General features: G+C 40.7%; 2 protein-coding genes and 1 long non-coding RNA gene across 7 annotated transcripts; 2 read left to right on the top strand and 1 right to left on the bottom strand.

Moving 5' to 3' along the window:
* The first annotated feature begins 13,034 nt into the window (after window positions 1-13,034).
* WDR89 (WD repeat domain 89) lies at window positions 13,035-14,689 on the top strand. Its single transcript, XM_068192173.1, has one exon. The coding sequence runs from the start codon at window positions 13,060-13,062 to the stop codon at window positions 14,227-14,229; it is 1,170 nt and encodes a 389-aa protein (XP_068048274.1). The 5' UTR covers window positions 13,035-13,059; the 3' UTR covers window positions 14,230-14,689.
* A 3,724-nt stretch (window positions 14,690-18,413) lies between these two features.
* Window positions 18,414-40,991, bottom strand: LOC137475163 (uncharacterized). Its single transcript, XR_010999713.1, has 2 exons — window positions 40,892-40,991; window positions 18,414-20,497 (listed from the first exon to the last, which is right to left on the bottom strand). It is a non-coding gene; the product is annotated as an uncharacterized lncRNA (long non-coding RNA).
* Window positions 38,031-112,346, top strand: PPP2R5E (protein phosphatase 2 regulatory subunit B'epsilon). 5 transcript variants are annotated; one of them, XM_068192171.1, is made up of 14 exons: window positions 38,031-38,136; window positions 44,268-44,431; window positions 81,965-82,161; window positions 94,509-94,610; window positions 97,218-97,310; window positions 101,302-101,432; window positions 101,517-101,576; window positions 102,208-102,316; window positions 103,290-103,343; window positions 103,439-103,489; window positions 104,320-104,439; window positions 105,547-105,674; window positions 107,469-107,570; window positions 110,143-112,346. In XM_068192171.1, exons 1-14 carry the CDS (start codon window positions 38,054-38,056, stop codon window positions 110,240-110,242), a joined length of 1,494 nt encoding a protein of 497 aa, XP_068048272.1. In that variant the 5' UTR covers window positions 38,031-38,053; the 3' UTR covers window positions 110,243-112,346. The 5 variants fall into 5 exon arrangements, with proteins under 5 accessions (XP_068048272.1, XP_068048273.1, XP_068048271.1 ...); XM_068192172.1 differs by having other exon boundaries at window positions 38,046-38,136; window positions 44,271-44,431; XM_068192170.1 differs by lacking the exon at window positions 38,031-38,136 and adding an exon at window positions 41,144-41,684 and having other exon boundaries at window positions 107,469-107,555.
* Window positions 112,347-116,688: the final 4,342 nt, after the last annotated feature.

The raw sequence follows: 116,688 nt of genomic DNA, 5'->3' as shown, positions 1-116,688 counted from the left end.
TAATTAAAATTGTCAAACTGGAGTTGTATGCTGGCAGTACCTGTAATAGGAAACTTCAGCTATTGTTCACTTTTCAATAATTTGAGGATCTTTTAATAATAATAATTTGTGTATATTTGTTGCTATGGGAATGAGTGGGAGAGCTGGAATGAAGTGTTATTACTCCTTTGTGCAATCAGAAGGGACAAGCAGCTGTGAAAGCACAATTTCTTGTTTGGAAACATACAGCTCTTACTAGCAGTTCTAACTGACTTTAGTTTTTATGAGGTTCGTAAAGGAGTTTTTTTGAGGTAAGACAATTTGATTTTAGTTTATTCAACGTCTGCCAGGATATATAAGGAAATACATGACTCAGATTTGAAAGGGAGAAAAACAGATTTAAAGAAAAGTGAATTCCAGCGATTTAATGTCTTGGGCAATTATTACTTGGCATGTGCATTGAACACTCCTGCTTCAGGAATGCTTGTGGGAGATAGATATGAGCGTAAGAGGTTGAGAGAGGAAGGGGTTTGTCGTTGCTGGGTTTGGTTTGTTCATCCCTCTTCCCTAGGAAATGTGAGTGATGGGTGTTTCTGGACTCAGCACTTGCTGCATGCTAAAAGGGCAAATACAAATGCACACAAGTCAGTCACTCCCTGTATGCTTATGTGTGCCTTGCACGGACATATGAGCTGCATTGGTGTGAAGTCAGAGTGATCCAAATCTGTGGATTAAAGTCACCAAATGAGACTTTAATAAAGAACGTGTATATTTTTAACCTCTGAGCGTTCAGAAAGAAAAGTTGTGGCGTAGTTGAATTTCGTTGTTTTTTTTTTTTTTTTTCCGTTTTTTGTGCTAGGCAGTTCTAAGCGAAGGCTATGATTTTTGATTAACGCTCTGCTTTGAGGAAGGGAGGCTTTTAAAAGGAACAAAAACACAGTGGAGCTTTATTAACGCCCGCGTTAATTATTAATTATGACTGGATCGGGTAAATCGCGATCCCTCTCTGGGCCGGTCACTGGCGACACCCGGTGGCCGAGCGTGGAATGACAGGCTGTCCCGACTCGGGGCTTTTCCCGCAAATCCTTGGCGATGGGCGAGTGCAGGGCCACGCTGGGGCTGTGTGCAGGAGCAGAGGCATGGCTGTGTGCAGGGCCACGCTGGGGCTGTGTGCAGGGGCAGAGGCATGGCTGTGTGCAGGGGCACGCTTGTGGCATGGCTGTGTGCAGAGGCAGAGGCATGGCTGTGTGCAGGGCCACGCTGGGGCTGTGTGCAGGGGCAGAGGAGTGGCTGTGTGCAGGGGCAGAGGCATGGCTGTGTGCAGGGGCAGAGGCATGGCTGTGTGCAGGGCCACGCTGGGGCTGTGTGCAGGGCCACGCTGGGGCTGTGTGCAGGGGCAGAGGCATGGCTGTGTGCAGGGCCACGCTGTGGCTGTGTGCAGGGGCAGAGGCATGGCTGTGTGCAGGGGCAGAGGCATGGCTGTGTGCAGGAGCACGCTGGGGCTGTGTGCAGGGGCAGAGGCATGGCTGTGTGCAGGGCCACGCTGGGGCTGTGTGCAGGAGCACGCTGTGGCTGTGTGCAGGGGCAGAGGCATGGCTGTGTGCAGGGCCACGCTGGGGCTGTGTGCAGGGGCAGAGGCATGGCTGTGTGCAGGGCCACGCTGGGGCTGTGTGCAGGGCCACGCTGTGCCTGTGTGCAGGAGCACGCTGTGGTTGTGTGCAGGGGCAGAGGCATGGCTGTGTGCAGGGCCACGCTGTGGCTGTGTGCAGGGGCAGAGGAGTGGCTGTGTGCAGGGGCAGAGGCATGGCTGTGTGCAGGGGCAGAGGAGTGGCTGTGTGCAGGAGCACGCTGTGCCTGTGTGCAGGACCACGCTGTGGCTGTGTGCAGGGCCACGCTGCTGCTGGCCCAACACCTGTGGAGCGTGGACAGAGGCCACCGTGAGCCCGCAGCTGCGTGCTCTCTGTGCACACACATGCCCTCTTACTAAGGTCTTAATGCTGCTTTTGAAACTATGGACTGAGCAAATAATGTCTTGCTGTCGTCTGCCTGGCAGCGTGCTATCTTGCAGAAAGGACTAATGAGCCGGCTTATCTCAGAGTTGCTTGTTTCTCAGTCTGCCTTCCTGGGTTCTTTGCTGTGCAAGGACGGTGGTGGGGGCCAGGCTGGCAGGGTTATAAAAGCAGATGAAGTTTTTACCCCCGCTGTTATAAGTGGGAAGTGTCTTGCAAGATGAACTTTATGATTTCTGCTCCATATTTTATTTATGGTCGGTTTATACTTTTAAACTCTTGTGCCAGTATTGTTCTTGAGTAGCTCCCCTCCCTCTGCAGCATTTATTCCTTTGATGTATTTGTAGATAGTAATTGTATCCCCTTCAGTCTCTGTCCTTGCCAAACTACACAAGGCAAAGCATCCAGCTACTTCTTGTGAAATAAACAGTCCATTACCTGCATGATCTAACCCTTCCTTCTCTGCACTTGATTATGGCTTAGTTATCAAGCCATTGGCCTCAGCATAGGGCACTGCTGGGAGCCTGCTATGACCCTGTGAAATATGAGTTTACTTAAGCATTGAGAACAAACATAGCTTAAGAGCAGGCTCATTAAAATGCAAAAAGCTCTTGACTTTTCTTTTTATCCCTGCCTTTTTTTTTTTTTTTGTGGCAACAGGCTGCTGAAGATGTTGGAAAGGTATTTGTGGATCTCAGAAAAGTAAGTTGCCCACCGAGATCTTCAGGGTTTGTGGGTCCTAACAAAAACTTGGAGTTCTGGTGTTGCCAGCAGGGATTGTCTGTGCTGCTGCATACAGCAGATCTCTTGATCAGAAAATCTGGAGTATCAATACCTGCACACTTTCTCCTTTTGTCCTTCCCTTTCATGATTTTATTTCTTGTGACTGAGTCCTAAATCGCTTAAAGAGTGAAAACACAGTTGAATGTGAACTTCCAGTGGAGTATGGAAAACCACTGTGCATTTGAGTGTCATGAAAAGTAAAAGCTGATTTTTTTTTGTTTGTTTTGGGTTTTTTTAATTGTTTATGGCATTGATGAAGCTGCTGCTGGAGTTCCATGTATGGTTCAAGAGTAAGCACTGTCTAAAGGCTCCTGAAAACAAAGAGCTGAAGAGAGTGCTTTGCATGGCTTCAATGTCCACATCCTTGATGCCTTAGCATCTTTTGTGGAGACTCAAAAGTAAATTCTGATCAGGATAAAGGCAACATAGCTCTGAAACCCTTTATTTCGGCCTCTTCCATCTTCCTGTTGTCACTTAGATGACATCTTTTCCTTTTGTCTGCTACAAAGCATTGAAAATTGAGCTTAGGGCATGATAAAGATTCAGCAGAGCCTCCAGCTGTCAGACTGTGCACAAAGAGCATGTTTTGGAAACCAATAGTCTGTGAACTGTCACGGGCACACAGGGATCTCAAGTTTCTCTTGTTGCTTTGAAACTGGAGAGGGTCTGACAAATTACCTTGACGTGGGGATATTCTGGAGAAGCTAAATGTAAGAAAAATGGATATTGTGGGATGTGACTGGCAAAGACACCTTAGTCATCTGCAAGTTCTGGGGAAGCAGATGAGGAAAATGAGAAGTTGTTTTCCTTGTGTAGGCTTGGCAGATGTTTGTGCCTGTGCAATACATTTGGAACTGCAGAGAATTGCTTGGGCAGTGATGTTAGAGTGGGGCTAAGAACTACCAAGCACACAAATGTTGTTTGTTTTGTATTCCCCTATATCTGCAGGTTTAGGGGAATCTTCTTACCTATTCAGCAGTGACTGATTTAAGCTTGGGTTGTTAAGAGTCTTGAAAACATAATAGTTTTGTGTTTTGAAGAATGAGCTCTGATAATGAAGTGTACTTAAGGTAAATTACTGTTGCTAAAGAATTTCTGAAGTATTCCAGTAAATAAAACATCGACTTTATGTCATTGTAGGTATTTTGGCACCAGTGTGTGGTAGTAGAAGCTCTTTTTCCAATTACAGCAGTTTCTTTATATCCTTTTATTACGGTTGCTGCTAAATTCAGGCTGAAATTTCCCAGGCTTCCTGTGGTGTAGAAATAAATTCTTTGGAAGAATTTCAGCAAGTTTTATTAATCTTTGGGAAGACTTCTTACTTATTTCCAGGTTTCTTCTGTATGAGGATGCTGGTAGTAAGTGGCAGTGTCTAAATTGAAGGAAATAAATGGTGTTGTTTCAGAGTCACTAAATTATTCATGCAGCTGTGTAAGTAATTTTTTCCTTTCACCTTTCTCTGTAGGGTGGATCATTGGTTTTGCCCATTCATGTGGTGTTTTGTTCAGCTTAAAATGGCCCTGGAAATCATCGCTCTTGGAGTCCTTGCTTGTAATCCCAGACTTGAAAGAGCATCAGAGCACTTTCTGATTGTGGAATTTGCAGGTGCACCACAGTGTCACAGTGACTTTTGCTTTGTATCTTGTAGTGCATACATTCAGAACAAGGCTTTTTGTGTGAAAGTGTGCTGCTGACTGTACTCACTAATGATTGTGTGCCCAAGGATTGTGAATTGAGCAAATACTGTCCTTGTTTCAGTGATTGGGAAGGTGAGGAGTGAATGTTGGCCCTTGCTGGGAATTGCTCAGCAAGCTGGTCTGCCACAGTCTGGACTGGGAAGTGTTTGTAGGCCAGGCTCTTGGTCAAATCCACTTAGATAAATACTTTATTTCTGTCTGAGATGACCATCTCAGTGCATAGCTCTGGTGCCAAGTCAGACAGCAAAGCTGTTGGACCTCTTCACAAAGGAAGATGCTGTTAGTGAGCATGAACCTCCTCTGAGCTGCTCGTGGCTGCTGTGTTGAAGTGTGAATGGATCAAAACTTAATGCTACATGGAGGTGACCATTGTACCCTCTGTGTTTGATTTCCAGCAGCTGTGGCTGGCTGTTATTTGAGAGGCTGATTAGTTCTGTATCTTTCCTATGTTTGTGGTTACAAGAAGTCATCTCGGAGTGATGCGTTCGGTGGGAGGTGCTCACAGGAGAAAGGAAATGACTTTTCTGTGGTGGCTGTGGTCTGATGAGATAAGCACAAGTGCAGAAGGCTGAGACTTGGATTCTCTTCCAGGTTTGCAGCAGACTGGCAGGATAGCTGTGGTTCCATTACAGGCACAAGCCTCATCTTTGACGCCCATGTCAGAGCCTTGCTCAGCGCAGAAGCCAGGGCCCAGCACTAGGACAGTTTTACTGTTCTTCAGAATCCACCTGAGGATGCAGCATTTATTGTTCACCTGTTCAGAGGCTTCTGAGAGTGCAATTTAGGCATGGACGAGCTTTCAGAGTGTTTTTAAATACAATATTCTATGCCAGAAAAAAAGAAGAAAACATAATATATTGAATTTAGAATACAAATAGCCCAATTGCAGTATCTTTTTCTGTAATTTACCCTTTGCCTGGGACTTTTTTCAGACTTGCCTTTATGAAACAGGATTGCTTCTGCTGCAGCTTCTGCCAGCTTGATCTGAGAATAGCCATGAGAGCAAAATAGAGCATCTCTTATCCTCTTATTTCTCCTTTATTGGATGACCACCTCACCCACACCTGGATGCAGTCACATTCTCTACCTGGTGAGGTCACTACCAGGAAGGCTCCCCCTCACAGGGAAGTTCTTGGCTGGGTCCAGCTGCTCATGGCAGAGTGAGATTTCAGGGACAGCTTCCTTTGTGGCTCCTCTGTTAGTGGGTCTGTGTCACCAGCATGGAATTGGATGAAAAGATTGAAAAAGGGATATTCTCAAACGTGTTTGAATTATTGTTTTACACAGTTTCTTAGAGTATTTAGAAACTGTTTCCCATGTTTATGTCAGGGTATTCTAAATTGTTCTAGGGAAGGTAGGTTAGCAATCTGAGCATCATATCTTAATAAATTTGCCTTCATTTTGAAGGTAAAATTTGAAATTTGGTATTTTTATAGTTTTGTGTAGTGCTGTCTATCTTATTTGAGTCTTTTAATTGTACATTGCATTATTCTACACTTTTTCAATTGGTCATCTGATCTTATGCAGCTCTTTACCATCTCTTTGGTTCATGCATTTCTGGCTTTCAGTGACTCAAGCTTGAATGTTAATTCATTGCACTTTGGACCTGAAGGCATGCCTAAATGTTCTAGATCTCTGTAGATCTCCATCATATTTTCCAGTGTTGGATACAAAATCAGGATAGGTCTTTCTTGTTTGAATGCAGAATCTTACACCCCAAAAAAAAACCCCAATCTGAAAGTTTTCTTTTGATGAAAATAGTCACTGTATGGTTTTTGTGATCTATGCATTTAAAGCTATTCTTGATCCAATTCAGAAGTTGTTTTTGCATTCTCTCTCTATGGATGTCCAGTAGAATATTCAAAAGAGGTTTTGTTTCTGTATTTATGTGAACACTTGCTTATACCCCCAAAAGATGAATTCAGAACAGTTGTAGTTTCCATTTTTAAATATTTTTTTAAATTATTGAATCCCAGAGCACTGAGCACCAGGCCTTTTTCTCTTTATTCTTTCCTACCTCTGACTCTTACTTTTTCCCTCCAACCAGTACTGTTTAAGGCCATTTCCTTGGTTCTCTCTCCCACCTACAGCTCCTCTCTCCATTGCATACAGAATTGTACCCCAAAGCTCAGTCCTGGTGGGAGGGCAGGAATTGATTTCATGAAAGGCAAGTAGCTTGGTAGACCTAATTTTTTTGATCTTCCCATAGACTTTGTGTTTTATCTTTTTCCTCCTTTCTATTCTACTGATACAATTTTCTCTGTACTGCAAATGAAGAATTACATGGAGCTTCTTTCTGACTGTGCCTTACATTTGGAAGCGAGATGTAGCTGATTGGCGAGGATAAAATAATTCTCTTGGCAGTTACATCTTGTCTCTGCACTTTAGCATAGCCTCTCGTGCATTTTATCCCTTCCTGCCTGATGACTAAATGCTCTTTGCCTTCAGCAGGCTTTCTGGGAATGCTGGAAAAACCCCTTCTCCCTCTGTTGGGTGAAACAACAAACCCAGCTATGGGAGAGTGTGTGCTGGAGAAACTGAGCATTCCTGACGGCTGTTTCGTGCTTCCCCTCTGTGCTCAGATAATTTTGCTGGTCTGTCTTCTGCTGGGGAGTGGTGCCAGTGAGGAGAGGTCTCTGCAGGCTGCTGCACTGGGGAGGTGCAGCACTGTGTTCTCCCTGCAATGGGGTAGTGCAGCTCTGCTGCGTTCTCCCTGCACTGGAGAAGTGCAGCACTGCTGCGTTCTCCCTGCACTGGAGAAGTGCAGCACTGCTGCGTTCTCCCTGCACTGGGGCAGTGCAGCACTGCTGCGTTCTCCCTGCACTGGAGAAGTGCAGCACTGCTGCGTTCTCCCTGCACTGGGGCAGTGCAGCACTGCTGCGTCCTCCCTGCACTGGAGAAGTGCAGCACTGCTGCGTTCTCCCTGCACTGGGGCAGTGCAGCACTGCTGCGTTCTCCCTGCACTGGGGCAGTGCAGCACTGCTGCGTTCTCCCTGCACTGGGGCAGTGCAGCTCTGCTGCGTTCTCCCTGCACTGGGGCAGTGCAGCACTGCTGCGTTCTCCCTGCACTGGGGCAGTGCAGCTCTGCTGCGTTCTCCCTGCACTGGGGCAGTGCAGCTCTGCTGCGTTCTCCCTGCACTGGAGAAGTGCAGCTCTGCTGCGTCCTCCCTGCACTGGAGAAGTGCAGCACTGCTGCGTTCTCCCTGCACTGGGGCAGTGCAGCACTGCTGCATTCTCCCTGCACTGGAGAAGTGCAGCACTGCTGCGTTCTCCCTGCACTGGAGAAGTGCAGCACTGCTGCGTTCTCCCTGCACTGGGGCAGTGCAGCACTGCTGTGTTCTCCCTGCACTGGAGAACTGCAGCACTGCTGCGTTCTCCCTGCACTGGGGCAGTGCAGCACTGCTGCGTTCTCCCTGCACTGGGGCAGTGCAGCACTGCTGCGTTCTCCCTGCACTGGGGCAGTGCAGCACTGCTGCGTTCTCCCTGCACTGGGGCAGTGCAGCACTGCTGCGTTCTCCCTGCACTGGGGCAGTGCAGCACTGCTGCGTTCTCCCTGCACTGGGGCAGTGCAGCACTCCTGTGTTCTCCCTGCACTGGAGAAGTGCAGCACTGCTGCGTTCTCCCTGCACTGGAGAAGTGCAGCACTGCTGCGTTCTCCCTGCACTGGGGCAGTGCAGCACTGCTGCGTTCTCCCTGCACTGGAGAAGTGCAGCACTGCTGCATTCTCCCTGCACTGGGGCAGTGCAGCACTGCTGCGTCCTCCCTGCACTGGAGAAGTGCAGCACTGCTGCGTTCTCCCTGCACTGGGGCAGTGCAGCACTGCTGCGTTCTCCCTGCACTGGAGAAGTGCAGCACTGCTGCATTCTCCCTGCACTGGACAACGGCACCACTGCTGCGTTCTCCCTGCACTGGAGAAATGCAGCTCTGCTGTGTTCTCTCTGCCTTGGCAGCTCTGCTCCCAAATGCAAACCACATGTCCTGTGCATGCACGAGCTGCTTCCCACTGCCCAGAGCTCTGGGTTTGTTCTCAGCTTGCTCTGGAACTTTTAATAATTGTGAAAATAAAGGGAGGGTCTTGTATTGTTTATAGTAGGAAAGAACAGTGCAAGATTTCATCTGCTGCTGTTCAGATCCCTTGCTATTTTTGGTATTTGACCTCTGCAGAGAAGATTGCCAGAACTACAGGTCTTTTTCATTTTCATTACGTGTTTCTACCCTCCTACTCATAAGTTACTCTTGCATTAGTGATTAAATCTTTGAGAATGTGCCATTTTTCCACATTTTCCCCTGTATTTTTCAAAGGAAAATTTGTATTTCTATATATTTTGAAATAACATTCCCTTTTGGAAAGGAGAACTATGCAACTTGGCAGCATCTTCTGTACACCACTCAAAGGAAAAGGGAAATAACTTATGATTTGCTGGTTTATCTTTTGAAAAACGTTCTGGATTGAAGAGGACTGACGGACGAGCCTGTTGGCTTGAACTGAAGCTGCAGCGTTTAGAATGCTGCACAGACAGCACAGCAGTAGGTGCTGGGACAATGTTAATTTAGTTTGTGCAGATAGGTGCTTGTTTTTCATTTCTCCACCATTGGAAAGGGCTGTCTTTAGCACAGCTGTTTGCTTCTAGTCTTGCTGTGTGGTTGTTTCCACACTCCACCAGTGAAAAACACATAACAAAGGCATCTGAAAATTCTGTCCTGCCTCTTTGGCATCACTTCCACTTCATGCCTTCTATTCTAAACATTGAGTTTATTTCTTTTTTAAAGGAGCCTTGTAGGATGCCCTGGAGGTCAAAATATTTTAGGTTATTTCAGAGAATGGTATTTATTCTGAGTTCTCAAGATGTAATGAGTTTTGAGTGTCCTTCCAGAAGCTTATTGTTTCTGGTAGTTGTGGTATCCAGGAGATGTGCAGGGGTTGCATGTAACTGTGTACTTAAGTCATAGAACGGATCACCTGAGTGTAGTTCCAAGTCTAAAAATAATAACATAGAAGTTTCAGGTTTAATTTAGAAAAAGTGGCTTTTCCTGGCTCGGAGGGTGCAGGTGTGGATGCAGCTGAAAGATTCAACTGTTCCACTTAAGGAATGGGGATCCCTAAGGATGGGATTGCACCTCTGTTTCAAGCACAAGTGACTGGCCAGAGCCAGCCACCTTCAGCCAGGTGCTGGTGTGTCATCCCAGTGGTGGCGGTGTCCTGGCACCCTGACATCCCCTGCACTTTGTCAGTGTTGAGACTATAGATCCAGACTGTGGGTGACTTTGCTGGAGAAAGTGAAAAACCTGAATTTAATGAACTACTTCACATTCTGGGCAGAGGAGGACCCATGGGGAAAGAAGAGCTTTTGGCCAGTGCCCTCTGTGATTTCTTCTGAGTCTGGAGTAGTCCAAGCTGTTGGTACAACTCTTTGTGTCAGAGAGTTTGTCATACAAACACGAGCAGTTCTCCTCTCTGATCATCACAACTGGCTGTTGTGCTATGTCCAAAACATTTCAAAGACTCTGATTTTGCCAAAGGATTCTTTGGAAAGCAGATACCTCTGTTGTTGAACTTAAGGAACTAAAAGTGCTTCAGTGCAGAGGACCATGTGCTTTGTAGGTGGCTGCAGTCCAGTGCATAGTTATCTTCTATTGTGTTTGGAAAACCATTGTTTCCTATTTGTCTCATAAATTTAACACAGATCCTATTCCTGCCATTTAAACTTTCCCATCAAAATACAACAGTGACTTCCCCTTCTGAAAAGGAAGGGCTGGCAGCTACACCCTGAAGTTTGAGCATGGATTGTTTATATAACCTTCAATCACAATTTCATAATAGTCTGAAGACTTTCTTGCTAAAGCAGACATTTTACTGAGTTTTTAGCAAAAACCTGGCTGCCATCGAACACAAGTCTGAGTTGTTGCAGTGGAAATAGAATTGAACCTTCACCTTTTGGATGGAAGAAATTGCATTTCTGTCTGAAAACATGAACATCATTTTCTGCTATTTCAGAATAGCTGTAGTTAAGTCATTCTGGGCAAAAGCTTGTGAGTTGTGTTGAGCTAATTTTATTTCCCAGAAAATATTATAAAAACTAAATGAACCTTCTTTTGCAGACTCTGGCTTTTTACAACTTCTGGGTATTTGTAGAGTTCCCTCACCTTCCCCAGCAGTAAAAGCTCTGACATGAGTGTTGTAGGAACTGCTTATTGAAAGATACTCTCTATCATAGTCAGTAATATTTAATGAACTGCAGCTTGCCTTCCAAATGGATGACATTTGTCAGGAACATGTCTGTTTGAGTTTACTTGGCCTTTTGAGTAGACAAAATCTGAATATTTAGAGCTTAAAATTCAGGTCAGCTTGGGAAACTATATTTTTCTTACAAGAAATTTACAGAGAGAACTAGATTTTTTTAGTAACCATAGCACTGCAAGAGAGCTGGTTTATGAAAACTCCTTTTTCCACCCTCAAGCATGTGCATTTAAAACTCTATTTAAATAGAAATTTCCATTGTAATTCTTCAGTAAATTGAATTAAGCAGTTTTCCTAATAAATGATGTTAAAAATATTTTATTTCTTCAGTTCATATTATTAATTTGCACAGATGTTTAACAGTTTTGTGTTTAAGCAGCGTAGCAAACAGCGTTTGAGAGCAGTTGGCTTTATGTAATAGTTCTAGTAAAAGCTTGTTTCATTTGAGGACATACCCAGAAAAGTAAGGAAGGAACAAGTTCTGTGGGAAGGTTGTACACAGGGTAATGCCAGAAAACACGTTCAACTTCTTTGCTTCAGAGGGGGAAGGAGTTTCCACAGGATGTCTGCATTTTATGGCAGAAATGACTGGTAGATGTGCTCTGAAGGGTTGCTTTGATGTAGAAGATTAACCTGGGGACCTCATTGTCAGGATATTACTGAGGCAAATCGCTTAGTGAGATTATTTGTGACTTGGGAATTAAGTTTTTATGTGTGCCTGCTTAGGCTGTTTTTTAGGAATTTGCTGGTTTGTCACATGGTGTCGTGAATATTTGTGTACACCAAACTAGAGGAGGGAAAGCAAACCCCTGAAACCACAAACAACACCAAGGAGAAAAAAAAAAAAGCAGAATGCAGCTTTGTCATAGCAACTTCTCCTTTGTTTTTGGTCTCTCATGGGGGATTAAAATAATTGCAACTAAAGCAAGTAATACATGGAAACTTGCACATTCCACCCCTAAAAATCTAGCCTGGGGAATTTGCAGAAAAATTGATGTTAGAACAGCTGGGAAGGCATGAGAATATTTTCTCACATTCTGTGTCTGCCTGATTTTTATTCCATTTGTCTTTAGATTTTTTAAAGGGTCATTTTATGCATATGGTACCTGGGATTGGCTGCTGCTGCAGGCCTTAAAGAAATATCAGTACCAGTGAGAAATCACTGGAGTGTTGACCCCTTAAAACCTGCTGTGATTCCCTCAGTGTTTGTGTTTTGATACTTTTTAAACACAAAATAGTGGTCTCATTGAACCTGTGTTTTTGACAGAAGTGGATGACTGTAATAACATACCTACATCTTTGTTTTGAAAATGGTTGTAGTTTGTGAACCACTAAAACCATTGCAAATACCTCTTTAAAAAGGTAAATGCTGCTGTGCTTTTCTGACTCTGAATTCATAGAGTGTTTACTGCAATTACAGAATAGAATTTTCTGTTGTGTTATAGAAAGGAAAAGTCTATTTTTCCTTTTTTTAGGCCATATTTTAGAAGTGAATCTGTGAGAGAATCCAGGAGAATTTTGTTTAATTTTGGTTTTGCTGGGTAAAGTTTGCATTTGTGTGCATTGCTGAAATAGTTTGGGTTTCTAGGAGGGTTCAGTAGTGCCAGCAAGGAATTGCCTCTGAAGGGAAGATTTTTATCATCTGCACTAAAAGCCAGCGTTCTGTGGTTTTACAGGAGGCTCAGAAAACGCTGAGGTGCTTAATTGCAGTGAATTCCACAGGTCACACCGCCTGTTTAGGTGGTCCCTGATACGCTGGCAGGTGTTCCTGTGCGTCATTGGGCACCTAAATACTTGTAAAATTACCTCACCAGGCCATTCAGGCTGTAGTGCTGTGTAATTTTGGTCTTGTTCTCTGCCTCCCCTGTGCACGTCCCGCAGCACAGAAGTTCACTGAAGAAGTCTCCTGCAGTGGTACTGATGCAGCTGTTTGTGGGCTGTGCTTCCTAGAACAGAACTTACTCCTCCTCAGGTAGAGGGGGTGACTTCATTTTGTTTCCGCTTGTGGAGAACATCACGTTACTTTATAAAAATAATACAGCAAATTTAGCTAAGTGACTTTCCCAGGATTCCCAGATAGACTGTTTAATCTGTTAAGGGGATTATCTGGTGTAGTGCTTACAGACACGAGAGACTGAACTCCCTGAATCAAGGAGCCCTTTCCTGTTCTGTGTTCCAGTGAATGAAGTTGTGGTGGGGAGGACATCGGGATAATTGAATTTTAGCTCCGTGCACCACCTCTGCACAAGATGCTTCCTCGTACGTGTTTTTCAAGCTAACGCTGTTGAAGAATATTGTAATTAAAGCTCTCCTTGCCTTTTATTTACCGCAGGTTTCTGGCGAGGCTGGGGAGATGACAGCAGTGGAGAAGGTGGAGGAGCAGCTGGCGGGGCTGCGCATAGCCAGGCGCTGCGTGCCCAGCGAGGAGCCCGCCTACCTGCTGGACATCCACTCCTCCAGAGCTGCCCAGCCCAGGAGCAGCCGCTTCGTGGCCGTTTCCTGCTCCAACGAATCCCTCCGGGTGTACGACGGGGAAACGCTGCGCTTCCTGCGCGAGTACCGCGGCCGCGCCGGGACCCTCAGCGGGGTCAGGTTTGCCCACACGTGTGACAGCGTGGTGTTCTCAGCCTGCAGCCAGGGCACAGTCAAGTGCTGGGATGTTCGCTCAGGCACGCAGAAGCCCGTGCAGGTGTTCAGTGGCTATCCTTCCAACGTCTTCATCAGCTTCGATGTCAGCTGCAGCGACCTCATCGTTTGTGCCGGAACGGAAAAAGTTGAAAAGGACACGTTTCTGGTGTTCTGGGATGCGAGAGGCATTACAGACTGTGCCAGTGCCACTAAAGAGCCCTTGGGAGTCTATTCTGAAAGTCACAATGATGACATCACCAAAATCTGTTTTCATCCTATCGAACCCAATTTGGTAGTGTCTGGGTCAACCGATGGCTTGGTGAATGTGTTTGACATCAACAAGGATAATGAAGACGATGCTTTGATATCGACTTGCAATTCAGATTCATCAGTGAGTTCTCTTGGCTGGTCTGGGGCAGATTACAAACAGGTCTATTGCATGACACACGACGAGGGGTTCTGCTGGTGGGACATGGCTCAGCTGGACACCGAGGAACCAATAACCCTGCTGCACGTTCTGGACGTCAGAGAGTCAGTCTGCGCTGAAAACCACGGCCTGCATTACCTGGTGGGTGGCTTGTACCACGAAAAGGCAGGAAAACTCTTCCTGGTTGGGGGAACCTCCACAGGAGACATCCACCTGATCAGCTGCAGCACTGATGGCCTGAGCCTGGTGGGGACCCTGTGTGGGGGACACTCGGCCACCGTCCGCTCCTTCTGCTGGAGCCCCACGGATGAGTCTCTGCTGACGGGTGGAGAGGATGCTCAGCTGTTGCTATGGAAACCTGGGGCTGTGGAAAGGTCCCTCGCAAAGAAAGCATCTCTGAAGATCTCTTCTTCCCTGCAGAAGAGAGTGAGAGTTCACAGCACCTCCCTCAAAAGCAGGAAAAAGTGAATTGCCTGAAGTGAGAATCTCTGCTGTGTAGAACTTTCCTGGTGTTTAATCTCTTTAGGCAATACTTGGCCGTATTTTATTTGGAGGTTTCCTGTGGAAAGAACCATGGTGCTTGAATTCCCCCTGGGAATGTATTTCAGTCATCAGAAGAATGCCTTTTTTTTTTTTTTTTTTTTTTTAAGTTGCTAATATTAATCAGACAAGAGTAAATGTTTGCTCCTGAGTTCTTGAACAACAGATGCTAAATCATATTATATAAAACTGTTTTTGTGGTTATTTAATGTCTCAGACAATGTTTTAAATATGTAATACAGGCCTATGGCTTGCATAGTTTGTTACCTTCCCAATGATATTCCCCTGGCACATAACAGCTTTTGTATTCCATGCTGTATTCTTCTTTCTTCACAGAAAACTTAATGAAATTGCTCAATTTAGTAAAAGATTTTATGTCACATCTTAATGCCTGAAGGAATTACTTCTTGATGAAACAGAAAATAAGTAGTTTTGCACTGTCACATCACTGGTTTAGAACAAGCTCATAAAGAAGCAGCTGATAGAGCCATCTTTTTCATAGTAGATATGAATGTATTCAACCAAACAGCAGCTAATTTGTGTGAGTATGAGAACTGTTCAACTGGCATTATTTCCTGCATGAAAATACCCAAGAAATTTGCAAGCAGCTTCATTCTCTTCTACTAAGTGCACCTGGAAGACTGGGGAGATCTTTGGTGGGTTGGAGAAATTGATGGGTGTAATTAAACAAGTAATGCTTAAAATCCCAAATCCTGATTTGAAAGAAACTGGTATCACATGCTCAGTGAGGATGCTGAAACCCAAAAATGAACACTGCCTTCAGAGACTGTAGTTATGGAGGAACAGACTAATATGAGGAGACTTTAACAAAATCTTTTAGAGGTTGGCTGGGTCCTTTAAGAAACGTGCCTCTCTGCAGAGGTTTATGCTTGGACATCTCCCCAGGAGAGCTTTGTTTTATTATTCCACCAAATACCCATTGAGTGGTGCAAAGCCAGCCCTGTACTTGTAAAATGGGTGAGACTTCATGCTTATTCTGCTTTGCTGGCAGACTCCAACCTGTGCTCCTGGCTCTGCACACACTCTCACCTCCAGCCTTTCCAGGACCACTGCAGGCAAATGGTGTTGGTATTTAGACTGTAGCTACACATGTGCACTACAACTGAAACCAGCACCAGAGTATCTAAGAATTGCTCTGTTAGAGATTAGCTGGCAAAGGATTGAAGAGGGGTTGGGTTATTTTTTTTTTCCCTTGAAGGTGGATAAGTAATTCTTTCAGAACAACTCCTGAACATCAGGTTTAGAGGATTATCCTGGAGTTTAGAAACAGTTTCTGAGGTACAGAACATACTCTAGTGTGTGGTTACAGCTGTGCTGAAGATGCCTGAATCATCTCCGGAATTGAATCCTTTTCAACCACAAGTATCGAGTTTCCACAGGATGTTTCACAAACTGTTAATACCCTTTAGCCACAACTGTGAATCCATTGTTGGTTTGGGTTTGACTGTTGGTGATAAGTATGATGATTCACTTGATTTTGTTACTGCTGGTTATTTAAAAGTGCAGCTTCAATTTGAAAATCACAGCTCTCTGCACCTTTTTTTTGTCACTTGTGTTACACATGTTGTCCCCAACATCCTTATCTGTTGCTTTCCAGATTACATTGTGCTATTTTGAAATGAGGTGGGCAGTGTGTGTCAGGGCTATGATGCACAGGGATCAAGTGCCCTCTCAAGATTTATTATCCCAGGTCACTGTTTTTTTGCCTGTTGCGTAACTGAGTGGACCATGAGCTTCAGACTCTGAATTCACTGTAAAGCCCTCAAGGGCCTGACTTGGTTCAGTGCCAGACTGGGGCTGGGGGACTGAAGGATGGTTCTGAGACCTATTTCATTGCAGGTACCCAGTGTGTAACTTGCTTTTTAGATGTTTATCCACTCTCTTCCTGGTATCTTGACACATTAATTGGAGTAAAGTCGTTGGGTCTGTCTCATGCTTGATGTCTTGAAGACAGGTTGGTGTGCACGTAGAGAAATGCACAGAGAGGGAGCTTGTGGTTGCCTCCACTTGCTTTCAAGTGTCTGCTGAGTGAAATTCCAGTGTGCTGTGCCAGCTGCCTCTGAATTAAAGCAGCAGAGGTGGGAGTTCTGGGACTGAAGAGTTTGCAGTGCGCAACCTGTGCCTATTGTCTTGTTTCTGGATTAGGTGGATATTGATTTGTTCTGTATCAGTCACAGCTGAAGCCATTATTTTCTCTAGGAAGCTGATTTCTCCCTTTTACGTGCATAACAGAAATAGCAGCAGAAGGGAAAAAATGTGTGTCTGTATCTTAAAATCCTGCAAAGCCACAGCAGCTGCCACGAGACTGAGGCTTGTGTTGCCTCTGAAAATACTCAGTTTTGTTGTTTCTCTTTTTCTTTTGTTTTGACTTAATTTCAGGTTAATACCCACAAAATAAACATAGATGGAAGCCACATGTGAACAAGTAATTAACACTGCTTGCTTCTGTAGGCTGCAGACACTATTTCATAGACCACAGCACAGGCAGAATCCATGTGTGATCACATAAATAATAATAGACGCAAAATCAGGTTAATGTGTCCGACAGTATTTAATCTCTTAGGGTAATTTTGACATTTCCAAGTTGGCTTCAGCATTGGTAAGAAAGTCTGAATCATGGAATCATTGAATGGTTTGGGTTGGAAGGGACCTTTTAAAGGCCATTTAATCCAACTTCCCTGCGAGGAGAAGGGATATCTTCAATTCAGACAAGTTGCTTAGAGCCCCATCCAACCTGACCTTGAATATTTCCAGGGATGGGGCATCCACCACCTCTCTGGGCAACCTGTGCCAGTGTTTTACCACCCTCATTGTAAAAAAAGTCTTCCTTATGTATAATCTGAATCTACCCTCTCAGTTCAAAACCTTTACCCCTTGGCCCATCCCAGCAGGGTCTGCTAAAACATTTGTCCCCATCTTTCCCATAGGCCCCCTTCAGGTATTGAAGGACTGCAATAAGGTCTGTCCAGAGCCTTCTCCAGGCTGCACACCCCCAGCTCTCTGCCTGTGTTCACAGCAGAGGTGCTCTGAGCATCTCTGTGGCCTCCTTTGAACCATCTCTCCTGTGCTGGGGGTCCCAGAGCTGGATGCAGCACTGCACGTGGGCTCTCACAGAGGGGCAGAATGCCCTCCCTGGCCCTGCTGCCCACGCTGCTGGGGTGCAGCCCAGGATGGGATTTGCTTTCTGGGCTGCAGGCACACCCTGCCAGCTCCTGGCCAGCCTCTCCAGCAGCAGCACTGAGTCCTTCTTGGCAAGGCTGCTCTAGATCCCTTCATCCCCAGCCCGGATTGATACTGAGGGCTGCCCTGGCCCAGGTGCATCACCAACACTTGGTCTTGTTCAGCCTCGTGAGATTCCTGTGGTCTCACTCCTTGAGCTTGTGCAGGTCCCTCTGGATGGCATCTCATCCTTCAGGAGTGTCAGCAGCACCTCTGGGCTTGGTGTCATCTGCTGATTTGCTGAGGCTGCACTGGATCCCAGTGTCTGTGCCATTAATTAAACAGTGCTGGTCCCAGTACAGACCCCTGCCCTCTGTCTGGACACTGAGCAGTTGACCATTACCCTCTGGATGTGACCAACCAATTCCTCATCCACCCAACAGCCCATCATCAAATCCAACTCTCTCCAGTTCAGAAGGATGCAGGAGGGGACTGTGTCAAAGGCCTTGCAGGAGTCCGGCTCTGACCTTTATAAACCTTACGTAATTAAAGCTGTGTGCAAGTAGCTTTTGGAAATCATCACTGTGTGAATTGTTTAACCCCAGGGGAACCTCTCATTCCGGAAGCAGTGTCAGGTTTGTTCCAGTAAATGAAAATCCAGATAGACTACTTAAATGCAAAAAACAGTGTCCATTTTTATTCAGAGTTTATAGTAAACCTGCTGTGTGATATATCTGAGCAGCAGATTATCCTGCTGTAAACTCATGAAAATTAACTTGCTTGCATTTGGCATGTCCTGAAATGTACTCCTTCTTTCTTTCTCTTGTTTCTGTAATGTAAGTGCAGTACTTGCATGCTCACCCCTGTTTTTCTAGTAAAATATGTTCAGGATGACATCCCACAGCCTGTGGATAACTTCATCATTTACTTGAGTGTAGGATTTTACCCACACTTTGGAGTTGAGCTGGAAATTATTTGACAAATCTAAAGTTGTGAATTCATTTCTGGGTGGAATATATTTAGCCAGTTGCCAGCCATAAGCTATTCTGTGGTCAGATTGTATATGGCACATGTCCTATGTGTTCAAACTGCATAGCTACATTGAAATATCCCTTAGCAGAGAAGCTGATACAGTTAAACATTTTAAAGACACAAAATGCAAGCTATACACTGTTCCAAGTGACAGCTTTCTCTTGGCTCCTGCCATGCTGTGGCTCTGTAGGTCAGAATGTTGTGTGAAGCAGTGCATTTTGTCATGGGAAGTGCTGACTCAGCCCCTGCACACTCCTGGAGCTGCCTCTTGTGTTTTACAGGACACTGGACTGCTTGGGCTTGGAAGGGACCTCTGGAAATCATCTGGTCCAACTCCCTGCTCTTGCCGGTTCACCCAGCGCAGGTTGCACAGGATTGTGTTCAGGCAAGGTTTGAATATCTCCAAGAGACTCCACAGCCTCTCTGGGCAGCTGTTCAGTGCTCTGCCACCCTCACAACAAACAAGTTTTTCCTCATATTCAGATGGAACTTCTGTGCATCAGTTTCTGCCCATTGCCCCTTGTCCTGTGAATGAAAAGAGCCTGGTCCCATCCTCCTGGCACTCACCCTTAAATATTTGTGTTTTGGGGAGAGGCTCCCTTCTGTCAGGAGGGGTTGGGTATGGGTGCACTTAATTGCACTGTCAATCCATCAGCAAAACTTTTGTACTCCCGAAAGAACTGACACACTTGCCCATCTCCTAAAGATCATCTGCCGTGGTTATTTTGGAATTTTTTCTCTTCACCCCTTCAAAATGATCTTCTGTTGTTTGGCTTCTTGGTCTTTTTTAGTGGCAAGTTGTGTTGGCACCTGCTTTTCTGAAGAGATGAGTCCTGTTCCTTTCCTCTGGGAGCTCTCCTGCCCTGTGCATGATCTGCTGGACTCTGCACTTCCAACCACACCAAATGGAGAGTGGGAAGCAGAGAGAAGGAATAAAAAGGGGAGGTTGGCCCCAGCTGACCCTCTGACAGGGCATCTCTCCAGGGAAGCTCCTTGATAAGGAGCTGGACCCTCTACCTTTTGAAACACATGCAAGAGCTTATTCTTGATCTTGATGTAAGCAGGATAGGACCTCAAATAAATTATGCAAGACATAAACACCCTTTAAGCATAAAAGTCAGTTCCTGTTTGTCTGTGAGATGGGGTTTGTCTGTGAGATTGTCTGTGTGATTTGGCAGTGAAGTGTGTGAGAGGCAGAAGGTGTTCACTCGCCAGGGCTGGGTGTTCTTTACTTCCAGGAGCAGTGAGCAGAGCACTGGTTGAGCCACTCTTGCTCTCCCTGCTCTGCAGGAACCAATGGATTTGGGGATTCCAAGTACCATGGAAAAATAGGAGGGCAGGAGTTGGTGTGGAGATGACAGCTAAAGGCAGCAATTCAGTCTGTGAGCTTGCTGCAGCTGGGGTGATTATACAGCTCCCTGCTTCCTTAGCAGTTATTTGCTGATAACCTATCAACCAGTTCTGAGGATCTTTGGTAACTTCTTGGTTCCTGTTTCCTTCTTCTGCACCAGTTCTGACCTGGCACAGGTATATTGGCTAAGGGGAGAGGAGTTACCTGCAGTTGCTGCCACTGCAGGCATGGCCTCAGCTTCCTGACAGGCTGGATGTAGAAATCCTGCTGGGATTTCTACATGTGTGTTTCTTCCAGCCTTCCTCCTTGTGCCTTTGGATACTTTGAAATCTATATTTTGAAAGTTATCTACTTTTCTGGAAATAGAATGTCAGAAAATGCTATTCTGTATACTTTTCCTGCAATCTTGGCACCAGTATTTTTAAGGGAATAGATTACATTTTGAATAGCAATTTCAGTCTTGCTCTCTCGTTCTCTGACTAAAGATTTGAGGGAGCTGCAATCCCATAAAGGTGAGCAGCCGTACTTGAGCAGCCTTTGGCTGCAGGACCTCAGAAGTGGCAGTGAGAGATGCTGGGAGGAGTTCAGGAGAGCTCTCAGCGGTGATTTAAAATAATCATTTGGAGAAGTGTCCTGAAAGTGGGGGAAAAAAGAAGGTCCAATAACTCAAAATACACAGTAGGGCACTAAAGGACTTTTGCACCCCAGGTAATATATTTGATATTACTGATTTGGAGAGTATATTAGATAAAAGCTGAAGCAGTTTTAGAGACCGAGAGTCTGATTTTCTGGATGTTTTTAATACAGGAATCCTTGATTTTTAAAGGAATTGAATACCTGCAAGTACAATGCGTGCCAGCCCTCACTACTTCAGGTCCAGATTAAATAAATTGAACACACACATAGCAGGCCAAACAGCTGCAAGTGGCTCCCTTAACTTTTACTGGAACTCTGGAGAGCAATGCCCATAGACCAAGCACAGTGGTTCTGATTTTTGTCTTTGATTTCAGTAATGCAGATACATGAAAAATGAAGGCAGAAAGGTAGACAGATGTGTCTTGAAGAAACTGAGGCTGATACACTTTTCTGACTGGTACATGGAGATCTCAAAGGCTCCTTTAAAGGTTTTTCACTCAGACATTTAGAGAATACAGTGTGCAGTGTTTTTGAACAGGAATTTGGGCACCATTTGAAGAAGGAAGGCTCAGGGCTTCACTCTAGCAATGGTCTGGGTGAATTATCTCAATTTAGGACTGATACATGGGGGGTCAGCATGAACAGGGGGATGTTCCTTGGATCAATTAGGATGGTGGTTGTGCTTCACACCCCAAAAACCAAAGACTGGCTGAGGCCAGCACTGGACAACCTAGTGTTTATTAGAAAGGAATGAGCATTTTAGAAAACAACCTCGTTTTGATAAATGAAGACACATAATGCTGTATGGGTCAGGAGGATACCTTGAGATAGCAACCCATCAACGTGGCAGTAATAAAGATCTTGTGTAGCTTTCTAGATGGGTGTGGTATTAAAGCCACAGGTAGATTAAGTCGTTGTTGGAATTAATTCTTATATTTGGGTCGCATTTATGGAGTCCTGACTGTTGCAAACAGGAGAAAGTATGAAGGCAATTCAGGCATGCAGTAATAGGAGCACACAGGCATCCCACCACATGCCAAGGAATGAATAGTGGCGCTTTGTTAAAACATTTTGGCTAAAATAAGCCCAAATCCTTATTTATTCTTAATAGTGTTATTATTTTAACATTTCTGTTGTGCTTTATTGCCAGGATGCCTAGACAGTGAGTGAGCTGTAACTCAGTTGTTCCGAGCGAGCTCTGGGCCATGTGCAGGGGGTGAGAGCTGCTCTTCCCTCTCTTGTCCCCACCTGCCAGCCAGGACACTCCTGTCTCCCAGGCTTCACCTCGCTTTTGTTTCAGATGTTCTAAGTCAGCAGGTTTATTCTATTTCATAGAAAAAATTTGCTCCCATTTATTTCCTAAACTGTTAGAATGCCCCAGGACTGCATTTAAACGAGACATAGCTGGAGTATTTGTGGTTTCTTACAGGGGTGTGTATTAGACCCATTTGCTGATTTATTATTAGACACATTTAATAAATTTACTAGCACGGCAAGATTAGCACGTGGAGAATTACCTATTTATGCATTAATACAGCAGTTTTAACTGCCTTGTCAATACTCTTTAAAGACACAGACACACAAAAAAATTCCCGAGATTTGATTATAGTTGACAATTTCTGTAAGTTTTTAGAGAGTTTTGTTGGTGCAACAATTCCAAAAAGCTCCACAGTATCTTGTAAATGAAGAGCCAGTGTTTTCCAGATGGCTCTATAAATAAATTTGGTAGATGCAGAAATAAGTGAAGGTATTTCAAGAGCTCCAGGCATGTTTTTGCACATAGTGGTGCTATGGTGAGCTAATAGAGGAAATGAACTTCCTTTTGTTTGCAAAATACAAAACCCCTCCAGTTCTTAACGTGTTTTCCACCCCGCTGGGCGAGTTCAGCCACGGCGCAGCTTTTCCCTGTGGATCCTGGATTTCCACCTGGGCCACGCTCAGGAGCTCAGGGAAGAAAGGCCACAGGGAGCTCTGCACAGCTCCTGTGGGTGTAAACCAGGGCTTTCTGCTGGGTCAGAATCCAAGGTCCAGGAGAATAAACCCTGCACGTGTGGCTGGCAGGAGGAGCAAGAGCTCAGAGCTGTTGCTGCTGTGTTCGTGTCTTCCCTTTCTTTTCCCTATTTTTTTTTTTTAGAGATGCTTTAACTTCCTGTGCAAGCTGGTGTCATCTTACTGCAAAAACAGAGTGTTACTGAACTGACACTTGAGACAGCAGAACCCAGGTAGCCAAGAAGGCCAGTGGCACCTGGTCTTTGTCAGGGCAGGGATTGTCCCCCTGAGCTGGGCACTGGAGGGGCCACACCTCAAAGCCTGTGTCCAGTTCTGCCCCCTCACCGCAAGAAAGCCACTGAGGGGCTGGAGCGAGTCTGGAGAAGGGAACGGAGCTGGGGAAGGGGCTGGAGCACGAGTCTGGTGAGGAGCAGCTGAGGGAGCTGGGGGTGTTTAACCTGGAGAACCTGTCACTCTCTACCAGTCCGACAGGAGGGTGGAGCCAGGTGGGGATCGGACTCTGCTCCCAGGGAACAAGGGACAGGGTTAGAGGAAACGGCCTCAAACTGGACCAGGGGAGATTGAGATTGGATGTAAGAAAAAAAATTCTTCACAGAAAAGGTTGTCAAGCATTGGAACAGGCTGCCCAGGGCAGTGGGGGAGTCGCCATCCCTGGAGAAATTTAAAAGGTGGCGATGTGGCATGTGGGGACGTGGTTTAGTGGTGGCCTTGGCAGTGCAGAGGTGATGGTTGGACTCGGTGATCTTAGCGCTCTCTTCCAGCCACGATGATTCTGTGGTTCCGTGATCTCTACGAACCTCCTGTTGCCTGCCTTGCTCTTCTTGATCTCAAACAATCTCTGTTCTTTAGGCAAAGGTGAACCTGACAGTTACCAGGAAAATTCCACCTCCCTGGCTCACCACACAAGCACTGAGACAGCCCCAAAGAAACAGGAAACATGCTGGTTTAAAAGAAATATTTTTAATCCCAAACTGCAAGAATGTGTGCCCCAAGAGCACTCTCTTGCTCCCTGACATTTTTGGGCTGTGGGGCTTCATGCAGGATATTGAAAGAAGGGAGGGAAGTGCAGGGCATTGTGCCCACCTGCCCTGTTCCCTGTTGGAATGTGCAGAGGGATCAGGTGATTTTTAAAGTTATGTTACATAGTTATTCTCAAGGAATGAAATTAAAACCTCTAAACTTTAGAACCCAAATGGAATATAGGTTTCTAAAAACACAGACTTTTAAAAATATAAAAATATTTTAAATAAATATAAAAATATTGAAATATTTTTTAAAATATAAAAATATGCATTTTGTTCCATCAGGAGGGTTTAACTACTATATATTTCATGAGCAGAATGGTCTTGAAACCCATTGATAAATATTGTATCAGCTTTTAGAAAATGGTACAAAACAGCATTTCTTTTTAGCTTCCTTAGGAAAGTCTTTGAGTGCCACTAACTTTTTTTCTGACGTGTTCCCACCTGCTCGTGGTGTTCATTGTGACCAGCAGGGCCCAAGGTTTTCCTGCACGGATGAACAGCTCTGTACATGCTGCCTGTGGTGTTTTGTGGATAAACAGTGGATTGTCATGCCAGAGAGCTTGTCCTTTGAGTGTCTCAAACAGGGACTGGATGTTGTATTTTTCATTTTAGGGAGGGAAAGTGAGGCAAAAACCTCCCCAGCTGCACATAAGAAATGTGTGCCAGAGCTGGTCAGAATCAAGAACTCCTGCCTCTCTTCCATCCCTCTGCTCCACAAGGCTGCTGCTGCTTTGGCCTCTTGTGAAGTTTATAAAGCTATCACCAGGGGTAATTAATTTTGTTAATTTAAAGATTTGAGGCCTGGGGTCTGGAAACCCAGGGGACAGAGAGAGGCACACGGCTGATGTACTGAGGGAGTAAACCACTCAGGGAAGGGGAAAGAGATGAGAACAGCAGCAATGCAAGTCAAGGTCATCAAACCAGAAACCCCCAACCTTTCCCCAGCCCCTTCCAATTTCTGTCAAGCTTTTGCAGACTAGCTGACAGGGAGGGGAATGAACACATGATTTTAAGGAATTCTTGGAAGAGAATAAAGCAAAGGCTTGGTGGTTTCCTGCGAGCCCCTGGTGAGAGAGAGTGAGGAGGGGCAGCAGGGGAGAGAGCCCGAAAGCGTTCATTTGGAAGTCAGACAAAGGGGTGATAAAACTCCTCCTAGATGTGTATCAGGCAGGAGCAGGACAGGTGTAACTCGTGTGGCCTGTCCTGTGCTCCATCAGTGCTAAACTGCAAACTCAAGGGCTTCTGAAGGGATGGCAAGGGGCCTCTGAGGAGGCCCTTATTTCAGGAATTTCTCTTTTCCTGAAGGAGAAGGCTCAGAGAGATTGTACAGCTCCAAAATGTGCTGGAGATGCGGCGAGGCTCCTGTTGGTGTGAGGCTGCAGGGCACTGACAGATAATGATGAGCCTTCAAAAAACCCAGTGGGCAAATGTTTGGAGAGAGGAGGAAGAGTCAGGAGAGCTGGGACTGGGATGTGCAGGAGGAGCCCAGCCAGCGTTTGGGAAGCAGCTGAGCTGTCACCCACGGTGTTTTATGATGATGCCCTGCAACGTGATCTCTGTTTACATTTTAACAGATCCATTTAGCAAACGCAGTGCTGGGATTGCTGCCAGCTCTGTTTTCCTTGCTAATGAGAGTGAGGGGAAGGGAAGCACAGGCAGGGAACCTCTTGTGCCAGTCCAGCAGGAGCTGGGCCTGGGGATGGGGGCAGTGGGGCTGAGGTTTGTGCTTAGCCCAACTCCTCTCCCCTGAGCAAGGACTTTTACCAGGCTCTGCCCTCTGAAAAATCCAGGCTGTGATCCTCTGCAGCCTCAAGATAAAGATGAATGGAGGCTTTTTACCATGGGTGGCACTAAAGCAAGCTTTTGGTGTTTTATTTTTTTTTTTTTTTTGTATGTTTTTGTCCTTAAAGAGCTGGATGGGAGAACAAGAACAGGAGGCTGGGGGTGATACGGAGGAGATGGTGTGAGATCAGAGACCATGGGACACACAGGGGCTGTTGCCTTCTGTCCTCTGCTGCAGTGACTTGACTTCCCTGCTGTGTTCCTGTGTGGGTTTTAGAAATTTTGGGAGCTCTTAACACCACACACACTTGGGATGCAGCATGAAGTGTGTGCAGGAGCCCATCTGTGCTCGCTGCCATTGTGCATTATGTAGGAAGAGATGATAATCCAAGTCTGTTTCATTTCATTTTAGTTTGAAAAACCATGGATCTCTCCTGCAGCTCAGTTTGCTTACCAACACTTTAGCAGTGTTGTATTTACTGCCCTAAGGGCACTGACAATCCCTTTAAAATCATCATTCTTGGAAACCAGGGCAGGTCTGAAATGGCTGTGAGTGTTCACAGCCCCCACCACGGGAAGGCTGAAGATGTTTTTTGTGCTGTGCTGGGTCTGGCTGGGATGGAGTTAATTATGCCCACAGCAGCCCTCACAGGGCTGTGCTGTGTACTGGTGGCTGGCAAGGTGTTGATAAATAACACACTGCTGCTCTGGCTGCTGCTGCCCAGCACTCCACAGCATCGACCTGCCTCTCCAGCATCCTCCCCTCACCAGGAGGCTGTGGGTGGACAAAAATTTGGGAGAGGACACAGCCAGGACAGCTGACCCCAAGTGACCAAAGGGATGTTTAAACCATTTGGTGCCTGGTCATCAATAAAAACTGAGAGTGGAGAAAGAGGGAGGGCATTCCATCCTTACAGCTGCTGCATGCTGAAGCTCTTCCCAGGAAGTGGCTGGACCCTGCCTGCTGGTGGGAAGTATGGAATAAATACTTTGTTTTCCTTTGCTTCCATGCATGACCTTTGCTTTTGCTTTATTTAACTACCTTTATCGACACCCATGAGGTTTTTTCCGTCTTATTTCCCCATGTCCCCATCCTGCTGAAGGAGGGGACTCACAGAGTGGCTTGGTGGGCACCTGGCTTCACCCCACTACAAGGAATTGTCTTTCTCTAGGTGCTTTAGTCAAATACAGGATTTAATACAGCCTGTGTGCCACTGAGATCTATTTACATGTGAGAAACATCCCGACTTAAGCCTGCTTAAAATTTCTATTGCAACAGAGGCTTCTGTGAAGGCATCACAATTAGTAGTAAAGTTAATTAACAGCCAAGAATATGAGTATCTAATCCTGCCACACATCTGTGAGAACTGCTGAATTCAGGTTTGGTGGGATGACTATCAGAGTGGGATGCCTAAACTCATTTTCCTTGCAGAGTTCATAATGTACAGGGGGAAAAATCAACCCCCAAAAGTACAAGCCTGGCTCCAGGACCTCTTCTCCACTGACCCTGCAGTCCTTCCCTCTCCTGGGCTGGGAAACCACAGGAGAGAAGACGAAGGTTTTAAGAGGCTGCTTATCCTGCTTGAAACAGCCTGTGAGCACTGCAGACTCTGATCTTCAGTTTGCATATAGGAATAAATTCAGTAATGACAATATTTATTACAATAATCAACATATGACAGGATGAATGTCTGGGAGCCAAAACTGGACATAATTCCAATTAGAAATAAGGTGCATTATAATGGCAGAAGTCAAAATTAACCATTCAGCAACTTGCCTACACCATACAAGGCCACAGCACAGGAAACACTAAAATTAAGATTGGGTTTCCTTCACAAGAGATGACATCTCCTCATTTACTAAAGCATCACAAATATTTTCATACTCATATATACTTTCATATATTTCATAGATTGGAATGTATTTTCATATACTCATACAGTTTTTTTTTTCTTCCTCAGAATAATTTCCCTGACAAAATGCAGAATGGATCTTTCAACTCTTTAGCCAGGAATATTAACTTTCATTGAATTCTTCTCCCTGCTTCCCCTCCCAGGTAAGAAATTGTCACTCTTGTTAATTCAGTTTAGTATTTCTCTGAAAGGATCATGCCGTCCTCACTCTCATAAATTCTTAGCTTATTTCTATTTGTTTAGCTCAGGTGTCAATTTAGCTCAGATTTATCAATTTTCAGGAAAAGGTTGCAGTAACTTGGTGCATCCTGGAACATGGGAATAACCAGAAGCCACTAAAAGACAATACAGGGGACAGTTCTGTCATTCTGTCATTGGAATGATACTTAAATACCCTGAAGTTTCTTACCGGCGAAAGAACTGTTAAAAAATAACAAAGTTACAGGAGAAAATGATCCTGAGGAAGAAAGAAAAGCAATAAGCAATTCACAGGAATAGGTGAACTAGGAGATCGGAGAAACTTGCTTGATAAATTGTGTATTGTGAGGCATTGAGTGGTTTTATAGTCTCATACATGACTTATTTGACCATGGTATTTTTGCCCCAATATCCTCATAGGTTAAAAGCTGCAAAGAAATCATTCTGGTTAAGCTGAAAATGGAGAAATTGCTAGTATTTCTAGAGGAGAGGTATTCTTCACTTACTGGGAAGGTTTGAGACTTCTGCTTGCAACATGATTGGCCCTGTTTCATCTCTCTTGTTTATATTTTGAATTTTCAAGTCCCATACTGAATTATGCCAAGTGACAGAAGGGAAAATGTCTGTGTGGAGCAGAGTCATGCCCCCACAAGGAATTGGCTTCCTTGGCACATCAGTGTTTTCAGGCACTGGTGACCCTCTGAGTGAGAAATGGAAAGAGGAATGATGAGCCAGACTTCCAGACAGGCACGCACAATTAAGCACATTTGAATGTGCCTTATTTGTACTCGTAGGGAGTTATTTGTATTTCTCTCCTGAACAACTTGAGCCTACTGTTACCTCCTTTAAGAGCCACACAGGGTCACTGCCCTCTTCAAGGGCCTGATGAGCTGGAGCTTGCTGTCCTCCTCTGTGGCAGTGCTGGAGCCCCTGGCTGGGTGGAAGAGATTTTGGGTACTGTAAGGCACCCACAGCAGTTACAGGGGGGAAAACCCTGAGCTGGATGTGGGATATCCACAGGGTGTGGGATCTGTGTGTGGGTATGGAGCAGGAAGGTGAGAGGATCAGTGGTCACCAAAGGCTTCTGGCTGAGTGTGTTTCAGGCTGTGACTCTGGTCAGGATTTTCGTAAGAAGTTTCTCTCCCACTTAAAATTTGCAAGGCTGTGCACACGGCCCCTTGCTTCTGATTATAGCAAACATCAATAGAAATGGAATCAATAGAATGGTTTGGGTTAGAAAGGACCTGAAATCACCTCCTTCCAACCCCTTGCCATGGGCAGGGACACTTTCCACCAGACCAGGTTGCTCCAAGCCCCATCCAACCTGGCCTTAAACATGTCCATGGATGGGGCACAGCCACAGCTGCTCTGGGAAACCTGTGCCAGGGCCTCACCACCCTCACAGTAAAGATTTTTTCTACAAATATCCAATCTAAATCTACTCTCTTTCATTTTGAAGCCATTCCCCCTTGTCCTGTCACTCCAGGCTCTTGTAAAAAGTCCCTCTCCATCTTTCTTACAGGTTCCTTTCAGGTACTTACACTTGATTCCAGCTCTCTTGTTGAGGAATAAGTGATTTTGATGCTTCATTTGACCACGGGTATTGTCATTCATGGCAATTTTATTCAAGCCCACTTGCACCAGAAACATAAATTTTTGTAGAGATGGAGAAGTATTAAGAAAAATTTCTTCACTGAAGGGGTTGACAGCCATTGGAACAAGCTGCCCAGGGAAGTGGTGGAGTCACCATCCCTGGAAGTATTAAAAAAACATGCAGATGTGGCACTTGGGGACATGGTTTAGTGGTGGGCTTGGCGATGCTGGATTAGTGGTTGGAATCAATGATCTTAGAGGGCTTTTCCAACCAAAATGACTCTGACTTTGTCTCATTTTGCATTGTTTATACTGTTGTCCCTCTTCCCAGATGCAAAACCCTGTGGCTCACTGCAGCAGGCAAAATGGTTCACAGATGGTTTTGCTAAGTTTGAAAAACTCAGTGGAAAACCCAAGAGGCACTGATGTCGTGAAAAACTGTAAGCAAAAGGACTAGATACAGCTTTGTGGTTCATACTTTATTTACAAACACCTTTGAGTGGGTCAGTACAACCCGTTGAAAATCTTTCTTCTCGACTGAAGAACCAAAACAAGAGCAGAAATAATGCAATTTGCAAAATATACTAAATTATTGGCAGAGTTCCATGGCTGCAGGTTATCCACGTGATTTCAGTGCCCATCCTTCTGTGGCTGGGATACATAATAAAATAAAGCAAATGGAAACTCCTCTCTATGTAAAGGGAAATGTTGATCGGTTGCTTTTTTCTGTAGTATTGATTTTCCTGAGCACAGCCTTTAGTAAAAAAAAAAAAAAAAAAAAATCTCAAGAAAGTCTTTGGCTGCCTACCCCAGTCAATGACACTTAGTCATTAGTGGGGAAAAAGTCATAACCAGCTAGGGAGTGTCTCCAAGTACAGAAGCAGCTGTTGGAAGACAGGATCAACAATCTTATCTCTTACTCCTAGAGGTTTTGACCAACAGTCAAAGGTTTTGACCAACAGTGTGCCGGCCTTAACAACAGTTTGTTAAAAAAAAAAAACAACAATGAATTGTAAAGGAAAATTGGAAGTGTGAATAACTTTGATTTAGGAAATAATGAAGATTGTTTTGGACTGTGACTAGCCTGCTGAATCCTTAATGGAAATATGCACTTCAGAGCCACTGGGAGCTTTCTACTTTGGTGTGATGGAGGAAAATATCCTATGATATACATTAACTGTGTATTGGGTTTGCATGACCAGAGAGGTTCTGTATGATAAAGGATTGTTAATGCTAGCCTAGCTTGCACACAGACATTTTTATAATCAGTACATTTGGAGGAGAAACATCAGAAATTTTGTAATTCTTTAGAATTACTTCCTGGATTTGATGATCTTGGAGGTATTTTCCAGCCCTAATGATTCTATGATTCTAAAAAAATGGCATCATTTTTAGGGCCTCTGAATGCAAGAGAACAGATGTGTAGCCCATTGAAGATCAACCATGCAAAGAAATCAGTGCACAAGTTGTAGAAGAATGCAGGTGTTCTTTCAAAAGCCTTCTTTGATGCTAAATACTCCAACATGAGATGGAAAGTGGGCACAAATGGCTGAGACCGAGCCTGCTCAGTCGAGAAAAGTTTTAAGCAAGAAAAGATGAAGCCACCACCCAAACTGCCCTTTCCTCAGGGCACAGCATTCTCAACAGACCTAGCAGAGGCTATTTGCCTGGACTTGCAGCCCAAATAACTCCTCTGTTGCTTCCTTCTGGGAGAAAAAATTGCGTGGGAATGGGTCCCTGAACACGCCACACACATGCAGGGTCAAGTTTCAAGCTGAGAAAAGTTGCCCAGAGAAGTTGTGGATACCCCATCCCTGGTCAGGGCCAGGTTTGATGATCCTTGGAGCAACACGAAAGGTGCCCCTGTCCACACCAGGGCTGGAATGAGATGTTCTTTGAGGTCTCTTCCAGCCCAAACCATTCCACGATTCTGTGATTCCTGCTAATTCACCTGGACCCTGAAGTGCCTCTGATTCCAGAGCTGGGGTTAAGCACAGACATGTCAGGGTACTGCTGCTGCAGGGAACCAGGGTGAGGACATTTGTCTGTGTCCCCTGAGTGTTACCTGAGGTAGAGAAAATACACATCACCTCCTGCAGATCCTGCCAGCATCCTGAGCAGGAACTGGCTCTGAGCATCAAGGAAACCCAGTCATTCCAAAAAAACACCATTTGTCTCCACAAGATACTTAATCACAGAGCGAAAAAATAAACATACACAGATCCTAACAAATGCACAAAGGACTTTCAGGCTTGGTGTTTAAAGACTTGCACGTGGAAGCTGTTACCAGTCCATCTGCATTTGCTCAGCCCTGCTGTACATCCATCCCAAAAAGCAAGAGGGGCTGAGCTATGGAGAGTCACCATGTAGGACTGATTTGGGCTCAACTGCTTTGTGGCTGGATCCACGTTCCCACCTTCTGGAAGTATACTGGGTTTGGATTCCAGAAATAAGTCTGCTGCATGGGAAATGTGATCCATCCTATTGCTCACAGTTTGCCAAAGCAGCAGCCATCTGCTGGGGTTTAGAGGAGGCTGAGGAACACAGGATGTTTGCTTTCATTCAGTTGTGCTGTGGATGTGCCTCGTGTGAGCAGACTTGTCACAATCCTAATAAAACAACTGGGACATCACACTCGAGAGGAAAGCTTGCCTTATGGGGTAAAATTAAACTTGAGCAAGATAGAAAGCACTGCAAATACACATGCACACATGCATATTCATAATAATTTAAGTAAAGGTCAGCAGAAAACAGGCCAGACAGAAATTCCAAGCAAATGCAGCACTAACTTTGAGACTGAATTAAATGCTTTCTGAGGTGTTTTATGGAAACCACTCCCAAGAGAAAAAAAATCTACAAAAGGTAAGATAAGGAATGGTCCAGCTGCAAAATAAACCTACATGGCAAAATTACAAGATGAGATTAATTCAGATAAACTCTCCCACGGGGGATTTGGGATTACTGACAGAACTGAAATGTGGGTGTGGATTCACAGCGCCAATCCAAGACTTCCGAAGAGGGGACAGAGGCATTCCCTTATCACTGCCAGTGATCACCAAGGCCACGGAGGAGGCTCAGAGGGAGCTGGGCTCAGGTGTCTGCAGCTGCAGGAAAATGTCATCCACAACGAGAGTAACTCCATGCTGCTGTGAATGTTAGCCACAAAGGGGAAACATTCCCAGGGGAGCAGAGGATGCAAGCAGCATTCTGCAAATGCAGGAGGAGAAGGAATCCGAGGAGTAACCAAAGATGCAGATGGAGGTGCTGGCAAACAGCATGAGCAGCAGCTAAGGCTGTTCTTGCCAACAAGGGAAAAAGTTAAGTACAGTAAATCAAATAAAATTAAGCATGCAGCAACAATGGATGCCCCACTTTTCTCTGGAAATGTCTTTTACCCTTTTTTCCCCAGGAGGTAATCAGGATTTTTGCAAATCTCTGTCAAAAGCACACAGCCTTGCTTATTTTTCTGTCTAATGGCTTGAATAAGTGGAGAATATTTCAGGTGGCAAATATTTTTTGCAGCAAAAATAAAATAAATCATTCTGCATATGTGGCATTGAAGTTGAAACGTCCTGTAGATGATCACCAGCAGGACTAACACTACTGGTATTTTTTGTGAAGAAACCATTTGAATGGGATGATAGGCACTGAGTGAAAGCTTTGGTGAGTGTATTTGTCAGAATTCTGTCAATTTGTCAAAAGCAAAGCACTGGGGGAACAGGGGACAAGCTAAATTGCTTACACAGATGTATCAAACCAGTTTGCTGAGTTGCAATGCTTCCAGGAATTCTGAAAAAGTCTCCTAAGTGTATTCACTGCTGTGTATCAGAATGGTAGTGTGCAACTTCTGTAACATCCCAAAGAAAAATTGCTGGATCACACTGGGAGAAAGCCTGAGGTGGATTTCAGTGGGGATGGAATTACATTTGATGTGATCAGAACAGTTTGAATGTCATGGAAAGAAACTCTGGATGAAAATCAGTGTACTTTGGAGGAAAGTCTAGTAACACAGAAAGGATGCTTTATGAAGAAGACGAAAAAAATCTATTTTCACATCTCCCAGGATGCGACTGACATAATACTTTAGATCTTAAATGAAGATGCAGTGAGTTTTCAAGAAGGAACCCAAGATCAAAATATGAATTTGACCTAGGTATAAATCAGAGAAAAGACAAAAAAATTACATTTTAAAATTGTACTCAAGCAGGCATTGAACAGCATTTCCCTGGAGTATCTCACACTCATGCATCAAGATGGTGATAAAATTTCAGGAACAAAAGACTCTATAAAGATTATGGAACTAAAAAAAAAGTCTCAACAGCCTATCATTAAAAGCTAGTAATTGCAAGAAACTATAATTATTCTAAAACAAACTTGCTGAGAAGTGCTTGTCTGAAGGGCTCTCATTAGCCATTTTACTAAAAGCTTTCAATATTAGAATTTCAGTGCCTAGTGTATTTTTGATGGGCTTTAACACAGGAAGTAGAGATGCACACCTATAGAATTGCAGTTAGAAATTAATCTGCTCCAAGGCAGGAGTTCACCTAGAAAGGCACATATTAGAACTAAACATGACTCAGAAGCACACAACTCTCTAAAATATTTCTTTATTTATTTGTATTTGAGCTGAAATGCCTCAAGTGGGAGCTACAATTTCTTTGGATGTACTAAATATAGCTTAAGACAAACTTTCCAGAGGTGTCCTCTGGTGCCACTTGGTGCCCCAGCAAATTGTGGTTTAAACTTCTTCTTGCTTCTTAGAAAGGGAAATCTCAACTCTGTTTTTGATCAGCTCTCACTCAAGTCTTGGCTATTGATTCTTGCTATAAATTCTTCGAGGTCCCACCTGACAATGGATTATGTTGAAAATTCCCCAAGTGTGGGGACTGCACAGCATGTCAAAGAAGCCACTCAATAGTGATAATAAGCCAAATATTACCACAACACAGATTTTTTTATTGGTTCCAATTCTTCTGTAATTACTGAGCTATCTTACCCTAAATCTGGTGTCTAGACTTCTCTACAGAGCAGACTTTTAAAGCTGATAGTGATGCATTTTTATTTAGTACTTAGACAGGCTTCTCCACTCATTAATATGTTGCATGTGTCATGTATGTTGCAATTAAGGCAGCCCACTAAATATGAGGACAATTTAATCTCCTCAGTGCCCTTGAGCATCTGTTTTTAAAATTTTCCTTTATTGAACCTGTTCAAACCTTTTGCCTTCCTAACAGAATGTGGAAACTTGCAATATTCCACCTTGCCAGATAACATAGGAACAAAAAATACAAAGCAGTTTTGATAAATAACTCACTCATTCACCTGTCTCCCTTCCACTGAAGATCCTGACAAACCTCTGTCAAATTTGGCATGAAGTTTTTCTGATTTTGAGATCAAGATCACCAGTGTGTGAATCCTCTCCTTCTGTGGGAATTGTACCAAGGCAGTTTATTTCTTGGCTTTCCCTAAATTACACAGAGTTGGAGATAAGGAGGGATGCACAATGGACTCATACAGTGGTATATTTTCTGTTTATTTGCTATTCTTTTCCCAACTTTGGCATCCTCAACTCTTTAGGTCATCAAGTATGTGGGAGGCTTTAATGCCTTTCCTTCTCAGTGTTTCCTAAAAATCAGTCCTATCAGAGTGCTCCTTTAAAGTGAGGTGTCGTCATCTCTTAGAGTTTTTAAACTTCCAGTGCTTGCACAGAAGAACATCAGTTTTGTTCGTGTTCCAGTTATCTATTTTTGTGTGGTCTGCTTAGTCATGAGATTATTTAGGCATTTCTTTGCTATTTTCCATCTCAATCTAATGTATTTCTGCCTTTTTCTAGGATTTATAGCTTTTGGATCCCAACTCCAGTTCCTGTCTCACACAAAGTCCTTTCTTACTGGTCATTTATAGGGTATCTGAAATTCCTGTACAGGGTCAGGACAGAACTACAACCTCCTAATTAATGTAATTTTCTCAGTGGCAAAATTATTGTATTTGTTTACCTGACAGTGGATCTCGGAAGACCCTAGAAAATGCTCCTATTTCTTTTTATATCCTTCCCATTTTGGCAGTATTCCTATATATCCATTCATCCCTACTGCAAAATTTGGAACCCATTAAGACTTGTAGTTTAAACTTAAGTGCTGCTAGACCCCCTCTGATGTTAAGCATTCCTTACAGTGCTGAGCTGAGCCACTGACTATAGAACACTTCCATTTGCCGTAATTTGAAAATCTAAAAAGTATCCAATAGGTTAAAGCTGTACCACGAGATAAAGCAGGTTGCAAAAATACAACATGAATACTTGCCTGTTCTCTTTTACAACAAAGAGAACAAGATATCTCTATCTCAGCCTACTCCATCCTCAGGGTCTCTGCATTTGTGCAAAAATCCAGGAGTTTTATCAACTGCTGCTATGATCATGACAGATGCACCAAACTTGGGAGCTGGTGATGCTTCAGTGGAGATTGGGAAGTCCTACAGTTCACATTTTCTGGGCACCTGCACCACACACACAGAGGTATTTTACTCATTTGTTCTTTCCAGAGTGATGTTGTAAGTAGGAAGCTGGGCCACAATAGAAGGTGCTCACCTGAAGAGGACGGTTTTATGGCAGGGTACATATTGGTTTGTAACACATGAAATGCAGGAGGAGACAGGACCAAGGAATGGTTTGGTTTAAGAGAGACCTGAAAGACCATCTCATTCCTAGCCAATGTCATGGGCAGAGATAATTTCCACCAGACCAGGTTGCTCCAAGCCCCGTCCAACCTGGCCTTGAACACTGCCAGGGATGGGGCAGCCACAGCTGGTCTAGACAACCTGTACCAGCACCCTCACAGTAAAGAAGCTTTTTTGTTATACATAATCTAAACTGATTCTCTTTCAGTTTGAAGCCATTCCCCCTTGTCCTGTCACTATATGCTCTTCAAAAAGTCTCTCTCCATCTTTCTTGTAGGCTCCCTTCAGGTATGTGAGGGACACTTGATCACAAAGCAAAGAGCACATGCCGAGCTTGTTTCACCTGAGACTCCGACATCCCCCAGTGGCACAGGGGAACATGTAACACACGTGGCTGTTTCCAGGCAGTTTCAGGAGCCAGAGGCTGTCCTGTGGGTACTGCCCTGGCAGAAGGGGCAGCACCAGAACCTTCTGCGGCAGTTGTAGGTGACAGTTGGGGTGAGCAGGGACAGTTGGGGAGAGGAGTTGGCCCAGCAGTGGAGCGCAAAGCCTGAGGAAGGTAAGAGGTGAACAGGCAGTGAGGAAAGTGAACAAAAAAATTCAGAAAACTTGGCTTAAAGGAGTGCCCGGGGCCTGGAGGCAAGTTAAGATGCTGGGGGAGGGGAACAAAGCAGGAACAAACCCATGAATTGGGGAATAAGTGAGAGCAGTGTTGTGCTGGAGGAGGCAGCTAGCCAGCTGCCAAGGCGAGCAAGCTCCTACTTATCTTGCCATGTTGACTACAGAAACAGATCTCAAATGACGCAGTGTCTATAAACAGAGAGGAAGAATTAGTTCCCATTCTGGTAGTTGTGTCTATGACCCTAAAATGCTTACCCCACACGCACCAGGAATTCAGTTCCTGAGGGCACTGACAGTGCCATGGCACAGCTGATACAAGGAGGAGCAGGAGGAAGCTGTAACAAGCACTTGCTTATTATTAGAGAAACTTGGTATGGCAATTGCAAACACTGCCTAAAAGCCACACCACTCCTCCCCAAAACCAAAAACACAAATCAGGAGTCAACTGCAGGGTGAACAGACTTAAGCAGAAAGCTTTCTTGTTACACGTGAATTGGATTCAAAAACAAACAAAAAAGTCTCAGATTGTGCCCTTTCAATCCCAGTGATGGAGCAGGACAGTTACTTTGATGCTGTGTTCCACGGCGTTCATTTTTGTTAAAAGATGTATCAGAAAAGCCTTGTTCAGATGCTGATTTGCCTCTTCGAACAGCTCTGCTGCTTCCTCCATAGCACTTTCTCTGGCTGGTCTTTTTCCTGATGGTCTGAATAATTAGTTCTCTGGGGAGATCAAGTCTTTCCTTGCTTCCTAGTATTGGAACAGGGAATATCTGGACTAATCCCATGGTACCCTGATAATTCTCCTTTTGACATATAGGAGATCCTTTATGGAACATTATGTGACCCTTCCTGTAGACAAATACATGTCACATGTGCCTGGTGAAACAAGCTCCAGCTAGATCCATTTATGTTTATCACTCCATACAGCAGGACTTCCACAGTGGTATCTCTGCAGCAATCCTGTTTGATAAGCTGCTCTGCAAAGAGCAGAATGCCAATGTGGATGAGAGCTTCTGTACTCCTGCCTGGGTGGCCATAACAGATGGTCTATAGTGGAAATCCAGACACACAAAAAAACGTGAAGTGGCACAAATCTGAGTCACTGGTACAAAAATCTCTGTTCTGGAGGGCTCTTGACTGCTGTTCCAACTGTCTGGGTGCTAAAAAGCAGAGCTGAACTGGTGAGGAGCTGGCCCTGTAAATTCCTTTCCAGCTATTTTTTAAAAGCCCTTTTGTAGGAGAGCGAGGCAGTGTAAGTTTGAAAAAGAATAGGTTTGTCTTGTACCTTTGACAGCAATGGAAAAACATGGATCAAAAGGATTTATTATTGCTCCAGGAAGGCCTGCAGGTACTGAATGTGCACATATTTTCATATATTTGCCCACACACTTGTATGGGAGATGTTGGTCATGTGAACTTTTATTTGAGGAAAGTTAATTTTTATTCTTGCAAATGGGTATTACATGTATTTATACAAACACATACATAAACATATACAGATACACATCTATGTAAAACACCTGCAGTACTCAGTTCTTCTCCATCTCTGCTTGGGATTCACGTAACCATTTTCAAAGTAGCAATTTTTACAAAATACAGGCTAACCAGAGAATAGGAGTAACAGCATAATAATAATAATAATAATAATAAGATAATAGGAGTAACAGAGAACAAGTAACAGCATCCCCTTTGAAACATCAGCATATCTTATGTTGTGTTCTGAAATCTCATCACAGATGAAAGTAGAAAAAAGAAAGCGACCAGGAAATAAATGGGAAGCCCACTGCATAAAATCTGATGGCCACGTGATAAAGAAAAGGTAAGATTTCTGTTTATTCCCTGATAAAGCCTGTATTTTTTTCTTGAATTGTTGCTGTCCAAACATCACCTGATATAAAACAGATCATAAAAATGCTTTACACAGCCAAAATGGACCAACCAGACTACATGATGACCATCTACGAAATGAATTAGCTGAATGCATTATTTACCAGCTTGTTCAGCTGTACTGAAGAACTAATTCTGTAGTTATTATAGAAAGTCAGAACGAAGAGTAAAACCATCTGTGTACACTGGACAGTGGACTTGGACAGCACTGTTGATTTTTATCCCTTCTATGGCAGTTATTTCAATAGATACCCACATCACAGGCTTCAGTTTTAGATATTTGATGTTTTACAAAGATGGATTAATCTCATACTAGGAAAACTGATGTACAATCATGGATCATGGAAAATGACTTGCTCAACTGCACCTCAAGTGCCAGTGTAGCCATCAGGCTGTGCTAGAGCCCCCCTTCTACAGATCATGCTGCCAGTAGCTTTATGAGCTGCTCATTGCACTGTTCACATCAAAAGCAGCACACAGGGCAATGAACAGAACTGAGGAATTCTGAGCTATCAGAATTAAGCACACGGAACAGCAAAACACATAGAAATACATGTTCTGTCCCTCACTGATGGGACAGAAAAAACAGTTGCACTGTTTTTGCCATATTTTACCTTATATTGGTATAACTCCAACTGACATTCTTTGTTATCCACCCTTGTTTGCAATTAGGTTATTTTAGCTGGTTTAGTTGAAGAAAATTTAAAGTTTTAAATGTCTATAAATACATACAAATCGCTCTTCTAAATTTAGAGTTACACAACCCTTCCGTAATTGTGGCACAGTTCAATCTTTGTTTTGCTTTTTAAAATACAATCCTTCTGAGAAGTGCAATCAATTGACAGAGGATGGCAAATTCTACAGTTCTCTGACTTAAAATCATGTGGAATTTCATTTTAAAAGATGCCTCGACTGCTTGATTATAAAATAAAAATGAAGGCATAGCATTAGGGCTGTTGCAGGAAATAACTTCTCAAGCAGCACTACTGCCTACTTGAGGGAGAAATAACTGGCTTGGGAGGTCAGCAGAAATGGATGCAGGGGTAAAACAGGTCAGCAAGATTGTGACTAGATCAGACTGACTCAAAAGCATTTGTATTGGCATGTGTAAACAGGAATGGGGTCTGTGACAGGCAGGACAGCAGATGCTGGCATTGTTGAGGCCTTAATTTTAGTAATGTCCAGTCTTGGGTGCTACAGTTAAGGAAAAAAAAAAAAAAAAAAAAGATGTGAATGAATTTGAGACAACACAAGGAGAAGACATAAGCATCTTAAGAGGTTTAAAACTGTGCCACACCAGGAAGGATTGAAAGGAAGCGGAATTGCTTTGTCTATAGGTAAAAAAAAAAAAAAGGGGAGACATACATCTTAAGATATAAAGAGGCAAAACTGCTCACATCCTTTGCAGTTATACTTCAGTGGCCATGAGCTTTTAACTAGTGTTGCAGGTTCCTCAGCAGGAGCTGGACCAGGCAACTGGCTGAAAATTAGCAGTTTTGAAATCAGTTTGACAACAGCTTAAATGACTTTAAATCAAGTCTGACACAGTCTCACTTCCTCCGTTATGCCAAAAGCTGAGTCAGGAAGCTGAGTAGGACAACAACTAGATATCCTTTGCAGGGTTAGTAATGTTGAGAGGATTCAGTACCTGCACAAACAGTAGGGATGTGACTGACCCACCAAAGCAACCAGCTCTCAAAATGCCTTTGAGCCAATTTCCTAAAAAAAGACTGTACATCAGAGGGATTTGGTCACAACAACATAGGAGGGCTGCTACTCAGAGACATCAACTTTTTTCCCTGCCAGAAATACAGGTGAAATGCTGGAGCCTATTTTAAAACATAACGTTCATGTGAACACCATTACAGAATCACATAATCACTTAGGTTGGAAGAGACCTCTGAGATCTGTGACTGAACACCACGTTGTCAACCAGACCATGGCACATCCAGTCTTTCCTCAAACACCTCCAGGGACAGTAACTCCACCAATGTCCCCGAGCAGCCCATTCCAATGTCTAATCACCCTTCCTCTACAGAAATTCTTTCTAATGTCCAACCTAAACCTCCCCTACTGCGTCCCCTCATTTCTGTCACTTGTCTGAGAGAGAAGAGACTGAACCCCTGGCTACACCCTCCTTTCAGGGAGCTGCAGAGCACTAAAATCACCCCTGAGCCTCCTCTTCTCCAGACTAAACATCCCCAGCTCCCTCAGCTGCTCCTCACAGGACTTGTGTGCTGCAGACCCTTGCCCAGCTTCGTTACCCTGTAGCTATTAGATGTATTTTGGGAAAACCCACAGCAAAAACAAGCAAACCAAAACCATCAAACGCCGAGCCATCGGGTACATAAATTTAAACAAAATTGATGATATTTAACCATGGTATCTACACGCAGTCATTATGCTGGTCCCTGGTTCCAAGTATATATAAATATACTTGGGGGATTTAAAAAAAAAAACCAAAAAAAAAAAAAAAAAAGCAAAAGGGATGCAGACAGCGATCACACACTGGGTTAAGAAACCCAAGGGTGCAGAGCTGCAGCAGGGAACAGTGAGGGGTGCAGCCGCAGCTTCCCAAAGCAGGGAACTGCCGGGTCGGTCCCTCCGGCTGCACCCAGCGCGGCCCCTCGCCCGCAGTGCCCCGGGAAGCGGCTCTGTGCCCCCGAGAGGGTCCGACGGGGCTTTACCTCAGCCTGAGCGCGGTTTCCCCTCAGCAGCGCCGGGTTTTACTGCTCAGCCGCCGGGCCCCGCCGCTCGCCCGGGCGAGGGATGCGAGGAACGCGAGGGACGCGAGGGATGCGAGGGGCTGCGGGGCCGCGCTGCCGGGGGAGGGGGCGGCCCTTTCCCGGCGGTCCCGGCGGCCAAGGCGGCTCCGGGCGCCACTGAGGCGGCGCGTCCCGGCGGCGGCTCCGGTGGGCGGTCGGGGGCGGTCCGCGGGCGGGGGGCGGTGGCAGCAGCGCGCTCGGTTGTGAGCGAGAAGCGAGTGCGTGTGAGCGAGTGCCATGGCCGGAGCCCGCTGAGAGCCACAATAGGAGCGAGACCCCGACGCCCACCGGGACCCCCCGCTCGCTCACCCCCGCGCCAGCCGCCGGCGGAACAGCAGCGCTCCCCGCCCTGCCCGGCACTCCCCCCCCCCCCCGCGCCCGCCGCTCCCCCTCGGCTCGGCTCGGCTCCCTCCCGCCTCGCAGGGCCCTTCTCCGGGAATGTGAAGAGGCAGCAGCACCGCAGGCAGCGGGGAGTGCACGGGACTGAGCGGAGCCGCCCGCGCCTGAACCCGCCGCCGACGCCGCCCTGCGCCGGGGAGGCCGCGCTGCCGCCGCCGCCGAGGCCGAGGCCTACAGGGCTCCTGCGCCGCCGCGGCAGCGACCGAGCCCGGCGAGAACCGCACTCGGGCCGCCGCCGCCGCCAGGCATCGGCCGCGCTCCGCCAAGGCCGCCGCCGCCTCCCTCCGTCTCCGGCTTCTCTACCAGGAGCGTCAAGGTAACTCCATCGCCGGCCCGGCGGTGCGGGAGGAGGCGCGGGGGGCTGCGGGAGGACATGTTCCAGCTGCGGAGATCCCGTCTGGAAATGACAGCCGAGAGCGGATAATTGCGCCTCTGCTCCCTTCCCCGCCGATAGCCGTCGGTATTTTCACTTCCCTCCCCACCCCCCCACCCCCGGGACCGGCGGATCTGATGAGCGTGGCTCCGTATTTACCAAAATACTCGGGGAATAGAGCGGAGGAAGCAGGGAGCGGTGGCCGGGTTTGCAGCTTTCCCCCTCGCACACAATAAATAATCTCGGGCTTTATTCCCCCCGCCCCCCCTTCCCCCCCACTGTTGGTGGAAACAGAGTATTTCCCTGTGATAGTGTATGCAGGGCAGCGAATGTTCATTTGGAGAGACGAGAAAAAGATCAGTGTTTACTGTAAGGTTGTTAGGCTGGATGTAGTCTTGTTGAATTAGAATTAGATTTTAATAATTTATAAAGCAGGTTAGGAAAACTGTTACTAAATTTACAGCAGAGAAGTGTCAGTAAAGCTCCTTGCTGACACAATGATCCTGCAGTTTAAGTGATCTACTTTAGTGGCTGTCCATTTTTACTATTTTTATTATTTTTTGCAAATTAAATTTGGAGAGAGCGTGCAAACATTTCTGCAGGGATGGTTACACTTTAATGATGCACGTGATGAGGAGGGGAAGCTTTCTGATGAGATGAGATAGGGCCAAACCGATTCAGATTTAGGGAATATATTTTTGCTGATATGTTCAGAATTTGGTTTATGTAACAGGTAACTTTGTGTGTTTTTTGGTGGACTGTTGAAATCTTAGAAGTGGGTTACTAAAGTACAGGCCATTCTATTCCAGTTTATCTGACTTTTTTATTTATTAATCTTGGCTGGGGCCTGAATGCCCTGGTGATGGTGGCTTTTTTTTTTTTTTTTTTTCCCCTTGCCTGGGTGATAAACAAGACCAGTTTAAGGTACTGGTTCATGTTGCTGATAGTATATTATATTTAGAAAGCCTAAGCTGGTAGTGAAAGAATACCTCAGGAGAAATCAAAAGGATGGAATAAGGTTTTTTTCATTATTGTAATGCCAGCTGCACAGTTCAGCTTCTGGGTGCTGCACATGCTTCCTTGAAAAACCTAAGGAGTTTATACTCCATTTTTGATAGATTCAGTGTACCTATATGTAATTTTGCATTAAATAGGTCTTATCTATTGGAGCTTGTTTACACTGTTGCAACAAATCATGCTTTCGAAAGCTTTTCTTACAAAAGACAAACCCAAATAATGCCTGTTTCGGTGGATTTAGTAATCCACGAAGCACACGAGCAACCAGATATTTCAGTAAAAATAATAAGTACTCGAAAGTGTTCTGTATGTTGTGGAATCAACTTCTTGTAGCACAGGAGTCACTTTGGTAATTGAAGTCAACAGACATTGAGGATGAGCAATGCTTTCCAAGGACATGCTCTAAGACCCTGATCCTGCGAGTGCTTACGCCTTAGCTTCTCACGGGTGCCTGTCCTGGCCGAAATCGACAGAGCTGCCCTCGTTATTGGTCGTGTCATTAGTGCAGATGAGGCTGCTGGGGCTAGCTGTGCACCCAGCTGCTTGTAACGTGTAGGCCTGAATTCCTCCTGTCTCCTCTCCCTTGAGTATTACTCATGTATTTCATCAAGCTCTGATGGGCCTTTTTAACAGGCAGGACCAGACTGGTAAATAAAATAGCTGGATGCATTAATTCAGTGTTTGCTAGTAGTACAGAATCAGCTGCAGGAGTACCACCAAGGCAGGTTTTGTAGGAAGAAGCAAATGCCTATTGCTTAGGCCAGCTGAAGTTGGGAAACAAACAAACTTTTGCTTGCAGAAGCCTTTTTTGGCTCTCTGCCTCTCCCTGCAAACGTTGTCTGTCTCATGCCCTTAGAGCAGTTACAGCTACCACACTGCCAGTCGTCCAGAAATGCCAGGACATGGAATAACTACATGTAAAGGCACTCACAGGAAAATAACTGAGTGTTTCTGAAGGGGAGAATAAAGAAGCAATATGTACAGTTTGTCAGTGATAGTGAAATTGTGAAACATAGCAGTACTTTTTACTATACTTTCCTAAATTTCTATAAAAGCTTGTATGTAGGTGTGGCAAATAAATGGAGGTTTTGTTCTGTCCTGTGTTTTTTGTCCTGTGCATAAGGGTGACCTTAATGCCAAAAAACCATCTGTGCCTTTTTGTGTACCCATTCTTTAGCAGAGTAAGTTGAAATGACTTCATCCCAAAGAATGCATAATTTAAAGCTACAATCAGGTCTGCAGGTGTATGAAGTTCTGTTCTGACAAAATTCTGAATGCAGTGATGTCAGCATTAGGTCTGAAATTAGGTAAGCAAGAGGAATTACTACACTAATAATTAAGTTCCATGAAGTTTTTTCCATCCATAAGATGGGTTAGATCTCCCAACAGCTTACCTGTGTGTGTTGTCAACAGGAGAGCAGTGCAGGAAGAAGATATTTGGAAAGTTTAGGCTAATCTTTACCTGTTTCACTCATTTGGAACACATTTTTGACATGTGCTTTCCTTCAGTAGGGATATGTCCTCAGCACCAACTACTCCTCCATCAGTGGATAAAGTAGACGGATTTTCTCGGAAGTCCGTCAGAAAAGCCAGACAGAAGAGGTCACAAAGCTCCTCCCAGTTCAGGTCTCAGGGCAAGCCTATCGAGTTAACACCTCTGCCTCTGCTAAAAGGTAAGATCAAGCACAGTTTTTAATAAATAAAACAATTTTTGCTCTACAACCAACTTCTAAAATCAATCTATTCTATTGTCAGGAATTGCAGGGAAATTTTGCAGGCATTGAGAAATGTTTCATGCCAGATATATATGTATTTAAGCTCTACAGAATATTTTATCTGTGACTTGAGGGTGTGGTAATTGTTTGCAATACTTTTGAAAGTTTTAAATGCTGATGTTAACCCCTACTGTGACTTGAATTTGCAAGGCTCTCAGGCTTTGTGCAGGAGTGTTCTGGTTTGTGAATCCTCAGCAGCTGACATAAATCAGCAGTAATTTTGCTAAGGGTAAATGGACTTGTGAGCTGAAGGAGACTGGGTTTTTAGTATCTTTCCTTGGTGTGTGGCTCTGCACCCTGTGATAGTGGTGCCAGCTGCAGCCCCTACAGCAAGAGAGGAGGTGGGATCCCCTCTCATACCATTTGTGCACGGATAGCTCCCAGGTCCTGCCTTCTGCTGGATTTTGAAATGGAAAGGTCCCATGAGCTGCCACCTCGCAAGGGGAAAGGCGCTGCCAATCTGGTCTTAGGCAAGGCCCTACTGTTTTGAGATCTTGCATATCCCAGTGCTGGTTGAGTTTCTGCTGCCACATTTAACCTTCATTTGAGAAGGAAAAATACGATCCAGCATACTACTCTTAAAAGGATGCCAATGTCTCTGTGGTACCTTGACAGCTTCCCCTGAATTCCAGTTGTCCCTGAATTTCAGTACAAATCCAGGGGTCAAAAGCACCTCTCTGAATGTCTGTCTGGTGAGGAAGGGGAAATAACCTTTCAGAAATCTTCCAACACTGACTTCTCAAATGGTTTATTTACTTCTGGGTATTTTTTTCATTGCTGTTCTTCATTTCTGCTCTAAGTAGTGAAAATAGGCATGTCTGGTGCTGATAATTCTGGAAAATAGGAAGTTTAATAGGTTCAATACTATGTCTGCACCTTTTCTTCCTTTTTGGGCAAGTATATTCCCCACATTCTCTCATCTACCTTGTTTGACAAATGTATTAATCAGAGTATTGAAATATGTAACAAATGTGGAACTGCACTTCAGTTAGTTCTCAATCCCACTTCATAATGATACAGTAGTTGCAAAAAAAAAAACAAAAACAACCAAACCAACAAACCCCAAATCCCCCAAAAATCTCTCAACCTTAATGTCTGTCTTTAAATTTAATTAGAAGTAGGATTCCAGGATTAGTTCCAGTGGACCTGTCATTGCAATATTTTGGGCTTCTTTCTGTGGCTCCCTGTAAGAATGCCCAAATGGAATATCCTGAGTCAAACAAAATGTGTGCCCAGCCCCCCTGCACTGTGCCTGGTGGTGATTTTATTCAGTATTTCTCAGTTTAGGGTTGGGTGGTGCCACTGGATTTGACTTTGTAGTCTGCAGTGAATATTATTTGTGATTCTTTGGGTGATCCTGTGCAGGGCCAGGAGCTGGACTTCAGTGATCCTGTGGGTTCCTTTCAACTCAGGTTATTCTGTGATTCTATATTTTTTTTTTCTCTTTGTTGTTGAACTCTTTTGTTGTTTTGTTACAGTATGATAAAGAAGCATATGCTTCTTTCAAATAATTTTAAAGCTCATTTTTACACTTTTTCAGGTAATTTTTGATATCCAGGTTATTTCATACCAGTTGCTGAATTTCAGAAGGTGACTGGAGTTTATCCTTTGGCTTTAACAATGGGATTAGTGGAAGACATCTGGATTTGTATTTGTACAAATGAAGAAATTGATGTTGTAATTATTTCACTCTATTCTGTAGTCCCATTCAGGGAGTAAACCAGGCATGTGCACAAGCATTAGCAAAACAGTGAGAACCTCGCCTTGCAGAAACACAGGCGTGTCCAGGTGCTTAATTTGACTACTGCAGCCAGGCCTGAGGATTGAGATATAAAACTATAATAAGATAAAACAAACAGATGGGGAGCAGAGAGTGTTGGTGAGACATTTATGATTAGTGTCATAATGAGTTACAGTGGTCCAGCTTCAAATTAAGAATGTGATCCTGGGAGTTAGTTTTCCCTCTTTGCCTTAATGCGGATTCCCAGAGGTGCAGGGATCTACCTGTGCAGATTAATTTGTGGGATTTGGGCCTCACAATCTCCCTAAACAGCAGAGCTATTGGTCCCTGCAGAATGGACACTGGCAGCTAAAAATCATGCTGCTGTTTGGAAATAGTCTTGACCTACATTAATATTTGTAGCATTCAGGGTGGTTAAGTCTGCAAGAAGTGCGGAAATTATTTTCTCCTGTGTTTTTCATCCTTTTCTTGACCGATTTAATGAAAGTCCTGATTATATTTTAACTCATATGGTTACACTTGCCTTCCAACAAGTGACCAGTACTATTACTTCTGTCCAGTAACTGTATGATTTCCAGCTTTATCCTGGAAAAATTTGTCTTTTAAACCCAAATAGAGAAGAGATACCAGCAAAGTAGCTTTTTAAAGTTTCAGAAAACTGAACTTAGTTTGGAGATGTGCAATTGATAAGCTTCCTGACTTGGCTAAATTTCAGGTTTAATTAAACATCTTCAGAAATATTTCAGTATGGGAAATCTTTAGAGGACAGACCTCAAATTCATATTCATCAGATGTATTTCATATGCATGATGGAGGAGTTTTGCTTACACAAACATACATGCTATGCTCCCTTCTAGTTTTTTCTTTAATTTTTTTTTTGGTGGATATATTGCATATTGACGTTGGCAGGCTGCTTTATCTCAAACGGCACTTTATGGCCTTCAGTGTCTTCTGTGATCACAAGAATCATGTGTGCAGGAAACTGGGTAACTGCTTGGTCCATTCCTTGCAAGTTTTTATACTCTGCATGTCACCATAATGATCTGAGCACCTTCCAGTAGTGTATTAAGTGACGTGGCTACCCATCTGTCACATCTTATCTGCTCTCCTTCCTTTCCCTAGGGGCAGAGTCACATACAGTGAAATGGCTTGTTTTGGTAGTGTTTTAATGCAGTCTGTTTTCTTCTGTGAGCATACACGCCTGTACTGCAAAAAACAGACAGATAAGGCAGCCTTGTTGTTGTTGATTTGGTAATAAATATATTTTGGGAAAGAAAAATAAGAGAAATACTGTGTTTTGATGCTGTGTAAAAGTCTGAAGGATAAGCTGCTATTTAGGAAATGGAATAAGAACAACTGGAATTTTCAGTGTTGCTCATTTCAGGAAAAAAAAATATAGAGAAATGAAGTTACTACTTTCATATTTTTAAAACCACGTATGTGTATGGTATCAGTTTGTAAACAAACATTTAATGTATTTGTAAAACAAGATGTTCCTTCTGAGACTCTGCTGGGCTGAGTTCAGGCTTTCAAAAGCCCCAAGTCAAAAAACTACTATTTGCTTAGAGTAAAGACTTAAATTTTTAGATGATTTTATTATATTTTTATTTATTGCATTATGACTAAATCTGATTTGAAGTTATGTTTTAAAATCTGACTATTGTCAGATTTAAACTCTGTGTTTTCTCCTTTGTTTCAAGTGTAGAGGAATGGGATAGGAAGTGCACATAGGAGTTGTGACACAGTTGCATTTTGCCTGTTTTTGCTCTTCTGTATGTTTCTCACATGCATTTTTTGAAGGTTGTATGCTTTTCTCTGGTGTATCTTGCAGTGCATGATGGATTTTGGCAGTGCTTTGAAGAGGCTGTTGGTATTAACCAGGCTGACAGGTGCCTTAGGTGTAATTGGCTTGTGACAGAGCAGTCCTGGTGAAGGGCCCTTTTTTGGGATGGAGTAATTCCATCTATGTGCCTGAAATTCCCTCCCAGGTTTGCTAACCAGGTTTGTGGTGTGCTTCAAATCGAGCTTGTTCTGTAGAGGAAAATAGGATTGTAGATGCATTGGATAGGTGTATTATTTATTGGAGGACTATTTTGCTTTCATTTTGTATAGCTGCTCTTTTCACTTTGAAGTCTCTAGAGGTGGAACAGCAGGAATGCAATGTTAGAAAGCATTTGGCTGGAAAAAGAGTATATTGTATGTGCTGGACATGTGAAAACAGAGCAATTTCAGTATTACCTGCAAAAGGGGGAGGGGGAGTTCATTTTTGTTTCTGCCTGGTGTCTGTAGAGGTAGGGGAGTGTTCAGAGGATGAAAACATACACAGAGAATAAAAACATCATGTGTCTTACAAATACACATTTAGCATCCTGAGAAATTGCACAGAAAACTTGCATGTAGCTCACAGCATCGTTCCCACCCCCATTGCCCTCATTACAAATACAGAAATTAAGGAAAGCAAACCATCCAAAAGCGAGACTGTTAATTGTAAAATCATCTGTATCCCATTTTTGTAATTCTGGGTGTGTTTTTTTCCTGTCATCCTTCCATATTTTCCAATTATTTAATATAATTAGTGAAGGTTACTTTTATGTTCTCTGCAACTATTGTATATTTTTGTTGAAAGCATTTCAAAGTATGATTTTTATTTTTAGATGATTTTTCCTCCTTAAATTAAGCACTCGGAGCAGAAGTTATCTGTCAACAATACCAATTGCTTTGCTACCTCAATATTATGAAATTTATTGAGCTTCTAATACATTTATCAGATAGTTTCCATGGCATTAAAGAATTGGTGTAGTGGTAACAAAAGAGCATTGCATAGTCAAAAAAGGAAGAATCTCTTTCCACTTGCTATTGGCTTTTGATCATTAAATTATTTCCCTATAGCTGAGATTTTATTATAAGCTTTTCTTATGAATCTTCTCTATTGGTCAAATGCTGAGGTTCCTAAAGAGTAAAAAATCCTAACAATTGTAAGACTCTTGACTGAGAACTGCAAGATATGCACCTTCTTGTTCAAATGCAGTTACTTTTGAATTTTTAAAATATTCCTTTATCATAAAAAAAGTATCCAGGCCTTTGTGGACCTATGGATGTTACCTAAAACTCATCATATGGGAAACAGTTATGATTTGAGTTGTAGAAGAAGAAAGAGCTTGTTTTCTGTTGCCTTCCATGGGAGCTGCCTGCTTACCTTGTCTTTGCTGCTCTTCATTTGAGAAATTTGGAATGCTTTACAGATATCAGATATACAAATATCAGTAAGCTGTTAATAAAATCACTGAGCTAAATGCTCTCTTCTCATACATAAACAGGAATTTAGGGTCATAGTGGCTATGATTTCCCAAAATAAAATTCTCCTTATTTACAGAATTAGAAATAGATCTTAGTACTCCTAATTTATTGCATGCAAGAAACACTGGAACTTGATTTGAGCTGCATGTACATAATCAGGGGTGAGTCCTGGAACTACTTCTAGGAATTTTATGCCTGTTCTGGTTGATATAAATCTGGACATAATAGGCCATCTCTGTGTAAGGTTTGGGAACAGGGCCACAATCTCAAAAGGAAGAAGGACTTAGCCTATTTAGTATTTTCTCTATGATTATGTATGTTGTTCTAGTCATAAGTAATAAATTTATTCACTTTTTTGGTGCTCTTGTCAGTTGGTTTTTGAGTATTCACTTAATCTTCTTTGTAGTCTGTTTACATTTGTTGATTGTAGTAATTTTTTTCCAAGAATCTTAAAGGTTTCTGGTTGTTTCAGTACACTAATTACATTCTGCCTTTTTTTTTTGTTTGTTTTTTGTTTTGTTTTTTTATGTTAGCTTGTTACTGTCTCCCACATTGGGAATGTATTTTTGTAGGACAACATTTGTAGAGAATGGGCAGGTTAAGTACAAGAAATACCCTCTTATCTTAACAGTGTATGAGTGAAAATGCAGATAGTGAGGAATTCTGTCAGCTTACCCCAGTCTTCCAATGTTTCCAGTCAGTTCTCTGTATCCATTTCTGAGTCTCCTTAGGACTGGCAATTTTCCAGTGGTCAGAGTGGTGGTGGGTTATTTTTTGTTTCTTGGGGGAAGGTAGTTTGGTTTTGTTTTGTTTTCCTTTGCTTTTGAAGCCTCCAGTGTAATTGTTTTACTTCCGGAATTTCTCAGTCTGGCTTCTGGAAGTGTTTAGTGATGATGATTCCCACCTTTTCCTTTTCTTTTTTTCTTTTAATAATTTTTAAAGTGAAGTAAGTTGTAATTATGTAAAATGTGTTTCTGTACTTTTCACAAGATTGAGTCTAAAATCTTGTTAATTTTCTGCAGGATGTTTAGACTTTATCAGAATCACAGAGTCACAGAATGGTTTGGGTTGGAGGGGACCTTAAAGAACATCTTGTTCCAACCCCCTGCCATGGACAGGGACACCTTCCACAGACCAGGTTGCTCAAAGCTCCATTCAACCTGGCCATCATCATGAAAAACTTTTGGTTTCAGTCTGTACTTGTACAGTATGTCTTTATAATGTTTCCCAGTAATACTTATCTCTCTAATAATATTGCCATTTTCTTTTCTGTGCCCAAGTGTAACTCGGGGGGTCTGTAATAAAACCTCCTGTTTCTCTAATAAGTACCTCCTTTATATTCCTTTCCTGAAGTACCTTCAACAAATACAAATTCTGGTTCAGCCAAGCTATTATTTCTATATAGTGCACATGATTGTTGAAGTATAGAGCTGCCTTTATAATTGATTATGTTACGGAGCTTTACTGTTGTGAAAGAACACATTTTCCATATCTCTGGAATTATGTGTGTATTTATAAAATCTGTGTTTGTGTATATTACATGTGTATAATATATATGTGTATATAAATAAGCTATAGGCATATTTAATGTCTTATACAAAGTTTAGGTTTTGAGTTTATTTAATTTTCTCTTCTGTTTTTCAGATGGGATAGTGCTTCTGTTCATTGGTAGAGCTTTATAGTAAGGCAGCAGTCCTTTCACATTCATCCATTGTAAGCTACTGCCTCCCTGAGAAAAGAGCACTTTCATTAATGCTTTCTGGGGAGTGGGAGGAGGACACACAACTATTTTTAGGTTCAGGGTAACTTCCTTTCACCTACAGTTTTTTCATTCAAGTTATTGCTGTTTCTTTGACTCAATCAGGCAAAAATCCTTAGTAACAGAGGAGGGGACTTGGGGAGTTCAGGGAGTTTTGGTAGGGTGGGTATTTATGGATTACTGTACTCATGATAACTGTGTAACTCACAAGTATCAGCAAATGGGCTCACTTTGCTTCATAAGAGGTTAAGGCAAATCTATTAGAAAAATACTAAAATCTTCCTTTGAAACCTCCCTGATAATGTCATTCTGGTTACAGGTGCAGTGACAGGAGGGTTTTTTTTCTGGTGGCAAAACTTCTTTGAGAAGTTCTTGAGCCAAGTGTGGCCTCTCATCTGCTGAGACAAGTGTCTGGGGGCCACAGTGTAAAACAGATTGTTAGAAACTTTCCACCTCCTCCTGATTTTAATGATGTGCTTGATCCTGTGTCCTCTCAAACAGTTAATTCAGCTGATCTGAAATGCTGGTGGATATTTATGTAGGGTTGATAGTTTCTGTGTCTGTGATTTTCTACTTAAGGTAAAAAATAAAGCAGCTACAGTCTGAGGATCTTAATGAAGCATTTCAAAAGATAAGGCAGCTGTCCAAACAATCAGTGTAGAATAATTTTCTGCCCTTAGTTGTTGCATGTGGTTGAAAATTTTCTCTGTTTTCAGTGAAGTCTTGTAGTCAGACCAAAGAGGAATCAGTTTGATTAGGAGAAATAATGATCCACAGTAATGGAAGGTTTTTCACCAGTAGTTTTTCCTAATTGTTATATTAAGCAAATCTAAGAATATATTCCTTTTCAAAATTATACACGTCAGTATAATTTTACTTTTGAATTTCCTGTGACATTTTTCAAGTCACAGTATGTGTGATATTAACCATTTTTTTGCTAGAAAACAAAGTATTTAAAATTTTATTTTAAAACACTTGAACATTTTTAGTACATTTTATAAAAAAGGATCATTATTTTGTATTTATTCTCTTTGTTGATTTTTACCACTCTGCTTCCTTTCCAGTATGTATGACAGATTGTAAGACAGTAGTATTCTCCTTGTGTGTGAAGTGCAAGGTCCTTCCTGTAGCATCTGCAAGAGTCTGGGGCAGAGAAGGAAAATAATATAGCAGAATTGCTGTGCCTGGTTAAATGGGCAGAAAACAAAAAAGTGAAATGGATCATTATTGGGTAGCTTCCCAAAAGAAAATCAGAATATCAGATTGCTGTAAAGTGTGTTTTACAGGGTTGGACATGATGCCAGCTCTTCTGGAACAGCAGTTTCTCGTGTTCCCCGAGCTGAAGAGCTTGTTCTGATACCTCAGTGTTGGACTTCAGAGCTCACCGAGTTACAGGAGATGTGGAGACAAGCAGTCTGCTGTTCTGATTACAGAAGTTTGTGCATAATTAGGGTATTTCTGAACATTTTTATAACTTGGAAAAGGTGCATCTCCTGCAAAGCACAAGTCACAGATTGAGCTGTCCTTCCTTGATGGTATTTTGCAGAAGTTGAAGTAAACCATCAGTGGTATGTCAGGGGTGATGAGTGAATGCTGACACCTTTGTGCCCCTGCTGGTTAAAAGTATCAGTTTTAGAACTTGACCCCCAGCAGGAGATGTGATAAACTACTCAGCTCAACAATTTTTATTCTGAAAAATCAGATACCATCATGAAGAATAAGGTTAAGTTGAAATGGTATGTTGTCTGGAGAAGTTCTTTGCTGTCAGATTTTGATTAAAACAATGAAATAAATATAAGTTGCATGGTTATCTGTTTTATATTTTTCATTGTGAAGGCTGGCTGGGCAAAAATGTAGTTTGTGTATTGGGGGAAGCATTTCTTTGGGTATTCTTTTATCATAAGGTTAAGGAGATCTATCATTAGAATTGTTAGTGAGTTTCTAAGTCTTTGAGGAGTATCAAAAAAAGAGTTTAGTGTCATTAAGAAGTAACTGTAGTTTGTAGTAACTGTAGTTGGATGTGGTCTGTAGTTTTCTGTGGGATTCCTGGAAGGTTTTCAGGAAGTTTTAGGGATGCATTGTGCGTGAGGTGTTTTTTCATAATGCTTGTGATATAGCTACCTAGTCAGAGTTGTGCTTTTCTTGTTTGGGATTTTTATGCTTCTTTGCAGTGTCATGAGTTTAATGTTATTATGACTTCCTTGGCTTTTTCTTTTTTTTTTTTTGCATGTGCTTGTACTGAACTTGAATTTTCAAGTTTTACAGTGTAGGTGGTAGCAAATTTGTTAGTTGCTTTCTATGCTTTTGTCATATGGGTTATGCTGCAAAGGAAATCTACTGCAAATTCAATTTCTCATATTACAAATTGATACTGTGGATAGTCAGAAACTGAGGGAAGGATGATTTCAGATTTTTGAGGAATTAAATATTCTTATTTTTCCTTTATGTTACCCAGTAGGATGTACTGTGAAGGCATAAACTTTAATTAGTTTTCTTGGCGAGTTTCGCTTATGTGCTCTCCACTTTCACATTCCAGCAGCAGGACATAGATGTTATATGTATAAATTAGAAAGTCTAGTTAGTGTTTCCTGATTTCATATAAGGTTGACTGTTCAAAACTGTTTATAGAGAATATGTTATCCCACCTATGTGTAAACAGAAATGCAAAAGGTGGTGATTACAGCTGAGACAGTACTTGAATCGCTGTCGAGAACAAATCTTACTGGTTGAATATTGTCAGTGTTACCAAGGGAGAGTAAATTTGGCAGCTTGCTCTCTTGATGTTTTCAAATAACATTTTTGGGATAGCTTTTTGAAGAAGTTGAGGTGGTACTGTGTCATCTTGGTTCTCCTTCACTTTCCCTTTATTCCACCCAGCCCATACTTCTCCTGTTTTCTTCTTCACTTGTTCCTTATCGCTGCCTCCCTTACTCCCACTTCTTTTTCTTCCTTCACCCTCTGATGGATACGATAACATATTTTTCCACAAGAGGGTGATAAAACTCACGTGTGTTTCAACGAGTACTCCAGGTGGAGGGGGATTGCAGAGGTTATTGACAAACTCAGTAGAATAAAATTAGCTGTACTTATACAGAAAAAAATAGTCTGCTCACCTTCAGCTCCATGCATGTGTTACTGTGGTTGTGTGCACTTCTGGAGGCAAGACTAGGCCTGTCAGGATGGAGATCCACCCTGGGAAGAGCATGCCAGCTCCATCCTGCCTCTGTTGCAGTAATCAGACCTTGCTGCAAGACAGTATCTTTCATATCTCTTATTCATGCAATAATTTTCCTTTTCCTTTCTCCCCCATGCACTCTCGTGAGTATTTCTTGCTTTTTTCCCTCCCTCTCCTGTTTACTAGGATAGAAAACCTCCTTCTTGACTGGTCCTATGAAACTGCAGTGGTTGAAATGTCTATTCATCTTTAAAAAGCGCAGAAAGAATGAAAAGGTGAGGCAGAGAGAGGAAAATAGCCACTCTTGTGATTTGTCTTTAACAGGAAATCTTAGTAAAAATTTCTGTCTGTTTTTGACTGCAGCCAGACTAGAAAAAGTATTTCACTCAGGACTAGATGCTGCTTCAGTTTTTAAATTTAGGACTAGAAGGGCTGATGGAATAAGTGGTTCTTAGTCCCTCTGACAAGAGCAGCTCCAAAATTGCGTGCCTTAAGTGATGGAGACCATGACCAGAGTTCTGGCACCTGGGCTTGGCTCTTGGAAAAGTGGTGTGGTGTGGCTGGATGACAAAGATGTGGGAGAGGGTTGGGATGCAGGGCTTTTTAGATGACCTTCAGGAGGAAGTCAGCATTTCAGGGTGGTTGTTAGCCTATATTTTGGATGCCATAATCTCAGAAGAAGTGTCCGTTGCTGTAAATTGCTTTGGAATATGATCTGAGCTGCCAGATTTAATCTCTGTAGTCACAAGTAAAAAGAGCTGCTGTGAGTCTCCTAATATTAGAGAAATGAGCAAATGAGCTCTCTACTGTGGGTTAGGCATAAGCCAGGCAGTGAAAAGGCTCCTGGAAAAATTCTAAACACTTCATTGCCATGAGTCAGCGGGAATTGTGGCAAGGAAGGAGAGAGGAGAAAAGTACTTGAGGTTATGTTTACTCCATCCTCCTATTAACTGTGAAATTCCAGGTCACAGAGTGAAATTTCTAACTCTTCTTTCATTTCAGGAAGAACAAACAAGTGTCCCAAATAATAAATAAAAAAGATTCTATCTTTTAAAAGACAGCCACAGAGTTGATGATCTTGTCAGAATCTCTTTTTTTTTGATATTTTGTCTCTCTTTAACTGTAGGAAATTCCAGTGGCAAGAGAAATGTGTTGAATTTCTCAGGACAAGTCTGTTCCTCTTCCTGTTCTTTTATTGTCCTGTTTGTCCTTAAACTACCACATCCATAATGTGCACAGTCAAGTTCAATAAACAGCATTTGGGGCTCTTGATTTATGGGCCAAGTTTAAGTTTTGGTTCAGGTATCCCAACATCTCAAATGGGACAAAATCTTCCAATTTACACTCTTGAGGTGAACATCCCCACTGTCACAGCAGAAAAAACAATCTACAAAACCCCCAAAATACTTAGAATTTCTCTGTATGCTTCTGAGCTGATTGGGAACTGGGGGCATTCTAATTTCCATTAGCAATGTAAAAGTATTTTTCTTAAGTTTTTGGGATATTCTCCCAGTGAAAGAATGCCATATTACCTAGAAAAAAAAAGTAAATGGCTAGAAGCAGCCTTTGAGTATGTCTAAGCAAATTTCACTTATTTCCTGCTTGGTAAGGAACAATCATTCCTCTTCAGAAACTTTATTAATCAAGGACTTTGTAGAGAGGAGGATTCCCATGCCCTTCATATAGATTCTAAGGTGACCTCATTTGACATGAGTGCAGCATTGCTTTATCTTCCCTTGTTTTGTACAGTTGTTCCCAACATGAACAGGCATTGCACTATGGCAAAAATTCATTTGAGAGCCAAAATCTTCAAAGTAATTACAGTTGTGGTGAGATGTGCCAAAACTTCATGGTCAATAAAAAACTTCATGGTCAAAAAAAAAAAAAAAAAGGTTTGGAAATGAGCATATTTTCATGTTTATTTGCTTTTGGAGAAGTAGTATACTTCTGGATTTAAGAGTTCTGATAGATCAAATATAACTAAAAAGCTCTAAAACACCACATCATATACAATAAAAAATTCACAGACTGTTTTTCATTACAGTTGGTATTTTAAGCTAAAGCACTCCGTACTTGATAGTATTTTTTGCCCACGTAATTTTAAATGTCTGAAGGAACAGGACCTATCTCATGTCCAGAGCTGCAACAAGGAGTGGAATAGAGCACCCACTCATGTGTGCTTCATTTTGGGAGAGTTGTCAAATGGATGAAAGGGAAGTAATCCAGCCTTCTCCCCATTCCTAAATTCAGTAGCTAGACAGACACTCCTTCCCTCCTTTTTTTGCTCATGCTGCATTTGTGGTTAATGCAGTTTTTCTGCATTGTTGTTTCCCAGGTTTCTTGTCCATATTGAATATCTATATTTGGGATTATTTTTCCCAGATGTATTAGCTGATGTTTTTCCAAACTGAATTTCACATTATTTTCTGGCTGTGTAAGGAATGTGTTAGGTTCCTTTGTATTATTTCTGACTTTACTGCTACTCAAAGTTCTCAATTTAATATCCTCAGAAGATGTTATCTATATGCTATTTTAATCATTAGATCATTAAGGAAGTTATTAATGTCTGGACTAAATTGATTCTTACATCTCGCTGGCATTTCTTTCCAGTTGGATACTTGGAGATTTTTATCCTTTCATTTCTAGACTTTTTGGCAGCATTGTGTGTGTCAGCCTCTTCTATCCAAAAAAACTGGAATCTGTTTTAAACACAGGACTTTCAGGGAAAACTGAAGTGTGCTTCATGCTGGAATAGAGTAAACTTTGTACATCCAATCAGAATTGAAACTAAAGATGTGTTGTAGTCACTGCATATGTATCTTCACATGGATTTCAATATGCTGTCTTTTGGACTTTCGTTTGTACAGTAGTAGTTTTTAAATGATAAATTATTAAGTAAATATTTTCCTAGTGGAATATGCTTTCTATTTTTGTATATCATCTTGAGAACAGAATGTGATTCCTTTCTGTAGGGTCAGCTGTTTGAAATACTTGCCTGTGTTTGTTCTAACTGCATAATCTATAATCCTCAATATGTCTTTAATCCACTTTATCTCCTACAGGACTAAATCTTTGGAATTGGGGAGAATATAGTGTGATAGATAGTATCTAAGGTTATAAAGTTTGGGAAGATTAAATTTACTTTTGAGGTCAGATTGATAGATTTTGGCAAATAACAGATAAAATAAATGACTAGTAAAAAAAATAAACAGTACTCATGTTTTCGTGCCTATGGAATAAACACATAATAAGTAAAAAAGAGGTTTTGTAGTATTTCATCTCTAGAATAAGATAAAATTAAAGATGAAATTTTCCACTTGGCTAATCTTAAGCATCTCCTACAGTGTTAAGTAAAAGGAATTGATTTATTTTCTGTTTTATATTTCTTGTGTGAAGTTGAATTGAACTTCAGAATGTTTACCTTTGTGTGCATGACTAAGGCAGAAACCAGAGTGCATTTTTTAGCACTGACCACTGGGGAGTGAGTGGATGCATTAACAGGAGCAAATTTAACCTTGGGTTAGAGAAGGAGGTGTGTGCACCCACACAAGTGTCTTGAAGTCTGTCCTGGGAGAAATGAGCGTGTGCTGGGATTGTTTAGGGTGGCTTTAACACTTTGGGGTGCTGGCTTTGCTAAGGATTGCACAACGTGCTTCTGTGGATTGCTTCCTTAGAGTAATGGAAGGAGAAAAATTCCTAAAAAAATCTTTTTTTAAATTCTTAAATTAAACCAGTTGTCAAAGGTCAGGTGTCTGTGTTTGTCTAATAAAGGTATTAGGTACCGTTTGTTAGGGGATGATGGATTTGACATTTCACCTAGTGATAAATAATCTGATTTTATAAGGTGTTTGGGGAATTAGGATAATGATCATGTCAAATGGCAGGTTTGCTCAGCAAAGTCTTTTGTTAATGAAGGCACACTGCAGAGTAGGCCTGGGTTCAAAGTCCATGAGTATTTCTTTTGTTTTGTTTTAAGTAGTTGGTGTTAAACACAAATATTTCTGGTTTCATATTTTAGAAGAAGCAAGAACATCAGTAATGTTAACTAAATCCGGCTCATCAGTCCTAATATTTGTTCTTACAACAGCATGCATAATACTGAAAAAACCACATGCTTCTAATACTAAACATAAGAAAAAAGTTAGTGTGGAATTTCAGTATACTGTACTTGTAAAATTTAGGACAATCTTGCGAGGACATGTAAATTGCAGGGAAGCTTATTTACATGAGTAGAGATTTCCTTCATAGAAAAAAAAGCTACCATGTAAAACATGGCCTTGTCTAGTCCAGACCCTTAAAAATTATTCCATCTGATCCATTCCCTGGAAGGGATGGGAACTGGCTGACAGGGCAGTGAGTTATTCTGAACACTGAAATGTCTCTTTTGCCACAGTGATGGCATCCATATGGCTGCAGGGAGGGTGGGCCTGCATTTTATTTTTTTCCAGTGGGGAAGTAAGTGGGATTTCACTCTTCTTTTTTTCTCCTTCAGACAACAAGAAGTTTTCTCCCAGCTTCACTGCTTGAATTGGTGTTGTGCTCTCTGTGCTGCCATACCATTTTCAGTAAAAGAGCAGTTGCATGGAGACAAAGAGGCTGATGATTTAAGTCTCAATAGAGAAGTCTGTTAGGCTTCAGCTGTGGGAGGATGCTAAATGTAGCTCAGAGGTTGGCAGATGCTACCTGGACCAAAACTACTTGAAAATATTAGGAAGCTGTTTAGTAGGTTTGCCTAAAAAAAGAGACATTTAATGACTGGAAGAATTATTGGGACAAATATGACAATGGACTTGCAGTTTAAAAAGGTACTTACTGTCTGGATATGATCTGTTCATATTGAATAAAAAAAAAAAAAAGCGTTCAGCTACAAGTACTTTGCTCCCTCTTGATGGGAGGGCAAAAGAAATCCAACCCCAGGCCCTTTCTCCTCCTACCTGTCTTACATTTTTTTTTTTAAATGATGTCAGTTTATGCAACGTATTGAACTTCATTTTCAAAGGGAGCAATACGGTTTCTGATCATGATTATGTAAGCTAAACTGAGAGCTGCGGAATGTTGTTTTCTGAAGTTTCCAGAAAGCTCAGTGTTACTATTAATATTTTTCTAAGCCATAACACAAGGAAAGTTTACCTGAAGGGTTTCATTTGTGCTGCAGCCTTTGGGAGCACCCTGAGAAGACCGTAAGCATCATTACTGAGTTGGTGAGACTGGGCTTGGCTTTCTGCTGGGTCTGTGTAGAGCTTCATGGATGATCCACGAGGGGAAGTTTTCTTCATCCCTGCATGAGCATCATCCCTCCCTGCATCCCTGCAGGTTGGATAGTCCTGGGAGCTGCTGTAGTTTCTCACCTTGTTGCTGAGCCAGAGATTAAAGGCTCTTTAGCCATTTCACTTCTGACCTGTGAGATGCTGTGCAGGACACATGAAATGAAGTATCCCAGCATTTTTTGTTATTTTCTCTTTTAGGGATGGAGAAGGGGGATAAAAGTAGTGTGAAGGTATTGTGCAGCCTGAGTAAACCTAGAGAAGAGGCCTAAGGAAACCACTGCTCAGGACCAGGGTAGTTGATTTAACAGGGAGGATGAACTTCTAATTAATTTCTAAGTGGGGTTCCTTTTGTGATCTGTTCCTTGGGGAGAGTTGATGAGAGGCTCTCTGTGCCAGGCTGTTAAATAGTTAACTTCAAGGGAGATAGTTTTGCTTCTGAAGCAGAGGTTTGCACACGTGTGGGTTACAAAGTGTTTCCAGTAGAGCACGATAGATACTTAACCTGCAGAATGTCAAAAGAGGTGATTAATGTTTTGTACCTTTGGAATAGATTTGATTTTGTGTGCCTGAAGCTTCTAGCAGGTGCTATAGAAACTGGGGAAAAACATTATCTTTTCAGCATGTTGCACTCAAAGTTCATGTTGAGCCACAAAATAATATCCAAATGAATGACAATCTCTTGTTTGAATCTAAATGGAAAATGGAGTTTTCCATGGCCTACTTACTCTAGAAGTGATCATTTCATTGTAGGCAGATTTAACTAAAACCTAGGAGACTTAGTCAAAATTACAGGAAAGAAAAAAAGATATTATTCACTTTTAAAGTGAGGCAAAGAAAACGACAAGAGACATTTCAGAGGGTCTGTGTTGATCTATCTTGACTGCTAGTTCTGCTTTTGAGAGAAAGTAGTTGTCAGTTTTCATAAATATGTTCTTGGTTGTTTGATTATTTTTTGCTACTATACTATACAGTAATGTGGGTAAAATTGCTATATAGAGTTTCTTAAATTTCAGGGGTGTTTTTCAGAGTTTATAAAAATGTATTTCTGAAAGAGTGCCTGTTTTCCCACATGAAATTGTGCTTTAGAACTCCCCTAGTGGTCCCTTGCTATTTGTCAGGGGTAGTGTTTGTGCCCTAGGTCAGCTTTTTGCCTTGTCTGTGAACACCAGCCCAAAACTGGCTGAGTTCTGAGACAGCAGATTACTCTGTGTGTAACAGCTAGATAGGGTTCTCCTAATTATGAATGACCAGGCATTTTAGCATCTGTTATTAACCAGAGTGTAGGTGTGTCATCCTCACGGAGCAGATGAGGGTGATTTGTTTCCTCTGAGGTGTGATGGAGGCATCATTTTTAGATCTGGCTGGGGCTCTGGTAAGAGCAATATGGGATGCATCATGGCCAAACTTGCAGGAGCTGTTGGAGGATAAGAGAGATTTAGACCCATTAAATGATGGAAAACCCAGAGAAAAGGCCTTATCCAATAAGGCCAATTAAAAAATAATTTTGAATAGTTTATTAAAAGGCTCTTGGGCAGATATGTTCATGTCTTATGGGGAGGAAATACTGTTTAAATAGAAGAACCGATGCTGTCGGCTAAAGCAGGAACCATGTGGTTTTAATAGTGAGGAAAAGTCTGTGCTGGCAGGAGCTCTTTAAATGGATGATAAATTCTCTGTGAGTTTCCTAAAAGTCATGACTCTTGATTTGGGGAGTTGTATTTGAGCACATGTTACCAGATTGATTTGTGGAGGGTTGCTTCTGTAGGATATCTAAGGGACTGTTTTAATTTAGGTTAAACTACCTGCTTTGGTAGCCTCTTCCAGCTTGCAATTTCCAAAATCTGCAGCTCTAAGACCCCAGCTTCTCCCCCTTGTGAAGCTGTCAGAGTTGTTGGAAAAAGCAGGAAGGAATTTGGGAAGAAAAGTGAGGCTTTCATGAGTTAGAGTAGTGGGATGTTTCCTTGGAGGAATTAGCCTCTGTTCTTTCCTCTGCTCTTTGTATCCTGGGTGAATCTCTGCTCATTGTTGGGAACTGCTCTCTTGCTGTTTCTGCTGCTCAGCCTGAGACACGAGGTGGTGATTTACAGAATGGAGGATGACTCAAAGTGCAAGTGGACTTGGTGGGAGCTAGTCCTGAGTAGCACACAGTGCTGAGTAAGCATCCAGGAAAATCAGGATGTCTCCAGTTGAGCACTGAGAATTAATGGGTGCTTTTAATCTGGCTCTTTTTATTTCTCAGTGTTCTTTTACATTGGTATCTTGTGAGTAATACGGCATAAAAATGACAGTCTTTAAAAACAATTATTATTGTCAACTTTGAGGAAAAACAAGATAAAAATTGCACATGACATTATGCTAACTCTTTAAGATTCACTGTTTTTATTACAGCTAAGTAACTGAAAGATTGCTCTAATTTTATTTTAATAGAAACAAATCTGATTGAATTATTTCTTTTTTTTTTTTTCAAAAATGAGACTATCACAAATATTTTAAAAAGTCTTGATTAGAGTTGATGAAGTGCCTAGTGAAATTCAGGTATCCAGACTGGAACAGTGTTGCTTCATTGGTTCTTTTTGAGCACGAAGTCTTTTGCTTTTCAGTCAGATTCTATTTTTCTTTAGGAATAAAATTTTAAAATTAATTATTATTGGGTCTGATATAATACAGTAATTCCTGATTTTATGATGCAAAATTAATTTTTTTCCTAAGAGTAGTTTACTCTTAGGGTTTTTAAAAATTTTTTAACTGAAATACATAGTTCATTTTGTTGCTTCACTGGATCTTTTTCTTTTCCTTAGCAGATTTTAGCAAGCCTCACCAGGTTAAAGAAAGGCCATAGTGTTAAAATAATTTTAAACTGGGATCCTGCTTAAGCTCTTCTATTTTCTCACTTCCTGGCTGAGCACAGCTATCTTTGCCTGCCCTTTCTCCCCTCTTGTTTACTGCTGAGGACAGGGCTGATACCCCATGCATTGGAGATCCTCACTGTCAGCTGGAAGGAGTTGAGTAGCAAATGCTTTGTCTTAGGGAATATTGAACAGCACATCCCTACACTGTGAAGTAAACTTTTATGGCTTCAGAAAATTCATCTGTGTGGGCTTTCAGTGTTTATTTACTAATTTGGTAGTGGAGCATGCAGTAATTTATTGTCATGTGTTACCTATTCTTATATCCAAAAAACCAGGAAAGCAAAATAAGGTTAAATAAGTTTTCCTGGATATTGTATGGTTTTATATAAACTTGTTAAAACTTGCTTTTTGGTTTATTTTTTAATATGTTTGGAAACATGAAACGGTGTGCTGATGAATCTGAAATTTATGGAGATTTGATATAGATCTATTTTAAATATATGAAATGTTTATATCAGTGAATTGCTATTCAATATAGCAATGAAAAATGGTTATGCTCTTGTTCTTTGAACATAAAGGCTTGTAATTCGAGACTGCCTTTTTAAGAGTTTCCTCCAACGCTGTCTCAAGGTAGAGTTTGAAAAAGGAAGCAATTTGTAAACTTCGGAACTACAGCTCAGTGTCGAAGCAATCAAAGAGTAAAATTGCTCAAAAGAAATAGTTGCTCTTACTTTGAAAGCGAGTCAGAGTGGAGGAGCTTGCTTTGTGCACAGCTGCTATTGGCTGCACAAACCCTTCGTCTCTGTGGCTAGTGCTAGATAGGAATATTAATAATATAACTCACGCCTCGTATTTTGCTGCTTAATCATCTTGTTTGGCACAGCCCCGGCCATGTTCTACGTGGCCATAATTCAGGAAAGAAAACTCACTGGGGCACTGGTATTGCAGTGCAGCAATCAGAGAGGCTGGGATTATGCAGGTGATGAAAGGACTGGCTGGCGTGGATTTATCCAGGAAAACTGGAGTGAAGTTGTAGCAGCCAGGAGCTGTGGAGCCACCTCCTGTGCCAGACCATGGCCGTGGCTCCCTCCTCACATCTGCCCTGAGGATCCAGGCTGGGTAAGCAGAAACCTGTGTCAGCAGCTTTGCTGCAAGCAAAAACTCCAGCTCTTACAAGTCCTTCCCAATGTTGTCTTCCCTGTGCTGTTGCTGCTGTCAGAAGTGGTATTTCAAGGAGGTTGATAATATTTTGTAGGAAAATACTTGATTTTATTAATGTAGTTTGGAAAGATAAAGAGAGGCTCTAGCATGAATTCCAATAGAGGTGAAAAGCAGTATTTTTTTTATTTCTTCTTAATTTTTTCTAGACCTAACATTTCCTCAGAGACCAGAACTGAGTCCTTTGAGTTTCTTGTACTTCAAAGTGTTGCTATATTAGTCAGGATAACTTCTGAAAAAAAAAAAAATGTACTAGAAAACAAATGTTTGGCTTGGTCCTAAAGGTGGTTTAGTTGAGCACTATAAAGGATAAAATGATGAGAGGATAAAAGGAAGTGTCTAAAACAAATCAAAGGGGAAACTAAATTTGATTGGGTTTTATTTGGTTGGGTTTTGTTTGGTTGTTGTGGTTTTTTTTTTCCTCTTATTTTTAAAAATCAAGAAGCCCTTTCCCTCCTTTGGTTTTTAAATAGTTTAATCTTTAAATAATGTAGGTACTTAACAAGAGACCCATGATTTTTTGTGAAGTGGCTTCCATGCTCTTGTCAGTGCATGAATAAGAAATAATAGAATGGGTGGGGAGGAAGTTGATTGTAATTTGACTTAAAAGCATGAATGTTTTGACCTCAGCGATTGGCACTTTAAAAAGAATGATTTGCTGTGCTGTTTGTGTGAGCAGTTGGGTTGTTTAGTGTTAATCACCATCCAGTTATGAATGTAATTCACTCGTTAGACAAGTGAATTAGACTATAGGCTAGTGCTGGACTTCTAAACATACCTTCAGTAAACACTCAGGTTAAAAGGAGGGATGTTACTTGGAGTGCTTTGTTGAAGGAAATTTCATATTCATCTTGTGGAAATATTCATCTTGTGGATGTAATGAAGGTAACTCTCTTCAGTTTGGAGAGGTCTGTAAAAATAAGAAATTTTTATTATAGTTTCTTATATACTTAAAAAGTGTATTTTCTGAAATGCAGTTTCGAGTGACTAATTGTGGAATTTTCATGCTTAAACAAAGGATATGGTGTTAGGGTTTCCTTTTGGTGGGATTATTTTTTTTTTTTTGCTTTTTCTAGTGGTTTGTGTTTTAGGCTCTAAGTTTCAAGTAGGATGCTTTTTGGTTTGGTCAAGTAGTCAACCTAAGTTGACTACTTTAGCAGCTGATACCATTTAAGAATATTTTATCTTTGCTTGCTGTAGCAAAGCAGTGGAGTCAGAGGAAAGCTGATCCTTACTTTTTTGACATGATACTTCTGTTTCTGGTTTTTAGAGCTTTGAGACAGTGGGTGGAAATCAAATCAGTATATAACCTGATCCTAGCTGCAGAGTTCTCCTAGGCTTGAGGACTGAAGAAGTGTAAGATCAGTCCCCATGGTGTAACAGTTTTTCCTGCATTTCAGAATTTAGACCAGTTTTTGTGATGGTCAGAAATGATTCTCGTTTGATTATATTAGCGCTTTGACTGATTAAGGATTGCTGAATCAGGTTCAGTATTTGAAAGGTGAAGGAAGATGAGTGTTAATGTTTGTGTTACTCTGGCTGATGTGTTTTGTGGTAACATTTTAATAAAGCAAGGGCTGATCATTGTGTTGAAGGATGTTAAGAGGGACTGTATTTGTATTCTAATTCAAAAGAGAGGTTTTTAGTTTTTTCAGTTTTGAAGTTGTCATGGAACATGCCAGGGCCGACCGAGTTGATTCTTCTCCAGTTGGAGGTAGAGAATTTTGCTCAGAATAAAGGTAAAATTTACTTAAAAATAAACTAGACTAGAGTTTTCAAACTTTTTTATGTGAAAGTTATAAATCCAGAAGTTTTTGTACCAGTAATGTGTTCTTAAATATTTTGCATAGGAATGAAATACTATGTTTCAGTTTGGTTTAAGAAAGGGCATCACCATTGCTTATTAGGCATAATAAAAAAGTAGCTTAGTTTCAAAATACCAGTCCAGTGGAATTTCATACACCTCCAGTGTATTCTCCCCATGGACATTAAGAAAACATTAGGAGTCTCAAGTACTGTAGGCCAGGCATTTACTGTGGTCATAGGGTGGTTTTGTTTTTCTTTTGTCTCGCCTAAACATTTTCAAATAGTTTCTAAACTTCTTCCTACAGATTTCAATGAGAAAATAAACTTCCTGGTTTTTGTTGTTTGTTGTTTTATGTTTGCTTTAAGGGCTCAGGAAGCCCAAAACCAGAAAATGACCAACGATTGTTACCTTAGACCTACCTGGAATTTAAGGGTTAAAGGCAGCTTGTGAGGGGGTGCCAAGAAAAAGGTGGGATGATCAGGGAAGGGGAAAAGCCAGGAGAGTTTGTTGCTCAGTCACAGAATGGGGAACAGAGAGGAACTGGACAGACCTGTTGTATGGGAGGAGCTGTGTCAGGTGCAGGGCAGGGAAGAGCACAGAGCAGCACAGGGAGCTCTGCTCCAGCCCTTTTATTCTGCAGCTGAGAGGTGCTGAGTGCTGCTGCTGCTGGGAGAGCTCAGCCCCTTCCCCTCAGCCTTTTAAAGTCCGAGCACTTTGTAACATTGGAAACACAAGAAAGTTCATGGCTCACTTGATGTGCTGTTCCTTGGAGATAGTGAGGATGTGGAGAAATGCTCATATGATTTTATTCCTGAACAGGTGAAGTTCTGTACAATAATACACTACTTTATAATAATACAATTTTGTTTGTCTTACTATGACTTTAATCAAGATGCCTATGCGTGAGCTTACATCTGTCTACCAACTGGTTGAAATTTGGAATAATTTGATTTTTTTCTCAGGTATCTGAGCTATTGAAGGGAGGGCCAAGAGTAAATACTTGCCTCCTGTGAGTGCCTAAAGTGGTGCAGGTGCCTCAAGGAAGGATTATCTCAGAGTGAAAAGAGTAGTGCCCAAAGCAGAAGAACCTGTCATTTTCCTCTTCATTACACAAGCAGCCTTTTTAATTTCCTCTGCCTTGCTGAATCCTGATTGAAACCTTGCATTAGGCCAAGGCAGCCTGGGTGCCCAGGTGTGCAGTGAGAGAGGTCTGGCTCAGAGATTGGATGAGAGGAGTCTCCTGTAAAATGATGAGAGAATCATCAGGCCTTTACCTGGGCAAAAACTTCATGTGTATGCCTGAACCATATCTTGGAGAGTTGGAGTATGTAACCAGGAGTGACCATGTCTGTCCCCATCACAGTTGTGTTCACAGCTAGAAACCCCCAAACATTTTTTCCAGCATTTTGGATGAACAACCATAAGGTTTGGGAGTTGGAGAAGAAGTGAGAGGGATGCTCTCGAGCTGGGGATTCCTCATTGGTTTTGAGGTACTTACATTTGTTTGACCCCAAAGAGATGTGCACACCTATTCTGTAATTAACTCCAGTCCTGGCTCGAGTCCTCAGGCAGGAGCAAGGCTGTACACAGCCATATGGAACTGTTCCTTCAGAAAGAGAAATAACCCCAGCCAAACCTCACTAATGTGAGAGTGGGAAGAAGGGATGTGCCAGCTAATGCTGGTGGTTTGCTGGGCAAGGATTTTGCAGTCTGTTGTATGTTTTCTTACTTTTCGGCAAAATCACATTTAAAGCAGATTGTTTTAGCCTTTATTTCAAGTGAAAAGAAGTTCCTTTCTCAGCAAAACAAACCATCATAGAAGCATTCGGTTTCTCATTTACAGAATAAATGATTTTAAGTTCTCTTGAGTCCAGCATGGAAAAATTGCTCCATCGTTTTACTGGATGCTGTGTTCTCCAAAACATCAGTTTTTTAAATGGCTGTTTCTTAATGATCCACAGCTGAAGGTCCTTCCCTTTACTCTTGGCAGCCTGAGCTGTCTTCCTAAGGTGGAACAGGATCTCTCTTTGGTCCTAGGAAATAGTATCAATCCTGCCGGTATTGAACTGAATCCAGAATTACTAACCTGTCAAAACTCTGCTTTTAGTTATTACAGACGATATTCAGGATATCTGAGAGTTGCATTCATGTTGTCAAAAACACATGATGCATTTGTCTGTGGTAACATCAGAATTTCTAGAAGGGATTTGTTATATTAATATTAAATAATTCCAGTCTTTATTAGTAAAAATGAGTCAGGTTCTCTTAATAAAATGGCAATTTTCTAATTATGTACTATATTTCTAACGTAATGGCTTTTAAGTAACAAGCATTTAAATTTGGCTTTTTAGTGGAATAATGAAGTATTACAAAGGCTGTAAAATAATTTAGGATGAATTCAAATCATTTAGTTATTTGTTTTTCCAAGTGTTTTCCTAGTAAAAGCTGCCTAACTAGTCTGTCTTTCTCATGGTCTGTTTTTCCTGTTTGTACCAGTTTGTTTGATAACTATACAGAACAGTTGGGAGGAAATTCCAAGATGTTTCAGCTTTTCATTAGCAAAGTGATTGGGAAATGAGGGTTCACTGAGATGTCTGAAACATCATTTTGTAGCTGTGTAGCAAGCTGGGCTATGTCACATACAAGAGAAAGAAGTCCGTGTGGAAAAGCACCCTCCTCAAAATGGGTTGCTTTTATGTGTGTATTGTCTTTGCTTGTTTCAGTCTTCAAAAATCTAAATTTACATATTTTTTTTTAATTTCTTTTGAGTAATCCTTGCAAATTTGCACTTTGGTGTAGGTAATATATGGGGGGGGGGAAAAACCTGGTGAATGGGCAGGGTAAAATTGATCTCTAGTGCTGCAGTTCACTCTTGTTTTATATGGTGCTTGCTTAAGGATTTAGAACTTTAAACATCTTGTGCAGGAAGGGTATTATTAAAAAAAAAAGTGTGTAAGTGACTCTGCTGTAAAATCTTAGAAACTAAATTCTGGTTAATTTGCGTTAAACCCTGGAACAGATTTACTGGAAGCTTCCTTGTGTGAGTGAACGTGAGGCACAGAGACTCCCCAGTGCAGCAGCTCAGAAGGAGTTACTCAGCCAGGTTACTTTTCCAGTTGTGACTAAGGGGCCAATTAGCAGCATCCGGATGAGATGGCAGCGCCTCGGTAAAAATAGATGGCATTTGGAGGAGCTGGGGGCTGGCTTGGAGGAGGTCTTCAGCTCTAGACTGAGAGAAACAAGAGAAAGAGGCACCCTTCAGAAAGGAGTGTTCCAAGAGTAGCACAGGACTGTGAGAAATTCCATGAACAGGCAAAGGTAGGAGCAGCCCAGAGGAATGGCAAAAAGCAATACCAAATGAGACCCTCAAACCAGCAGGGCTCTGCTGCCAAGGGAGTTCCTGAGCTGGGCTCATGCTTCCATTTGACTAGAGCATAAGGCTGGCATTGAGATGAAAATGAAGCAGGCTGTAGCATCCTCTGAAAATGACAGGAACCAGAGGTGTGGGTGTACAGCTCGCTAGATTGTTAGCTCTTCTGCTCAGGATTGATACATTAATGCCTCTGTCAGAGGCAGGAGTAAGTCACACACCAGTGATGCTTCAGTTGATTTGCTTGAAGGCAATTAGTTGACTACTGCTGGCATCTCTGAGACTAAATAATTAGCTGCCATGAGGGGTACAGGGAAGAGAACTGGATGGGCTGGGATTTTGCTTTCTAGCCTTTACAGCTACAACTTAGTCCTGGGACCACAACAGCTTTGATGGTCCTGCCCTGTTGTTTTCATGGGATACTGAAGCTGCTGGATTAGTATAGTTAAAAACTCTTTTGTTGCCCACTGACCTACTTTGGCTGCATGTTAGCTATTGGGTTGGGAAAGGGCCATCTGTATATGTGCCCACTGGTACAGCCAGAGTGTAAAGAGAACCTAGGATGCTGTCTGCCTTCTCTTGATAAACCTCAGTCCAGTGGAGGCAATTACTTAAAATACTCAATTTTATTGTGAATGGCTTGCTTCACTTGGCATTTAATAATGTATTAGTAAATTTGATACTTCATGGAAGAAAGAGAAGGCATGAGGGATGCACTTGAAGTCCTATCTTTAAATACAAAGGGTGTGTGTAACTTAAAGATTTCTTACTAGTGGTCTGCTAGTGAGCTGGCTGCTTTCTGAAAAGTATGGGCAAGCCAGGGAAGGTGTGATCTGGGTATTCCTTTGGACAGGTACAAAGCATGTTTGCTGATATGTACCCGCAAAGGCTCTATAAAAATGCTTGCAGAATGTTATGCTAATTCACCAGTAGTGTGTTTAGAGCCCCTCACTTTTAGAGTTGCCTTATTTATATAAACCTGCAGAGCACACACTTTTCCTGCTGAGTTTTTCTCCATCAGTTTTTTGTGGAATACATAACTGATGTGATTGCTCTTCCTTTTTTTTTTTTTTTTTTTTTTTTAAATTCATTAGTAAGCCATGAGCTTTCTGCCAATTAGAGCAAAGGTGTAACCACAGTTGTAATGAACCAGAGTAGCACTCCTTGACTTCAGTTTGGCCAGGGTACCACCTTCAAGATGAAGTTTGTGACCACAGCACAGCTGGGGATAAATATTGCTGGAAATCTAATTTCAGTTTATCATCTTTAGCAGAGAAGCAGCTGAACTAATGAGTGGCTTGGAAGAGGTAGAGAAGGTAGCAGTTGATTATGAAGGGTATTGTTTGGTAACCACAGAGGAAATGTTTTAATTATATTTAATGCCTAAACTGTTATGTCTGGTTAATATTTGTAACAGTCTAAACTAAGAAGGCTTTGAAAAGTGGCTCAAAGCCCAGCAGAGCTATACCTTTGATTCTGTTACTTGCATGATATAACCTTGTCTGTAAAGTTTCTAATTTTCTCAGGCTTGTTCTTGAGAATTTAATATAGAACTTTTAATTTGTTATGGGTCAGATATTTATTTTTAATAGCAATATGGTGTTGTAGACTAATAGTGATATTGTAGAGTCTAAGTAATGTCTATAGAAATTCAGGCGCCAAGGCCCAGTGATCATCAGATATATTTGTCTGTCCAGGACCAGACAGCATTTCTGAGGAACAAAACCCCCTGTTATGGGTTTGCACACAAGCAGGTAGATAATGTTCTGCCTAAAAACCCCTGCATTATTTTCTTCAGTGTTTTTGAAGAGGTGAGAGGTAAAGATCTTGTGAAAAAAGGTCCATGTACATCATGCTAGTGCAAGGTTGCATGATGACTAAAGGTTGTTCTTTAGACAATTATAAATATTCTGAAATTAGGTCTTTGCTCTCTAGAACCATGTTAGGGAGATAAAATGCCTATCATATTTAGGGTTCAAGAAGCAGAACAGAAAGTTTCTGTTCAAAAGAGAGAAAAGTGGCCCAGTAGTCTGTCAGTCAATTTTGCAAGTTTTAGCAAAATTACCTGGTTTAGGTATAACAGAGCAATAGACTCTAAAGGTGGATAATTACTAGTAAATGACTTTCTCATTTACATTGCTTTGAAACTGAGCTGAGCCATTCTGTGATGGACAAGATCCTATTTCTAAAGGAATAGCTGTTATTTTTACATAGACATATGTAATGATAATACATAATAACACAAAATACCCAGCATAGCACATATTAACTTGACAGGTTATAGATGAGTATTATATAAATGTCATGCTTTTCCCTTCTATTGCTGAGTTGTTCCAGATCCTGAATAATCTGAAGATCAAAAAGTTGCTGTAGAAGTGGTATAGAATGGCAATGTGTTTCTGTGCTCCAGGGAATGAATGTGAGAGAGCTCTACAGCAATAACAAAAGCAAAATAAAGTCGATTTATATATTTATTTTCTGTCATTTAGACATATGCACTGGGCTTGGCAGTATGAAAAAGGGTGTTCCCTTTGAGTTATTGTCACAAGGTGTTGAATAAGAGTGTGAGGCTCACAGGTGGCCGTGTCTGAGGCTGGCTGTGGAGCCTGAGCCCTGCACGCCCTGCAGGGAGTGTGCGGCTGTGGGAGCCACCTTCCTGCCAAGGAAACCGCCTGGGTTGGTCGTGGTGCAGAGTCCTCACGTAGCATCTTCTGAGTAATGCTTTGGAGTTTCCCAGCTGGCCAGGAGCTGTTATCCCAGCGTGCAGATCTGGCTGTACCTTCAGGTTTTCCTGTGCTTGCTGTGGCTGGGATGTAGCAGGGATTTTGTTCTTGTGCTCAGGAAACGCGGTGGCTGCTGTCCCCGAGGGACATGCTGCTGCAGATGGCGCATCCCTGCAACCCCAGCTTGCTTTTGGCGTGACGTTGAGTCCAGCTCGAGGTGTTGATTCTCATCTTGGACATCTCAGTGGACTGAAATGAGAATTAAAAAAACTAAATGAATAATGAAGGCCAAACCCCATCATTTTGTTGTGTCATTGTGGAGCTTATACAGGGAAGAGGAGATAAGAATAAGAAAGTGTAAGAAGTTGAGCTTTCACTGTGTCCATTTGGGGACTTCGGCGTGAATTCCCAGCTTGTTTCTGCATCTTTTGTCATAACTTTGGGGTGTGTTTACTAAATACTGGGTTCTTTTCTTACACAAACATAGTACCTTAATGATGTGTAGTTCCATAAAATCCTTACTCCATTACACACATTTGTCCCCTCTGTGGAGGGAGTGAGAGTGCAGACAGCTGGGTTGTGTAGCACGTTACTGGAAAATGTTGGGAGACTATTGTGGTAAATTAGCATAAAGTAGAATATGTTGCTTACTAAATTTATACTGCCAAATGAGAAGAGAATGGAAATCATGTTTTCAGGGTTCAATTAAACTCTTCTCAATGTATAAACAGGGCTATAGAAATGTATATTTTACATGTATGTTTATTATTTAAGCTAATAAATGTGAATATTTTAAAATAAGAGCCTGAGTTCTTAGACAGTGGGTTATGTATGTAGAACAGCTCTCACATAATTATTTGTTTCACTTGAGAATTAATTCCTGTAACTTCTGGGATAAATTAGTGGGTCAGTATCAAGCAAAGCAGTAATTCTGGTGCTTACTTTGAGCCTGCTTGGATAAGAGTTATGAGTTGGGTTTCCTGTGCTCTTAGTTCAAGCTTTTTTGCAAGTGTCTGGGCATTTCTGTTTAAATTTCATAGAGCAGCTCTGTAGTTGAAGCAAAATGAATATTGCATATTTTATTTGGACAGATGGCAGTTTCAGAGCACTTACTAAGCAAGATACAATTTTTGCATTCTTACAGGAAGCATGTACAGATGTATAATTTTATCATTATTTCATTATATACTTAATGCACTGAAGAAATGAATTGCAATGCAAATCCTGGACTGCCTTGTGACTGCATTTAGGATGCAAGTTAACTGTAAGATTGCTGTGATGTGTTTGTTCTTATATCTATAATATCATTATCCTTATATTTAATGATCATTACAGAGCACAGGCCTCTCATGTCATGCAGAAAAAAAATTGTGGACTGGTAAGGATCTTATCAAAAGAAAGACAATAATCCTCTTAAGGATTCTTCTGTCTTAGGTCAGGAGGCCATCGTGGGGTTTTTGCCAAGGTTTGTTTCTTAGTGTCCTGGAAGTTGTAAACATTTTAAATTTTTTGCCATCTAAGAAACCCGGAGACAATGTCCTGTTCATTATAAATGATTGGTCTTGCCATAATATTGCCGTTAATTTACAATGAAAACCAAATAAATGGTTGGTCTTGCCATAATATTGCTGTTAATTTACAATGAAAAAAAATTGTTCACATTGTAGCAAGATAAAGCTGAAGCTGCAATGCAATCAGTCGTCCTCTCTAAAATTAACAGAAAACAAGTATGAGATAAAGAGATTTGATCATAGCATGACCAAGTTGAAATAATGAGCTGAGACTTGGTGTTTTGGATTCCAGTGCTCTACTAAGAACTGGGGGATGGATGTAGGATGGCAGGGTCCTAGAGACCAGCTAGGCAATTAAAAATACACTAAAAAGCACCTTGAAGAATTGTTAGAGATTTTAAATGAAAGGGTGATTTCCATGGAGCATTAAGCTACCACTGTGCAGCTTTGCTCTATATTGGATGTTTGAGAAATCCCTTGGAAAATGGGATGGCTTTGTTTACATGGTGTTCCTACCTCTGCTCTTTGGGTTTAGGGTAGAGGAGCTGAGCACGTAGGTGAGTTCAGCATACTTTGCATTTGCTCTGCCTGTAGCTTTTGCTATTCAAATGTCTGCAGAAAAGCCTGACTTGAATTCTGGTGTTCAGCTCCTCCTGGTAAGGGCTGAAAGGAGCTGGTGGAGGCTGTGCACTGGAGGCATTACCAGCTAGAGCTGAGCAAAGGTGGAAGGAATAACACTTAGTGACTAATCCTGGAGCCTCACGAAACCCAGCTGCAAGGATTTCCCATGGAGGGTCAGGCTTGTGTTTGTAACCGAGCATGGTGCTAAAATTCGGGAGCTCTTCTGAGTTTGTGAATATTTTGATTCTTAAGCTAAGAATGTTACAACAGATCTGGGAGTTGCAAAGCATGAGCTGAGTGTACTGTGTTTTATTGCTGTCTCCCAGGTTTGTTTTTTTTTAATACATCTGGCTAAATTAAAAGGTTAATGTCAGAAAAAAAAAACAGAAGCAATAAACCATCTAAGAAACAAACAAAAAACCTAACTGAAAGATGCTTATGTTTATATACATATAGAATTTAGAAAAGAAACAGTGGGGAATTTTTTTGTGGATTTTTTTTTCTTTTAATAAAGAACATTTGCAATCTATTGAGCTTTTTTTTTTTCCCTTCCTGGAGAAGACATTAAAAAGTAACAATTAAGTGTTTCATGTGTAATGCTGGATCATATTGGGCAGAAAGTGTGTGGCAAAGGTATCCTGATAACTTCTTCACTACCTCAGGTCATTGTTTTCAAGTGGCAGGACAGACATTGGCACCAGCTCTCTCTGGTGACTGTTCAGCAAACTCAGTGACTTCAGCTGAGTGAAGGGTAGCTTGTACTTTGAAAGTGCAATTCAGTAAAAACCTATTTAAAACAGCTGGCATGAGCTTTCTGAGCCAGTGTAACAGAAACTTGAGTCAGTCCAAGAAACTGGCCACAGTAACTCTCAGTGTTTCAGTAAAGTATTTTTGTCTTCTTTTGGAACTTTATGCCGTGTGTTCAATTTAGAGGATTGAAATAATATTTATGTGTATTTTTGCCAGCCTTCTTGTTTTGCTGGAAAAAAAAAGAAATGACTAATAATTATTTTTTGAAATATTAGTAAAAACTGGGGGGGAGAGAGTGAGAGCAACCTATAAAACCTTTGATCAGCCTGGGGCTGAAATGTGTTAATTTGATGTCTAGGCAAACTCACCCCAAGTAATGTAATTGGATATATTAAAGATGTCACAGTGTCAAGAACCTCCAGATATGTGGCTGCTTAATCAAATCTAGCCCCTAATCTCTAACTCCTTCATTCTTGTCTTGCTTAACCACTTTGAGCTACTAGTTTTTTTTTTCCTTTTAAAATATTCTACTTTCATTGTGTACATATTTTCCAAGCATTTTTTTTCCTCCATCTTCCAAGTCTCTTGCTCTACCTCATTCTCTCTCTCTCTCTCTCTCTCTCTCTCTCTCTCTCTCTCTCTCTGGTCTTTTAATAATTTATGTTGTTTCCCTGCCTTCTTTAACTTCCCTATGTCTACCCTCCTCATAATATTCACACTCTTTGCCATTCTTCCATCTCTGCTGAAATTTTTTGGTACGCTCATCTACTTCCTGTTTTTCCATCAATTTTGCTCTGAAATCTTGTCATTTGAATCCTTTTCCTTACCTTCTCTTTTACCTTCTTTGACCTGGATCATTTTTGGCTTGAATGGAATTGCCTGTAGACCAGGTAAATGTTGACTGTCTTGGGTTTATTTCATTAAACTCATCCCAGTTCCTGAAGAACTAGTGGGCAAGTGTTGAAAATGTTGTCAGTTTACCTAAAAACGAAGGTATTGCTGCTTGATTATGAAGAGACACGGTTCTGCTGAGTGGTGATTATCAGTCCAAGCATAAGGGACGCTGCAGAGACCAAATATTTCGTAAGTCTATTTTTGTGGGACACCAGTTGGTGTACCAAAACACCCTGGCAGTCTTGTCTTCCATTAATTGCTCAGGAATTCTCACTATCCAGCATGTATTTCCTTGATTACATATCATTATCCGAGATGTTTGATGAAACTGTTTCATAACAGATTCCTTGTGTAGGTCAGTGATGAGTGAGAGCACCCAAACTTGTAAAACCTCAGGTCCCTTGGAGTCTCTCTGCGCACTCGAGGGTGCACATCATCAATGCCAATTTGCACTAATACAGACCTTTTACAGCCAGTATTCATGGACTAATGTTTTGTTATGGCTCATAAATAGATTTGACAACCAGACTTGTGGTCTTGGTTCACTTCCAGTTTAAAAGATGTTCACAGCACAGACATCATTTGTGAGAATGAACAAAGGTTGGTCACAGGTTAATGAACCGTAGCCCAAAGGAGTCTTTTCCTTGGAACTTTGACTGCTGTGGCTCTGGATTGAGCTGTATGAAAATGAAGAGAAATTAAATTCAATTAAATTACTGCCTGCACCATGCCTGCTGTGGAAATAGGCAAAAGGTTCAGCTGAAACTTCATAAAGTGTAAAAGTATAATTTTGAAAAATATGGTTAAATTCTTTTTACTGTCAGTTTGTAGGCCTTCACCCATGTATTATTCTATTGAGGTACCACATATGTGAGTAAAGGCAGAATTTTGATTAATACATCTACATTACAAAATTTGGGCAGTTTATATGACTAAGAATACATCTGTTAAGGAGTAGCCCATGTTGTTTGTAATACTGCCCCATCTGCCCTCAAGGCACTCAAATGATACGTTAGATCTACACTGAGTTTATAATACCCACCCCAGTAAATGATGTTGGTTGAATATCTCTGAAATGACTGGGGAGTGTTATAAGCAGTGGGGGCATTTGTGCATCCAAGATCCCTGTGGAACTACGCAGGAGACTCCCACTTGGTGAGAATTTGCTCCGTTGGAGTGGGGGCAAATTTATGGCCAGGGAAATAATTCTCAATTTTGTGACAATTTAGCTGAAGAGGCAGTGATTATCAGGAAATTGGTGGATTATGTCCTGTGTTGCATTTCTAATCATGCAGTTTGAATGTGCTGGAAATGGTATGGTAATGTTGAGCTTTTTCTTTCTGAGTGTTTTCACTCAGGAAAGTCAGCTTGAGTTTGTTCCCCTGTATTTATTGCTGTGTGAATAATTGTATTGGTTAAATTTTACATATTTGGAATACAGTGCCTAACTGCTGCCCTGCCTGTATAATTATTAAGTCTAGAGAATGGGTTGGGAAAACAGCTTTGAGAAAAGCACCTCTTATAAATGAATGCTTACTGACTTGGCAAAGCATTCATAATATTGACAGCCAGTTAGGAAAATTAAATCAATGCAATCAGGATAGTGATTATTTTTCTCAATAAGTGTTTCTGTAAGAAAAAGAGGGCAAACATTTGTACTTCTTGGAATGTTAAGACCAATACTCTGCTGTGAAAAGTGACCTAGACACACATGGTTGTTCTGTATTTCAGGACTGTAACTTAGGGAAAGCTCTGAGCTGGGTGTCACTAGACCTTCTCTTGAAGTCAGCGTCTCAAAGAAAACCAAAAGGCTTTCAAATTCAAATTTGCCAGTTTTATTGGGATGAAGACTAGAAAGGTACCTTCTTCCATAATAAAATCTTCATAGTGATTTCTGAGGGTTAGCTGTAGCAGTTTTATGCACCACTGCCCTCTTTGTGCAGGTAGGTCTTGATGCAGTACTTGGTTGTATTTAATGTGATTTGGACATTGGCAGGAAGGCAGGAGCAGTTTGGGAGTATATTTGGTCACAAGGAGATTTTGTTTAACTAGAAAAAGAATTGTGCTAGGTTTACTTAGTAGCTGGAAGATACTGAAAATTGAAGAAGAGTTGAGGAACTTTTTTGCTGTTAAGTCAAAAGGGAAAGTTGAAATTTTGTAACTTAATTGAAAGAGGAAACAATCTCAGAAGTGGAGTGAATGAAGAGTTCTGCAATATTGGGACATTATAAGGAAGTTCTTAAAATTAATGTGAATAAAAATGTTACTATTAGTCTCTCTTCCCCATTTTGGACTTTAGTTTTAGTATGTGTTTTTATTTTTTGTGTTTAATGTGGTGTTTGCTTTTAATATCATACAAGAAGATGATGCTAATTCTCTATGCAAATGTCATCTTCATGCTAATAAATACCAGTAATGTATATACTGGAAGAAATACTTATTCTGAGAGCACTTTGATTTTAATGATTCATAAATGTTCTGATATGTGGGTGAAGGGTAGCATGTGTGAGCATCCTCTAGTTCTGCTTTAGTACTTCATAGGTAATCTGCATATTTTGTCTTGTTTCATTCCGATCTTTACTGCCCTGGCTGCAGTCCCATGGCTTTTCCTCACAGTTGCCATGCTGCTTTGAGCAGCTCAATCCCTCCCTACACCTTCACTTCTTCACTTCCCAGCACTGTATCCTTCTTTGCAAAATTACAGGCAGGAGTGGATCAGGGAGCTGATCCAGGTCCTCCCCCTTCCTGGTTGCTCACTTAGCTGGGAGAGGAGAGCCAGAGCTCACTTCCCTGCCTGCAGTTTCTCTGGTGCATACTTTGTTTCCTATAATCCAAAATGAGCTACTTGTAAATGACTTTAATTAAAACGTGAATGTAATATAAACGTTAATATGTTTTTTATGGATGTTAGAGACTTGCAATAAAAGTGTGCCATCAGGTTTTTATGTCTTTAGTTGACAAAAGGATGCAGAAGGCAGAGACTGATGAGAAGGGCTGGGCTGGTTGGATTAGGATTATTTTGGGAAAAGGCTATTAAGAGAGAAACAGAATTACTTTAGCCATTTTAGTATTTCAGCCCTTGCAGTAAAAAGTGTTGGTCCATGTCTAAAAAATATTATAGCACTTTCTGTCAGGTTTTCTGATAACTTTATAAAAACTTGACTTTAAAGCTCTGATTCTGTCTTGATAATCAGCATTCAGATGTACTAGCACATGCTTTCACTAAGCCGATTTCCTTTGAGGCTGTGAATACTCACTGTATTTCAAAAGCTCTGAACAGTTTTAAATGGCTGAAGAGAAAACTGACAAGCCTGAAAATTAAATTGTAGCAAAGACCTGACAATGAGAAGAGTTCTCACAGTCATCCAAACAGAAATTTAACTTGCTTCAAATTTTGGTTTTAATAAATGTATACTCCTCTGTGTATTTGACATAAATCACAGGTTCCACTTAATAGTGTCACTTTGATTTTATTTTATAGGTTATTAAAGTATTATGTGTATTTACACAGATTTATTAGAGTGGTTGCTCAATTTTCTGTTCTTTTATGTGAAAGTAGATACAATGGTAATATTGCAGGTTATTAAATTTTGGGACCTAAATGTGTGGCTGTGTGTTAGCATGGGAGTAAAAATGCATTGAAAGCTCTGAGTATCTGCTAAGAAGTAAAGGGTCTGCTGTCTTTCCTCAGCCAGCTGTGAACATCTGTAAGGAGCTGTGTGTTTCATTCCAAGCTGCTGCATTAAGGAATTCAGGAGTTCTGCTGTGGGGCCTGTAGGTACATGCCCCAAATACCAGAAAAAGAATCCCCCCCCAACCAGCTAATGCCATGGTCTGTGTGGGAAGGCTGGGAACATGGAATACTGATTTTATTTTTTGTACCACCCTTTTCTTGTCTTAGGACCCCCTAATTTTTCAAGCATGTTTACTCTCACATACTTCCCCTGTTTCCAAGTACAAAATACCTCTGGCATTAGGTGTTACCCTGTTCCCAAGGCACCCCAAATTCCCAGGAACATTGAGAAAAATTACTGAGTGAAACTTCTTAGGGTTGTGTTCCCTAGTGTGAGTGGCAACTTGCTTAATAAAGAGAAGCAGATATAACCAGAACAATTGGTGGGGTTTTATTCTGTGGGGCTTTGAGGTTTTTTTGTTTGGAGTTTTTTTGGTTGGCTGTGGTTTGGTTTTTCTTAGCTTCCCCTGTGGTTCATATGGCCTGTTGATGTAGTCAGACTGGCACGAATTTTGTGAAGGGTTTTAGAGTGGTTTTTCTTGAGAAGAATGTAATTATATTTTTTGTTTTGTTCCCACACCTCCAGATACTTAACTGGAGAAAGAAAAAGAAAACAAACTTTTATGACTTACTTTAATGCTTTAGTAATTTAAAAATTTTTATTTAATATGAACCCTGCTTAAAATGAGTGTAATCTTGAGTCATATATATGAGTCTGGTTTTAATTTGTGCTGAATTGTATCCTAATGGATTCCACTTGATTTCAGCCTGTTTTTCTTTAACTACAATGTCCTTGTTGGTCAAAACAAACATGTAAAAGTCATGTAGAACAGTGCAACCAAAACCCCATTATGGTCATGTAGCAACATAGATCGTATTAATACCTTTTAAATATTTTCAAGATCTGGTGTGGATTATAGGTGTAATAAAGAAGAAAGAGTGTAAGTTTTAAAAATAAAGCTTTTGAAAATTAACCAATTGCACTTTCTTTTTTCTTTTTTTCAACCTATGTATAAGGCTATCTTTGGAAGAAATTTTTCATAATTTAACTGTTGCTTGCTTGTTAATAACAGTGAATTCTGAAGTTCATTTATCTCTCTGTTATTTGTTATAGTCAAGAGAGCAGTCACAGAGCTCTGCTTCCCCAGGCCCTTTATGTCCTGTAGGGCTGTAACCTTAGAAGGTCATGTAAAGAAATGATCTTTTTTGTTGTGGCTGAAGGCTAATGAGTTTCACTGTCTCCTTGCTCATCTTAGGTTTCAGCTCTGCTTCCTCTGAGGTGTTTCAATGTGTGAGAGAGATCTGGCCAGTGGAATAGCTTTAAGGTGCCTGGTTTTGGGACCTTCAGTATTCCAGAGGTGTTTGTGGAGGATTCTTGTCCCATGTAGATTCCCTATTGAATCCTGTCACTGCTTCAGTGCTGTAAACAAAACCAGGTTGAACAATCTGTTGCATCTTTATTTGTACTGCTATCCACGTACTGCAATTCTTTTTAGTGTTTAAGCACTGGTTTTAATTAAGTTGAAGCACTGTGTTTAAGCAAAACAGATTTGTGGTACTTAAGCCTTAAAACTACTTAGAAGTACCATACAAATAAGTATTCCTTACTATGACTTATTCTTATGTCAGCAGTGAGAAGTTCCATCTTCCATCCATCCAGATTGGCCTTTTAGAAGTCCAGCTTTTAAGAAATAAACATAAATTCTTTACTATTAAAGTTGTTTTTTTTTTTTTAAGTGAGATCAGGAAGGTCAACCAATGGATTTGGCTGCTGAGGCAGGCATTGGTGCCTTAAATAAAACCAGGTAGTTCAGGGGAAGCGAAGTGCTCCCTAGTCTGAGGACAGACGTTCAGAGTAAAAATGTGGATTTCATCTCTGCAGCTTTCTGCTATTGCTGTCCTCTTGTGTATGTGAACAATGGATAAATGAAGCTGCCTCTGTATTCTTTTGATGCATTTGGTAAAGTAACCAACAACTAAGAAGCTGACATTCCTTTTATTATTATATTAATTATTTTTCATTTGCTGGGAATTAAGAAAACAGAGCAAAAGGAGTAAGTTCTGCTTACTTTATTGGTCAAGCACATATTATTTTTTGTGTAAATGTTTCTATGGATGCATGTTATGTGTTCACAGTAGAGCAAAAAAATCCTCACTGTATTTCAGTGAAATTGATTTTGCTATGGGAAGTGTCACTGTGGGGATAATGATTGAAACACAAAACTTGTTTGTGGAATTATTGGTCTTGCTGTGTATTCATATAGATGTATTCATGTATATTCATACAGGATTATAAATGATATGGTGTTCTTAGAAATACAAATTAATGAAGCTTGATGTGTTTGACAGTTCTTTCATCATTCTTTGGAGTTGAAGTTAATGATGGTAAATACCAGCCTCCAGTCAAAGTAGTTGTTTATTGTAGAATTAAGTCTCGAGTGCTGGTGTGTTTCCATTCTCTGCTTCAGCCTGGACTTTCTTGGTGAACTTTATTTTCCTCATAGCAGTTGATGATTAAATTCCTTCTACAATATGTTCAAGATCTCAAACACACAATAGCAATACAGTTCCTGTAAGTAGTTCATTTGTTAATCTCAGCTCTATTTTACAAGAATTGTATGAATGCTGCTTTCCTTTGAAATTGATCTTCAAAAAGAAATCCTGTTTTGTATAATAAGATGCCAGACTCACAAAGATTTCCTTTCTTGTTTCATAGACGTTCCATCTTCAGAGCAGCCTGAACTGTTCCTAAAGAAACTTCAACAGTGCTGTGTCATTTTTGACTTCATGGACACGCTTTCAGACCTTAAAATGAAAGAATACAAGCGCTCCACTCTTAATGAACTGGTGGACTACATTACAATAAGCAGAGGCTGTTTGACAGAGCAGACTTACCCTGAAGTAGTTAGAATGGTGAGTTCTTTCTTTCTCATGGTCTCTTTTTAAATCCACTTGCACTTCCAGTTACACGCTGTGGGCGAAATTGAACCCTGGAGTAGGTGGATTAAATGATGCCTTTGGCTTGGATTTGCTAATAGGCATTGCTTGGGGATACTTCTCCAAAGACAAAATTATTAATTTTTTATATATATTTAATAAAAGTCAAGTTGATTATGGTTATTATAGTGTCACAAATGTATGAAAGGAAACCTGGATTGTTTCCTAATAGAGAAAGCCAGTAGTCATTAAATCAGAGTTCCTTATGTTTCCTCCCATCTATCTTCCCTCTCCTCCCAGTATAAATTATGGAATAATTTTTGCAAATTTCTTATCTTTCTTTGAACTTTTTCCAAGCTCTTGGGTGTCTGCTTTAGGTAGAGATACCTTAAAGTATGCATGGATAATAATTTCAAAATAATAAATGCCAAAAATGTTGTATATGATTGTTGTGACAATTTCCTGGTTGGGTTATGTGGATTCATTGCAGGTGCTTTTAGATTGAGCAAGATTGCTCAACTATAAAGCCATACCTTGTATATATAAATTGTTAAATAATAGTGTTTTCATTGTAAAAATGGAAACAGTACCAGATGCTGTATGGTGAAGAATGTTCATTGCAACTGACAAAATCAATCACTGCTTTAAAATGTTTGTTCTGTGCTACTGAACAGAGCCCTTATAACCTGTTCTCTAAATGAGAAAGCAATTAATTAAATATAGATTTGGTCTTGACAGTTTTCCTAACAGAACTGTGTGATTGTGGAATCCACTGGCTATGTGCTGTAAGAAGAGAAACATGAATAGTTTTTGCATTGCATTGTGTATGCCCCTTGCTTCTTTTCTGACACACAGATACATGCTGAGTTGATTGTCTGTAATACTCTTAAAAATAGCTGTAAATTGTGACAGAACCATCAAGCAGTTAATCATGAAGGAAAAAACAGAATTAAGGGTGTATGAAAAAAATCGTAATATGGCTTCTTTGTGTGTATGCATTGTCAGAAAGGCTATAATTACGAGATCAGATTCTTTCCCTTCTCTCTCACCCTCTCTTGCCCCCTTCTGCACTGGACCAGTCTTGTGAATGAACTGCTTGCTGTGTTATTTCTTCAGAATGTGAACTCCTGCACCATTCAAATACCAGGCAGAATGCAGAATGACTTTTTTTTTTCCCCTCAGTTTTTCTGCTGGTGCTGCACTGTAGTATCTGAATAGTTTTCAAATGTTAGTTTAATCTAATGTGTACCCCTTGTGATGAACAAAGTATAGCACAGCCTTTGCCTAGAAATGATGTTGATGCACAGGTAACTTCAGTAAAATGAGGGACTTTTTCTGTGTGTAGCAGATGCCTCCAAACTCATCCCCCCAGAGAATTTGGTAAATTTTTTTAGCATTTCTGTTACTGAAGTTGTATTCTTGGGTTGATTTTCATTATGGTAGTTTACTGCAGCAACATCTCTTGAATAAAAGCTCTGCAAGTTAGTGTTGCCTCAGCTTGGGCCCCATGAAGCAAGAAGAATTTAATTTCTAATTGTTTATAAGGTTCAGTTTGATTCATAAATAATAATCTATGAAACAATGTGATCTTGAACAGCAAAGTAAAACCCCTTTGGTATCGTGTCCTACTGTCCCTGCAGTCACTTTGTATTTGAATCATGTATTGATTCACACAACAGTTTTTAACTTAAAGAAATGATGTATTGCCTAAAGAGTTTGAAAAGCATGGTTTTGAATAATTTCCTTATATATAGTCTGTATCTATGATATGGAGAAGTTATTTAAAATAAAGATACAGCCTGAATATTTCCAGTGGATTTCATAGACATTTATTAATGGTGCTTAGGAAATTCCAGTTTCACCTTAGATACTTTTTGATAGAAATCTGTTCTCTCATCTTTTCCTTTCATTGCATCATGCCCTTCTTCATTCTGCTTTCTTCTACTTTGCATTTGTGGTGCTAAATCCAGGCTGTTTCCTCTTCAGGGCTGGGATACTGAAGCAGGGGAGGACTGTGAATATTCTCATGTCCTGTGTCTGCCTACCCAGTGGCCCCTGACTGCCTAAATCTGATTTTTTTTTTTTTTACAAGTAAAAAGATACCTAAGTATTTAAGGAAGTGAACATGATTTTTTCCTTAAGAATTTCCTGCGAAAATTTTAAGTAAATGTGATTGTAAATTGTAATTTAGATTTTGGATTAAACTCTAGCCTGCAACGGCCACCTGAGCTCTGGTGAAAGTGTAAGCAGTTGAAAGCTGGACTCCCCTGATTGTGCCTGTCACAACCAGTGGTGTTCTTGGTGCATGTGCTGCTGGAAAACCACTTTGGTGGTTGTATTCCATGGGAGCAGGCTGCAGTGCTGTGACACTGAATTTGTGTGAGTGAACCCATAGCAGGTGCATGAATGATTCCTGTCAGTGGTCCCAACAAATGCTGCTGCAGTGTTTCTGCTAAACCACATCACCAGGGCTTTTGAAGCTTGCAGGTGTTTTTTGGTTTTTTTTTTGTTTTTTTTTTTTTGCAGATAGACTGTCAGGTAAAAATGCTGTTTTTTGCTGCTGGTCTTGGCCTATGAAAGCAAGACTTCTTCACCACTTTGAGAACAGTTACACAGGCCCTAGAGGGAAAGGTAGTTGTTCTAATATTATATAGATTAAGTTTTCAGCACGTACTGCCTGGTGAAGAGATGGCATTAGTCACTTTGTACTGGAGCACTGTTTTTTGGTATAACTTCTTCTTTGCAGTAGGTACATGTTCTTGTTTCAGGCAGGTTTTTTGCCCATAATCATACACTGAGACAGGCTTAAATATGCACAGTTGAACTTCATCAGTGCAGCTACCACCTTCATGTGCTTTTGGGGATTTTCACCAAAGTCTCCAGCTGTGTTCACGAGGGAGCTGTCATGTTGACAGTCTCAGACCTGTCATGATAGTGAAGAAAACACCAGTATCTGTGTCCTGACCAAATTAGCATCCCCGCTGCCTGCCTGCCACAATTGTCATGGGAGTGTTTTGATTGAAAGACCAGGATCTTAAAACTCATCAAAACAGAGCCCAGTTGTTCTGTGTCTCTTTGAAAGATCTCTACCCTGTTATGTATAGTGTTTATGAATCTAAGAATTAATATTTCCTGCTTGTCCCTTTGGGCTACTGTGATTTGGAGGTGAAGGGGAAAAAAGTTCTTCTGTGAGTTTTAACATCATCCAGGAGCAGGAGGAAAAAAAAAAAAGTGTACCAGTCTAAAACTGATATTTTTAAAGTTATTAGTATTCATAGAAAGGGATTAATAGCTAAAATGTTTTCTCATGTAAATCACCAAAAATGTTTAAAAAATTAATATCTGTGAAAGAAACTTATTGTGTTTTAAGATTTATAATATATGTATATGTTAATGATCTCTGTTAGTGACACAAAAGGTGTTTGGCTCTAGACATACTAGGCTAGGAAAAATTTGCCAGTAGAATTCTTCAGAAGAGCTGAGATTTTTTAATTGCTTCTAAAATAGAAAAAGTAATTTATGGCAGCCAGATAACTTAGAGATATTTTTCATGCCATCTACAATTTATGCCATTAAAAGCTTTATCCATGCTTGTTACATCACATGTTTTCATCTTCTTCTCTTGAGCATGTGATATGATGTTGTATATAGCTAAATGTGAAACCACTTGGCTGTTTGTCAACCTTTGTGCAAATCTGCTTCCTTAAACCACTCTCTATAGCTTGATACAGTGTCTGGAATGTTATTTGTTATTCAAAAAAAAAAAAAAAATAAACCAGAATCTCCTAATGACCACCAAAGAGAGTTTCATTTCACGTTGCAGAGGCCTCATCCATGTCATCAATATCAGTTGATGGGGAGAGCGATTGGGATTTGTGGCAATGGCCATGAGCTGAACAGGTTTATTCAGGAGGGTATTGCTCAGCGAGCTTCCCCTGCAGTTTGATGTGTTGTTCAGAGGGGCAGATGACATTCTTTAGAATTAGGCAAGTCTTAGGAAAAATGGCCTTGCCAATTAAGCCACACTCTGCTAAGAAGGAAATGCCAGTAATAGGACCTTATGAGCCAATAACTGGACACTTAATCTAAAATTTATTCCTGTCTGAGCAAAATGTGGAGGCTTAAACTAATGATACTGATTTTTGTTGGTAGATTAAGCAGTGGTAGTTGAACAAAATAAATGTTTGTTTTTATTTGTGGTATCCTGAAGGGTGTATGTGGTAGAGCTATTTGTGTTTTATGGATGTTAAGACATAGATTGAGGAAACTGATGTATTTCATTTGAAAAATGGATGAAAAAATTGACAAGCTGTTAAACTGAGAAGTCTGGGTGAATCTCTTTGTTGGGGAGCAACCTTTCAGCTCTCCTACTTGCTTCTTTAGAAATTGTAGACCCGAGCCCTGACATTTATGCAACATCAGTGTGTGTTTGTCAGCCCACGGGAGATGGCTAATGAAACTCTCTTCAGATACATCTTTTAGAATGGAGTGGTGATACTTTGTTCTCTTTTCTAAGTGCTGAAATGCCTCTGGCTTCCCATTGTCATCTTTATCATTTCTGTAATGGCAAATTGAGTAAAATAAGACTGTAATTTCTGTACAGCCCAAGTGAGACATCATAGGAGATGTCATGTGGTGTAGAAGCTGTGTTAAGCAACACAGGGAAAGAAACTTGGTTAAATCAATACCCAGATAAACACAAAAAATTGATTTTAAAGGTCAGATTCTGGTTTGGGTTTGTTTTTTTTTTTTCTCCTCTCTCTCTTCTTTCTACTGACATAAATCTAGAGAGAGTGCATTTGTTTTTACTGGAGGTTTGTCTCAACAGATGTGAGGGCAGAGTCTCTTCAGGAGTTTGTGACAGACCCGTTAAACATAAAGAATATTTTGCTAAGCCATGATTTTTTTAGTATGTTGAGGAACCTATTTTTAGGAAGTGTTCTAGCTGTTAGACTTCATAGGCATTATGGTTTTTATATTTTCTATAGCTTTAGCTGTGTCTTGTGACTAAGTATGACATCTTCAGAATTTCTGTATTAAAATGTTTTGGATAGAGATTTTTCTGTAGGTCCACCTATATTCAGTCTTACTTTTTTGATTTAACAAAAAACCCTGTGTGTATGTTCCTGTTGCTTCTTGCATTAGATTTCAAAATATAATACTGCATGTAATTTTGAGTTTAAAGGAAATTAATGAAATCATATACTCTCACAAGAATTGACAAATCATATCCCTTTCTAATGGGAATTTTCTATAAATTCAGGAATTCTGTAAAATATTAGGAATTAATCTTGAACTTAACTTGACTCAGTGGAAGTAGAACAGATTTTGAAGCCATCTGAAATGCTGGAAGGGAAATGCAATGTCCTTTGATCCTCCCCCCAATGTTTTTTGATTAAAATTTGTCATGTAGGTGCAGCCATAATGGAGCAAGTAAGCTATTGTTAAAAAAACCCCACATAATATTTTTAATTCTGTTCTTCTTTCTTTAATGTGAGGATTATCAATTCTGTAGAAGCAAGAAGAGACTCTAACTTTGATTTCTTTTATGCATTATTTCTAAATACTTCTGTTAGATGTTTTTGTTATTCACATTCTTTATACACCTAGCTCGTATTAAATGTACAATGCTTATTAAAAGAAGAGGCTCTGATGTTTTGTGCCCTTCTCAAAAAATCAGTTGGAGGCAGCTCCTCTTGCAGCAGTTGTCCCTAATAATTTTTCTGGACAATCTGCAATTACATTTACCCATATCTGTTATTCCTGTGGTTGGTTACTTAGGCCTTGCATCTGTCAGGCTTTATCTACATAACAGTGCAGTGACTAGATCTAAAGCAAAGAAATAAACTGGAAAAACACTTTCTTGTTTGAGAAACACTTGAGCTGTATTTATTTATTTATTTACTTAAAGGACCTTTACATCCCCACACCCTCTTTTGGCTGTGTCATCCTCTCCAAAGCATTTTGTCTACAGACAAGCACAGTGTTAATTTTCTTCTGAGGGATTGTTTTCCTGAGTTTTCAATTGTGTGTTTTGTTCTTTAGTTTGGAGTCCAGGACAGCATGAGTTTTGTGATGCTGTCTAGAGTTCAAGTTCATTCATTGGCAGGCTTTCACTTATCTCCTGCCTGCTCTAGAGATGAGGAGCTCTTTCTGCTGGTACTGTGCTTTAATTTGTCCAAGATACTTAGCTACTGCTATGCTTTTTCAGACTGTATTATAGAATTACCTGGGCACACATTAAATAAATAATTCTTCCATGGAATCATCGGAGAACTTGGTTACAGGGAGATCATAATGAATGGGGTTACTGGTAGGGTACCCAGATACAGTTTGGGTCTGGGTGACCTAGAAGGGAGTTGCAGAGCTCCAATTCCCAGCAGTGAGGAGGTTGTACCCAGGGCTGCTGCCTGGGCTGGGGACTGAGCTAACACTTCTAATTCAGATCCAAAGTGTCATAATCCACCTTGGTTCTTGTTAGAGTGAACAAGATTAGAACAAGGGGTAGTGGCTTTAAACTGGAAGGGGAGAGAAAAGGGTAATGGCATGAATTTGGAAGGAGACAGGGCCAGATTACGAGTTAGGATGGAATTCTTCACTGTTAGGTTGATGAGCCACTGGCACAGGTTGCCCAGAGAAGCTGTGGCTGCCTCATCTCTGGAATTGTTTAAGGCCAGGTTGGATAGGGCTTGGAGCAACCTGGTCTAGTGGAAAGTGTCTCTACCTGTAGCAGGGCAGATTGGAATTAGATGACCAATAAGGTCCCTTCCAACCCAAATAGTTCTGTGGTTCTGTGAGAAGTTTTAGGGCTTGTAAATTGGGTTTCTTTTGGGCAAAGCATCCACTGCAGGAGTATAGCTACTGTTTTTTTCAATGCAAGATATCACTAGGAAGCAGCTTCTCCCTATAGACACACATGATGTGGACATTGCACTTGAGCACCAGCTGTTTTGTCCTACGAACTCGCTCCTGTTGTAGTTCTGCCAAGAGAAGCATTGCCCAAGGATCTCAGGTTTGCTGCTTCCTCATCTGTATGGATGGAAGCTGCTACCACCCCTGAAGTGGGTGATGGTAAGCTAACAAGTTTAGGAGCCCTGATCCAGAGCTAAATTCTTGCAGGTTATTGATTGAATTTTTAGAAGACTTAAAGGTCAAGGGAAAATGAGAACAATTGTTTCCCCCCCAGCCTGTGATCTGGATTGTTGACTATGTTCACAATCCAATGCAGTTCATTTTGATGCAGCCAAGTCAAAAGTAATGCTGCTGGGCAAAAGAAGGCACATAATATTAAGCCCTGAAAGACTGTATTCAGGCAAGCAGTGGTGCAGAAAAGAACCTGAGCATTGTGGATTGCTTATCACGAGTATCTTAATACGAATTTCTGGTACACTGCACTGTTCAAAGAAGTGAATGTCGATATATTAATATGACAACATGCCGGAAAAAAGAGGGAGATGGTCTGGCTTTTTATATATACCCCAGTGCACTTGTGCACAGGTGGGAGGTCAAAGGAAGGAAGCAAAAATAATCACAGGATTAAAAACAAACAGAGAAACCAACAACTGCCTGGGTTTAGGAGCTTTGTTTTTCCATTTAACAACACAGAGGTTGAGAGTTGTCATGTCTATATAAAAATACCTATCTATAGATAGACACATACTGCATATGCAAATATATATACAGGTGTAAAAGAGATCTGGTGGTTTAACAAGAACCAACGGGGTATCAGGCAGATTCAACCTTGAGATCAGAAACAGTGCTGTAGCTAAATTAGTAGTGAAACATGAGGAAAAGAGAGCTGGTGGAACAGTTTATAATCTTTTAAGGTAAAATTAGATACTACATTTTGTAAGATGTTCTTTAGTCAAACTTCTGGGAACAATTCAGCGGGTATTACAGAGAGATTATAGCTGAGTGACTGCAGTAGTTGCTTCAGGCCCCAGAATATGTAAATCCGTAAACGATATTAAAAAACTCCACATATGCAGATAGGTTTCAGAAGGACAAGTCCAGTGTCTTTTCCAGGGGCCAGTGTTGTCTCCAGGTTAGAATGGCTTCATGTTATGATTTAATTACATTTTATTGCTTCTCTATGTTATTATTATGCACGGCAGTTTAAACATTGTGAGCAGAGATACTGGGTTTCAATTTTATATGTACATGGGGTTTATTTGGATGATTCCACATATTTTTAATTGAAGAACAGGTGTTCCCTGAAAGCTAAATGGGTATCCACTTACCCTGGTTTTATATAGAGAATACATTAAACTTTACAGTGTGTGTGTTTGTTTTCATTTCAGCTTTCATTCAGGAAGACTATTACTGATACAAATTTTTGTTTCAAACAGCACAGAGTAGAAGTGCTCAGCTGCAATTCAATTTGTGAAGTGTTTCTATTACAGCGTTGTCACTTTTTTAGCACTCCAGCGAGGGGTGAAGAGAGGACTTCTCAAAACATGAATTTTGACTTCAGACTTGAGCCTCTTACTACCTTCTTTTCTAAGAGTTACTTCAAATATAAATGTGGTGATAAAGATTTCTTGAAGCTTGATGCTTTTACCTGTATATTCCTAATTTTGTGGTTCTGCATTGCCAGGTACCAGACGTGAGATCTGTTTAGAAATTGCAGCTCACTCTCTGGGAGGGTACTGAGCAGCATTCCCTGTCTTGTTTGTTTTTAATTAATTGACATTGATTTGTAATTGCCTGGGCGAGTTTTTGTCTTGCATCTGGCTGGAGTTAGGTGTAAGATCAGATCTTAAGAAGAAATTCTTTATTAAGAGGGCAAGTGCAGCACTGGCACAGGTTGCCCAGAGAAGTTGTGATTGCCCTATCCCTGGCAGTGATCAAAAAAAAGCCTGGCTGGATGGGGCTTGCAGCAGCCTGGTCTAGTGGGTGGCATCCCTGCCCATGGCAGGGTGTTGGAAGGAGGTGACCTTAAAAGTCTCTTCCAATCCAAACCACTCCGTGATTCTGTGACTGGTGCCTGACACACTGACACAGAGCTCAGAGGTTTCTGTGCATCTCCAGTCTAGAAATCTGTCATTTCAGCATTTCCACTTTGGTCTGGGATGTTTTTGATTCAGTGCCAATGGGTAGATTTAACTGCTGGTTAAGTTGGTTTCTGGCACTTGGATGTTCGGATTCTGCGTGGTGGAGAAGCTGTACACCCACTTTGGTGTGTGCTTCTGCAAGGTACAGCCATGGAAAAGAGGGTGCAGGTGTTTTTGAGGACAGAGAAGGAACATCTGTCTTGATATAACTTTCTAGACTATTAGAGTTCTGGTTTGCCTTCCAAAAGGATCATCTGGGCTTGGAGGCGTTCCTAATCAGTGGCAGACGGAAGTAGGTATTGATCCACAGTCATTTGTGTTGGCTTTGGGAGAGGAATCACTGGGGATTGTGTATGCAGGCTGGCAGAGATGTCCTCTGGCTTGATGATCCAAGAAAGGTCAGGAGAGAAATGGTTCAGCTATCCAGCTGAAGGAATTTTGGCATGCTGCTTGGGCCCAGGGATAAATTCTAAATAGCTGCCTTATGCCTATCTGAGAAAAAGTCTTTCCAGATCCAATGTGGTGTGTTCCTGTGTGATGTGGTGGCTGTCAGGGTCTCCAACATACAGCTGGGCAGTTCATGCATGGAAGGACTTGTTGCCTTCAGTTCTCCCTTAGAGGCTTATAAACATTCACCACCCAGAGGCTACTGATTTAGATAAGCATGCTATAAATTGACACTGCATGTAAATGAGCTATCCTGCTGTGTTGTGGTGATTAATGTAACTGTAATGGCACACATTATCTCCTAAAGTTATGATAACCTGGGGAAATCACTTAAAGATAACCTGTTCTGTCTGTTCTCCTCAGGAGAATATCTGCATTTTGGCTCCACATAGCTTCTCTTTACTCCTAATGCAAACCAGAAAATTAAAGAGAGCAAACTGCATACTAGGACCATATTCTAGCTTGCATTGCATTTACTCCCGAATGTTAATTTTCTTATGTAAAAAACCCTGCTTTTGAGTTGCCTTGAGACTGGCATTTTTTAATAGGCACTCTCCAGAGATCATACTAATTTTATCCCAAGCTCAAGATCCAGGTGTCTGTGCTGGAACTTAGCTAATTGTTGCTGAACCTCTCATACTTCTGTCATGCTGGTAAGGCACTGGCACTAACTGCTTGAGGCTTGGTTTGACTTAATTGGAGTCTTACAGGAATTTGTCTTTGTTTAGCTTTTCATTCTGAAAGTATGTACTTTCCCTTGCAGGTTTTGCTTGTGCCATAATTCAGTATTTGTTCCAGTTTCTAAACAAAACAGCTGATGAGTGATCTGTAGGTACAAGTTTTAATAATACATGTATAGTTAAATTTGCAGAAAGTTTTCTTTATTGTTTCAAATGAAATTTAAAGCAGAAAAGGGAAAAAAAAAGCTGCCTTTGGTTTTCTTAGTTTCTTATTTTGATCCAAATCCTGAGAGAGCTGGGATTTTTGCCTGTGAAGCATTAAGAAAAAATGCTTGAGTAAGTATTTTAGAATCCCCAATGTTTGGATTCAAGGTACATTACCCACTTTTTACCTGGGGATCCTATGGGCTGTCTGTCCTCTTTTGTGTTCTACCACAGAAACTCTGCCTTGCTAATTGTGATCACTCTCCTCTCCCTGCATTTTCATATCAGGGATTGTAGAAGGAGGAGCTCAGGAATCTTTGAGGAAAGACAAACTGTAACATGTGTGTATTCCTGGAATAGTTATTTGACCTCTCATGAGATTAGCAATGTCTGTTCATGAAGGGGCTCTTGAGAGAAGTGAATGAGTTGGGGAAGAGGCTGGAGAAAGCAGGAAAAGATCTCCTAATGAGTGCTGGCAGTCACTCGGCTGCTGTGGGTACCGGGCAGGAGGAGCTCGGTACCCATCAGCACAGGCTGCAGTGAGTGCTGAGTCTCTCCAGGCTGAAAGCAGTGCTGAGCTTTACAGAGTGGGGCTCCTGTAGAGCCTGCAGGACTGGAACTGCAGTGGCACACACCCTCTTGTGGCAGGAAGGGACAAGTCCCAGCACAAACCAGTGTGGCCTCTTGTTTTCTGTGCTCACTGGTTTGCCTTGCTCACTCTTTTGTGTTCAGTGAGCATCCCTCACTCGGGTGCACCGCGTGTGCTTTCCTGCACTTGCCTCTTTCATCTTTCTGTTTCTGCCGTGCCTGAATCTGTTCTGTTTGTCTTGCAAATTCTAAAACTTCACCCTATTTAAATCTGGTTTTATCAGTATTTGGATTGTATTTAAACTGCGGGCTTTAAAGTGCCCTTTCTCACTAAATTGCCAACATATTGAAGATACCTTAGATACCTGAAGATACCTAAGATCTCCTTAGAGACTAAAACATTTACAGGCGTGAAAAAGCTGGAAAAAACAAACAAGGATGCTGAAGAACATACTAGTTTTGTGTCTTAAATAGCTTAGTTTGTCTGAACTACTATGAAGGGGTCATGTGTGGATTAGGGATAACATGCTGCTTTTCCCAGCTGTTTGATTAACCAGCTTAGAGATGGGTCAAATGCGCAGGAGCAGAGCAAGGAAGGCACATCATCACCTTCCAAGTGCAGAGGGGCCCTACAGCATGTTTGCAGTTTATCAGATTTGCTGCATAATAAGCTGTACACTCCATTCAGCACTCTAATTAACCCAGGAAAGCTCTCTGGCTCAGTCTTTGCTGATAGCATGAACCTCACAAAGCCAGGCAGTCTCACCAAAGTACCTCTAAATGAGATTAAGCAAAGCGAGCCAGCCATGAAATAAAATGTAGGCTAAGTGTCAAGCAAATACTATTATTTGCTTTCATTTAGTACCAAGTTCTGTACTTGGCATGAGGTGTCCAAGCATTTAATGAGTGAGTAGCACTGGCAACTCCTAACAAGTGCTGACAGATGAGACCTTAATCATTAATGTTTCTCTGTACAGACAAAAATAACCAAATGCTGTATGACAACACTTAGGAATACAGGTTGATGATATTTCCCACAACTCTGAAGCAGTCCTGGCTCCCACTGATGCCCATCAGAATTGGGAATTACGTGTTGGTGGGCTCCTCTGGAACATGGTGGCAGACTGGGTAATGCTGGGATATCAGAGGAAAGGAGAGAAGCCAAGGCTGGTGGCAGGTTTGTAAAGTGACAGGTTCCTTAGCCCTGTGCTGTTGCTAGAGATCCTTGTCAGACAGCAGGAAAAAGAAACAGTGTTTAAGTGATGGAGGATAGAGCTGGCACAGACATACAGAGTCCTGAAATCTATTATCTGTGTGCAGAATGAATCTCATCCTTTCTTTGCCTTTTCAGGTATCTTGCAATATCTTCAGAACTCTCCCACCTAGTGACAGCAATGAATTTGATCCAGAAGAAGATGAGCCCACCTTGGAGGCATCGTGGCCACACTTACAGGTTTTTGATTATTTACCTCAGAAGAAATTCTTGACATTGCTTAGTGTATCTAATAATTTTCTCAGCTTTTTTTTTAAACCTGTGAATCAGAACTCGTCTGTGAGATGCTTATTATAACATTTATTAATACTGTTTATGATTCTAATATAGTACCTACAGAGATGGGAGAGCACTTAGTGATATTTGTAAAATGTTAAAGCTTTCTTTCAAAATTATATTGATGGTGTCCCTCACATTCCTGTTTTCCTTCACTGATTTAAAAATTATTTTGCTTTACCAACTGCTTTGATGCACAAGTATTTTTCAACAACTTCAGCAAGAGCATTGTAAGGATGACACTGCTGGCAGTTTTGCTTTATTGAGGGTGGTTAATATTCATATGAAAGTGCACAGATGTTGGCAGCTGATCAGAAAAATGAATGAGAAGCTGCATCCCTATCTAAGTCCTCCTTCCTCTCCTTGAGTCAAGGTTTGCTCCCAGGTATTTGGAGCAGGATTCAAGCTCACTAAGTATCATCCCTTCCTCTGAATTTCAGTTGTCAAAACAAGGGATTTTGGGATTCCACCGCCATGTGGAATAACATTGCATCCAGGTCTGGAGTTATCAGCACAAGAACGTTGCAGACCTGTTGGAGTGGGTCCAGAGAGAGTGCAAAGATGGTCAGAGGGCTGGAGTGCCTGTCCTGTGAGCACAGGCTGGGTGAGCAGGGGTTGTTCATCCTGGAGAAGAGAAGGCTCCAGGGAAACCTCATTGCAGCCTTCTAGCACTTGAAAGGGAGATTGTAAAAAAACAAGGAAGAGTGAAGTTTTACACAGTCAGATAGTGATAGGACAAGGAGAGATTCAGATTGCACTTACTAAGAAGTTCTTGACTTGTGAGGGTGTGAGGCCCTGGCACAGGTTGCCCAGAGAAGCTCTGCCTGCCCCATCCCTGGGAGTGTTGAAGGCCAGGTTGGATGGGGCCCTGGTTGGATGAGCAACCTGGTCTTGGGAAAAGTGTCCCTGCCCATGGCAGGGGGGGATGAAATGAGGGGATCTTTAATGTCCTTTCCAACCTAAACCATTCCATTGTTCTGTGATTTTGAATGAAGAACATAAACTAAACTGGAGAAAACATCCTTGATGCTAATGCAGTAAATTCCTTTATAGAAAATCTAGATGAAGATGCTGTGTGTGTTAGTCAGGATAATGACTCACATCATTGGTAAATTTACAGGAAGTTTGCTTGAGTAACAGTTTGTGGAGTTTGGGAGTTTTTGTTAGCAAAGGAGCAGAATTGATCTCAGCCTGAAATGAGGATTTTGTTTTACAGTTGCATGCACAATCCTGTGAGTGGTTTTTTTCACTCTTCTGTACTCTCTAATTCAGAATCTGTTGAAATGTAGGTTCATCGCTCATTTATATTTAAATTTCACAAAAAATAAGAATGTTCAAAACTTGAGTGCATCTCTGAGGAGCTGTGCCTGCCTGGAAACAGCACATCAAGTGACACTGGTGCTGTAGTTCAAAAAGTCATTACTTGCATGGAAATGATGGAATTTCTTATCCAGTGGATGACTTACCATTGTCAAGAAGAAATTCACCAAAGTATTTGTGAAAAGTCAATGGAATTGATTTCCTGATGATTTAATGTTGGTGTTATGTAAGCTGTCACTTTTCCCACAACTTCTTTCTAAACCTCTCTCCTTATTTTTGATTTCCTATTGCTTCCTTTGAGAAGTCAGAACCCTGTTATAAAGTACCAGCAGCAGTTTTGCAGCATATTGCTGTCACGGAAAAGTTTAAAATTATTTTAAAATGTAATTTTTATGCTTCCTTTCTCCTTTCAGTATCAATATTCATACTCACTAAAGACAAAAAGGAAAAAGTGTTCAATGGCTGCTCTTTATGAAAAGGTTCTGCAAAGAGAATGGCTGGCTGGTAGCTCATTATCAGTGACAGATCAGAGTTGCTGTCTTAAGAGGCCACAGCAGTCTCTGTTGCACTTCGCTTCCTTGTTCCCTGGTTTTTATACTCTTCTTTTTCTCCACTAAATGAAAAGTCTTGCTGTCCCACTGAAGAGTTTAGGTAGAGATGGAATTGCATGAAAATAAGCAGATTTTCTCCTGCCCTGAGGCTAATCTTTACAGTAAGTTAGGAACTTCTGGATAAATTCTGGTTTGTATTCTTCTTCTGTGTTTCAAGTTTTACTAGAACACTACTCTAAGCAGTTTCTAATTTAATTTAAATATTTCCAACTGTTTCGCCAAGCCCTTCAGAATTGTAATGTCTGTATTTGATGTGACTTCAGCAGTTCAGAGGGCAGTTTAAATGTGCTTCCCAATTACTCTGGGAAGCTTTACAAGATGATAACAAGCAGTACAAGATGGCAGTGCCTGTTCTTGGTGATGAAATGTCTTTGACTGGAGTTAAATAACCAAAGACAGCTTTAGAAGCTCATGTAATTAATTTTAACTAAAAGATGGCAGTTTGATAAAGAAGAAAAATCTTTTCCATTCTTTTAAGCATTTAATCTTCTAACAAAATAATTTACAGAAATACTCAAAAATGTAAAGAAGAATCAAGTAATAAACTAAACCCATGTTTTGTTTATTTTTTCTTTTGCAGCTTGTATATGAGTTTTTCATACGATTTTTGGAAAGCCAAGAATTTCAGCCCAGCATTGCCAAAAAGTACATAGATCAGAAATTTGTATTGCAGGTAAGCTGGTGTGCTTTCTTTAAAGCCTAGTATTGCTTTTGGAAAAAAAAAAATCTGTTAAAAAGATTTTGTTTAGAATTTGGAAGTGTAACTTTATTTGCAAAAGAAAAAGGCTAAAAACCAGCATCTACAATGAAAGTTTTCACTCTGTGGAGGTAGTGGAAAAAGGTGTGTATGTTTATATGTCAGTCTCTGTTACTGTAGGCACATAAAATAGATGGCTTGGATCCAGTTTCAATACCTCAGTCAAAACATTTGACATACTGGTTTTGAGACAGAGCTGAAACAGTAACTGTTGAAAAATGAAAAGTTTGCTACCAAGTAGTCTCAAAATGCTGTTCCCTCTATCTAGAGAGATTACTTAAACACCAGTTTTAATGTGTCTTGGTATTGCTTATACATACAGAGGTGGTTGAAGGAAGTTGTTTCTGGGATAAGCCAGAAAGACAAATTTTTTTTGTCTTCAGATTTGAGAAGAGTCCTGTCTTGGGCTTTGTTTTCCCTTTGTGAGTTTTTGTGTAACTGCAAAGTCAAAAAGAACTTTGTGCTTGATGCTGTCTGTAACTTGCTTTTGAAATCAGGGGAATTTAGAATGATTCCTAGTTAGTTAGAAAACGGAGTTTCCTTGCAGGCTGACACTTGAATGAAAAGCAAGTAGAGTTGGCAGGAGATACTCAGCATTTCTGAAGACCTTTCTCTTGCCCCTTATCACTCATGGAGCTTTTATTTTTCCCTGTACTGCTCAGGCAATAAAAGCTGTGCTTTTACTGTTCATGTATGTTGTTTGGATAAAGAATACCTGAAAAATGTAGCAAGCAGAGCAATTTCTGTCCTTACATTCAAAGTTTCAAAGAAGGGAATTCAGTTTCCTTCTTGATATCACAAGACCTTTTTCATCCTACAAAAGCAATAAGACATCCTTAAATTTTTATTTCATCCATCTCCTAAACACAAGAGCATTTTTCATCTGGATCAAACCTCTGGTGGTTTCCTTTTTGTTCATCTCAGTACTGATTTGACAAGGAGGTGCACCAATGTGTTCATCCAGTACCTGGTGGAGATAAAAGAATATGCATGACAAATCACTCCTGACAGGTTTTTCAAGGCTGGTTTTAGTTTGATTAGATAGAGCAGGATTGCATTAGGATGAATGCATGTGCTCTCCTTCAAAAATCTAGTAAAAATAATTCTTTGATACTCCTGTTCTGTGCTGCTGAACTTGGTCATGACTGGCAACATCCAACTCACACCCTTTTAAGACATCCAGAACTGTCAGTTTGGCACAGGAGAATGGGTCTAAACCAAGGGGATTTTTTAAATCTTGCTAGGTTTCATTAAATCTACTAAATGGAAGAATATTATCTACTGAAAGAGGGGAATATGAGATTTGAAAACTTCATCAGAAAACATGCTATGACAATTAAGAGGTCAAAGGAGTTCTAAGGATTCCTATGTTCTTGCCATGGGGTTTGGTGATGCACATTTTTATATTGCTGTGCACAGTGTGTCAATTTAAAATTCACATTTTCCTTTAAAATGTTCTGTTCAGACATACATATACACATATACACACACAAACAAGTAGTTATATTCCATGTGTGTAAATACTTTGTGGTGAACTGTAGGAACTGGGGTGTCCTTCCACTTCCTATTGTGTTTGTTGTGTGTCAGGAGTAACTCCTGAGTATCTGCACCTGAGATCCCTTATACAGGAAAGCCATTTGAGACTTAAGAACATTAAGCATTTTGGTGTCTTGTGACACTGACAACACAGATGGGACATTTGGGGTATTTGGAATCAGCTTTTTCTCAAAATTAATTTTTAACTAAAAAAAAATAATGAAATGCTTCTTGGTAGAAAGGATGACTATATGAAAAAAAAAAACTTTAGAAGTTAGTGGTTTTTTAATGGACTTTTTTCAACCTTTTTGCTTGTTTAGTTGTTTTTTTTTCTTTTTTTCTAAAGTATAGCTGTGTTTCTGGCTTTCAGCTGTATGTTTTAATAAAATACTGTATTTACCAGTGTAGCTGTTAATTTCTAAAGCCTGCTTATGTACAGTTTGAAATGGTTGGCAGTGGTTGCTAAGAGACATACTATTCAAATATATCCACAAGCCTCTGTGTTATGTAGGTTGCTATTTTGGAAAATTAATTTCCCTTTTCTATGTGTGTTTAGAATAGTCAAAATAAATTATGGAAGTCTTGAAGCTTATTCATAAAAATAAGACTTTATTGTTGAAACCTGATAACAAATTGGACATAGCAAAATAATTGTCTTATTTTTTTTTTTTTTAATGAGAGACTTAGTCTTAGTTTAGTAATGTTTCTAGAGAGGATCTGCATAAGAGAACTGGCAATATAAATACTTTTCAGTCCAGTAAGAAAACAAAAAACATAAGTGCTTCCAGCTGTTTGCTGTCTTAGGCTGAAATGTGCTATTTGGGGAAGGATGAGGTGACTATTTATTTACTTAAATCTAGAACTAATTGAGCAGAGCAATGTGTTGATAACCTGTGGAGGGCAGCTGACAAACCTCATACTTCCCTTATGAAATCCCCAGCACAGATTCTTACTGCAAGGAAAATACAGTGAGGTCTCATTGCAAGCTGCAGCAATGTTCCAGACAATGAGGAAGAATGTGTGCATCAGTGCTAGACCTGGATGTTGGAAAGCAAAATCACATTCAGCCTAACAGCTTTTAATCATATTTTTTCCTACCTTTTTTCACCTCCTCAGAGTTGTGTAGGAGTTTAACAGAGATCAGGTGTAGCATGCATACACTGACATATCTACTTGTAATAGGTGTTTATAATTTATCTGTTTGTGAATATAAGATAATTTTGTTTTCTGCTACTCCTGTAATGATTTTCTGACAGCATCTTACCCATTTGTAAGACCTGTTTGACAAACTGTCTTTATTTCTCTTGCAAGGCAGGTACTGGTTCACAGTTACTTGTTTTCATGCACGACAGATACGGGTTGCCTATGATTACTAAAAATTACCTAAAATTCCCTGGTTTCTGCACATTTGTGGCAATTGGTTGTGCTTTTTGCTTTAAAGTTTACCTCTGAATTTACGCCAAACATCCACCAGAATAGCCAATGTTGTGGTGTCACAAGAAAATGAAGAGGGTGGCTAAGGGAAAGCTCATACTGTTGTGCCAGAGGATTCAAGGAGAACAAAACAAAAATCTGCAGGTGATATTCCTGCTTCTCATTTCATGCAGCTTCAGGTGTCAGTGTTTGGGATGTATTTTGTACAATATCAGACACTAAAACACCTTCTCTCTTGACTGAGTCTCACATAACCATTTTGCTGTGTATTCAAGAGCTACTTAGTAAAAATGGGTTTTCTGGGGGATTTTTTTGGTGGTTTGTTTTTGTTTTTTTTTCTTTATTCATTGTTTTGTTTTGGTTTTTTAATTGGCATTGATAATGAAATCACCATTTTGTTCAAAGTGAAGGATTAATTCCCTTTGATGCTTTTGATTTGTGGCAGTTGGTGGAGATCCTATAACAGCAGATCCAGTGCTGGCATAGACTTCCCTGTTGAGTCTTTCCACAGCATGAGTGCCATGCAGTCACTAGGAAGGCTTAAGAGCTCATCATATGAATTGCAAGCAATTAGAAAAATGTGACCTTGACACAACATTGTGAGAACAAAGTATTAGAGCAAATGAGGATCTTCTGGTTCTGCAGAGTCAGGGAATGGTGGATGGTAAAAGGCAAACTGTCTTATCATACTTATTTTTGGGGAGAAGAAGGGCAGCATTTTGGAGCTAGTGAATCACAAATTTATCATTCTGAGTTTTATGATGTTATACTGAGGTTCCAGCAGATTTTTTTTAATAGTGGATATCTACTGCTTGGGCACCATGGGTGTCACATTGGTTCATTCATGTCTTTTCATGAATTCAGTTTCATACAGAAGCCTGTGTGTCCTACTTGTCAAATGTCTCCTGTTTCAGTTCTCTTTTTCCTTTAAACACAGCTGTTGGAGCTGTTTGACAGCGAAGACCCTCGGGAACGAGACTACCTAAAAACAGTCTTGCACAGAATTTATGGCAAGTTCCTGGGTCTTAGAGCATTTATCCGAAAACAGATTAATAATATTTTTCTACGGTAAGTTGTGGGAGAAGGGGCTTTTCACTTATGAACCCTTTAGGAAACTGATATATCGCTTATATTTAACTTTTCTTTTTTTAGATTTGTTTATGAAACTGAGCACTTCAATGGCGTAGCTGAACTGTTGGAAATTTTAGGAAGGTAAAGGAGCCTTTATTTATTATCTAACTCAGACTTCCCTTGTGGACATGTCAGGATAGTGTCAGATTTGGAAAAAGTATTATGATAATCCCTGATTCTCAAAACAGATGTGTGCACATGCTCATCTTTAAGCCCTTGTGCAAATCTCTGTCACATCTTTGCCAAGAATATCTAACTACATGCAAGTTACAGCCCAAGTGTTGGATTGATTTTATGTGTGTGAGTCCATTAAATACTGCACACTTCATCCTTACATGCTGGAGAGGATTATTTTCTTCTGAGCACACTTAGCAGGGTGAATGTTTTGAGTGAGTCTGATTTTGGTAGGTTAATTACTCGAGATCACCTTGCTCACATGAATTTACAGACCACATAGACAAGGTCTTCTCTGTTTGGCAACAGGTTTGTGCAGCTGTTTATGTGGTTATTGCTAATGGGAGCTGGATTTCTACCTAGATATGTAGTGCCCTGCTAATATAAAGCAGGACCCAAGTCAGCACCTGTTTACAAGTGCTGTTTGTAAACAGCTGCTGACTGCTAAATATATTTCAATCTAGAAAGTGCTTGTTCAGACCTCAGTATTGCTGTTTGTGATGATGATACTAACCGATATTTCTTCTCTAATTTCCAGTATTATCAATGGTTTTGCTTTACCTCTCAAGGCAGAGCATAAACAGTTTCTGGTGAAGGTGCTGATCCCTTTACACACAGTCAGGAGTTTATCACTCTTCCATGCACAGGTAGAAATTATGAGAATATTTTCTGTTCAGTAAGAATTATATGTTGCTTTGTAAATTTAATTACATTCACATAAAAAGTGGGGGAAAATTCTAAATGTGGAAAAAATACAATAGATTTTTTTCAAAATTAATTCAGTATCCTCTGTATGATAAATATCTATCTTCTGTTCTGATTAGGTAATTAAAAGCATAACATATGTCTGTAATAGTTTGGAAATTTTATTTAGTAGTTAAGCTCTCTCTCTAGGTTTTCCTCTCAGCTCTTTTCTCATTCTAACAAGGTTGCCTTTCCCATTCTCTCTCCCAAGGGGATGTTTGGGTTTCCTTGGTCTTGTTCTGTCAAGGCTCTTGTTCACCCTGACATCCTTCTGAATACTAATACCCACATTTTTCCATGTAATATTCTCTCTCACAGATTCCTTAATACAGCATTTATGCTCTCATACATCGTTTTATACCTTCAGCTTTCATGATGTAATTTTTCCTCTGATAACTGCTACCTGTTGCCTTTCTCTCTGATTTTCAGATAGTGAAAATTTTCAGTATTTCTTTTTGTGATAAAGCTCTACTTTCTAAGTATGTTATTCCAGGTTTTAGTGTTGACTCATCTTGCAAGAATTCTCATGACTTTGCTGTATAAAATTAGTAAAATGTTGCACTTTAAGAGAGTAGCAGAAGCTTCAAAACATTGCTTGTACAACTGTATTTGGAATTCCAAGTTGTTCTGATTTTTATTTTACATTCTACTTTGTCACTCTAATTGTTCTTGTAAAGTGTCCTCTTGTTTCCTATAAACTGAACTTTGAATGGATTTGCACAATGCAAACTGCATCTCAGTCTAAAATTGGGCATATTTTGAGAGAGCTGAATAGCATCTTGCCTTAAGTGTCTATTTTTTAAAAAGTTGGGGTTTTGTGGTTTTTTTAATAGAAATGTTCTAATTTTGTTTTTCTAAATTCTTACCTCTTCACAGCTGGCGTATTGCATAGTACAGTTTCTGGAGAAAGACCCCTCACTCACAGAACCAGTAAATATTTCTTTCATACTTTTTTTTTCACTACGAATTGTTTACCCTGTAGAGAGAAAAGTAAAAAATCTAACTTCTTTTTCCTCCTACTTTAGGTCATTAGAGGTTTAATGAAATTCTGGCCAAAAACCTGCAGTCAGAAAGAGGTAAGTGATATGCTAGTATTACAAAGAAAAAAAAAAAAGTGTTATTTTGCTCTAAAACATAATAAGCAGAGAATCTTTAAATAATTTGTGGTTGATAGCACATGCCGTGGTGAATCTTGGTGGTATTTCTTGTAGATAATTTTTCAGTATTTAATTCTAGTTTTTTTGAACAGTTTTGACTGTGAAAAGTTTGATAAGTCTGGTTTCTATTCACAAAATAATTCCTTGTACTACTGCAGAGAATTTTTTAGAAAGGAGAAAATAAACATCGTTGAGGATAGGATTGAAAACTGTTAGATTTGGAATTGTTTATATATGAAGGCAGTATTTTTCCAGTGAGGATGAAAGATACTTAGGTAGTGTTTACCTGCTAAACATGTAAAAGATGCAGTTAAGCATGTGCATTTTTGTTTCAGATGCAAATCAGAGTTTCCCTAGTGTGAGATTTTGTGAAATGGCAAAACTGTTATTTTTCAATATTGCTCTCAAAAATGAGGTAAAATTAGGAGAATCTCCTCAGTTATTAAAGTTTAAGGCTTGGTCGTTCAGATCTTTGTATGAGACAAGGTTTTCAGCATGGATGTATTCTGAATTTCATTCAAAATACTTTAAATGCAGCCCTTGAAGAAGAAGAAGTTTGTCCTTGTTTTAAGGGACTGAGTCTAGAAGCTGCCAGTGGTAGAACTGATGACATTTTTTGAGAGAGGGTCTCACTGAGCTACTGAGGTTTCCATTTCTTCCTGAACCAGTAGAATTTGGAGGTTACCAGCATTCTGCAGAACAAGATGATTTGGACAATTTACATTCAATGCTTTCTTTTTTTTCTTTAGGTCATGTTCCTAGGAGAGTTGGAGGAAATCTTGGATGTAATTGAACCATCACAATTTGTCAAAATCCAGGAACCCTTGTTTAAACAAATTGCCAAGTGTGTCTCTAGCCCTCATTTTCAGGTCAGTGGTAGAGGTTATTGTTTATATAGGAATGTATAGTCTCAGTTTCAAACATAATTCCCCCCAAATGTAAATATTATTCTATGTTATGTTTTTAAATACTTGTCCGCTGTGGAAGAGGATATGTTGGGGTGGAAGGTTAGGTCTGAGCTCCATGAATAACTTGTTAGAGGTGTTTGGGGTTACAGCACAGAGCTTGTCCTTCTGAGCCCATCACAAATCCTTAACCTGTGTCCAAGCAGACTCTTGAGCTCTTCTCACTGTGGGTGGCAGGTGCTGGCCCTATAGACCCTGGAGGATGGATTTGCTCCCTGCTTTTGGTGCAGTCTTGCGCAGTTTCTGTTTTCTGACTCGATTTCTTCTAACCATGTAACCATGTGTCTGGTTAGAGGTGACACAAACTGTAGCCTATTTTAATCACCTTGTATAATGGGAGGAAGGGAAATGAATGGGATGTAAATGGGTATGTGAAGAGGATATAGAGTTCATGGCCTGTAGTGTCTCCATATTAAGCCTGGTGATCTGTCCTGGCACAAAGAGAGATGTGACTTTTCAGCTCTTCCTTGGACTACATCTTTTTTTAAATTATAATTCAGAGCAGCATCCTCCTTCCTAACCCTCAGCTCTTCTCCAGGGTAATTACTGTCCTAAGTACCTTCCCTACACTCAAGATTTCTCCTCTCTTAGCCAGCCCAGCTACTGGGCCTTTCCCTGTCTCCTTCCTCTGGTATCCCAGCACTGCTGGGTTTTTTCCAACTGCACTCTTCCTGATTTTGAGGGAAAGGGTGATGGGAAGTCTGTCTGCTCTTTCCCCTCCTCAACTGCAGCGCTGATGCTGTGTCTGCACCCAGTCTTCAGTGAGCAATAACACATTGCTCAGGAAATAGAGAATGGGTGCTGTGGGATCAGAACTGTCAGAACAGACAGGATAGAAATTAATTCCATTAATGCATGTTATGCTGCTGATTAGAGTAGCTTAATTCCAAAACTAATGACTCCTGGTAGCTCATCTTTGTGGAGTTTTTCTGTGACTTGTTTTTCTATCAGAAAATCACAAAATTGCAGGTGTCTGAATTCCTGTTAATATTTGATTTCTTTGACTCAAAGGTGGCTGAAAGAGCGCTGTATTATTGGAATAATGAATACATCATGAGTTTGATAGAGGAGAACTCAAACGTTATACTTCCCATCATGTTTTCCAGCCTTTACAGGATTTCTAAAGAGCACTGGAATCCGTAAGTTTGTGCATTTACACTTTGACATCTCACTGGTAAACTCGGGGGGTGTCTGCTGAAGAACATCTGAATGGGAGAGATGCAGACTCAAAGCTGCTCTGAGCAGGTGCAGCTCTGTTAATGACAATATATATTAGTCTGCACATGAGCTTGTCTCAATGTTTTTAATTAACTGGTGTGTGTACAAAAATCACTACTTTGTAGGATAAAAATAGGTCTTCTAACAAGTTGGACAAAAGAAGAAATTAAATGTTACATTGTTATTGAAGGAAAAATGTTGCTCATCAAGTGTTTCTCCTACGCAGTTTTTTTATAAATGGGTTGGCTTTAAAGCCTATTGTAAACTGTGTAGAAGAATATCACTTGGCATTAATAAAGCTTTGTGGCTGTATCATCAGCTGATACCTCTGGGAGACTTTTGGTGTTGGCATTTTTTTAAACATCCATGAAACATACAGACAGTATGTTCTTAGGTTGGGTTGTTTTTACTAAATTTATTTAAATTCAGTTGTTCTCTCTGACAATAATTGAGCAGTTACTTAATATTGATATTGTGATAATTAGGCAATTTTATTTTAAACTGAATGACCTAGTAAAGAGTGTTTTTGTGAAAAATTCTATTACAGTGAGATGACATATATCCTTTATTTTAGTTGGAAAGTTTTTCCAAGTCAAGATGATTAGCATTTAGTAAACCCAGTATTTTTAATGAGCTGTGCTATGTTCAGGCCCCAGTTGCTTTGATACCTTACTGTAAAATGTTTCATCTTTTCAAACATTGGTCTTTTTGTTCTGTACCTAGTCAGATTCTGAAGTTTGTGTGCTTCCATGACAAATCTAATGCTGCTGGAAAGCCTCTGTAGCTTAACACTGGTCACAAAAATACACTTTTCATGGCACAGTACTCCAGTACCAGTCTCCAACCTTTTAATATTCTACACTGGGATGCTTCTGGTAATGAGAATATTCCAGTATCCCAATTCAGAGTTTTCATATCCATAGGAATTTTGTTACACGAGCCAGGTAAAGACACATCTAAAATAAAGGAGATATTTAAAGAATTTTTATATTTATAACAAAATTTTTCACATAGGCAATAAAAATGAAAGTTTATTTAAAGAGATGAGAGAGACGGGGGTGTGTGGGAAATGGCACATAGTTTGTGTGTCCTGTAAGGATTAGCTCCAAAGGTTCCTGGCACTTGTACTGTTGATTCACTGCCTCCTGGCTGAAGAGCTGCTTCTTAAGCAGCCATGGGTCAGAATATGACAGCCAGAGTAGTGGATCAGGAACTGTGAAAGGGAAAATGAATATGAACTGTATGAGCACAAGGAAATCACTCTTGCAATACGGCTTTGTATTTTGCATACATACACTGAATATTCAGCTTCATAGAAGAGTCATAAGGAAATATGAATCACTTTCATTTTGTGTTTGAATTCTGTTCCTTCTGCCAGCATTGATGATTTGAATCTCTGAAGTTGCATTCAGAATTGCTCCACAGCATGAGGGAAGAGACTGTAGTTACATGTAATAGCTTTCTGTTGTTGCCTTTTACCTTAGAGTTTTGGCCTGCTCCATTTCAGTAGCCAGTAGGGACATGACAGCTGATTCTCACCTTTAAGCATGTTAATCAAAAGTAGTTTCACTGAAATCAAAGAATTTACATAACCATACTTGCAGGAACAGAATTGGTCACAGAAAGGCTGGGAAGAGAAGACACTTTTTATTTCACGTTTGATTTCACCTGAAACTAATGGATTCCTTTCTTTCTTCTTTTTCCATGTTTCACAGGGCTATTGTGGCTTTAGTCTACAATGTGTTGAAGGCATTTATGGAAATGAACAGCACCATGTTTGACGAGCTGACAGCCACTTACAAGTCAGATCGTCAGCGGTAACTTTTTAAAGCTTTTTTTGTCAGCTGTGCACAAGGCCTGCAGTTTAGTTCTCCCCTTACACTCAGGTGCAGTTGCAGAATCTCAGACATAAAAGACACTGCCCCATTTTTGCCCTTGCCTCCTCGTTAGGCTTCTCATTGCAGGATGTGAGATTGTGTGCAGGTTGTTCTTTAGGCTTTATTCAATACAGTATCCATTGCATGAGGAATCCACATTCCTCATGCAATTCCTTTTTGACTCCACATTCCAAAACACTTAAGTGTATCAAGATCTTTAATGATAAAAGGAAAACAAGGGTTTAAAGGTAACACTCTGCTTAAAGACTGTAAAAAAAAAAAAAAAGTTAGACTGAAGTTTGGAAAGAGACATGAGGGAAACCCCTAAGATACGATTTTCCAAGCTGCTATTTGTTGGCTGGATGTGATCTTAAAGCAAAGACATATATCTCAACCTTTTTATTTCTTATTCAGAGGTCCTGCTATATCTGAAACTTTCAGCATGTAGGATCCATTCATAGAGGTATTAGTTCAACTCCAGTGGCTTCTTGTCTTTTCTCCCATTTTTCCTAATCTTTTTAGCCATTACAGTGCAGCATCTTTACTCAAAAGTTTCACCTTAGGCAAAGAGTAGGTGAAAAAAAGGAGCAAATTTCAGGAGCTTTGAACAGGTTGCAATTTAATTTAAGTCATGCCCAAGTAATGCAAAGGGCACTGCATGTCAGCAGAAGTTTTTAGGGTAGTCCAACCTTGAAAGTCTCTTGGCTGTTGTTGTTTTCTGACTTGTGTGACTGGAGTCACTGGCCTTTCATTCCACTTTGTTTTATAGGGCATAAAAAAAAAACCTGCACATAACAGGCTAGTTCATTAATATGGTATTTTACTTGTAGAGACTTGTTTAGAGATATATTTAAACTAAGAAGCCAGGTACTCTTGATATGTATTGTTAAATAAGTGCCAGTCATGTAGTGCAGTTGAGACAAACTCTGTGGTTTCCGAGCAAAAAGGCAGAGAGTTTTAGGACTGATCATCTAGTCCAGATATTCACTGAGGCAGCTTGGTGACCTGAATCAATTTGTGGTTGCACTTAGCCCCTCAAGATGAGAAACTCTGCTCTGAACAGGACCAGACACTGCAGTGGTGTGTCCCTTGTCTGGATAATGGGGGAGCTTTAGTGGCTGAACTGCATGAAGAATTTCTTTTGCACCTGCTGCCATTGTATTTCTTACCAAGGCTGGTGCTAACTATTTCATCATTTTTATTTGCTTCTTACAATTGTAAAATCTGAATGTATAAGCCAGGATATTTACTTTAATGCTTTCAGAAAATCTTTAGCATCTCAATAAAATCGCATTTCAGAAGGGTAGCTTTGATATCACTTAAAACTTGAGGAGAAATACATTCAGTATTAATGGCTAGGATAGGTCAAATAGGCAAGTTGGATGAGGTAATCATCCTCTAACAGACCTCTAGGTAAGCAGGCACGTATTTCTTAATGATTAGAAGATAAATATTGGTAAGTAGCCTGAAAATGTAAGGCTATTTCACTTATTCTTGTATTTAATTTAAAATACTTTCTAGGAACAATAGGCTCTTTATTTCCCTTTACTGTTCTTCAGGGATTTATCTGAAAGTTGTTTGTATTTTTTATATGTTTAAAATCTTCCTGGGAAATCAAAATTCCAAACAAATGAGCCAGATGTTGGTGTGTTGACTGAATCAAAGTGTGTAGGAATGTTTCTAATCCCTGGAAGTACTTCTCAAGACTTCTGTAATGTGACTGGCAGAGAATCTGTGTATCTGTCAGTGTTAGATTTCCATTTTATCTAAACCTACAAGGTGATGTCATAGAACTTGAAAGCATTTTGTGCCTTGCAGTCTCAAGGAGATTTATTCACAGTAAGCTGTGGCAGAGACAGGAAATTTAGAAAGCAAACAATGCAGGTAAAGTAAATGTTAGGTTTGCTGTTTAATTTTCTCAAATCAGCCACTAAAGTCTGTTGTTAAAGCAAATGCTACATAGATCTTTCAGGATTTTGGTGTGGGAAAAGAGTAACTCACTGAACAAAAGGCACATCTTGTAGGTTGAACTTTGCCTTGGTTGGTGCCTAAGCCAGCAGTCAATGTAATTAAAAGTAGTGATTCTGAAAGAATCAGGGAGTGCTTTCTAGAAAGTTGCTGTGATTTACAAGATTATGTAGATCTTAAATAAAAAAACATAAAAATAATTACATAACTTAGTCCAAAATGTTCAATTTTTATAATTTTGACAGTTCTGTAGTAGAAGTCCACTGTATTTTTTAATTCCTCATTGCAAATTAGTGTCTATGAACACTGTCACTTTGCTCAGCTTACATTGTATGCTCTTCTCATACTGCTTTGTGTAGTTAAATTTATGTAGGTAACAAAAAGAAAAAAAGAAAATATAAAAATAAAAGTTAAACGTATGTTAGGAAAATTGCAGTTGTATTCAAGAAATTAATGCAGCTATTTAATGTCAGCTATATATTTTTAACATAAATATTTTACAGTCTTCTCTCCTGCTAACTATTTGTTTTATTTCATCTGTCAGTGAGAAGAAGAAAGAGAAAGAGCGTGAAGAACTGTGGAAAAAACTGGAGGATTTGGAATTAAAGAGAGGTCTTAGACGTGATGGAATAATTCCAACTTAACAAAAAAACAAAACAGCATTATTAACCTGTGGAGTCACACATTTATGTAGTAGAAGATGGAGCAACAGTTTTCTGTATTGTGCAACTTTACAGTAGATTTCACATTTGTTTCATTATTACAACAGCACTGTATATACCTGTCTCTAAGTAAAGGAAAAAAATAAGGACTTTAATCCAAAGTTTGGACAACAGATGGACTTCTCAGAACTTTGCAAACATAATCATTGTTTTAACCCTTCTTTAAAACCAGTCTTCAAAGATCTGTTGATGAAAATTGCAATGTCAGATTCCATTGTCAGGACCTGTTCCTTATTTATCGTTAGCAGAGAGTATAATACAACTTCCAAATGTGAACAATCTTAAAATTTAGCTTGTCTTTCTGCTAAACTGTTATGTGTATTTATAGTAAAAGAGAAAAAAGACTGTCATTTCCTTATGAGTTTGTGTAACATCCTCCTTCTCTGGATAACTTTACTGTAATTGACTTTCTTTTCCTTTTGCATATCTTCCTAAGTTGAATGTCCATTCAGATCAGGGCCATGAAAAACATTGGTCCTGAATAAAAGTTTTGTTTACTGGTGTGAGCATTTTTTTAGTACCAGGCTGTCTCTGGTGCTTCCTTAATTTGAACATTAGGAATTAAAAAACAAGTAGGTGATAAACATAGTAGGAAAGGGAGCATTGGATTCGTGTACCTATTTATTGCAAATCCAAATTAATGTCCACAATCCATGGAAAAAAAAATGGGCAGTGGTAACACCCTAGACTTCAATACCTAACCAGTATTAGTGATGCAACATTGGGCACATGTACCAGAGTTGGTTTAGAAACACCAATTGCTAAATTATTACAGTATGTTCTTATTGGACCATTCTGAAAGAATAAAGACACATGCTAAACAACACAAACATGAAATTGATCTCCAGTGGTCATGGATCTAATTGGAAATTGAGTTGAGATAGCAGTTTGGACAGTTTGGAGTTGTTGCCTTACTTTTTAATATGTATTTATAAAGTGTTCCAGCAAAAGAGGATGTAGCCTCTAAGAAACATACTCTAGTGTTTTTGTGGTTCTAGTACTATTACTCATCACAGTACCAGCCCTATGGTCTTAGCTGGAAAGGATTCTGGATAATACACTTCTGCATTCTCATCTGGATGCTCATTCCTAACTACTGTATTTGTTACCAAAAGTGGTTCTACAAATGCTACTGAAAAAAAAAATTCTGGAAATCCTAATGTTCTGAGTATTAATAATAAAGTTTAAAATGCTTTTATATCAAAGGTGCATTGTGACCAAATTGTTTAAAACAAAAGAGGAAAAATACAAAAACGAAGAAGAGGGCTGTATTATAAGTATACATTATTGGCTATCTGCTTTGTATTTGAAAGTGGAATCTTACATCTTTGGTAGGTGAAATGCTGATAAGACTTCTGTACAGTATATATTTAGCTAATGCAGTTGCATTATTCTATACCAGAAGGTATGTGTTTCAGGATTTTTCTCCAGGATGCTTTTGAACTGTTATAGACATATGACAACAGTGAATTGATAATCCTAAACCATCAATCCAGCAGTATTTACAGTATAAAAATGAATTGGTGTTCATGAGTCTTTGTGATAGTTACAGACATGAATTTATGACCTGTTGCCATTGATAGAAATACAGTATAAATACAAGCTTGTATATTTTTCTTCCTACCATTTAAATATACAGTAGAATTTGAAGTTTTATTGTTTTCAGGCACGGAAAAAAGTTAAAAAAGAATTCCCTTCTAGACTACTGACTGTTTCAGGATTATCAGGTCACAGTTTGTACTCCTGGGTCTGCACACAAAAATGTTGTAAACTCAAGGCTTTGTAAGAACTTGACACTGTTAATTCTGGGAAAAAAAAAAAAAAAGTGGAACTAGTCATATGCAACACCAAACACAACATGATTTAATGGGATTATTATGAGCTTCTTTTAAGAACATTGACTGGGACTCAATGTAAATTAGGCAGTTACTGTCATAGTTGAAACATTTTATTTTAAAGTGCTGAAGCAAAGGTGCAAGCTGAAATACTGAAGATTAAATAAATTTATAACAAATCATGTCCCTTAGCCCATTGATTTTGACAGTCTTTTATTTCTGTTACAAAAAAACCTGCCCAAACTTGCTAGTGTGATTTCTGTGTGAAGTGATCATTTCACAGTACAAGAGGGTGGACTCAAACTCATGCTCAAAGACTGTGTTCCATTGTTAAAAACTGAGAAAGAATGGAGGAATAAAACTTGATGTTCTTCACCTGGTGGAGTAAAACACGACAATGTGAAATTAGAAAAAGCACCTTGTCCTGTACTTAGAGTTTAGGTGAGTGTTGTTTGTTCATAACTATTTTTGGTTTGCCATGTCATTCTACTATTGGTCATACAAAACTGACCAGAACCTGGTGGGTTGCAATATTTCGTGGCCTCTGCCGCGCGGACAGCGGGGAGTGGCTGACATTTATAGATGATTTATCACTTCTGAGAAGGAATGTTCCTTTAAGGAGAAGGAGATGATGTACTGTTGTTATGAAGTCACTTGTCTCTAAAGGCTGGGTGATGCACCTGAAGAAGCACCTGCTGCCAGGACCCCGCGTGTGCCGCAGCCCCAGCGCCGTGTCCGGCCCCGCAGGGCTCCCACTGCTCCTGCTGCAGCTGCAGGAGGAGGAAGAGGAAGGCAGCCCGTGGGCCCCAGTGTGATCAGTGCGTCATAAATCGCGCTTTTGTTTGCTTCTTGAGTTCCACAAACCACCTTTGTTGGTGTCAGTGTTGTTCTTGACTGCTCGTCCGGCAGGCGTTGGGTGGTCCTGCGTGTCCTGGGCCACATTGGTCTCGGGGGAAGGCTTGAGCACTGTCTGCTCACGGGAAGGAGCTGCGAGGGCATTGGGTCATGGGGATGTAACAACTGTACAAGTAAAGTTCCTCTCATACTCTCTGAATTGACCACATGTTGCTTTCTTCATCTTGCACGTCTCCCTTACTGTTTTCCTTTCGTTGCTTTCGAGTGTTTTTTGTCTCTTTTCCAGAGGTTGGAGTGCTTTAAATAAAAGTATTCTCATGCCATTGGAGCGTTCGCTAGCAGGGTTACAGTAAATTTAATCTTGGTTTTGTTAGCATAAGTAAAAGGGTTTAATTTATTTTTTTATCTGTTCTCATATATGGAAAAATTGAGGGTGTTGGGCCAAGGATTGCTTGAGTAAGAAATGCAGCAGATGTACTTTCATTACACGTGCATAAGTACAGCCTGAGGCTCTCTCACTCGATGGAAAAGAAAATATATTAGGAGCCCTAAAAAGCTCTTCATTGTTTTGTGAGGAGTGGGAAAGATGAGATTCTTTCCCCTCCAAGTAAAACTGACATAACTTCCTTTTAGTATTGTGTTTGAAAACAAAGATGCCCTTTTCTCTTAATTGTGTGACACCACTATCCCAAAGCAGTTGCCCTTAAAGAAGACAAAGGTGATGATGCTCAAGGTTGAAGAATGTTTTTATTTACTTACAGCTTTTTTAATTTGGCTCATGTGATTCCCTTAGCAGCAGTTCTTCATATTGGTATGTGCAGCAGATTTCATGTAGCCCTGTTTTCCATTTTGAACTCTATGAAACAGCATCTTGAAAGAGAATGGAACTACTTTTGGTTGAAAACTTTTATCCAAGTGTTGCTTTCCATCCACAGAAGCGTGCGCTTTTTATCACGACCTCTCTGAGTAAGAATTTTTGTTACTTGGATCACCTGCTGTAAATATGTTGTATTCATAACCTCATGGAGCCATGAGGAGTTTTCAAATATAAATAGTACCAATACATTTCTTGTTGTTGTCCTGTTTTTGATTGTAGTATAGCGAAAGACCTGTCATGCTTTTTGTTTCAAGGTTAGCATTAGAGTCATCGATATTAATATTTTAGCATTTCATTGTTTAAGCAGGAGAGGGCAGCAAAAGTTCATTTTTCCCCATAGGAATGCTCTGGTTTCATTACTGTTTTTAAACTTAGGTGCATCTAACTATCTGTGGGTAGGGGGGAAAATGAAACTTTTTTTTATATATATTAAAAGGTGCATATGAAAATATATAGACTGGTCCAACCAGACTGTGAAAATGTCTTCTACTCTACATCCAAGTAATAATAAAAATATCTTCCACCTCTGGATAAAGTACAAGCAGGTCTTAAAACTCTTGGATTCAAATGTCATTCTTTGGAAACAGTTTACTTTCTTAAAAATGGTATCAAAGAAACTCAAACTCAATGGTGCTCCCAGCTATAAATGTGTTACCTTCCTCTTTTGCACATGCTCAAGAGGCTCTGTACTGTGGGTGCATCTAAATAAAGAAGCAATGAAGTGTTTTCCAGGTGCTTGGCTTTTTTTTCCACCTCCTCCCATCTAAACTTCATGAGCCTTTTCAGCAGTGAACTTGGAGCAATCAGCTGCCCATCCGCATGTATCAAATGTAAGGAATCTTGTCTGGAGAAAAAAAACCAAAAACAAAACAATGAAACAATGAGGTGGTAATTTTAAGTTTCAGCCAGAATTACCGTAGCAAACATTAGGTTTTCATTAAGCTAATTATTTTCAGAGGTCCTCTGATGATGGTGAGTATCCTTGTAGCTCACACAACCCCCCTGTGAGGGAGGTCAGGAGCAGTGGATGCAGGACAGAGGCATTAAAGCCACACAGTGATCTTTGGGAACCCTCTGAGCCTTCCACGGTGCAGCTGGGGAAGGAATTTGTTCCTTTATGGCAGCATTCAAGTGTTTCAGTGCTCGTGCTGCTCTGCCTTGCAGTTTGGAGGTGAAGGAAAAGGCTGGAGGTCATCAGGGGAAAGCCTCTGGAGAGAGCCATGTATAGAGCCTGGAAAGGGGCACTGCAGGTGAATGACTTTAGCAGCAGTGGAGGAGAGCTGGTTGCTTCAATAAAATGAGAAAATATTTATTAAACATCTGATTTTTAAATACCACGGTTTTAACATTATTTGTTCCAATAGTATAATCCTTAATTCTTTCCATTTTTTTTCCAACTTTATTCAATTGGATCTTGCCTTTGTTAGAAGAGCTCATTATCACAAATGTCTTTAAATACTTGTAAGACAATATTCTGGGCAATTCAGCTTAACAACTCCATGTCTCTCTACTTTCTTATTGCAAGGCAAGTATTTTCTAAAGAAGTTAAAAAAAAAAAAAGAACATGCAGTAAGTTGGCCTCCAGGGTAGCATTTGTCTTCTTACTTGCAAGTTAGAAATCAACCTTTACAGGATTGGAATTAAAAACTTAAATTCGTTTCCTACTTTCAGTAATGATAATTGCTTTGCTAATTTTTCATCTTGGTCTTTCCTTCTCAGGGATGTTTTGGTTTCTCATGCAGCAGCAGAATGTCTGGTTTATCTTACATTAAGTTTGGACCTCAGATCACAAGTGTGTAGCCTACAGAAGTAGTTTTGTGTGCAGGTACAAAACCGGCTTGTTCCCAAGGCTGCATTAATCAGTGCCCCAGTGTACTCTGAAGGAATAGCTTGGCAGTTAAACTGGACACTGATACAAGGTCTCAAATTATGATCTGTGGTTTTAAAGATGGAGCTGAAACAAAATCAAATATCCTGAATTTGTTAGTAAATACCTTGAAAGCAAGTGTGCCAACCCACTGTGAGCAGTGACCACAGGCTCTTCTGGGAGTTTCCATGACGTGAAAATAGGTCATACAAAAATTTTATCTTGCCCTATTTTTATGTTTGTTTGGTTTTGTTTCCCCCCTGTCCATTTTGTCTATTCAGTATTAGCCCCCCTTGAAGTCACTGAAGGTGTGAGAAGTCAGGGGTCACTCGGGAAGGATGGAAAGCTTGAGATGCATTTAAAGAAAGTTTTTATACAGTGCTTCATACTTGGATACACACTGAAAGTGTCTGGGAACTTGGCATTATCCCTGCATCTGGGATGGGCTTCCAAAAAGAGAATGAGAAAAGAATACTCTATACACCAGCTGAATCTTGTCAAAATTCTTACTTTGCAAGCTTTTCCTTGTGTAAGAAGCCTGTGCACTTCCCTGACAGAGGAAGCAGTGACCCAGCAGTGAGTATTCCTGGAGCCCCAGCCACAGCAGGAGCACGCTGGAGCAGAGTGGCTCTGACAGCCAGGAAGGAAAGACCTTGTGTTTGCACAAGGATTTGTGCAGCCCTCCAGCAGTAAAGGCAGAGGTTACCTGCAAACCTTTTGTGAACTGAGCAGGCTCGGGTTTCAGTCTTTGCCTTTTGAACGTGGTTGAGCTGTGTGAGCAAGCCAGACAACTGATCCAGATCAGTTTTAAGTTTTTGTATTAATTCTGCAAAGTGTGCTGAGTGGGATTACAGTTTATGCTCATCCCAAAGGCTATGCAGCAAATCCCCTGCTTTTTTAGATATTTGGCAATGTGTATGATGTGCATGAATGG

The sequence above is a fragment of the Anomalospiza imberbis genome, chromosome 6 (assembly GCF_031753505.1).
Source record: "Anomalospiza imberbis isolate Cuckoo-Finch-1a 21T00152 chromosome 6, ASM3175350v1, whole genome shotgun sequence".
Taxonomy (NCBI): domain Eukaryota; kingdom Metazoa; phylum Chordata; class Aves; order Passeriformes; family Viduidae; genus Anomalospiza; species Anomalospiza imberbis.
This window is presented reverse-complemented; position numbering and strand designations above follow the sequence as displayed.

What these genes read in the sequence shown, in the direction of transcription:
- WDR89 (XM_068192173.1), top strand. Translation starts at nt 13,060, where the DNA reads ATGACAGCAGTGGAGAAGGTGGAGGAGCAGCTGGCGGGGCTGCGCATA.
- PPP2R5E (XM_068192171.1), top strand. Translation starts at nt 38,054, where the DNA reads ATGAAAGTAGAAAAAAGAAAGCGACCAGGAAATAAATGGGAAGCCCAC. An exon ending in AAACCTGCAGTCAGAAAGAG is followed by an intron (nt 103,490 to 104,319) that starts GTAAGTGATATG and finishes TTTTTTCTTTAG; the next exon opens with GTCATGTTCCTAGGAGAGTT. An exon ending in TCTAAAGAGCACTGGAATCC is followed by an intron (nt 105,675 to 107,468) that starts GTAAGTTTGTGC and finishes CATGTTTCACAG; the next exon opens with GGCTATTGTGGCTTTAGTCT.